Source organism: Brachyistius frenatus, unplaced genomic scaffold (genome assembly GCF_029030835.1).
Source record: "Brachyistius frenatus isolate BFR_SWC_R1_liver_20210118 unplaced genomic scaffold, ASM2903083v1 Contig_236, whole genome shotgun sequence".
Lineage (NCBI taxonomy): Eukaryota > Metazoa > Chordata > Actinopteri > Embiotocidae > Brachyistius > Brachyistius frenatus.
In genome coordinates this window covers 1-140351 of record NW_027210835.1, presented here as the reverse complement: position 1 = coordinate 140351, position 140351 = coordinate 1, and the positions used below count along the sequence as shown (strand labels likewise).

At 45.7% G+C, this 140351-nt stretch overlaps 10 protein-coding genes and 3 long non-coding RNA genes across 29 annotated transcripts in view; 8 read left to right on the top strand and 5 right to left on the bottom strand.

The window, feature by feature from the left end:
- Positions 1 to 6524, bottom strand: part of gcm2 (glial cells missing transcription factor 2) — a 9188-nt gene extending 2664 nt beyond the window's left edge. For both annotated transcript variants that reach the window (XR_011311907.1, XM_069720218.1), the window contains exons 1-4: positions 6182 to 6524; positions 481 to 544; positions 182 to 370; positions 1 to 52 (exon numbers count right to left, since the gene is read on the bottom strand). The exon at positions 1 to 52 is cut by the window's left edge and continues 61 nt beyond it. Coding sequence is in view for 1 of the 2 variants with exons in the window: in XM_069720218.1 (XP_069576319.1) it covers positions 1 to 52; positions 182 to 370; positions 481 to 544; positions 6182 to 6271 (395 nt within the window). In the remaining variant the exon portion in view is untranslated. The remainder of the gene's footprint in view (positions 53 to 181; positions 371 to 480; positions 545 to 6181) is intronic.
- Positions 6525 to 7711: 1187 nt separating this feature from the next.
- Positions 7712 to 14138, top strand: sycp2l (synaptonemal complex protein 2-like). Its single transcript, XM_069720189.1, has 26 exons — positions 7712 to 7726; positions 7827 to 7965; positions 8697 to 8816; positions 9343 to 9456; positions 9554 to 9658; positions 9859 to 9883; positions 9982 to 10061; positions 10185 to 10273; positions 10454 to 10488; positions 10566 to 10708; positions 10784 to 10836; positions 10922 to 10967; positions 11029 to 11121; positions 11228 to 11300; positions 11422 to 11555; positions 11709 to 11829; positions 12070 to 12119; positions 12203 to 12269; positions 12338 to 12414; positions 12495 to 12528; positions 12605 to 12697; positions 12770 to 12954; positions 13071 to 13165; positions 13443 to 13542; positions 13638 to 13696; positions 13901 to 14138. Exons 2-26 carry the CDS (start codon positions 7963 to 7965, stop codon positions 13953 to 13955), a joined length of 2049 nt encoding a protein of 682 aa, XP_069576290.1. The 5' UTR covers positions 7712 to 7726; positions 7827 to 7962; the 3' UTR covers positions 13956 to 14138.
- Positions 14139 to 14802: 664 nt separating this feature from the next.
- On the top strand, positions 14803 to 23241 carry LOC138633783 (guanine nucleotide-binding protein G(olf) subunit alpha-like). The gene is made up of 13 exons (XM_069720240.1): positions 14803 to 14968; positions 15697 to 15837; positions 15952 to 16024; positions 16236 to 16290; positions 16408 to 16527; positions 17425 to 17522; positions 17631 to 17685; positions 17761 to 17834; positions 18106 to 18164; positions 18237 to 18357; positions 18491 to 18621; positions 19014 to 19081; positions 22241 to 23241. Exons 2-13 carry the CDS (start codon positions 15702 to 15704, stop codon positions 22385 to 22387), a joined length of 1137 nt encoding a protein of 378 aa, XP_069576341.1. The 5' UTR covers positions 14803 to 14968; positions 15697 to 15701; the 3' UTR covers positions 22388 to 23241.
- A 3346-nt stretch (positions 23242 to 26587) lies between these two features.
- LOC138633787 (uncharacterized) lies at positions 26588 to 27676 on the top strand. The gene is made up of 3 exons (XR_011311911.1): positions 26588 to 26842; positions 27006 to 27141; positions 27206 to 27676. It is a non-coding gene; the product is annotated as an uncharacterized lncRNA (long non-coding RNA).
- Positions 27677 to 31399: 3723 nt separating this feature from the next.
- Positions 31400 to 35774, top strand: zbtb14 (zinc finger and BTB domain containing 14). 2 transcript variants are annotated; one of them, XM_069720222.1, is made up of 11 exons: positions 31400 to 31549; positions 32102 to 32141; positions 33005 to 33287; positions 33376 to 33546; positions 33891 to 33986; positions 34063 to 34206; positions 34281 to 34525; positions 34606 to 34691; positions 34860 to 34999; positions 35073 to 35168; positions 35317 to 35774. In XM_069720222.1, exons 3-11 carry the CDS (start codon positions 33099 to 33101, stop codon positions 35455 to 35457), a joined length of 1308 nt encoding a protein of 435 aa, XP_069576323.1. In that variant the 5' UTR covers positions 31400 to 31549; positions 32102 to 32141; positions 33005 to 33098; the 3' UTR covers positions 35458 to 35774. The 2 variants fall into 2 exon arrangements, with proteins under 2 accessions (XP_069576323.1, XP_069576322.1); XM_069720221.1 differs by lacking the exons at positions 31400 to 31549; positions 32102 to 32141 and adding an exon at positions 32812 to 32924 and having other exon boundaries at positions 32981 to 33287.
- Positions 35775 to 36498: 724 nt separating this feature from the next.
- On the bottom strand, positions 36499 to 40921 carry arhgap28 (Rho GTPase activating protein 28). Its single transcript, XM_069720196.1, has 14 exons — positions 40778 to 40921; positions 40487 to 40707; positions 40295 to 40403; positions 39009 to 39295; positions 38724 to 38886; positions 38447 to 38538; positions 38280 to 38357; positions 37938 to 38091; positions 37732 to 37814; positions 37201 to 37416; positions 37000 to 37125; positions 36800 to 36927; positions 36679 to 36716; positions 36499 to 36584 (listed from the first exon to the last, which is right to left on the bottom strand). Exons 1-14 carry the CDS (start codon positions 40866 to 40868, stop codon positions 36502 to 36504), a joined length of 1869 nt encoding a protein of 622 aa, XP_069576297.1. The 5' UTR covers positions 40869 to 40921; the 3' UTR covers positions 36499 to 36501.
- A 2632-nt stretch (positions 40922 to 43553) lies between these two features.
- LOC138633774 (lethal(3)malignant brain tumor-like protein 4) lies at positions 43554 to 53569 on the top strand (the record flags this gene model as incomplete). Its single annotated transcript, XM_069720219.1, has 17 exons — positions 43554 to 43632; positions 43779 to 43864; positions 45082 to 45186; positions 45268 to 45403; positions 45487 to 45578; positions 45679 to 45821; positions 46850 to 46926; positions 47354 to 47439; positions 47557 to 47667; positions 47771 to 47885; positions 48006 to 48105; positions 48490 to 48618; positions 48793 to 48870; positions 49316 to 49389; positions 51043 to 51209; positions 51420 to 51482; positions 51570 to 53569. Coding segments are annotated over 17 exons (1944 nt in total), but the record flags the coding sequence as incomplete, so codon positions are not given.
- Positions 53570 to 53704: 135 nt separating this feature from the next.
- LOC138633768 (transmembrane protein 200C-like) lies at positions 53705 to 59090 on the top strand. 6 transcript variants are annotated; one of them, XM_069720211.1, is made up of 6 exons: positions 53705 to 54052; positions 54668 to 54829; positions 54906 to 55134; positions 55282 to 55418; positions 56035 to 57024; positions 57064 to 59090. In XM_069720211.1, the coding sequence occupies exons 2-6, from the start codon at positions 54726 to 54728 to the stop codon at positions 57158 to 57160; spliced, it is 1557 nt and encodes a 518-aa protein (XP_069576312.1). In that variant the 5' UTR covers positions 53705 to 54052; positions 54668 to 54725; the 3' UTR covers positions 57161 to 59090. The 6 variants fall into 6 exon arrangements, with proteins under 6 accessions (XP_069576312.1, XP_069576306.1, XP_069576308.1 ...); XM_069720209.1 differs by having other exon boundaries at positions 53707 to 54052; positions 54903 to 55134; XM_069720210.1 differs by having other exon boundaries at positions 53708 to 54052; positions 54903 to 55134; positions 56035 to 57039; positions 57079 to 59090.
- Positions 59091 to 60696: 1606 nt separating this feature from the next.
- On the top strand, positions 60697 to 81118 carry lama1 (laminin, alpha 1). Its single transcript, XM_069720170.1, has 64 exons — positions 60697 to 60779; positions 62189 to 62359; positions 62643 to 62755; positions 62926 to 62977; positions 63068 to 63258; positions 63353 to 63532; positions 63615 to 63704; positions 63811 to 63928; positions 64029 to 64207; positions 64297 to 64390; positions 64478 to 64623; positions 64731 to 64871; positions 64948 to 65106; positions 65205 to 65306; positions 65415 to 65626; positions 65738 to 65849; positions 66045 to 66155; positions 66319 to 66446; positions 66514 to 66600; positions 66678 to 66889; positions 67371 to 67477; positions 67822 to 68002; positions 68088 to 68224; positions 68307 to 68540; positions 68702 to 68845; positions 68952 to 69128; positions 69249 to 69434; positions 69522 to 69649; positions 69778 to 69907; positions 70102 to 70242; positions 70411 to 70529; positions 70601 to 70690; positions 70784 to 70977; positions 71082 to 71224; positions 71295 to 71393; positions 71490 to 71601; positions 71693 to 71849; positions 71926 to 72136; positions 72249 to 72365; positions 72472 to 72632; positions 72727 to 72865; positions 72945 to 73047; positions 73210 to 73326; positions 73489 to 73671; positions 73752 to 73906; positions 74117 to 74260; positions 74408 to 74541; positions 74623 to 74776; positions 74867 to 74991; positions 75078 to 75228; positions 75311 to 75455; positions 76737 to 76878; positions 76956 to 77070; positions 77267 to 77425; positions 77550 to 77701; positions 77806 to 78000; positions 78080 to 78263; positions 78368 to 78474; positions 78592 to 78781; positions 79238 to 79387; positions 79610 to 79763; positions 80190 to 80323; positions 80500 to 80713; positions 80800 to 81118. Exons 1-64 carry the CDS (start codon positions 60728 to 60730, stop codon positions 80952 to 80954), a joined length of 9219 nt encoding a protein of 3072 aa, XP_069576271.1. The 5' UTR covers positions 60697 to 60727; the 3' UTR covers positions 80955 to 81118.
- A 62-nt stretch (positions 81119 to 81180) lies between these two features.
- LOC138633784 (uncharacterized) lies at positions 81181 to 81517 on the bottom strand. The gene is made up of 2 exons (XR_011311909.1): positions 81429 to 81517; positions 81181 to 81368 (listed from the first exon to the last, which is right to left on the bottom strand). It is a non-coding gene; the product is annotated as an uncharacterized lncRNA (long non-coding RNA).
- An 819-nt stretch (positions 81518 to 82336) lies between these two features.
- LOC138633759 (band 4.1-like protein 3) lies at positions 82337 to 100554 on the bottom strand. Of its 10 annotated transcripts, none has more exons than XM_069720178.1 (27): positions 100475 to 100554; positions 96444 to 96534; positions 96182 to 96361; positions 95654 to 95758; positions 95506 to 95548; positions 95088 to 95163; positions 94872 to 94993; positions 94661 to 94757; positions 94415 to 94502; positions 93378 to 93422; positions 92432 to 92584; positions 92150 to 92247; positions 91904 to 92079; positions 91480 to 91563; positions 89517 to 89621; positions 89334 to 89437; positions 89070 to 89117; positions 88921 to 88950; positions 88620 to 88805; positions 87588 to 88043; positions 85853 to 85948; positions 85528 to 85605; positions 84484 to 84528; positions 83923 to 84021; positions 83686 to 83766; positions 83392 to 83513; positions 82339 to 82426 (listed from the first exon to the last, which is right to left on the bottom strand). In XM_069720178.1, exons 2-26 carry the CDS (start codon positions 96522 to 96524, stop codon positions 83400 to 83402), a joined length of 2790 nt encoding a protein of 929 aa, XP_069576279.1. In that variant the 5' UTR covers positions 96525 to 96534; positions 100475 to 100554; the 3' UTR covers positions 82339 to 82426; positions 83392 to 83399. The 10 variants fall into 10 exon arrangements, with proteins under 10 accessions (XP_069576283.1, XP_069576279.1, XP_069576287.1 ...); XM_069720179.1 differs by having other exon boundaries at positions 82340 to 82426; positions 83415 to 83513; XM_069720182.1 differs by lacking the exon at positions 83392 to 83513 and having other exon boundaries at positions 82337 to 82426.
- On the bottom strand, positions 90414 to 91458 carry LOC138633788 (uncharacterized). The gene is made up of 4 exons (XR_011311912.1): positions 91062 to 91458; positions 90826 to 90995; positions 90602 to 90703; positions 90414 to 90517 (listed from the first exon to the last, which is right to left on the bottom strand). It is a non-coding gene; the product is annotated as an uncharacterized lncRNA (long non-coding RNA).
- Positions 100555 to 105016: 4462 nt separating the features above from the next.
- LOC138633757 (piezo-type mechanosensitive ion channel component 2-like) lies at positions 105017 to 139649 on the top strand. Its single transcript, XM_069720171.1, has 55 exons — positions 105017 to 105642; positions 106755 to 106844; positions 108121 to 108228; positions 108334 to 108376; positions 110170 to 110290; positions 110861 to 111074; positions 111360 to 111573; positions 113412 to 113559; positions 113636 to 113800; positions 115581 to 115695; positions 115893 to 116293; positions 116757 to 116862; positions 116962 to 117194; positions 118156 to 118304; positions 118502 to 118580; positions 118658 to 118752; positions 119959 to 120140; positions 123496 to 123653; positions 123756 to 123932; positions 124011 to 124124; positions 124819 to 125019; positions 125101 to 125305; positions 125528 to 125629; positions 125978 to 126155; positions 126239 to 126325; positions 127092 to 127248; positions 127746 to 127842; positions 128017 to 128182; positions 128983 to 129072; positions 129369 to 129457; positions 129540 to 129605; positions 129708 to 129829; positions 130692 to 130812; positions 130926 to 130991; positions 131217 to 131383; positions 131528 to 132042; positions 133135 to 133440; positions 133516 to 133617; positions 134187 to 134343; positions 134454 to 134636; positions 134719 to 134899; positions 135469 to 135568; positions 135650 to 135797; positions 135887 to 135974; positions 136066 to 136192; positions 136387 to 136545; positions 136797 to 136944; positions 137053 to 137241; positions 137425 to 137517; positions 137595 to 137761; positions 137958 to 138074; positions 138324 to 138403; positions 138496 to 138709; positions 138813 to 138954; positions 139124 to 139649. Exons 1-55 carry the CDS (start codon positions 105579 to 105581, stop codon positions 139223 to 139225), a joined length of 8208 nt encoding a protein of 2735 aa, XP_069576272.1. The 5' UTR covers positions 105017 to 105578; the 3' UTR covers positions 139226 to 139649.
- Positions 139650 to 140351: the final 702 nt, after the last annotated feature.

Here is a 140351-nt window from a genome sequence, read left to right as displayed (position 1 = left end):
CCGCGACACGGCAGCAGCTCCAGAGCAGCGCTGCAGCTCGGACACAGTTTCTCTGAAACACACACAGACCGCTCGGGTCAACGTGGACTCCTGAGGACACCTGAGGACACCTGAGGACTCCTGAGGACGCCTGAGGACTCCTGAGGACACCTGAACGGGTTCTGGTCCGGATCTTTCTTACTCTGTTGTTTCTGCCGGGCCTTGTCACAGATTGCGGGGCGGAGCTGCAGTCTGGATCCGTCGGGCAGCGTGCAGCCGCGAGAGCAGACCACCACCCCGAGACACGACTTCTTCAGGATCTGACAGTTGTGGTTGTTGGTGTTCCTCATCGCCCAGCCAGACAGGTGGCGCTGAGCGTTCTTATCCTCACCTGGACCGGACAGCGGAACACACGGGTCACATGACGGAACACACGGGTCACATGACGGAACACACGGGTCACATGACGTCCTGTTGTTTAAACAACAAACAGGTTCTCACCGCTGTAGATGTACCGAACATAACCGTCAGTCCACTCCTGGAACGGGTCGAACTGCTTGGTGTCCTGCAGACAGACAGACAGACAGACAGGTTACAGACAGGTGAACAGTTAGTTAATCTCCTGATTGGCTGGAGGTCACATGACAGGAGGGAGAGATCAATAAACTGATCGGGATTCAATTCGATCGGTGTGTCTGGTGTCATTAAAAAGGTTCTATCGGGTTCCACAGTCTAATTTTGTTATAGTTTTGTTTGTTGCATTATTCGATTGATGAAGTAAACAAACATGAAGATGTAAATAACAAACATTTCAGGTGTTTGTTTACAAACAGTCTCTTATGAATCGTCTATTTCTCAGGAAGATTTTCTACTTTGTCAACACAAAACTCTGTTTCTGATATTTTAATCGCATCAGTTAATAATCAGGATTATTGATGAACCAGAACCACAAAGAGAACAAGGACCAGAACTAGACCGAGAACCAGAACCACACAGAGAACAAGAACCAGAACCAGACTGAGAAGCAGAACCACACATAGAACAAGAACCAGAACCAGACTGAGAACCAGAACCAGCCTGAGAACCAGAACCACACCGAGAACTAGAACCGGAACCCGAACCAGACAGAGAATAAACAGGCTTAGTAACTCGGTACAGACAAGTGATGTCACGGAGCTCTCTGGCTGCTGGAGGTCTGAGGCCCGATCAGAGATATTGATCAGTGGGACTCTGAGTCACATGACTCACTCTCAGTTTGCTGTTTCGGTTTTACGGAAAACAAAAATATAAAAACCAGTTTTTTCTGTTTGAGCATCAACAGAGTGAAGAGTCGAGTCAGCAGTACAGTCTCCACACAACATCGCACAATAATCCACAAACTACACACATCTATACACATCTATACACATCTACACACATCTACACACATCTATACACATCTATACACATCTATACACATCTACACACATCTATACACATCTACACACATCTACACACATCTATACAAATCTATACACATCTACACACATCTATACACATCTACACACATCTATACACATCTACACACATCTACACACACACATCTACACACATCCACACACACAGATCTACACACATTTACACACATCTATACACACCTATACACATTTACACACATCTACACACACACACACATCTACACACATTTACACATATCTACACACATCTACACACACACATCAACACACATTTACACACATCTACACACATTTACACACATCTACACACATCTACACACACACATCTACACACACATCTACACACATTTACACACATTTACACACATCTATACATATCTATACACATTTACTCACATCTACACACATCTACACATACACATCTACACACATTTACACACATCTACACACACACATCAACACACATTTACACACATCTACACACACACATCTACACACATTTACACACATCTACACACACATCAACACACATTTACACACATCTATACACATCTACACACATCTACACACATTTACACACATCTATACACATCTACACACATTTTACACATCTACACACATCTATACACATCTACACACACATCCACACACACAGATCTACACACATTTACACACATCTACACACATCTACACACACACACATCTACACACATTTACACATATCTACACACATCTACACACACACATCAACACACATTTACACACATCTACACACACACATCAACACACATCTACACACATCAACACACACACATCAACACACATTTACACACACATCTATACATATCTATACACATTTACACACATCTACACACACATCTACACACATCTACACACACACACATCTACACACATTTACACACATCTACACACACACATCAACACACATTTACACACATCTACACACATCTACACACACATCAACACACATTTACACACATCTACACACATCTACACACATCTATACAAATCTATACACATCTACACACATCTACACACATCTACACACATCTACACACATCTATACACATCTACACACATCTACACACATCTATACACACCTATACACATTTACACACATCTACACACACACACACATCTACACACATTTACACATATCTACACACATCTACACACACACATCAACACACATTTACACACATCTACACACATTTACACACATCTACACACATCTACACACACACATCTACACACACATCTACACACATTTACACACATTTACACACATCTATACATATCTATACACATTTACTCACATCTACACACATCTACACATACACATCTACACACATTTACACACATCTACACACACACATCAACACACATTTACACACATCTACACACACACATCTACACACATTTACACACATCTACACACACATCAACACACATTTACACACATCTATACACATCTACACACATCTACACACATTTACACACATCTATACACATCTACACACATTTTACACATCTACACACATCTATACACATCTACACACATCTACACACACATCCACACACACAGATCTACACACATTTACACACATCTACACACATCTACACACACACACATCTACACACATTTACACATATCTACACACATCTACACACACACATCAACACACATTTACACACATCTACACACACACATCAACACACATCTACACACATCAACACACACACATCAACACACATTTACACACACATCTATACATATCTATACACATTTACACACATCTACACACACATCTACACACATCTACACACACACACATCTACACACATTTACACACATCTACACACACACATCAACACACATTTACACACATCTACACACATCTACACACACATCAACACACATTTGCACACATCTACACACACACATCAACACACATTTACACACATCTACACACACACATCAACACACATTTACACACATCTGCACACATCTACACACACACATATCAACACACATTTACACACATCTACACACACACATCTACACACATTTACACACATCTACACACAAAAAATAACCTTAAAATAAGCAGAAATCTGATCCTGATCGTCGTATTAGAATGTGTAGATGTTGTGTGTAGATGTTGTGTGATAACCCAGGTTGTTGTATTAAAACACGTCAGAGTGAATCTTTATTATAATCATTATTATTTTATTTATTTTTAAGGGTTTATAATGATGTAGCTTATTTTTAAGGGATTATAATAACGTACTTTATTTTTAAGGGATTATAGTAACGTACTTTATTTTTAAGGGATTATAGTAACATACTTTATTTTTAAGGGATTATAGTAACGTACTTTATTTTTAAGGGATTATAATAACGTATCTTATTTTTAAGGGATTATAATAACGTAATTTATTTTTAAGGGATTATAATAACGTATCTTATTTTTAAGGGATTATAATAACGTAACTTATTTTTAAGGGATTATAATAACGTACTTTATTTTTAAGGGATTATAATAACGTACTTTATTTTTAAGGGTTTATAATAACGGACTTTATTTTTAAGGCATTATAATAACGTACCTTATTTTTAAGGGATTATAGTAATGTAACTTAAATCTGAGGTTTAGTTTTGTGTGAAAACCATGAAATCTTCAGGAAAACGATGTCAGAAACAGAAAATAATTAGAGGAAACAAAGCAACTCTGAACACAAACTCTGCCTCTGAAAATCTTTTAATCAAACTGATTAACATTTAATATAAAAAAAATAATTAGACTGAAATACAGGTTTGATCTAAAATTCTGACTATCAGACAACAGAATCTTAATGTGGAGAAAAACATTTGAATAAAATTAAGAAATGTTGTGATTTTCTTAAATGGAACAAAATCTTCATTGAGTCTGGTTGGTAGAAGTTTCAGAGTTTATAAACACAATTGTCTGTTTCTGGCTGAACATCTTTGATTGGACTGTTTTTTTTTTTTACATGAATGAGATTTATCTAAAATCTGTATGTGGACTCAGAATCAGAGATTTACAGGAAACACGGCACTCCACTTCAGTCATCAGATTTAATCATTGTCTGTGCACAGTTTGGTTGGCGGCTTGAATTTGTGATTTATTTATTTTTTTTAGGTGGAGTTCTGCAGCTGGAGTTTGGACTCACAACTAAAAGATTGTTGGAGCAGAATTTTAGAAACATCACAGAAATATTTACTGGAAATATAATTTCTCTTAAATCGTCTAAAAATTGTACAGACTTTGGTTGGAGGTAATAATTTGTTTAAATTGTCTAAAAATCGTACAGAGTTTGGTTGGAGGTTATAATTTCTCAGGTGGACATAAATGAAATGAGGTTCATAAAAACATATTAAACATTAAATATATGACAACTGAAAATATTGACAACTGATCAATAATCTGATTCAACAGTGAAGAAACTACAAAGACGTTCAGGCCTGATTGATGATGGCTTTCAGCCTGCAGCCAAACTGTACATTTTTCAGAGGATTTAAAACTTCTGTTCCTCTTTTATCTTCATATCAATACAGCTTGAATCAGTTTGATTATTGATCAGTGATCAATATTGTGTGTGGCAGAGACGATCATTAAAATTATTTCCTCACCATCTGTCGTTGTAAAATACAACGACAGAGTTAAAGAAAACGTCAGCTGAGAATCAACAGACCAAACTCCATTTAAACTCTTTCTAATTTAAGATTAATTTAAATCATAAAACATTTGAGTTTAATATTTTTTATTAATTTATGTTTAATTATATTTTCAATATATTTATCTCTCTACACTGTCAGCTATATAATTTAATTTAATTCAATTAAAATGGTTTGTTTTTATTTTGTTTTCTTTTTTATAGATGTTGAATTCTGAATCTGTTCAGTCCGCAGGTAAACAGTGGCTGAAACCTCCCACCAGACTCTGTACAATTTTTAGACGATTTAAGAACTTTTTTTTTTTTTAAACAGCATTTTATTATTTAAGTAATTATTTTTCTGTATTTTTATTATCTCTGTTTCTGTTGTTAAGCACTTTATCAAGATTTACAGCCTCTAACCAAACTCTATAGAATTTTTAGAAGATTTAAGAAATCTATAAAGCCTTTTTAGAATATTACTTATTTGTATTTAACAGTAATATTTTATCCTCACATGTGGTCTGTTTGCATCATCCTGTTCTGTCACAGGTTCCTGTTCTTAAATTAAATTAATATATTTCTCATTTATTTTCATTCCATTTTTATATATTTGTAAGTAAACTTTTTTTTTAAATCTTCTCATTAATCAGCGAACAAAATCAACGAGTTTCAGACACTTTCAGAAAATCAATCTGAAACGGATTTTAAATGTGTTCTGCTCTGCAACCAAACTCCGTGCAGTTTTTAGAGATTTTTAACTTCTTCATTTATTTTCTCTGTATTTCACGTGTTTTTGCTGTAAATGTTTTCTGGTCCAATAAAATGTGACAGTTCATGTATAATTATTGATAAACCTGATCAATAAAATGATTCTGAAAAAATATTTAAAATAAAAACAGACCTCAGGTCAATTTCTGTTTAACGATTTAAGGAGCGGCGCCGTTCTGCTTCTTTTTTATTTTCAATTAAAAGAAGAGAAATAAACCGGAAGGGAACCCGGGCCTCTGTCATCGATCAGTTATTGATCAGTTATCGGCTGATACCTGCGGCAGTTTGGGGTCGTTGATGTCCCACGTGAACTTCATCCCGACCGAACACACACAGTCCGCCTCGCGCTCCTCCGCCCGAGACATTCTCCTGGTCCTGGTCCTGACCCTAACCCTGGTCCTGGTCCTGAGACAGTTCCTGGTCCTGGTCCTAACCCTGACCCTGGTCCTGAGACTGGTCCTGGTCTTGCTTTCAGTCCCTCTGGTTCTGATCCGGATCTCGGTTCAGACAAAAGAAACCAGATCTAAAACTGAATCAAAGTTTTAATCCGGAACTTTGTGAAACCGGAAGTGATGAGTTTAAAGTTTTTACTAAATGAAACATTTCAATCAACTGCGTGGCTCCTCTAGACAGAGAGCGCGTGCAGCTCCGCGAGAAGTCAGGTAGAAGTGAGAAAACAGGTGAGACAGTCAGGAGCCTCTAGGGTGTGTGTGTGTGTGTGGGGGGGGGGGGGGGGGGGCGAACAAATACAAAATAAAAACAGGAAGTAAACAGTAACTAATAAGTCTGGTAATTAATAACTTCTGAATCAAATGGGATTGAAATCCTCAGAAAACAACAGTTTGGTTGGTGAGTTTTATTCATTTCATACACAGCAATACTTCTGCTGATTCACAGAAACACACACACACACACACACACACACACACACACACACACACACACACACACACACACTCTCTCTCTCTCTCTCTCTCTCTCTCTCTCTCAGGTGTGTGTTATGAAAACACTTGAGTGTTTCTCCCAAAACAAACAAACATATTAGTCATCAATTAGAGGACGACCTGTCGACTTGCTCACCTGTCTTTGTGTCTCTGTCTGTCTCTCTGTCTGCCTGTCTGTCTGTCTCTCTGCCTGCCTGTCTTAATTTCTTTTTTTGTTTCTGTCTGTCTGCCTGTCTGTCTGTCTGTCTGATGTAAACATGTTCAATGAGCGTATCTGAAAACAGAATATTGATAACTGATCGATCATCAAACTTCAGACTTGTCGTTCAGAACTCCACCTGAGAAACAACCGATTTTAGCCTCCAACCAAACTCTAGAATTTTTAATGAATTTAAGAGAATCACATCTCCTGCGTTTTAAATGTTCAGTTTCTGTTTCTGTAAATGTCGTTTTATGTTTGTGCTGGGTTTTTTTTAAAGATAATTGTTTATATCATTTCTGACATTTATTATGATGAACCCTAAATAATCTCTCGGTATTTAAACAGACTGTTTTACTTGCTGAATGATACTCAACGCTGATTGGCTGCTGCCTTCGTTACAATCAGAGTGAAACATTTAACCTTCATGAATGTGATCATGTTGCCATGGAGACGAAACATTTCCTGACTTTAAATGAGAATTGTGTTGGTGGATGTCAGATGTGTGTTTGTCTCCTGTAGGTCAGTGACCTTTAACCCCTCCCTCTGCAGCTCTCCCAGGTGAACCTGTGAGGAGACGCCCACCTCAGGAGGTCAGACACGTGACATTTTACACTGAATATAAAACCTGAGTGTTTCAGATGTGATTCTCTCCTCAGAGAAGAAGCCTTAAAAAGGTCAGAGATTTGAACAGATTGTGGTTGGTGGAAAGCAGCTCTTCTTGTTGATAACTGTATTGATCCCTGATCACTTGGATGTCCCCTCTGACACCAACAGCTTCGTGATTATTCTATATTATAAATGGATCTGATATTCCTCCGCTGGGCAGGACTACTTTCTCTCGACTCATCAGTTAATCAGCAGCAGCTGCGCTCGCTCCCGACACGCGGACGGCTGAGAAGAACAAGACACGATGGTAAATCAGCTGTTTCATGAAGCTCTGTTTGTTCTAATCAGACAAATGTTCACAGATCGATTAACTGGTCGATTGATTCTGAGTGTGATTTAAAATCAGCTGTTAACTTTAGTTTTTTTTAAGTAGAAAAACGTCCGGTTCCCTCCTGAGTTTATTTCTCAGAAAATGAAAGCTGTTTTAATGACGTCAGTCTGAATCCTGATCAATAATCTGCATTGATCAATAATATAAACCTGAACCGGTAAAGAATGAAACGTGATGCTTCTGTAGCTGTTTCTGTTATTTTGTCCACCCTGTCTGTCACAAAGTGCAGCCCACAGCGCCCCCTGCTGTCTGTCTGCAGGAAGTGACCCACCAAAGTAAAATCCCTAAAATGTGCAGTTAAATTTTTAAGGAAATGTTTTTGTGTTGTTGTTGTGTTGCTGTTTGTTGAACTAGATCAAACATCTGTTGAAAACACCTGGCTTCTCTTAAACAAACTAAGCCTTAAATCACTCCAAAACTACATGAAGTCTGGTGCACACAGATTTAATGGAAGAAGACATTTTGTTTAAGATGATTTTATTTTGAAGTCAGGTTCACAATCAATAAAGTCATAACATTTTCAAAGTAAAACATGCATTTAAATGTCAGTTTATTGTTACAGTTCTTTAATTGTGAAAATATAAATATGCGTGTCTGCGTGTGTACAGTATGACCTCCACAAACACACTGAACTTCCTGTTTGTCAGTTTGAGGTGCAGGTGGACGACTGTCTGCTGCGCGGAGACTCGTCTCAGCTGGTGTCTCTGCTTCACGCCGAAGGACTGACTCACGGCACCCTCACCAGGCTGGACCAGCTGGTAGTCAAGGTAACAGGGTGCCCCCACGGCAACATGTTTACTGGTTTGTTTGTTTGTTGTTTCAGGACCTGTGTGGATCAGGGTTGTTTATTGTTTGTCGTTTCGGGACCTGTATGGATCAGGGTTGTTTATTGTTTGCTTGTCGTTTCGGGACCTGTATGGATCAGGGTTGTTTATTGTTTGCTTGTTGTTTCAGGACCTGTATGGATCAGGGTTGTTTATTGTTTGCTTGTTGTTTCAGGACCTGTATGGATCAGGGTTGTTTATTGTTTGCTTGTTGTTTCAGGACCTGTATGGATCAGGATTGTTTATTGTTTGTTTGCTTGTTGTTTCAGGACCTGTATGGATCAGGGTTGTTTATTGTTTGTTTGCTTGTTGTTTCAGGACCTGTATGGATCAGGGTTGTTTATTGTTTGTTTGCTTATTGTTTCAGGACCTGTATGGATCAGGGTTGTTTATTGTTTGTTTGTTTGCTTGTTGTTTCAGGACCTGTATGGATCAGGGTTGTTTATTGTTTGTTTGCTTGTTGTTTCAGGACCTGTGTGGATCAGGGTTCAGCAGAGTCCTGCTTGTGTTGAAGTCTTTGGGGATTCTGTCAGAGAACCGAGATGATCTGCAGACGCTCATCAGTCACGGACTGACTGCTAAAGTAATTAATAATTTAATTGATCAGGACTCCGATCAGGTGTTCATCCTCCATTAAACTATTTAGACATAACAATAAATACATTTTGTTTGTTGTTTAGGTGTTGGAGTGGTTTGAAGCGGTCCGTGACCTGCTTACCTCCAACCTCCAGAGAAGCTCCGCCCCCCTGTTTAACCTCACTGAAGAGTTCTTTGACTTCCTACTGGTGAGCAGCATTCTGGGAAATGAAGTGTGCAGTTGTTTAAGCTCCTCTTTCACCTTGTCTTCAGACTTCTTCAATTGTCCTAATTGGCTGAAACTGTGTGAGCACACTTGTACAGAAAACATGTGACCTGAATGATCACCAGCATAATCAACCAAAAATCACCTGTCTGTCTGTCTGTAACCTGTCTGTCTGTCTTCCAGCTGCTGGGTCAAGCTTCTCTTCCAGGTTTGTTTATTTCTTCAGTAACATGTTTTGTTTTTTTACTCTGTCACTTTTAAGCCTCTAAACTCACCTGTCTGTCTCTCTACCTGTCTGTGTCTCAGTCAGTCAGCTGTCTGTGGGTCTTCTTCAGTTGTCTCGGTTCACTCTGGAAACCGAAATCTACTTCCGACTGAGGCTGGAGGTAACCATGGCAACAAACAACATCTTTTGGTTGTGTTGTTTTGATTTTCATCTGCTGGTCTCTGCCGGTCTCTGGTCTGTCCTGGGGTCCAGTTGGAGTCTCAGGTCTTTTGTCTTGTTTCAGGCCATCAGAACCTTCAACAGCATCCTGGAGTCTTTGAACCGAGAACAGAGGAGGCTGATCCAGAACAACCAGAACCAGATCCACAACCTGTACTGAACACGGATACCTACCTGTCTGTCTGTTTACCTGTTTGTTTGTTTGTCTGTCTGTCTGTTTACATGTTTGTTTGTCTGTCTGTTTACCTGTCTCTTTACCTGTCTGACCGTTTACCTGTCTGTCTGTCTACCTGTCTGTTTACCTGTCTGACTGTTTGCCTGTCTGTCTGACAGATCTCAGGTGGCAGCAGCAGTCCTGACAGTTGGAGGTGAGTTTGATCCCTCTGAGCAGGTGAATTGATTGATCACCTGATTGGTCACCACATTGATCTACTTCTTGGTTCAGACTATGAGCTGCAGGTCAGCCTATTAGAGGTTCTGTGTCGTCTGACTCCACGCAGAGACCGTGAGCTGAGAGCCAATCAGTGGTTCTCAAGCTGTGACATCAGCAACACCTTCTGTCAAATCAGAGATGCCGACTTCGAGGTGGTGAGTGTCTCACCTGTCTGAACACCTGTGTCTCTCTCACACCTGTCTGAACACCTGTCTCTGTCTGTCCTCCAGGACTGCAGGCGTTTCCTGAACTGCGTCAACTGTAACCATGGAGACCAGAGGAGGTAAAAACTTTATTTAAACCTGAATAAAAAAAGTTCTGCTGACTCAGATTAACTCGGGTTCTTTGCCCTGCGTTGTGTCTGCCAGGGTCTACACCTTCCCCTGCCTGCGAGCGTTTCTCAGCTCCACTCAGGTAAAACTGAACCTTGTATATTTCAGCCGTGGACTCGCTCTCAGCACGTTTTCTTCTGCAGCTGTTTCGTCCGAAAGACGAGAAGCTGGACGAGTTCTGGATCGATTTCAACGCCGGCTCTGGATCTGTGAGCTTCTTCATCGATGAGCCTCAGGTAGGGTACAGGTACACTTACACTTGGACTTTATTCATCCCATAATGGGGAAATTTAATAAGTAGGTAGGACACGGGTATGTTCATGTGGTGTTCATGTGTTGCAGGGGTTTCTGTGGGGGTCCATCCACCTGCTGAAGGAGGAAGTGCAGCGTTACAGTCTGCAGGTGAAACACGCAGGTGAGTCTCGGCTGTAAAAATAATCCGATCATTAGCAGAACCAGAGCTAGATGTTCTGGTCTGACTTTGGATCAGTTGTTCAGGTTTCTTTTGTGTGTTTTCCCATGATGCACCGGGGCAGAGACGGTCCTCAGCATCCAGCTGAACAATCCCATCATGCACCACAACAGCAGAGGTCAGACTGTGGAACTGAGCTTCAACTCGCAATACCACCGAGAGCTGGAGGAGGCAGCAGAGAGCGTCTTCATGGTGTCTGTCTGTCTGTCTGTACAGTTGTTCAGTTCAGGGTTAAAACGGCTCCACCTGCTGGTTACTGTTTGTCCTGACTAAACAACCACTTCCTGTTTTTGTTTAATAGGAACTGATCAGTTGGATGATGTCATGTTGATGATGTCACTCTGTTAACAGAAGTTGCAGAGCTCCGCCTGTACAGATGCAGGTGGTACAGTCCAGGCCCCGCCCCCCGCAGACAGACACAGCGGTCAATCGTACCGCCGCAAGAAACCCACGAGCAAGAGTCAGCTGAAGGGTGAGACTCCTCCTCCCCTGATCAATAACCTCTGAGCTGATGATCAATAACAAACATAAAAATAAAGAATCACCAGATCACATCAGGAGTTTGTGAATTAGAGAAAGATGAAACAATAAACAACCTGACGGGTCACATGATCCGTAAATAAACAACATCAGTCTGTTTTCATGTCAGTGAGCATGAACACGGAAACATGCGTGTAAATCCCAGTGATCATGTGCTGCTGTCTGTCTGTAGTTTTACCGCTGTCATCTCCGAGCAGCGGAGAAGACTCTCCTGTTTCCAAGGTAACGCCACTCCGTAAACAAATAAACAAACGGGTAGTTTGTGTTTAGAAAGTCTGACCTTCAGTTGTTTGTTTATTTTTCAGCCCGCAGCCAGAAGCAGAGCAGAGATGCTGTTTGACCAGATCAGAACTTCAACTCCCATAATGCACTGTGAGTCAACTGTTTACACATCCAGGCTGTAAACAACAGGCTGTAAACGACTTAATTTGAACCGTCAGGTGTTCCTGAGGGGGTGGGGTTACAGATCTCTCAGGAACAGATGAAGGAGTTTGGAGACATCTCCTCTTTAAAACAGGTTCAGTTCCTCTTTTATTCTTCAATACAAACATCATCCGCTGTTTCCTGTTTTTCACCTGTTTTCATTTCTTCCACCAGGAAGTATTCAGGAAGAGAGAAGCTCCAGACTCAGGTAACATCTGGCTGGATGATTCATGAAATGGAAACACTGTCAACGTCTTCAAGATGTTTCATCTACCTGTGTTCAGGCTACCTGTCAGACCAGACTGAGGGCAAGTCATCTCAGAAGAAGAGGGTGGAGTCTGAACAAGAGTGGGAGGAGTCTACAGCAGCACTCATGGGTACATTTCTATACTTTTAAGTAATTTCAAATAAAAAGTTCATGTGTTTTATGAATTTGCTGCTGCTCACAGAGGTCTTAATGGATGGGGTGGGGTCATCGGCAGAGGAGGGGGGTCTCTTAACCAAGGGGGAGTTGCCATTTGTTAAAAGGGAGGAGCCAGTGTCCAAGCCAGGAGCGGAGACAGAGTCAAGTATGACATCTGACATCACAGCTTCCTTCAAAACCTTCAAAGCAGAGCTGGAGCAGCACTTCACTGTCAGTAAACATTCATTGATTATTATTATTAAAATATTATTATTATTGTGATTACTGGCAGCTGATCAATAAGTTGTATTGTCTGTTCATAGAAATTAATTAAATAATGTTTTCAGGGCTGTTGGAAGAAAGTCGAAGCAGAAGTTCTTCTGTCTCTAAAAGAGTGTCAACAACACGTCTCCTCACTGCTCACAGCTGTCCATCAACACAGGTACCACCCACCTCCACACACCTGTCCATCAACACGGGTACCGCCCACCTCCACACACACCTGTCCATCAACACGGGTACCGCCCACCTCCACACACACCTGTCCATCAACACGGGTACCGCCCACCTCCACACACACCTGTCCATCAACACGGGTACCGCCCACCTCCACACACACCTGTCCATCAACACGGGTACCGCCCACCAGGAAGAAATGAGACAGTTTGTGTATCACATATGTTGTCACAGTAATTAACCTTTTGTTTGTTTGTTTGCAGGTTATTGTTGCTGCAAAGGTTTGAAAACGGCGTCACTGATCAACTGAAACAACTTGAAGAAAACTCTACAAACCTGAATGTCATTAACACACAAATACTGGTACTGACAGATACTACAGTACTACTACAATCTGTACAAATACTCCTGGTCTCTGACCCGGTCCTGGCCTGATGGTGTCCCTGTTTGTCTCGTAGAGTTTTTTCCAGTCGGAGATGCGCCGACTCGGCTCTTTTTGCGACGAACACCTGCAGAGGTCAGTTTGATCTGGTTCACACCTGCTAGACTGGTACTGGTTTGAACTCATTTAGTCTCAGCTAGTTTCAACAAGGTAGACCAGTGTGAACAGGTTTAATCCAGATTCTGTTAACATCTGGTTTACCTGTTCAGACTGCCATGAACTGGTTTGGATCCAGTTTAGACCTGTTCACACCTTCTGGATCTGCTTTTGTGTCCTCAGGTTGAAGCCTCTGGAAGGTGACGCCGCAGGGGTGGAGCATCTGTCGAGCCAATAAAAGAAGACGAGAAGACCTCGTCCAATCAGGAAGAGACTTTCAGATCAGTGGTCCAATTTGTACAAAAAGGAAATACAACCAAAGTCAAAACATAATTTAAGTTTCATCAGACTTCATTCAGTTTTCAGTCGTTTCTGTTTCTGTCATTTTCTGAACTGAATGAATAAAAACAAAGTCACTTCATCCAGTTTGTTGTCGTTTCTGTTGACTGCAGTGTCAGCTGGTTGCCATGGAGACAGTGTGACAGGATGCAGTGACTTCAAAGGCCCATCAGGTGGAGACAAACCATGCGCAGTGGTTCACTGTGCAGTTTTCAGATCAGACTGAACAAACAGCTTTGAAATCTGTGGACCTGTTGTCATGGTAACAGGTCCATAAACCGGAACAAGACCAAGAGGTTTTAGTCGACATGTTTAACGATGAATCGTGACCAGCTCTGTGAACGAGTTTTAGTCACTGAGACAAAAACAACAAATTAAAACTTCTTTTAAAAGTGATAGAAAAGATTTTCTACGTGACATGTTTTAAATTCTGCCGGTTCACATCCACAAAACGTCTCCACTGTAACACACAGGAGTCTGTCACTGTGTCACCTTTGACCTCCGACCTGCTGGTCCTGAGTGGGTTCTGGTCCAACAGAGTCTCGACAGAAACCAGGAGGAAACCCGTTTGTTTGAGAATCCGTCTGCTGGTCGTCAGGCAACAAAGTGACACGAGAGGAAAAACACGGAAATCCCCCAAAGAAAACAGAAAGACGACTAATGAGACGGGGGGGACGCTCAGGTGTTTCACTGCTCGCTCTTGAAACAGAGGAAAAATCAGAAAACCAGATGAAGTCCTTGTTCTGTCTCCCTAAACTGAACCGGACCGGCAGGACACTCTGGGATTCTGATTGATTGAGGAGCGTCCGTTTTATATATTTTTGTCTTTGTGGACTTTGATGGACGGACAGAAAGACGGACAGCTCCGGAGCTACTGAGACTCTTAGGGTCGGTGATCACCATCAGCTACAGGTCGGTACCGGGACCGGGTTCATTCTGGGTTCACTGGTTTAAAAAAAAAAGTTTAAAAAAAAGATTTTACTTTAGAAAATAATTAACAGCACATAAATTACATTAAATTAATGGGATGGACTTTTCTCTAGTCAAAGTGGGTGGACTCGTTACTAATATTGAATTAAATTAAAATAACTCATTAAACAGGTCGGCTCCTTTCAGATTGTTTTTAATTTGAATATCTAATCATATTTATAATATTGGATCATTTTAACTGAATAATATGTAAAGCTCTGTCAGGGCAGGTGGAAAGGTTCAGGAGTGAGCAGTGATGTGATGACAGGTATGACATCACAGGATGGCTGTGGAAGGGTCATCATGGAGCTAAAGACAAAAATCGGACTAACCTGGCATAAATTAAACCTGGGATCAGTTATCTACTGACTCCAGTTTACTATTTTCAGTTGTTTAGTTACTATTTTTAGTTGGTTATTTATAGTTTTCAGTCAATTATTTACTATTTTCAGTTGATTGTTTACTATTTTCAATTGTTTATTTACTATTTTTAGTTAATTATTTACTATTGTTAGTTGGTTAGTTACAATTGTTAGTTGGTTATTTACTATTTTCAGTTGGCCTTTTACTATTTTAAATTGTTTATTTACTATTTTTAGTTGATTACTTACTATTTTTAGTTGGTTATTCACAGTTTTCTGTTGGTTATTTGCTGGTTTCTGTGGTTCCAGTTGAGATGGGCTGTCTGGGAGGAAAAACAGAAGAAGAACGACTGGATGAAAAAGCAAAGAGAGAAGCAAACAAGAAGATTGAGAAACAGCTGCAGAAGGAGAGACAGGCTTATAAAGCTACACACAGACTGTTACTGCTGGGTGAGACACCTGTCTGTCTATTTACACGTCTGTCTGTCTGTTTACCTGATTGTCTGTCACTCTCTCTCCTGTCTACCTGTCCGTCTGTCTCTCTACCTGTCTGTCTGTCTGTAGGTGCAGGAGAATCAGGTAAAAGTACGATTGTGAAGCAGATGAGGATTCTTCATGTGGACGGGTTCAACTCAGAGTGAGTGGAACATGTGGAACATCCAGATGTTGTGATGTCAGTCCGTCCAGATGTTGTGATGTCAGTCTGTCCAGATGTTGTGATGTCAGTCCGTCCAAATGTCCAGATGTCAGTCCATCCAGATGTCAGTCCATCCAGATGTCACTGTCCAGATGTTGTGACGTCAGTCCGAGACGTGTTGCGGTTCTTTAATGTGTTCTGTCGGTCACAGAGAGAAGCAGCAGAAGATCCAGGACATCAGGAAGAACGTGAAGGACGCCATCGTGGTAGGTCACCTGACTCATCACTTGACTGAAAGGAGCTCTTTGATTGGTCCAAACGTGTGTGTGTGTGTGTGTGTGTGTGTGTGTGTGTGTGTGTGTGTGTGTGTGTGTGTGTGTCAGACCATCATGTCAGCCATGAGTACGCTGACTCCACCCATCCCTCTGGGTAACCCTGGCAACCAGTTCAGAGTGGATTACATCAGGAGCATCGCACCACTGTCGGACTTCGAATACACAGAGGTAACTCACACACACTCACACACACTCACACACTCTGTCTGTCTGTGAGTGAAGGTGTGTTTTCGCTGATGGACACACTGACACAGCCAGGTGTGTCCAGGTGAACAGTTAGCTGATGAGGAGGCGGAGCTCCTTTAAAGCAGCACCAGGAGACCTGCTCAGGAACTGTTTGTTTTAATGATGTTAATGACATGATGTAACGAGTTCACCCGAGACTGAGGCCGCACGTACACACACACACACACACCTACCTGAGTGTGTGTCCCCTGAGGCCTCATTATCCAAACAGCGTCCGTCTCCGAGGATGACAGAGATACAAAACAAGCGTCTTCCTGCGTCGCTTTGAGCTCGTCTCTTGACTCCGCCTCTGATGCTGATTGGTCAACTGGATGCACACGCCTCTCGGTGCTTTCAGCGCCGTCCAATTACAAAGCATTCTGACACGGGAACATGAAGAGGAGACGTGTTCATCAGAACATGATAAACATGAAGGTGTTTCCACCGAGATACAAACCAGTCAAGGTCCACTTATGAGCTTTCTGTTCCACCGCTGGTCTTCATCACTGAGTCCAGCTGCTGGTCCAGAACCACCGCGTCCACCGGGTCCACCATAGACCTCAGACCACATGGACCGGGCGGTCCAGGGCCAGAATTATGTTTTTATATTAAAATGTTTTATACTAACATGTTTTTATATAAAAATGTTTTATACTAACATGTTTTTATATAAAAATGTTTTATACTAACATGTTTTTGTACTAAAATGTTTTAGATTTTGTTCAGATGTTCACAAACATATTTTCTCCTGACCGAGCCGTTTGTTCACGTCGGGCTGTAATGAGTGCTGCCGCCTGCGGGGGTGCTAACAGCTCTGTTTCTTGTCTGTCTGTCCTGCAGGATTTCTTTGAGCATGTTCAAAAGCTGTGGGAGGACTCTGGCGTGAAGGCGTGTTTCGAACGCTCCAACGAGTATCAGCTGATTGACTGCGCTCAGTAGTAAGACACACACACGCTGGTTCTTCTGAGTTTGTGAGGACCTTTGTTTACATACTGCATCACCAGGACTCGGACCTGAACCTGGTTCTAATCACAACTCTTTTCCAGCTTCTTGGATAAGTTGGACTCAGTGAGGAGGACCGACTACACACCTACTGACCAGGTAACAGACCGGCCAATCAGGCGGCAGCTTCCAGGATGCCGTTCCCGCCCCTCACTTCTTCTTCTGCTCCTGCAGGACCTGCTGCGCTGCAGAGTTCTGACTTCAGGGATCTTTGAAACCCGGTTCCAGGTGGACAAAGTCAACTTCCAGTGAGTCTATTTCAAACCCTGAGAGACCATGTTGAGTCAGTCAGACCTGAACTCACACACACGTATGTGTGTGACTGCCACTTCCTGTCTACATCATCATTTCTAAAGTCATTTCAGAATAAACCTCCTGAGAAACACAGTTCAGAAGCTGCCTGAGAATCTGTCTGATTTTAGATTTCCTTCAGTCTCTCGGATCAGTGATGTTTGTCTGATTACCCATAATGCACTGCAGCCAGAAGCTGCTCTCACACTGTTCTGCTGTGTGTGTCAGTATGTTTGATGTAGGAGGACAGAGGGATGAACGCAGGAAGTGGATTCAGTGCTTCAACGGTGAGAAAATCTCTGATTGATGAACCAACATGGAGGAGAACTGAGATTTAATCCTTCCGTGTGTCTGTTCAGACGTGACGGCCATCATCTTCGTTGCCGCTAGCAGCAGCTACAACATGGTGATCCGGGAGGACAACTCCACCAATCGGCTGCGAGAGTCTCTCGACCTCTTCAGATCCATCTGGACCAACAGGTTCCCCGTTTAACCCTCTCTGCTCCCTGATTGGCTGTAGTGAACCCTCTCTCCTCTGTGATTGGCTGTAGTGAAAGCTCTCTCCTCTGTGATTGGCTGTAGTGAACCCTCGCTCCTCTGTGATTGGTGACAGGTTTCTGAAGACCATCTCAGTGATCTTGTTCCTGAACAAACAGGACATGTTGGCTGGGAAGATTCTGGCAGGAAAGTCTAAACTGGAGGATTATTTTCCTGAATACAACAACTACCAGGTTCCTGTTGATGGTAAAAATATACACATATCAGCACATACAGGGCGGCACGGTGGTGCAGTGGTTAGCACTGTCACCTCACAGCAAAAAAGGTTCCGGGTTCGAATCCGGTCCTGGGCCTTTCTGTGCGGAGTTTGCATGTTCTCCCTGTGCTTGCGTGGGTTCTCTCCGGGTTCTCCGGCTTCCTCCCATCATCCAAAAAAAAAAATCCAACAACATGCACCTCAGGTCAGGTTACCTGGCGCCGCGCTAGTGGCAGCCTGCTGCAGCAGCTCCCCCCTGAGAGCCCCCCTGCTGTAGTGAAGAAATTTCCCCTCGGGGATTAATAAAGTGTATAAAAAAAAATCAAAATACACATATGAAACATGTAAACACGCCCTTTGATCCATGTATTTGTGTTTCCAGCTGTTCCAGATGCTGATGAAGACCCCAAAGTGACAAGAGCCAAGTTCTTCATCAGAGACGAGTTTCTGGTAAAAACATACGGATGATGTCTGACGTGTTGACTCCAACGAGTTGAAACTAACAAGTTGACTTCAACAAGTTGAAACTAACATGTTGAAACTAACGAGTTGAAACTAACGTGTTGAAACTAACGAGATGAAAACGCGTTGAAACTAACGAGTTGAAACTAACGTGTTAAAACTAACGTGTTGAAACTAACGTGTTGAAAACGCGTTGAAACTAACGTGTTAAAACTAACGTGTTGAAAACGCGTTGAAACTAACGTGTTGAAACTAACGTATTGACTCTAACGAGTTGAAACTAACGAGTCGACTCTAATGAATTGAAACTAACGAGTCGACTCTAACGTGTTGAAACTGACGTGTTGAAACTAACATGTTGAAACTAACGAGTTGAAACGAACATGTTGAAACTAACCAGTTGAAACTAACGAGTTGACTCTAACGAGTTGACTCTAACGAGTTGAAACTAACCTGTTGAAACTAACGAGTTGACTCTAACGAGTTGAAACTAACCTGTTGAAACTAACGCGTTGCAACTAACGACTTGAAACTAACGAGTTGAAACTAACGCGTGAAAACTAACGTGTTGAAATTAACGTGTTGAAAACGCGTTGAAACTAACGTGTTGAAACTAACGAGATGAAAACGCGTTGAAACTAACGATTTGAAACTAATGTGTTGAAACTAACGATTTGAAACTAACGTGTTGAAACTAACGAGTTGAAACCAACCTGTTGACTCTAACGAGTTAACTCTAATGAGTTGAAACTAACTAGTTGAAACTAACGGGTTGACTCTAACGAGTTGAAACTAACGTGTTGCAACTAACGACTTGAAACTAACGAGTTGAAACTAACGTGTTGAAACTAACGAGATGAAAACGCGTTGAAACTAACGAGTTGAAACTAACGTGTTAAAACTAACGTGTTGAAACTAACGTGTCGAAAACGCGTTGAAACTAACGAGTTGAAACTAATGTGTTAAAACTAACGTGTTGAAAACGCGTTGAAACTAACGTGTTGAAACTAACGTATTGACTCTAACGAGTTGAAACTAACGAGTCGACTCTAATGAATTGAAACTAACGAGTCGACTCTAACGTGTTGAAACTGACGTGTTGAAACTAACATGTTGAAACTAACGAGTTGAAACGAACATGTTGAAACTAACGAGTTGACTCTAACGAGTTGAAACTAACGAGTCGACTCTAATGAATTGAAACTAACGAGTCGACTCTAACGAGTTGACTCTAACGAGTTGAAACTAACCTGTTGAAACTAACGCGTTGCAACTAACGACTTGAAACTAACGAGTTGACTCTAACGAGTTGACTCTAACGAGTTGAAACTAACCTGTTGAAACTAACGCGTTGCAACTAACGACTTGAAACTAACGAGTTGAAACTAACGCGTGAAAACTAACGTGTTGAAATTAACGTGTTGAAAACGCGTTGAAACTAACGTGTTGAAACTAACGAGATGAAAACGCGTTGAAACTAACGATTTTAAACTAACGAGTTGAAACTAACGTGTTGAAACTAACGAGTTGAAACCAACCTGTTGACTCTAACGAGTTAACTCTAATGAGTTGAAACTAACTAGTTGAAACTAACGGGTTGACTCTAACGAGTTGAAACTAACGTGTTGAAACTAACGTGTTGCAACTAACGACTTGAAACTAACGAGTTGAAACTAACGTGTTGAAACTAATGTGTTGAAACTAACGTGTTGAAAACGCGTTGAAACTAACGTGTTGAAACTAACGAGATGAAAAAGCGTTGAAACTAACGTGTTGAAACGAATGTGTTGAAACTAATGTGTTGACTCTAACGTATTGAAACGAACACGTTGACTAACATGTTGACTCTAACGCGTTGAAACTAACGAGATGAAAAAGCGTTGAAACTAACGTGTTGAAACGAACGTGTTGAAACTAATGTGTTGACTCTAACGTATTGAAACGAACACGTTGACTAACATGTTGACTCTAACGCGTTGAAACTAACGTGTTGACTCTAACATGTTGACTCTAACGAGTTGAAACTAACGAGTTGACTCTAATGAATTGAAACTAACGAGTCAACTCTAACGTGTTGAAACTGACGTGTTGAAAGTAACGCGTGGAAACTAACATGTTAAAACTAACGAGTTGAAACTAACGAGTTGACCCTAATGAATTGAAACTTACGAGTTAACTCTAACGAGTTGAAACTAACGTGTTGAAACTAACGTGTTGAAACTAACAAGTTGAAACTAACGAGTTGACACGAACACGTTGACTCTAATGAGTTGAAACTAACGAGTTGACTCTAATGAATTGAAACTAACTGGTTGAAACTAACGTGTTGAAACTAACGCGTTGCAACTAACGACTTGAAACTAACGAGTTGAAACTAACGTGTTAAAACTAATGTGTTGAAACTAACGTGTTGAAAACGCGTTGAAACGAACGTGTTGAAACTAACGTGTTGGCTCTAACGTATTGAAACAAACACGTTGACTAACATGTTGACTCTAACACGTTGAAACTAACGTGTTGACTCTAATGAATTGAAACTAACGAGTTGACTCTAATGAGTTGAAACTAATGTGTTGAAACTAACGTGTTGACTCTAACGAGTTGAAACTAATGAGTTGACTCCAATGAATTGAAACTAACGAGTTGACTCTAATGAGTTGAAACTAATGTGTTGAAACTAACGTGTTGACTCTAACGTGTTGACTCTAACGAGTTGAAACTAACGAGTTGACTCTAATGAATTGAAACAAACGAGTCGACTCTAACGTGTTGAAACTGACGTGTTGAAACTAACATGTTGAAACTAACGAGTTGACATGAACACGTTGACTCTAATGAGTTGAAACTAACGAGTTGACTCTAATGAATTGAAACTAATGAGTTGACTCTAACGAGTTGAAACTAACAAGTTGAAACTAACGTGTTGAAACTAACGATTTGAAACTAACGGGTTGACTCTAACGAGTTGAAACTAACAAGTTGAAACTAACGCGTTGAAACTAACCTGTTGACTCTAATGAGTTGAAACTAACTAGTTGAAACTGACGAGTTTACTGTAATGAGTTGATACTAACGTGTTGACTCTAACGCGTTGACTAATGTTTTGAAACTAACTTGTGGAATCCTACATGTGTCCTCGTGCTCCAGCGGATCAGCACGGCAAGCGGAGACGGGAAACATTATTGTTATCCTCACTTCACCTGCGCCATCGACACGGAGAACATCCGCCGTGTCTTCAACGACTGTCGTGACATCATCCAACGCATGCACCTGCGGCAGTACGAACTGCTCTGATTGGATGCGGGGCACTCATCTGGCCCCGCCCCCTCCTCCTGGACTGAGACATGTGATCTGATAGTTGATTAATACTGATAGATCTCGTATGTTTACACGGTATTTGATCATGACAAACATTTATTGATACTGATTAGTGATTATTGATCGTTAGGACTGTGTTTTCTCTGTTCACCGCTGCAGAGCATTGTGGGTAGAGTAGTTCTGATGATGAAAGGGAGCACAAGATGTGCTTTTCCTGCTGTTGCCATAACAACAGTTTATATGGGAGGGGCCAGAGTTTATAAACTTAAAATGTGAATCTAAATATATTTTTACATGTTTCTGAACTTTGTAACTTGTACGATTATGATTGCTCTCCTGATTGGTTGTTTCAGACAGTGATGTCACTGTGAATCTGTCAGTCAGACATGTTTTGGACTTTTAATCAAACAGGAAGATCTGTTGGATTTCATGAGAAAAGAATGTTTCATGTTTCCAAAATGAATACTTGTGTTGACTGAAACCTTTAATCCTCCACATATTAAAGACGTGCTGTCAGAGGGGCCGTCCTGTGTCTCCTTTAAACCTGCTCACTGATTCAGAACCAACCCACCGCAGAACCGTGGTTCTGTTCCAGTTCTAACAGAACTCTTCAGGTTTATTACTAAAATAAAAGCAGAATAAATTAGCTCAGTCTGAAGTTCTGACAGGTGAATCTAGTGCTCAGGTGTGTCAGGTACGACACAGGTGAGTTCTCCGAAGCGCCTCCAACTCCCACAATGCACTGCAGCCTGTTGGTAGTCTTTCTTGTGACCTGTTGGGTTCATCATGAATGTTAAAATCAGAGCTGTGACCTTCATGTGAAGCGTGTTCTTTTTCATAAGGACATAGAGAGAGATACAGTGAACCCTCGTTTTCCGCGGGGGTTACGTTCCAAATAGAAACCGTGATAGGCGAAATCCGTGAAGTAGTAACCTTTATTTTTTTTTACAATTATTATACAATGAAATACTCCATAATACATTGAAACCAAAGAACAAAACCTTTTTACAGGCCCAAGCATTTGTTTAACAAATAAAAGTACTGTATAAATGGTTTTTTTTTTACAAATAACTACTGTACTGTAAAATAATAATTTTAATCATCAATACGAACTGAAGGCTTCAAATTGCTGAGATCGGCACCGCCCCACTGCGACCCGAGTCATTGGATTAGAACGGGAGGAAATGAAAAATGATTATGAAAACAAATACAAAGTACAGTAGGACAAATAGTGACTCGTGTATTTCACTGCCGCAAGTGCCTTTATCGGTGCAGAACGTTTTGTCGACATTATGGGTTTTAGAGAAACTTGAAATTGCAAGAGAATTTGCAAACTTAAATTTGGCAAGCTGTTTTACGTACGTGTACATATTAAACCGCAACGTTATTGACAAACAGGTAGAGAAGAAGCGGAGAGACTGTTTAGCCAATCAGAATGCAGAACACAATGCATGATGCAAATCCGTGAAGCAGCGAGACCGTGAAAGGTGAACCGCGTTCTAGCGAGGGTTCACTGTATTTACTTTATTAATCCCTCAGAGGGAAATGTTTACGCTACAGCAGCATATACAGGGCAAAGCAATAAAAATGACAATAAAAAAGGCAGAATGAATTAAAACAAAATAAGCAAAGAGCAATACAATGGTGTTATTGTTGTGTGATGGATTTGGTGAGGGGTGAGTTATTATTCAGTCTGATAGCGGTGGGACACAGGAATGATCTATGATGTATCAGGGATGATCTCCTGTATCTGGAACGATCTCCTGTATCAGGGATGATCTCCCGTATCTGGAACGATCTCCTGTATCAGGAACCATCTCCTGTATCTGGAACCATCTCCTGTATCTGGAACTATCTCCTGTATCTGGAACCATCTCCTGTATCAGGAACCATCTCCTGTATCTGGAACCATCTCCTGTATCAGGAACCATCTCCTGTATCTGGAACCATCTCCTGTATCAGGAACCATCTCCTGTATCAGGAACGATCTCCTGTATCTGGAACCCTCTCCTGTATCAGGAACCATCTCCTGTATCTGGAACCATCTCCTGTATCTGGAACCATCTCCTGTATCTGGAACGATCTCCTGTATCAGGAACCATCTCCTGTATCAGGAACCATCTCCTGTATCTGGAACCATCTCCTGTATCAGGAACCATCTCCTGTATCTGGAACCATCTCCTGTATCAGGAACCATCTCCTGTATCAGGAACCATCTCCTGTATCAGGAACCATCTCCTGTATCAGGAACCATCTCCTGTATCAGGAACCATCTCCTGTATCTGGAACCATCTCCTGTATCTGGAACGATCTCCTGTATCTGGAACGATCTCCTGTATCAGGAACCATCTCCTGTATCAGGAACCATCTCCTGTATCAGGAACCATCTCCTGTATCTGGAACCATCTCCTGTATCTGGAACGATCTCCTGTATCAGGAACCATCTCCTGTATCAGGAACGATCTCCTGTATCTGGAACCATCTCCTGTATCAGGAACCATCTCCTGTATCTGGAACGATCTCCTGTATCAGGAACCATCTCCTGTATCAGGAACCATCTCCTGTATCTGGAACCATCTCCTGTATCTGGAACCATCTCCTGTATCAGGAACGATCTCCTGTATCTGGAACCATCTCCTGTATCAGGAACGATCTCCTGTATCTGGAACCATCTCCTGTATCAGGAACCATCTCCTGTATCTGGAACCATCTCCTGTATCAGGAACCATCTCCTGTATCAGGAACCATCTCCTGTATCTGGAACCATCTCCTGTATCTGGAACCATCTCCTGTATCAGGAACGATCTCCTGTATCTGGAACGATCTCCTGTATCAGGAACCATCTCCTGTATCAGGAACCATCTCCTGTATCTGGAACCATCTCCTGTATCTGGAACCATCTCCTGTATCAGGAACCATCTCCTGTATCAGGAACCATCTCCTGTATCTGGAACCATCTCCTGTATCAGGAACCATCTCCTGTATCAGGAATGATCTCCTGTATCTCTGGGACCTGGTCTGAGGTCTCCGTGTTCTCCAGGGCCGTATTGGACCGTTTCAGAGCAGTTCAGTCTGAGGCCTGTCCACGGTAGCGGCGCGCATGCGTGCTCCGTGTCGCCCACAGAGGCTGTTTGGCGCGCTGCCTGCGTGCCGCCGCAGTGTGTGCGTGCTGGCGCAAAGCGCGGCCTTCCGCTCTGTGCTCGTCCTCAGCAACAACAACAACCGGACAAAGTGCTCCCCGGCTCGCGGCGCGCTGACGCACCCAGAGGAACACGCTCTCCCAGGCCCGTGTGACGGTAAGAGCCCGCTCCCCCTCTCCCGGACCCGCGCTCCCCTCGTGCCCCGCTCCGGCCGCCGTTTCCGCGGGGATGGCTGCGCGCTCTCGAGCCGTTCATGGCCGCTCGAGCTCCGTCTCGTTCGTGTCGTCGAGGCCGCGGCGCCGCCGCTGCTCGCGTGCTTGTGCCTCGGTCCCGGAAACGGCGGAGCGGCTCGCGGCCCGCCTCCCGTCCCGCCGGTGAGGATATTAATCCGCCGGTTAGAAGGAGACCGTATTTGAGGACATTTACCGCCATTTTGTGAGCAAACGGAGCAGCAGGCCGGACTTATCCGCCATTTAACACCGAAAACACCCCGCCATCCGGTGCACACTGACACGTTCACCATTCCGGGGACCCGCCGGTCAGGGCGGGCACCGGAATGGTCCCCGGGAGACGGCTCCGTTGTTCCAAGTTTAATTAGCATGTTATCTCGCTTAGGCTAACGGCAGCCCCACCAGGGACCGTAGCTGCCGGTACTGGGGGCTTTCAGACGGTGTAACGGAAGCTGGGTTTACATCTAAAACCGGGTTTACATTCAGAACATTCGATCCGGATCTGATGACGTCCGTTAAGTTAGCGTCGCAGCTGCTAGCCCGTTAACCGAGCCCTGTTCCATGAAATGCAATCAGAGCAGAACCGGTCCGGTCCGGGTTCAGGTCCAGACTGTGCAGGTTCACGGGAGAATCACGGTCCGTTTCAATCAATAATCAGTGCTAACAGTCAGCCGGTTTGCTGCCGGTCTCCTCCGGTACAAGCACGGTGAAGCGTGCACACGCTCTGGTGCGCGTGTCCGCGACAGCAGAGGTTCATGAACTACTGGAACCAGACTTGGAGCGGGGGGGGGGGGGTGACGTGACCCTTTAGCAGGTCTGACTGAAACACACATGAAACATGTATGTTCACAGTCACTTCCTCTTTGCTTCATCTCTGAAGTCCTTTCATAATAAACCTCCAGAGACTCGGTTCAGAAGCTGCTTGAAAATCCGTCTAATTTTAATAGATATATATAAAAAATTTAATGTTCAGGTGTTCAGGTCTTCTAGTGTTCAGATCTTCTAATGTTCAGGTGTTCAGGTCTTCTAATGTTCTAGTGTTCTGGTCTTCTAATGTTCAGGTGTTCAGGTCTTCTAATGTTCAGGTGTTCATGTCTTCTAATGTTCATGTGTTCTGGTCTTCCAATGTTCAGGTATTCAGGTCTTCTAATGTTCAGGTGGTCTTCTAATGTTCAGGTGTTCTGGTCTTCTAATGTTCAGGTGATCTGGTTTTCTAATGTTCAGGTGTTCTGGTCTTCTAGTGTTCAGGTCTTCTAATGTTCAGGTGTTCTGGTCTTCTAGTGTTCTAGTGTTCTGGTCTTCTAATGTTCAGGTGTTCTGGTCTTCTAATGTTCATGTGTTCTGGTCTTCTAATGTTCAGGTGTTCAGGTCTTCTAATGTTCAGGTGTTCTGGTCTTCTAATGTTCAGGTGTTCTAGTGTTTAGGTCTTCTAATGTTCAGGTGTTCTGGTCTTCTAGTGTTCAGGTCTTCTAATGTTCAGGTCTTCTAATGTTCTAGTGTTCAGGTCTTCTAATGTTCAGGTCTTCTAATGTTCTAGTGTTCAGGTCTTCTGATGTTCAGGTGTTCAGGTCTTCTAATGTTCTAGTGTTCAGGTCTTCTAATGTTCAGGTCTTCTAATGTTCTAGTGTTCAGGTCTTCTAATGTTTATGTGTTCTGGTCTTCTAATGTTCAGGTCTTTTAATTTCAGGTGTTCGGGTCTTCTAATGTTTCAGTGTTCAGGTCTTCTAATGTTCTAGTGTTCTGGTCTTCTAATGTTCAGATGTTCAGGTCTTCTAATGTTCAGGTGTTCAGGTCTTCTAATGTTCAGGTGTTCTGGTCTTCTAGTGTTCAGGTCTTCTAATGTTCAGGTGTTCTGGTCTTCTAATGTTCTAGTGTTCAGGTCTTCTAATGTTCAGGTGTTCTGGTCTTCTAATGGTAGGTAGGTAGGTAGGTATATACTTTATTAATCCCCGAGGGGAAATTTTTTCGCCACCGCAGCATACATACAGGAGCAATAATAGAAACAATAGAATAAAATAATAATAGAATAGAATAATATAATAGAAAAGCAATAAAATAAAAAAATATAAATATAAAATATAAAATGCACAGTACATACAGTATATATACAGTACATTAAATATCTATATATATTATATACAACAAACCAATAAACACAGTCAACATATATATATATATATATATATACGGTACAGTATATATCTATATATATAATATACATACAATATACAAGCAACCAAGAAACACAGTCAACAGTGTTTTTGTACTGTGATGGATTTTGCCAGAGGTGAGTTATTGTACAGTCTTATGGCAGTGGGCAGGAATGATCTTCTGTATCAGGAATGATCTCCTGTATCTGGAATGATCTCCTGTATCAGGAATGATCTCCTGTATCTGGAATGATCTCCTGTATCAGGAATGATCTCCTGTATCAGGAATGATCTGGAGGAGCTGGAGGAATCTGTTAGAGAAAGTGCTCCGCTGTGCCTGCAGCAGGTGGTTGAGAGGGTGGACAGGATTATCCAAGATGGACAATAGTTTGATCAGCGTCCTCCTCTCCACCACCTTTTCCAGACTATCAAGTTTGTAGCCGATGATGGAGCCGGCCTTCTTAACCAGCTTGTTGAGTCTGTTGGTGTCTCCGGCTCCAATGCTGCTCCCCCAGCAGACCACAGTGAAGTACAGTTCACTGGCCACAACAGACTGGTAGAACATCTCCAGCATCACGCTGCACACATTGAAGGATCGAAGTTTCCTCAGAAAAAAGAGTCGACTCATCCCCTTCTTGTAGACAGCATTGATGTTGGTCTTCCATTTCAGTCTGTTGTCGATGGACACACCCAGGTACTTGTACTCCTCAACCATGTCCACCTCCTCTCCCAGAACTCTCAGCGGTTGTGGAGCCACCGCCTTCCTCCTGAAGTCGACCACCATCTCTCTGGTCTTGGCCACGTTCAGGAGCAGGTGATTTCTTCCCGCCCACTCCACAAAGTCCTCCACTACTGCCCTGTACTCATCCTCCCGTCTGTCCCTTATACATCCTACCTCTGCAGAGTCATCAGAGAACTTCTGCAGATGTCTTGACTCTGAGTTGTTCTGGAAGTCAGTTGTGTACAAGGTGAACAGGAAGGGAGACAGAACAGTTCCCTGTGGAGCTCCAATACCACTGACCACCGTATCAGACAGCACACTGCCCAGACGGACAAACTGTGGTCTGCCTGTCAGGTAGTCATTGATCCAGGAGACGGTGGACGTGTCCACCCCCTCCACCCGCAGCTTCTCACTCAGCAGCAGTGGTTGGATGGTGTTGAATGCACTGGAGAAATCAAAGAAAGTGATTCTCACAGAGTCACCGGTACCATCCAGGTGAGACTGAGCTCGTTGCAGCAGGTAGATGATGGCGTCGTCCACTCCCACACGAGGCTGGTACGCAAATTGCAGAGGGTCCAGAGAAGATTTCACCAGCGGCCTGAGGTGGGCCAAGACCAGCCTCTCCAACACCTTCATCACATGAGATGTGAGGGCAACCGGTCGGTAGTCGTTGAGGCCAGATGGAGTCTTCTTCTTGGGGACAGGAACCAGGCAGGACGTCTTCCACAGCACTGGGACCTCCTCCTGCTTCAGGCTCAGGTTGAAGAGGCGTTGTAGGACCTCAGCCAGCTGGGCGGCGCAGGTCTTCAGGACCACGGGGCTGATGCCGTCAGGCCCTGCAGCCTTGCGCTGGTGGATTCTCTCCAGCTGTCTCCTAACCTGGCCAGTCTTCACACAGAGGGGGGTGAGGGGTGAGGGGGCTTGGCTGGAGGAGGAGCCCTGTGAGATTGAGAGCTCTACGCAGTTCACCAGGGGGCGCAGAGGGGATAGGGGGGAGGCAGCAGAGGTGTTTTGGAGGTGTGAGGTGTGGAGGAGACAGATGAGGGCGGTGAACTAAACCTGTTGAAGAAACAGTTTAGTTCATTTGACCTCTCCAGGGAGCCCCCTGGTTGTCTCTCTCTCCCCTTGAACCCAGTAATCTCCTTCATACCGGTCCACACCTCCCTCACGTTGTTCTGCTGGAGTTTGGCCTCCAGCTTCCTCCTGTAGGAGTCCTTGCACTCCCTCATCTTCTCCTTCAGGTGGCGCTGCACTCTCCTGAGCTCCTCCCTGTCCCCAGACCTGAAGGCTGCTTTCTTCTGATTAAGAAGAACTTTCAGGTCACTGGTGATCCATGGTTTATTGTTGGGGAAGCATTTTACAGTCCGGGATGGTACGGTGGTGTGTTCACAGAATTTGATGTATTCTGTGATACAGTCCATCATGCTGTTGATGTCCTCCCCATGTGGTCCAAACAGCACATTCCAGTCCGTGGACCCAAAGCAGTCCTGCAGGGCATCTTTAGCCTCCTGTGTCCACCTCCTCACAGTCCTGGTGGACACAGGCTGCCTCTGCACCAGGGGGACATACCTGGGAGTCAGCAGGACCAGGTTGTGGTCTGATCTACCAAGGGGGGGAAGGGCAGTAGTACTGTATGCATCCATGACATTAGCATACAGTAAGTCCAGAGTTTTATTGTTCCTTGTGGGGCAGTTCACATACTGGTGCAAAGTTGGCAGTACTTTATCCAGACTGGTTAAAGTCTCCAGTAACTGCCAAAAATGCACCGGGATGCTTAGTCTGTAGTTTAGCCACCGTGGAGTGGATGGTGTCCACTGCTGCCTCTACGTCAGCTGATGGAGGAATGTAAACAACGATAACAATGGAGGACGTGAACTCCCTAGGTAAATAATAAGGGCGCATCCCCACGGCTAGCAGTTCAATGTCCGGGCTACAAAAACGTTCCTTCACACACACGTGGTCGGGATTGCACCACCTCTCGTTCACATAGACTGCAATCCCTCCACCTTTCTTCTTGCCGCTCCGAACAACGTCTCCGTCCCCCCGAACAGTCCTGAAGCCGGTACGGCCGCGCTGTGGTCCGGGAAATGGGAGTGCAGCCACGTCTCGGTGAAACACATGATGCTGCACTCCCGGTACTCCCGCTGGGTCTTTACCAGCGCGCCGAGCTCGTCCGTCTTGTTGGCCAACGACCTCACGTTCCCCATTAAGATCGCCGGTACCGCTGGCTTGTATTTCCTCCTTTCCGCCTTTAGCTTAGCTCCAGCTCTGCAACCCCGCCGTCTTCTCCGAAGTTCAACGGGGATCTCAGGCCTCGCTCCGGGCAGCAGCAGTCGAGGGCTACTTAGCACGATCAGCTGATCACGCGAGTAAACAATAACAGAGCCCCCAGCCAGAAACGTGGAAAAATTACGGTCCATTACGGTCCGTTAACTGAACACGAGAGAAAGAAAAAAAAAAAAAAAAAAAAACTCCGAAGAGGAGAAAGACTTAAAAAATACTAATAATACTAATAACAAGGGGAGGGGAGCTGCTGCAACAGGCTGCCGCTAGCGCGGCGCCATCTTGCGAAGCTTGAATGTTGAATGTTCAGGTGTTCTGGTCTTCTAGTGTTCAGGTCTTCTAATGTTCAGGTGTTCTGGTCTTCCAGTCTTCTAATGTTCAGGTCTTCTAATGTTCATGTGTTCTGGTCTTCTCATGTTCAGGTGTTCTGGTCTTTTAGTGTTCTAGTGTTTAGGTCTTCTAATGTTCAGGTGTTCAGGTCTTCTAATGTTCTAGTGTTCTGGTCTTCTAATGTTCTAGTGTTCAGGTCTTCTAATGTTCAGGTGTTCTGGTCTTCTAGTGTTCTAGTGTTCAGGTCTTCTAATGTTCAGGTGTTCTGGTCTTCTAGTGTTCAGGTCTTCTAATGTTCAGGTGTTCTGGTCTTCTAATGTTCTAGTGTTCAGGTCTTCTAATGTTCATGTGTTCTGGTCTTCATGTGTTCTGGTCTTCTAATGTTCAGGGGTTCAGGTCTTCTAATGTTCCAGTGTTCAGGTCTTCTAATGTTCTCGTGTTCTGGTCTTCTAATGTTCAGGTCTTCTAATGTTCTAGTGTTAAGGACTTCTAATGTTCATGTGTTCTGGTCTCCTAATGTTCAGGTCTTTTAATGTTCAGGTGTTCTGGTCTTCTTATGTTCATGTGTTCTGGTCTTCTAATGTTCAGGTGTTCAGGTCTTCTAATGTTCAGGTGTTCTGGTCTTCCAGTGTTCTAGTGTTCAGGTCTTCTAATGTTCTAGTGTTCTGGTCTTCTAGTGTTCTAGTGTTCAGGTCTTCTAATGTTCAGGTCTTCTGGTCTTCTAATGTTCAGGTGTTCAGGTCTTCCAGTGTTCTAGTGTTCAGGTCTTCTAATGTTCTAGTGTTCTGGTCTTCTAGTGTTCTAGTGTTCAGGTCTTCTAATGTTCTAATGTTCAGGTCTTCTAATGTTCATGTGTTCTGGTCTTCTAATGTTCAGGTGTTCAGGTCTTCTAATGTTCAGGTGTTCAGGTCTTCCAGTGTTCTAGTGTTCAGGTCTTCTAATGTTCTAGTGTTCTGGTCTTCTAGTGTTCTAGTGTTCAGGTCTTCTAATGTTCAGGTGTTCAGGTCTTCTAATGTTCATATGTTCTGGTCTTCTAATGTTCAGGTGTTCTGGTCTTCCAGTCTTCTAATGTTCAGGTCTTCTAATGTTCATGTGTTCTGGTCTTCTAATGTTCAGGTGTTCTGGTCTTTTAGTGTTCTAGTGTTTAGGTCTTCTAATGTTCAGGTGTTCTGGTTTTCTAATGTTCAGGTCTTCTAATGCTCAAGTGTTCGGGTCTTCTAATATTCAGGTCTTCTAATGTTCTAGTGTTCTGGTCTTCTAATTTTCTAGTGTTCATGTCTTCTAATGTTCATGTGTTCTGGTCTTCTAATGTTCAGGTGTTCAGGTCTTCTAATGTTCATGTGTTCTGGTCTTCTAATGTTCAGGTGTTCAGGTCTTCTAATGTTCTAGTGTTCTGGTCTTCTAATCTTCTAGTGTTCAGGTCTTCTAATGTTCAGGTCTTCTAATATTCTAGTGTTCAGGTCTTCTAAAGTTCAGGTCTTTTAATTTCATGTGTTCTGGTCTTCTAATGTTCAGGTCTTCTGGTCTTCTAATGTTCAGGTGTTCTGGTCTTCTAATGTTCAGGTGTTCGGGTCTTCTAATGTTCTAGTGTTCAGGTCTTCTAATGTTCAGGTGTTCTGGTCTTCTAGTGTTCTAGTGTTCAGATCTTCTAATGTTCATGTGTTCTGGTCTTCTAATGTTCAGGTGTTCTGGTCTTCTAGTCTTCTAATGTTCAGGTGTTCTGGTCTTCTAGTGTTCAGGTCTTCTAGTGTTCAGGTGTTCAGGTCTTCTAGTGTTCAGGTGTGTGCTGACAGTCCTTAGCCGGCCGTTAACTAGCTGTTAACCTGCTTCCAGATGGCGGAGACGGTGAAATACGTGGACGATGAACACAGGAGCATCTTCCTGAAGTTGCTGAACGAGCAGCGCTTGGAGGGAGAACACTGCGACATCGCCGTGGTGGTCGAGGATGTCAAGTTCCGCGCTCACCGCTGCGTCCTCGCCGCCTGCTCCAACTACTTCAAGAAGCTCTTCAAGAAACACGAGGTACGCTCACTGGTCTGTTGTCCAGGTAACATCTCACCCGGACCTGTTGTCCAGGTAACACCTCACCTGGACCTGTGCGTGTTCTCAGGTGGACAACTCATCCGTCATCGAGATCGACTTCATCCGCTCAGACATCTTTGAGGAGGTGTTGAACTACATGTACACTGCAAAGATCTCCGTCAAGAAGAGAGACGTCAACCTGATGATGTCATCAGGACAGATCCTCGGAATCCGCTTCCTGGACAAACTCTGCTCACAGGTAACACACACACACACACACACACACACACACACACACACACACACACACACAGGTAACACACACACACACACACGCAGGTAACACACACACACACACACACATACACAGGTAACACACACACAGGTAACACGCACACACATAACACACATAGGTAACACACACACACAGGTAACACACAGGTAACACACACACACAGGTAACACGCACACACATACACACACAGGTAACACACACATAGGTAACACACACACACGGGTAACACACACACAGGTAGCACGCACACATGTAACACGCACACACACACACACACACAGGTGACCCTTGCGTTTGTTTATCCTCAGAAGCGAGACGTGTCCTCGGAGGACAAAGACAAGTTCCCCTATGACATCGTGAAGATGGCGCTGCCGCCTGAAGCTCAGCTGGCGACCGGCTCAGAGGTGACCAGTCCATCAACCAATCAGCTGCCGGTCCAGCTTCACTCGTCCTTCTCTAATGTTATGATTGCGTGTGCAGGTGCTCGGCGAGCACGATGACACGCCCACCACAGATGACCTTGTCGAGGCTTCAGCTAATCAGGAGCTCGATAAGAGTCCGAGTGCGGCGCTGCGCGTCCAGGAAGCCATCCTGAAAGAACTAACCAATGAGGACGTACACAAGGTACACACACACATCTGTCTGTCTGTCTGTCTGAAGCTGTGAGGACCGTTACCGACTATACGTCCAACCTGCAGGTGACCTGCTACGACCAGGATGTGGTAACAGAGATGGAGGCGGAGCCTAAAGAGCTGGGGGCGGAGCATCATGCCACCCAGACGTTAACGTTTGCAGACAGTATGGGGGAGGTGAAGGACGAGCAGCCGCCCGGCTGGTCGACGGCGACCACCGACATGAAGTTTGAATACCTGCTGTACGGTCACCGAGAGCAGCTCTCCTGCCAGGTGTGCGGAAAGACTTTCTTGGACGAGAGTAGACTCAGGTATGTACACACCTGGATGATACACCCGAAAACCCACCTTAACGATACACCTGTCAAACGCACCTTATTTCTCTATTTAGGAAACACGAGAAGCTTCATTCGGCCGAGCGTCCGTTCGCCTGTGAGATCTGCACCAAAGCTTTCACCACCCACGCTCACCTGAAAGGTAAAAACACACCTCAGCTCACCTGTACTTCACCTGATGACTGGTGTCATCAGATTTGTGATGGATGGCTGTTTGCTCCGTAGATAACAGCGTGGCGCTGCGTACGATGTGTTTTTGTATGCTGTCTGAGGTCATGTTTTTGGCTCCGCCCTCACCTGTGTGTTCCAGAACACCTGAAGATCCACACGGGCTTCAAACCCTACAGGTGTGACGTTTGTGGGAAATCGTTCATCCGAGCTCCAGACCTGAAAAAACATGAGCGAGTTCACAGCAACGAGCGGCCGTTCGCCTGCCAGATGTGTGACAAGGTGAGTTTACCTGTCTGTCTTTCTCCTACCTGTCTGTCTTACCTGTCTGTCTCACCTGTCTGTCTGTCTGCAGGCATTTAAACACAAATCTCACCTGAAGGATCATGAGAGGAGGCACAGAGGAGAGAAACCGTTCGTCTGTCCGTCCTGCACGAAGGCTTTCGCCAAGGTACAACTGACATCACATCAATGACATCACATCAATGACATCACATCAATGACATCACATCACAGACAAAACATCACATCAATGACGTCACATCAATGACATCACAACATTGTTGTTGTTTTTCTGTCTTCACTGCTTCTACTTTCAGGCTTCAGATCTGAAGCGTCATGAGAACAACATGCACAGTGAGAGGAAGCAGCTGAACCCTCTGCAGAGTGACACGGAGACGCTGCAGGCCGCCGCAATGGCTGCTGAGGAGCAACATCTGGACACCATCAGCTGCTCCTAACATCTGGACACCATCAGCTGTTGTGACCTGTACTGATGTATTGTAATCAGTGGTGGTGGATGATGACCTCATCAGTCATGTGACATGAATCATGAACACTTTGATCTGTGATCATGTGTCAGCACACGCAGGACTCAGTCGTGTTGTTGTTGTATATAAAACTTTTCTGTTCAGTTTCATGAGCAGAGCTGCCGTGTTGTTAAGAACACGCGTTTGGTTTCATCATGTCACTGAACTACAGGAGCCCAGAGCGGACAAACGGACTCAAAGGGCTCCAGATGAACACTGCTGATCAAATAAACCGATTTACTTTAGAACCACACGTTCTCTGGGTCTGTTCACACGTTCTCTAGGTCTGTGCACATGTTCTCTAGGTCTGTCAACACATTCTCTAGGTCTGTGCACACGTTCTCTAGGTCTGTCCACACGTTCTCTAGGTCTGCCACACGTTCTCTAGATCTATCCACGTGTTCTCTAGGTCTGTCCACACGTTCTCTAGGTCCTATCACACGTTCTCTAGGTCTGTGCACACGTTCTCTAGGTCTGTGCACACGTTCTCTAGGTCTGTCTACACGTTCTCTAGGTCTGCCACACGTTTTCTAGGTCTGTCTACACGTTCTCTAGGTCTGTCTACACGTTCTCTAGGTCTGTCACACGTTCTCTAGGTCTGTTCACACGTTCTCTGTGTAAACTTCCGTTTTCAGAACCCTCCCAGATGCAGCAGTGACCATCAGTGACCAGCAGGAAGAGACAGAACGCTTTAATGAAGTCTTCATGTTTTAATATGAGAACATTTTTACATCAATAAACCAGTTTTTCCTGACAATCAACAACAGGATGTAAAGTACAGCAGGTGATCAGGTGAATAGCTGGTCAGGTGACTCCACTGCTGGCAATAACAACATGACTGATGAAATACAGATCAATATAAAACCAGTTATTCACTGACTCGGAACAAATCAAGCAGCTGCTCAGTGACAGGATGTGATGTCACAGCTCGTCCGTAAAGTGAGACAGGTTGGAGACAGGTGGTGAAAACGGTTGTCAGGGTTTAATTAGCCAATCACAGTGAGGATTAACTCTGTAAATGTCCAACAACACACAGTCTGGATGGAGACGACGCTCACCTGAGGGACAGGGAAGGAGGGAGGGAGGGAGGGAGACGGGTTTCAATATGTCCACTCCAGCAGGCTTATATGATGATGTCATAATGAGACTCACAGATGTTTCCTCCAACTTCATACAGATGGTAAACATGACTGTTGAGATACAGACAGACAGGTTAATGTCAAGTGTTTGTGGACTAGGTCCTTACAAAGACAGAAGGACAATTGTGTGTTACCTGTCCTCACTCTGGAAGCGGGACGTGACGTCTCTGGCTGTTGTTTGTTCGTCCAGCTGCATTGCTGTGGAAACCTTAGTGTGTAGGGGGGCGTGGACTCTGATCACACCTTCACACAGCTCCGTGATCTACACACACACACACACAAACATCATCACGTCTGTCCTGGTTCTGGCTCTCACCTGGTTCGAGGGTCTCACCTGGTTCTGGTCGTTTTTGTCGTTCCTCCTCCTCAGCAGGTGTCTCCTGGTCCTGCTCAGGCCGAGCTGTCTCTGATTGGATGCCTGGTTCATTTGTCTCACCTGAGACAACAGGAAGTTGGGCACCTATCACAGACAACAGGAAGTGATTTCACAGAGGGGGTGGGGCAGTGATGTGTGTGTGTGTGTCCTGGGACTCACGGTCCACAGCAAGTCCTGATGGGTGATCATCAGCTGGATCAGGTGAGCCCCACCCACTGCCTCCTCCATCTCCTCCCGTTGCTTAGCGATAGACTGTTTGTTGCCTCGGTGACGGCAGATGAACAGGTTGGGCGCCATCACCATGGAGACGTTACACAGAGACATCCGGTTCTGGTCCTGATGAGACACCACCTTACGAAGGAAGACCAGCAGGACCTGTAACCATGGAAACGGATCTGTAACTGTGGAAAGAGATCTGTAACCATGGAAACTGATCTGTAACCGTGGAAACGGATCTGTAACCATGGAGATTTAAGGTGAAATATGGAGAAGGAAAAGAGGCAAACAATGTCTCTCTGTCTCACTCTCAGAGTGTCTCTGTGTCTCCGTCTCACTCCCAGACTCTCACTCTTAGTGTCTGTCTCACTCTCAGTGTCTATGTGTCTCTGTCTTACTCTGAGTCTCTCTGTCTCACTCTCAGTGTCTGTGTGTCTCTGTCTCACTCCGAGTGTCTCTGTGTCTCTGTCTCACTCTCAGAGTGTCTCTGTGGTCTTCAGGCAGCAGCAGATTCAGCAGCTGCAGAGCTTGAAGCTGATGGACTTCAGAGGAGACACCTGGAGGGACAAGAGACACTTCAGGTTACACTAATGTACACTGTAACGTGTGTGTGTGTGTGTGTGTGTGTGTGTGTGTGTGTGTGTGTGTGTGTGTGTGTGTGTGTGTGTGTGTGTGTATACCCAGCACACTACGGTAGGTAGACAGGTGTGTGTGTGTCAGCAGAGGTGTCGGCAGCTCTCTGATGAAAAGCTTCAGGAGACCTGCAGCGTCCACATGTCTCACTGTGGACCAGTCCAATGCTGCAGGACACCTGTCCAACTGTCTACGGAGGTCCTACAGACGGACAGGAGGACAGACAGAGACAGACAGGTGTAGGTCTCCTCACACAGATGAGAGACAGTCAGGGTGGTGTCCTCTGAAGTGTGTGTGTGTGTGTGTGTGTGTGTGTGTGTGTGTGTGTGTGTGTGTGTGTGTGTGTGTGTGTGTGTGTGTGTGTGTGTGTGTGTGTGTGTGTGTGTTACCTTGAGTCGAGCAGCTGATCCTGAAACTCTGAGGATCCCTTCAGTCTGTAGACCTGTCTGCTCCAAGATACACAACAACTACACACACATACACACACACACATAGTGCATCATGAGAATAAGGTTACGGAATTTATATCAGACAGACAGCCAGACAGGTTCTTTACCTTCTGGAAGACTACAGGAACTTTGACTTCAGGAAACGTCTTCCTGTCGTTGTTCAACAGCGTTTTCAGAGGGACACCAAACACACCACTGTCTGATGGACAGACACAGACAGATCAAAGAGACAGACTGGTGACCTTATGACTTCTAAAAGCTGGAAGCTACAACTTCAACCAATAACCTGCCACCTGTGATGACATCACACCCTCCAGCCATCCAATCAGCTGCCTCCTCTCCCTGACTTTATGTTTTTAACTGTGATGGACGAATGAAGCGCACCCTGCGTCCTCCGGCGTGGTGGGCGGGTCCTCCTGGTCTGGACCCCCAGAGCCAGCAGGAAGGTGGAGAGCTCGATGTGAGAGATGAAGCCGAGCCGTGTGAGGTCACGTGACGACAGGTCGTCTGCACAGGTGAGACCCTGAGAAGGAGTGACAGGTACCAACTACACACAAACACACACACACACACACACACACACCTTTCTTACAACCAATCAGCAGCTGCCTGTCATCTGATGTGACTGGGAGGAGACTACATCTCCCAGCAGGCAGCAGTCACACTCACCTGCAGCTCACTGTTGTCATCTTCATGGATATGAAGACAGTCCCAACAAGCCCTGCCCCGTTTGTGCTCAGCCACGCCCTCTGAGTATGGAGAATCCCGCAGCAGCCAATCAGCTCGTCTTAACCGGCTGACTGGCAGAGAGTGTGTGTGTGTAGGAGAGTGTGTAGGAGAGTGTGTAGGAGAGTGTGTGTGTGTAGGAGAGTGTGTAGGAGAGTGTGTGTACGTGGGGGATGATGTGTGTTCAGGAAGTTGATCTTCAATAACAAACATGGAGAGATTGGGCCGCACTGTAAACACACACAGAGTAAACAGAACACATGAACCGTCTAGAACCAACTAAAGGACTTGTAGCACCATCTAAAGGACTTCTAGAACCAACTAAAGGACTTCGAGAACCAACTAAAGGACTTCGAGAACCAACTAAAGGACTTTGAGAACCACCTAAAGGACTTATAGAACTACCTAAAGGACTTTGAAAACCAAATAAAGGACTTGTAGAACCACCTATAGGACTTTGAGAACAACCTAAAGGACTTTGAGAACTACCTAAAGGACTTGTAGAACTACCTAAAGGACTTTGAAAACCAAATAAAGGACTTGTAGAACCACCTATAGGACTTTGAGAACAACCTAAAGGACTTATAGAACTACCTAAAGGACTTTGAAAACCAAATAAAGGACTTGTAGAACCACCTATAGGACTTTGAGAACAACCTAAAGGACTTTGAGAACTACCTAAAGGACTTGTAGAACCACCTAAAGGACTTCTAGAACTACCTAAAGGACTTCTAGAACCACCTAAAGGACTTCGAGAACCAACTAAAGGACTTTGAGAACCACCTAAAGGACTTATAGAACTACCTAAAGGACTTCGAGAACCAACTAAAGGACTTTGAGAACCACCTAAAGGACTTATAGAACTACCTAAAGGACTTTGAAAACCAAATAAAGGACTTCTAGAACCACCTAAAGGACTTCGAGAACCAACTAAAGGACTTTGAGAACCACCTAAAGGACTTATAGAACTACCTAAAGGACTTTGAAAACCAAATAAAGGACTTGTAGAACCACCTATAGGACTTTGAGAACAACCTAAAGGACTTTGAGAACTACCTAAAGGACTTGTAGAACCACCTAAAGGACTTCTAGAACTACCAAAAGGACTTCTAGAACCACCTAAATGACTTGTAGAACCACCTAAGGGACTTCTAGAACCACCTGAAGGACTTGTACAACCATCTAAAGGACCCAGAGAACCATCGACACGTGTGCAGACAAACAGGTACCTCTGTGAGGGTTTCGGCGGATCGTCTTGGTGGTGGTGTGGTAGTGACTTGGTGACTCAGCATCCTGAGACGAAGGGGAGGGGCATCTCTCTGCTGAGTCATTGTCACGCTGAAAGAGGGAGAAACTGCTGAGTCATCACAGCCTGGTCTCCTGTTTCCCAGGATGCCTTGCAGGTTGTGTTTGTGTCCCACCTCAGTGAAGATGTCCCGGACGTCTCTGATTGGTTGCCTGTTTCTCTTCTTCAGGGTCTCCTTGTAGTTGTCCAGCCTCTTCCTTACTGTGGCGGCTTGTTGCCGTGTCAACGTGGCCAGCAGCGCCTCAGCCGGGGGCGGCGCCTCCTCTGACATCGACAAGCCTGTCAGAAGGGAAGATAGGCCCGCGTCCGTCAGCCACGCCTCCTCCAGCTCCACCTCTGTGGGAGACAAAGACGGGTCGGAGCGGGATAGAAACAGGACGTCTCACTTGGCTGCCAGGCAACTCACCGTCCATACTCTTCCTCTCCTCCTCTTCCTCCCTGTCCTCACCCTCCTTCTCCTCCTCGATGCACTGCACTTCCCTCCAATACGTTTCCATGGTAACGTGTGGGGGGTCAGAGGTCACGGTGTAAGACGGAGGAGGGGTGGAGGAGGTGGCAGGTGGAGACAACCACATCCTGTAGAGACAGACCGTCAGCCAATCAGAGCGTCGGACAGAAGAGCTGATGGAGGTGAAGACAAGTTGAGACTCTTTGTCTCAGCTTAAAACCATAAATGTTTCCTCAGTTTAGTTTGTTGGAACGATGAGGTCATTAAATATGGAGGAAGAGAGGGACAGGAAGTCAGCCTTACACACACACACTGATCGATGCTGATGAAGAGGAAGTCAGCCTCTTCATCAGTATCAATCAGTGTGTGTTTTACTGTGTGTTTATGTGTGTGTGGTGGGGGAACCTCAGGCTAATGATTTTCGTTCCCGGGGGAGGACAGAGTTGGGTGCGCACACTAACGCTAACTGCATGTCCATTAGGAGGAAATGGGGGCTGTTGGCCAATCAGAGCGATGTAGCTAAGTGCTTTCACTCAGGTCCTCAGACAGTAATCTGACCTGGTTTTAAATCCTCTTAAAAACACATGGACTTCTGGAGGTTCAGACCAGAACTCCACCCGACCAAAGAACACAACTGGTTCTGGACCAGCACCAGGACCAGCACCAAAACCAGCACCAGGACCAGCACCAGGACCAGGACCAACACCAGGACCAGGACAAGCACCAGGACTCAGCATCAGAACCAGGACCAGCACCAAAACTAGCACCAGCACCAGGTCCAGGACCAGGACAAGCACCAGCACCAGGACCAGGACCAGCACCAAAACCAGCACCAGGACCAGGACCAGCACTAGCACCAGCACCAGCACCAGGAACAGGACCAGGACCAGATGGAGAAAGTTACATTACATTACGGCTCAATTTGAATTTCACAAAATTTTCTTTGATCTTAGAAGGAGTTTAGTTTGAATCATGTGGTGAAAGAGACCCAACAATGACAACAAACAACAATGACAACAAACAATAACAAACAATAACAAACCACATTGACAAACAACAACAAAAACATTGATAACAACAACAAACATCAGTTCTGAATCAGCTTCCTTTGAATGTGAGTCAGTGACTCCAATCTGAATCTGGATCTGATAACTCAAAGCATGTGGTTGGATCAGAACCGGGTCCAGATCCAGATCCAGATCCTGAAACCAGCAGCTGATCTGCAGGATGATGTTTCAAATCATCAAGAAGTCTTGATGGAGGAGAGAACTTACCTCCACTCTGTCCGACTGCTGCTCCGCTCTGAGGAGACAAGAGAGGAGGGGGCGGGGCCACCGAGAGACAGGGGAGGGGCCAGAGAGAGAGAGGTGGGTCTGCAGCTCCCAGTTCAGGCCAGCAGCTGGACTCCAGCTCAGACTGGGAGGACGAGGATGACAACTTTATTTATTTACAAACACAAAATATTATTAACAACAAACAACAACAACACTTCCTGTTTCCTTTAGGGTTAGGGTAGGACTTTTGCTGTGTGACGAAGGGTCTGAGGGGACAAACATCGACGATGATGTCATCACTGTGACCAAAGGGGGGCGCTGTCACACGTCGGTACAGATGTTCTCCAAACAGATGTGTTCTCCCCTCTGGTAGGAGAACGACAGATCAGGAAACTTGTCCAGTTCTGTTGGACAGAACTGGTCCAGGAGGAACCAGGAGGAACCAGGTTCCATGTTCTACTGAGAACGTTCTGTCATCAACATGAACGTGGAAACGATGTGGAAGATTCAGACTTGATGGATACGTAAACAAACCATCAATCAATAGATGAATTAATCAGATTTATTGATGAATCTCATTGATTATCAGCCTTAAACCAACTTTATGTGTTGAATAATAAATGTTTATTGATCATTTGAACAATCATGTGATCACAGATCAATAATCTCCGTAGAGTCTGTTGGTTTTTACATTTTTATTTCACAATTTTTTATTTCAGTCTATGAATATTGCGCACCCCCCCCCCCCCCGCCCGCCCGCCTCTATCGCGCTCTCCTGCAGGAGCATGCGCAGTACACTCCGTGTCTCCGTGTTTCCGTGTTGTTCCGTGTGTCAGCAGAGTGAGGCGGATCATCTCTGTCGGTAAGTTTCGGTTCTAAACTCCGGTTCTGGTCCCGGTTCGGCGCTGTTCCGTGCGCCCCGCCCCGTTGCTCCTCTCGGCGGCTCGCTCATGCAGCTGTGGCCGCTCTCGGAGCTCCGCGGCCGGTGGGGAGAGCCGCAGATCACCGCCTGGTTCCTCCGTTTGTTTCCTGATTGAAGCTGTCAGCGCAGACAGAAGGGCGACTTCCGCTTCACCTTCACAATAAGAGCCGAGAACTGATGTTTAGACACGTGGTTTCCATGGTAACTGGTGACAGGTGGCGGTGATGTGACGTGCTCTTCAGAGGACCTTATTGATGACGCTGATCGTGTCTGATGAAGATGATGATGAAGGTTTCTGTAACCAATCAGAAACTCTTTGATCAGCACCCACTTATTGATCATGAGGTCAGAGGTCATCATGTTGTTATTGATCACGTGGTCAGAGGTCAGATCCAGAAGCCTGAAACAGGAAACATGCTTCATGTCTCTTTAACGGACTCTTTGATCAATCAGGGGCTGAGCTAAGCTTCATTTTACTGTGAAAGGGACAAACAGGAAGTGGAGCTGTTGCCTTTGAACTGTTATATTGATCACTGTCTTTCTCTGCTTCCTGTCTGAACAGAGAAGAACCAAAGAGGAAGAGGAGGAGATGAAGAACAAAGTCAGCAGCACTCAAGGTAACACACAAATACCTGCTCGTCCACCTGACTAAACTCTGCCCTCTGATTGGCTGACAAAGCTGAACCTGTCATCATGCTTCACTGTGATTGGCTCCAAGCAATGACGGTGGTGATGTCACTGACCGATGTGTGTTTATCCTCAGTGAGTGTGAAGAGACGCTCGTGGTCCTGGCAGCAATACCTGACGGACACCAAGGCCGAGGCAGCTCCGCCCACTCTCTTCACACAGGTAACACACACACACACACACACACACACACACACACACACACACACACACACACACACACACACACACACACACACACACACACACACACACACACACACACACACACACACACACACACACACACACACACACACACACACACACACACACACACACACACACACACACACACACACACACACACAGGTAACACACACAGGTAACACACACACACACACACACACACACACACACACACACACACACACACACACACACACACACACACACACACACACACACACGTAACACACACACACACACACACACACACACACACACACACACACACACACACACACACAACACACACACACACACACACACACACGTAACACACACAGGTAACACACACACACACACACACACACACACACACACACACACACACACACACACACACACGTAACACACACACACACACACACACACACACACACACACACACACACACACACAGGTAACACACACACACACACACACACGTAACACACACAGGTAACACACACACACACACACACACACACAGGTAACACACACACACACACACACACACACACACACACACACACACACACACACACACACACACACACACGCACACACACAGGTAACACACACACACACACACACACACACACACACACACACACACACACACACACACACACACACACACACACACACACACACACACACACGTAACACACACAGGTAACACACACAGACACACACGTAACACACACAGGTAACACACACACACACACACACACACACACACACACACACACACACACACACACGTAACACACACAGGTAACACACACACACACAGGCTCAGAAAGACTTCTGAACAACATCATGTGCTACAGATTATTATTATTAAAACACAGAACATGTAACCTCTTTCCGACCTGTCTGTCTCTCTCTAACCTGTCTGTCTCTCTACCTGTCTGTCTCTCTACCTGTCTGTCTCTCTGACCTGTCTGTCTTTCTCTAACCTGTCTGTCTCTCTCTAACCTGTCTGTCTCTCTACCTGGCTGTCTCTCTGACCTGTCTGTCTACCTGTCTGTCTCTCTGACCTGTCTGTCTCTCTACTTGGCTTACTCTCTGACCTGTCTGTCTCTCTACCTGTCTGTCTCTCTGACATGTCTATTTATCTGTCTGTCTCTCAGTCCCAGTCCTTTCCCAGTAGGAGAACTGGTTTTAAAGTTGGGTTGAAGTTGGAGGGAATTGACCCGCTGCATCCCTCCATGTTCTGTGTGCTGACTGTTGCCGAGGTAACGCTCTGACAGACACATACACACACATACACACACACAGGTGAGGTCAGTCAGGTGAGTCTCCTGTCCTTCTGCCAGGTGATTGGCTTTCGGCTGCGTCTCCATATCGACGGGTTCTCGGAATGCTATGACTTCTGGGTAAACGCTGATTCAGCAGACATCAGACAGGCAGGCTGGTGTAAAGAGCACAACCACAAGCTTCACCCACCAAAAGGTAAGCACAGCCGGCCCCGCCCCCTCACAGGTAACCCCCCTGACACCGATGACCTCATTTACATGTCTGCCTCTCGCCCACAGGTTACAGTGAGACAGAGTTTGATTGGCAGCGCTACCTTCAGTCCACAGGCTCTCACGCTGCTTCGCCGAGCCTCTTCAGCTGTCGCACTGGAGTCAGTATACACCTGTCTGTATGTCCACCTGTCGCACTGCAGTCACTATACACCTGTCAGTCTGTTCACCTGTCTGTCTCTCTGCCTGTCTGTCTCTCAGGACTGTGGGTTCAGGGTGAGGATGAAGTTGGAGGCGGTCGACAGGAAGAACCCTGGACTTGTCTGCGTCGCTTCTGTTGCTGATGTCATTGATGACCACTTCCTGGTTCACTTCGACAACTGGGACGACACGTACGACTACTGGTGAGACAGACAGGCAGGCAGACGAACAGACAGGTGACAAGACAGTCAGTACTACTGATAGTATCAATAGTACCTTCAGTGGTAGTATCAGTAGTATCAGTATCAGTCGTATCAGTATCAGTCGTATCAGTCGTATCAGTCGTATCAGTGGTATCAGTAGTATCAGTAGTATCAGTAGTGTCAGTAGTATCAGTCGTATCAGTATCAGTAGTATCAGTAATATCAGTCGTATCAGTGGTATCAGTAGTATCAGTATTATCAGTAGTGTCAGTAGTATCAGTCGTATCAGTATCAGTAGTATCAGTTGTATCAGTAGTATCAGTTGTATCAGTAGTATCAGTATCAGTAGTATCAGTAGTATCAGTAGTGTCAGTAGTATCAGTCGTATCAGTATCAGTAGTATCAGTAATATCAGTCGTATCAGTGGTATCAGTAGTATCAGTATTATCAGTAGTGTCAGTAGTATCAGTCGTATCAGTATCAGTAGTATCAGTTGTATCAGTAGTATCAGTATCAGTAGTATCAGTTGTATCCGTAGTATCAGTATTATTATTACATTTCATTGAGCTGACGCTTTTATCAAAAGCGACTTACAATGAGTGCATTTCAACCATGAGGGTACAAAACCAGAACAACAAGAATCAACAGCATCAGTTGTATCAGTGGTATCAGTCATATCACTGGTATCAGTCGTATCAGTGGTATCGGTCGTATCGGTCGTATCAGTCGTATCAGTCGTATCAGTCGTATCAGTATCAGTAGTATCAGTCATATCAGTAGTATCAGTCGTATCAGTATCAGTCATATCAGTATCAGTGGTATCAGTAGTATCTGTATCAGTAGTATTAGTAGTATCAGTATCAGTAGTATCAGTGGTATCAGTGGTATCAGTAGTATCAGTACTGCAGTACTTGTAGTTGTGGTGTTGACCAGCAGGTGGAGCTGCAGATGCTTCTTTGAGACTCATTGATTCACTCGTCAGATATTTATACTTTGAAACTGTATTGATGGTTGTATTGATCGAACAGGTGTGACAGCAGCAGTCCGTACATCCATCCTGTCGGCTGGTGTGAAGAGCAGGGACGGCCTCTGACCGCTCCTCAGGGTACGCAGTACTTTTACACACAGTATGCATACACACAGTACTCAAACATACAGTACTCATACATACAGTACTTATACACACAGCACTCGTACACACAGTACTCGTACACACAGTACGCATACACACAATATTTCTACACACAGTACTCATAGACACAGTACTTATACACAGTACGCATACACACAGTACTCGTACACACAGTACTTATACACACAGTTCTTATACACACAGTACTTACACACACAAGTTCTACACACAAGTACTCATACATACAGTACTTAGACAGACAGTACTCATACACCTCATACACACAGTACTTATACACACAGTACACACAGTACTTGTACACACGGTACTTGTACATGCAGCCTTACAGTGTAGTACTCCGAGTACTTTTATTAGGAAAAGCCGGATGTTTGTTTTTCAGGCCATCCGAACCCCGAGAGTTTTATTTGGGAGGAATATCTGCAGGAAACTGGTTCTACTGCTGCTCCCAGTTCAACCTTCACCCCGGTGAGGAGGGGGGTAGAGGGAAAGGGGGGTGGAGGGGGGGGGGGGGTTACTGACAGAAATCAGGTCCAATCAGAGAGCTGCCTGTGATGACTGACAGCTGTCTCTGTGTCCAATCAGAGAGCTCCACATGGTTTCCAGGTGAACCACAGGCTGGAGGTGGTTGACAGGAGGAATCCCATGTTGATCCGCGTCGCCACAGTAACTGATACAGAAGACTACAGGGTGAAGGTACTGTCTACCTGTGTGCTGTGTGTACCTGTCTGTCTACCTGTGTGCTGTGTGTACCTGTCTGTCTACCTGTGTGATGATGTAACCTGGTGTGTACCTACAGGTTCATTTTGACGGCTGGTCGACCCAGTTTGATGTCTGGTGTGACAGCGACCTCTGTGACCTACATCCTGTCGGCTGGTGTCAACGCTCAGGACACCCAGTGGAACCCCCCCCAGGTCAGACAGACAGGTCAGACAGACAGGTCAGAGGGAGAGACAGACAGGTCAGACAGACAGACAGGTCAGACAGATTCACTGTCGTGTGTCTTATGTCTTGTGTGTCTGTGTGTGAGACAGGTTTGTCCCCCCTGTCGTCCCCCTCTCAGGGAGTTTGTCCCACTGCAGGCTGCAGAGGAGTCGGACACATCAAAGGAGCCAAATACACCGGACACCACAGGTACCTGTCTCACTCTCTATAGGTACCCGTCTCCCTCTTCTCAGGTACCTGTCTCACTCTCCTCAGGTACCTGTCTCACTCTCCTCAGGTACCTGTCTCACTCTCCTCTGGTACCTGTCTCACTCTCCTCAGGTTTCTGCTGAATCATGTTGGTTTAAGCCAACTTGTTTTCTCTTTGCTGTGTCATGTTTCTTTTTGCTGATTCATCTTTCTGTTTCCTGACTTGTATATCCATTTGCTGTCATGTATGTTTGCCGACTCGTTTTTTTCCGACTCATGTTTTTCCTGCCGACTCGTTTTATTTTGCCGACTCATGTTTTGTCTGCTGACTCGTGTCTTCTGTCAGTCTCTGTGTTTGACTATCTGTCCCCGTCTCTCGTCCAGTGCCTTCGGATGTCCATACTCAGACATCAACATGCGTAAGGAGGTGGTGCTTCCTGATAGGCTGGGAGGAGAGAGACTCGTCACCCTCGTACCTGTCACCATGCATCACCATGGCAACCAGTTAGACAGGTAAACTCACTGATGTAGAAAATATTTTGTGAACCAGAGACAAAGGAACGCTAATCAATGTAGACAAACATAAACAGGAAGTAAAGACAGAAGGAGTGTTGTTGACAGCAGCAGACAGCAGGGGGACAATTCATCATGACTTGTCTGTCTCTCCTCTTCCTGTCTGTGGAACAGGAGAGAAGTTCAGGTGAAAATGGAGCCCCGAGACGAGACGCTGCTGCCTCTGGGAAAGAGAAGAAGACTGACAGACGGGTATGTGAGACAGATAGACAGGTCTGTTACTGCCTGTCTCTCTCTCTTACTGCCTGTCTCTCTCTTGCTGTCTGTCTTTCTCTCTCACTGCCTGCCTCTCTCTCTCTTACTGCCTGTGTCTCTCTCTCTTATTGCCTGTCTCTCTCACTGACTGTCTCTTTCTCTTACTGCCTGTCTCTCTCTCTCTTACTGCCTGGCTCTCTCTCTCACTTCCTGTCTTTCTGATGATTTTCAGAATAAAGTTCAAGATCTTGTGCAGTGTGTGAGTGTTTGTGTGAGTAGATTATCTGTGGATGTTATATAAAAGTAAATGATATAACACACACATACACAGAGTGGTGTCTTCTGATAACTTACATGTATGTCCTCACAACATCAGTAAAATAAGTTTAGAGAGAATATTCTGAAGATCTTCTTCCTTCTTCTCTTTGGCTCTGCCCCCCAGACTGCTCCAGCCAACCAAATTCCTCTGTGTGAAACATGAAGAGGAGGAGCTTCACCTCGGAGCCCTCGGACCAGGTAGAACCGGTTCTGTTCTCAATCCCACTCTCATGATGTGTTGCCTTGGCAACAGACAGAAAAACAAGATGGCGGATGGTTGTATTCACTTGCACTTTAGCATCATGTGGTTGACAGACAGACAGACAGGCAGGTAGGCAGGCAGTTCAGGCAGGCAGACAGATGGACAGATTAACAGACAGGCAGACTGACAAACAGACAGATTAACAGACAGACAGACAGACAGACAGATCATGATGAATTATGTAATGTGACACTTTAAATGGTCAGTTTTATAAATGCTCGTCCACACTATGGAAACACTCACCACCCCGTGCTCTCCTCACTGTGTTTCCATGGAAACAGCAGGCAAAAGAAGTGGCTGTCTCCATGGAAACAGATCGCCATGGTAACTGCAGTGTTGGTTGTGCTGTGTGCTCTCTCCTCCTGCACACTCTCACTGATCAGCTGATTGAACAGGGTCACAGGGCCTGTCTCACTGTTCAGTGTGGTAAGACAGGTCAGTACACTGACTGGTTCACATATTCTAGTGAGTGGTTCAGGGTTTTGCAGGGTTTCTGTTGGTCCTGGTCCAACTGACAGATTGTTACGTGTCGCCGTGTGGTTGTTCAATTGTTGCCGTGTGGTTGTTCAGGTGTTTCTGTGTGGTTGTTCAGTTGTTGCCGTGTGGTTGTTCAGGTGTTGCCGTGTGGTTGTTAAGGTGTTTCCGTGTGTTTGTTCAGGTGTTTCCGTGTGGTTGTTCAGTTGTTGCCGTGTGGTTGTTCAGTTGTTGCCGTGTGGTTGTTAAGGTGTTGCTGTGTGGTTGTTAAGGTGTTCCCATATGGTTGTTAAGGTGTTCCCATATGGTTGTTCAGGTGTTCCCATATGGTTGTTCAGGTGTTTCCGTGTGGTTGTTCAGGTGTTTCCGTGTGGTTGTTCAGCTGTTGTCGTGTGGTTGTTCAGGTGTTTCTGTGTGGTTGTTCAGCTGTTGCCGTGTGGTTGTTAAGGTGTTGCTGTGTGGTTGTTAAGGTGTTCCCATATGGTTGTTAAGGTGTTCCCGTATGGTTGTTCAGGTGTTCCCATATGGTTGTTCAGGTGTTTCCGTGTGGTTGTTCAGGTGTTGTCGTGTGGTTGTTCAGGTGTTTCTGTGTGGTTGTTCAGCTGTTGCCGTGTGGTTGTTCAATTGTTGCAGTGTGGTTGTTCAATTGTTGCAGTGTGGTTGTTAAGGTGTTCCCATATGGTTGTTCAGGTGTTCCCGTATGGTTGTTCAGGTGTTTCCGTGTGGTTGTTCAGGTGTTGCCGTGTGGTTGTTCAGGTGTTTCTGTGTGGTTGTTCAGGTGTTGCCGTGTGGTTGTTCAGGTGTTGCCGTGTGGTTGTTCAATTGTTGCAGTGTGGTTGTTCAATTGTTGCAGTGTGGTTGTTCAATTGTTGCAGTGTGGTTGTTACAGTGTTCCCGTGTGGTTGTTAAGGTGTTGCTGTGTGTTTGTTAAGGTGTTCCCATGTGGTTGTTAAGGTGTTGCTGTGTGTTTGTTAAGGTGTTCCCGTGTGGTTGTTAAGGTGTTGCCGTGTGGTTGTTAAGGTGTTCCCGTATGGTTGTTAAGGTGTTGCCGTGTGGTTGTTCAGGTGTTGCCGTGTGGTTAAGGTGTGGTTGTTAAGGTGTGTCTGTCTCTCCAGCAGCAGACTCCAGTCTGCAGGCCGCCCTCCACCAGTCTGTCTTCCTTTCGGCCATGTCGGCGCAGCCTGGCCGGGACCTGTCCCTCTGCTGGGAGCAACACCGCAAACTGCTGCCGGGGGTCGCCAGAGTCCACGCAGAGACCGTCCAACACTGGAGCGTCCAGCAGGTCAGTACGACTGGTGAGAAAGAGAGACAGGTGGGAGAGAGACAAAAATATGCAATAACGATCTCTCCTTCTGGTTGCTAGACAGTTGTTGCTATGTTGGTTGTAAATAATGAGTATTTACTATATTTTTTTATTATTCTGTGTTATTAATGGAGACTTCAGTGTACCCGTCTTACCGTCTGTCTGTCTTACCTATCTGTCTCTCTGCAGGTGTCAGATTTCATTGAGTCTCTCCCCGGCTGTGAGGAACAAGCCAAACAGTTCAGAGACGAGGTGAGACAACCAATCAGCTGCTGTAGGTTTCATGACATTGCATTGGCATTACTGTCATCTGATTGGTTCTTGCTTCTATCTGTCTAGCAAATTGATGGGAGGGCCTTTCTCCTGCTAACCCAAAGAGACATCGTCAAGATCATGTCAATCAAACTTGGACCCGCCCTCAAGATATACAACTCCATCCTGATGTTCAAACATGCTGAGGACTGGAACCAAACACAGACTGATGACAGGAACCAACCACAGGCTGAGGATAGGAACCAATCACAGGCTGAGGATAGGAACCAATCACAGGCTGAGGACAGGAACCAATCACATGCTGAGGACAGGAACCAATCACACGCTGAGGACAGGAACCATTCACAGGTGGAGGAAAGTGAAACCTGATACCTACAACCAGTGACTGAGTAAATCCTGAACACCTGATGATAGACCTCAAACCCACGTCACCCGGCCCTGCCCCCTCTTTTATGGAGGGACTGTTTTTCACTTGTTTCCTGTCGTTTGGATGTTCTTGAGGAAAAAAATACTCCTGAGCTCCATTTCAGGCTTCACCCTGGCTCATCTATTGAAGGGGTGGGGCTTATATGACTCTTAGAGAGCAGAAAACTCCCTTCTGAAACTGGACTCACTAAAACCAGGACCAATGTCCAAAGGATTCTGGGCTGTTGAGGCCAAAACAAAAGTAAACAACATTGACACCTGAAAACAAAACGCCTGGCAGGAAACACGCTGCTGCAGGCCGGCTGAAACATCTTTTAATTATGAAGAGAGTCATAAGAAATATGTTGAAATAGTGAGAACGGTCCAATAATAAGACCAAACACCTCATTTTACAACTGTGAGAAAAGGGGACCTGTTAACGAGATGTGACCTGTTAACAAGATGTGACCTGTTAACGAGACGTGGCCTGTTAACGAGATGTGACCTGTTAACGAGACGTGGCCTGTTAACAAGATGTGACCTGTTAACGAGACGTGGCCTGTTAACGAGATGTGACCTGTTAACCAGACGTGGCCTGTTAACGAGATGTGACCTGTTAACGAGGCGTGGCCTGTTAACGAGATGTGACCTGTTAACGAACAAGACGTGACCTGTTAACAAGACGTGGCCTGTTAACGAGACGTGGCCTGTTAACGAGATGTGACCTGTTAACGAGACGTGGCCTGTTAACGAGACGTGGCCTGTTAACGAGATGTGACCTGTTAACGAGACGTGGCCTGTTAACGAGACGTGGCCTGTTAACGAGATGTGACCTGTTAACGAGACGTGGCCTGTTAACGAGACGTGGCCTGTTAACGAGACGTGACCTGTTAACGAGACGTGGCCTGTTAACGAGACGTGGCCTGTTAACGAGATGTGATCTGTTAACGAGATGTGACCTGTTAACGAGACGTGACCTGTTAACGAGATGTGACCTGTTAACGAGATGTGACCTGTTAACGTGATGCAGCTGACATTAACAAGTCCGTCATCACGTTAATGTTCAGTTTGTCTTTAATGTCAGAGCTCATCAAATCAAGTTTCTAACAGGAAGTTGATGATGATGTCAGACTGTGACTCCACCCCCACGGCAATGACTGTTCCTCTCAGGTTTCTGACACTGACATCATCCCTGCCTCCTCAGCTGTGATTGGTCAGTTCTGAAAACGTGATACGCAGCGGGACGACGACATCAGGTCTCTGAAACAATCAGTGAAATGTTTAGAATTATTCAGTTTAAATTCCAGAGTTTATATTTATAATTTTATTCTCGTGTTACAGAGTATCTATTGTTATCTACTGTATCTCCATAGAGTTCTATTTTAAAGTTTATATATAGATCTATATTTGTATTTCAGTCCTGCTGAGCTTCAAACCAACAACCTGACAGGAAGCTCTCTAACCCAGTGTTATAAAGGTAATCTCAGACCAGCAGGGGGCGCTCCGCTGCACATTCTCAGTTGATAACTCCAGTTTCTATGTTTCCTCAGGTTTCCACGGTAACAGCCGATGTTTTCATGTTTCCAACAGTCAGCTGAAGTTTGTATTCACTTCCTGTTTGCTGTTTCTGTCAGTGTTTGATGAGATCAATAAAGTTTCTGATCCCATCTGTGTGCTGTTCATTCATTGGCTCCTCAAGTCTCTGTGATGTCACACAGGTGTTCACTCTGGATCTGCAGGTATCTGAGAAGAATCAGTCATAAAAACCATCCCAACAAATTCTGACAAAACAAACAAACAACAAAAACAAAACAAAACAAAATCAAACAAAAAACAAAACAAAACAGATAGACAGATAGAGAGGTAGAGAGACAGACAGACACATGACAAGAGACAGACAGACAGGTAGAGAGACAGACAAGAATCAGGCAGAATCACAAAAAGAAAAAAAAACTCTGCCTGTCTGTCTCTCTGTTGGAGGAGGAGTCAGTGACTTCCAGCATCACTGCAGAGAGATCAGAGGGAGGAGCCAAGAGGAGACGATGAGAGGAGCCGATGAGAGGAGACGATGAGAGGAGACGATGAGAGGAGCCGATGAGAGGAGACGATTTAAAAAGGAACATGAAGCAACCCCAGCTCCATCAGTGAGAACACCTTCTATTGTGTGTGTGTGTGTGTGTGTGTGTGTGTGTGTGTGTGTGTGTGTGTGTGTGTGTGTGTGTGTGTATACTGTGTATATTGTGTTGTGTGTGTTGTTGTTGATCAGTATTAATCTGTTTGCATCCTGCAGTATTGTACAGTACTCTTCCTCTCTACCCGTCTCTCGCTACCTGTCTCTCTCTACCTATCTCTCTTTCTATTTGTCTCTCTACCTGTCTTTCTCTCTATCTGTCTCTCTACCTGTCTCTCTCTATAACTGTCTCTCTACCTGTCTCTCTCTACCCGTCTCTCTACCTGTCTGTCTCTTTACCTGTCTCTCTATCTACGTGTCTCTCTACCTGTCTCTCTTTTTATCTGTCTCTCTACCTGTCTCTCTCTCTACCTGTCTCTCTACCTGTCTCTCTCTACCCGTCTCTCTACCTGTCTGTCTCTCTACCTGTCTCTCTATCTACGTGTCTCTCTACCTGTCTCTCTACCTGTCTCTCTATCTGTCTCTCTCTCTACCTGTCTCTCTACCTGTCTCTCTCTTTATCTGTCGCTCTACCTGTCTCTCCCTACCTGTCTCTCTCTCTCTGATTGAAGTTGATGACTCAGTACAGGTGAGGTGGTGGTGGGCGGGATCTAACCCCTGAGCTGCCGTCTGCTTGGTGGGTGGTGATGATTGCGACGGGCGGCCTGCTGAGGATCAACGCGCGGCGACAGGACTCACTGAGGTCCAAACCACGCAAGGCACACACACACAAGAGGAAGAGCAAGAAGAGGTACCACACATACACAAACACACACAGTTGATGTAACCTGTCACTACATGATGATGTCACTTCCTGTGCCCAGAAGGAGCGAGGTTGTGGTGGTGAAGGGGAAGCTGAAGCTGTGTTCGGTCTCGGGTCTTGTGGCGGTTCTCGGCGTCCTGGTTCTGCTGGTGGGCGGAGTCATGGCGGCTCTGGGCTACTGGCCTCGTGACGGGCTGTTTTTCACCGCTCAGCCACAGGAGGGCACCGCCATGGCCTCGGTGTCCTCCAGCAGCCCCGCCCCCGCACCCGGACCTGGACCTGCGGACGACCCGGTTAGAACCACATCCGCACCAGACCAGAACCCAGAGGCCGAGTCCATACTGAGAACTCAGGACCCCCTGGTCCTCCTGGTACAGTCTGGCAGGTCTGATGCTGCAGTTTTAAAGCAGATGTTTTGTTGAAAGTCTCTCTGCTTGCAGGGAGGAGACAGCGAGGAGGACCTGGGAGGACACGAAGAGGTCAGAGGAGGAGGTGACGAAAGTTTCAAACAAACAGAAACCATAAACGAGACGACCCGACAGGATCCGCGAGGCTTTCTGCAGTATTTTCTGGACAGGTAAACAAACCTCTCTGAGACATTTAATATGGCTACAGGAGTAGGAGGTTCTGCAGGTTCTTCAGGAGGTTCTGGTGGACGTTTTAGGAACACTTGTATAGAGTTAACTTTAAGTGGTTATTAGAAAGGTTCTGGTAGTTCCTTAGGGGTTCGTTAGGTGGTTCTAAGAGTCCTTCAGGATTCTTTAGATTCTTGTTTTTGTCCTGAGTGTCCTGTTCTTACACGTCTTCGTTTGTAGTGATCTTGTCAGAGGTTCTTGTCCCTTTTAAACGGTCCAAACTAAGGAGGTTGTCCCTTATAAGGATCTCATAGTTAAGATGGTTCTGTAAGGGCTTTAGGAGAATGGACTGGTCCTTCAGGAGGTTCTGGGGGTCATTTTAGGAACTCATGGTTCTAATAGTCCATTAGAAGGTTGCAGTTGTTCCTAATGTGGATCTTGAAGTTCTTAGGACATTGTAGTGGTAATTAGGATGTTAGTGGTTCTCTGTGAGCCTTTGTTGCTCCTTTGGACAGTTCTAGACTTTCAGGACGGTTCTAGAGGTCCTTCGGGATGCTGTGGCTGTGACCTGTCTCCTCAGGTATCTGTACTCTGATAGGCTGTGACCTGTCTCCTCAGGTATCTGTACTCTGATAGGCTGAAGGTCTTCGGCCCTCTCATCATGGGGATCGGGATCTTCCTCTTCATCTGTGCGAACGCCGTCCTGCATGAGAACCGCGACAAGAAGACGAAGGTGATCAACCTACGGGACATTTACTCCACCGTCATCGACCTCCACAGCCTCCGTAAACCCAACTCCTCCTCTGGCTCCGCCCACCGTGCCTCGGCCAATCCGCTCAACGGCCTCGTTAACTACGTCCAATCAAAGAGCCTGGAGACCAAACCCAGGGCGTACCCAGCCTCCCTGCTGAGCAGGACGGAGGGAGGAGGAGAGGGGGGAGGTGGGCCATTGTCAAGGCAACCTGGCAGCAGCAGAGGGGGAGGAGGAGGAGGAGGAGGGGGGAGGGGCAGTGATGAAGGAGGAGATGGCGTCTTCAGTATCTACCACGAGCAGCCAGATGCTCCTCACCCCTCCTCCTTCTCCTCCCACAGACTGTCCCTCCCACAGAGCTTCAGCCCCTCCCACCTCTCCACCTGCTGCACCTCCCTGCAGAAGGAGGCGCTCAGCTCCTTCACCTTACCCCTGCGCCGCCCGCGACCCCCCTCCCCCCACAGGAGGCACTCAGCTCGGGCCTGGACCAGCCGGGGCTGGAGGGGAGGAAGGGGAGGAGGAGAGGGATGGAGGGGGGCCCGGGAAGGGGACAGACAGGAGGAGGAGGTGTATGCATGCCCACCTCCTCCTGTGTGCTCCTCCACCCCCCCCACACACAGCCTCCAGCGGGGGCCGACGCAGGGCTCACAGGCACTGCTCCTCCTCTCCTCCTCCTCCCTCACCCCCTCACACCTGTCTCTCTCCTCCCTGTCTCTCCTCCTCTCTTCCTCCACACCGGCCCCCCCCTGCAGGAGGCGGAGCCTGCCGACCGGCAACATCATCACCTGTTACATCAAACTGACGCACAGAGAGGACAAATCGTTCAAGTCAACGTCATCGCATCAGGTGACATCACAGTGCGGCGGTCAGAGGTCAGAGGAAGTGACATCACAGAGGAAGTACTCAAACAGGGATAAACTGAGGATGATTTCACACAGTGGGGGGAGGAAGGAGGAGGAGGAGGAAGAGGAGGCGGAAGAGGAGGTGGAGTAGGAGGAGGGAGTAGGAGAAGGGAGGAGGAGGAGGGTGATGAAGATGAAGATGATGAAGATGATATTAATGAACTTCTTGTTTATTGATCTTCATGTTTTTTTTTTCTTTCTTATTAAACTGTAGGGGAACCAAATTGGGGTTGGGGGGCCCTCTGGAGGCTGAGTGGAGTCATGACAGGGACACGAACTGACTCCAGCTAACCGTAGAAAACATCGAGGCCTTCATGAGGACATCCTGATCTTCTTCTTATTTCATATGATTTTGATTAACAGAACTGAGTGCGAGCAGCTGCTGACTGCAGTGCATCATAGGTAATCAGACAACCATCACTGTGAGACTGAAGGAAAGTTCAAATCAGAGAGATATTCAGGCAGCTTCTGAATGTGTTTTTCTAGAGGTTTATTGTGAAAGGACTTCAGAGACAGTGATAGAAACAGGAAGTCACTGTGAATGTGAACATACGTGTTTTATTTGTGTGAGTTCAGGTGTGTTGGACAGTCTGTAAAACAGACACTTTCAGCCTTTATAACAGAACTATTTATCCTGGAACTACTTTCCATGGTGGACTTATACACTCCTGCTGTGTTGGATCAGCATCTGTATCCAGCACCTGAACGCAGCACAACGAGGGACACTGCCGCTTGAAGCTGATTGGCTGTTTGAGGCTCCTGGAAGGTGAAATCAGATTTTAAAAGGATTCTGCTTGTTAAATGTTTCACATGTGATGTTTGTAGAAGAAGCCAGGAACAACAGCAGATCAACACGAGGGTCCATCAATAGTTCAGAGGGTTCCTGAACGCAGCACAGAGAAGCACACGGAGGACCAACAACCATCATCAGCAGGTATTCAGAGTTATTGATCACCACGGTAACGTTGCCGCTGGTACCAGAACATCTGTGACGTCATCACCAACCTGAAACTGGAGCAGAGAAACATCAGATCTGGGAAGAAACTCTTCAACACGCTCGTTTACAGCTGACTGTTCCTGAGCCCACACAGTGATTTCCACTGAAGAATCAGGGCTGTTTTTAGAGGTTTTTCTGTGTCGAACTCTGGCAATCTTCAAAGAAGAGACGCTCAAAATGTTTGTTTTTGTTGTTGTGTTCTGTTTCTGTGTCTCGCCCAGTTTCAGCACGCTGTGACCGTCGTGTCGTCATGTTGAAGAAGCCTGTTGCCACGGCGATACAGTTCAGGTGGTTTGTGTTCTCTGGGTTTCAAAGATGCAGCAACAGACAGGAAACTGAAACAAAGTGACAAAGAGGGAAGAAGAAGAGCACACAGACTGACTACAGCAGGGAGGGAAGGACAACGAGGGACAGGTGAAAGTAATCAGGGGGCGTGGCCAACAATCATACAAAGGGCAGGAAGTGAAACGAGACACAATCAAACAGGAAGCACCAAACCCAGACTGACCTGAAGACTAGGAACCAGAACAGAAGCTCAGAAGGTTCCGGTGGAACTCGGTGTTGACAGTCTGACTCTGGGGGACCAATTCACTAATGTTCTCGTACCAGCAATCACGTTAACGTGTTGATCGATAACTCTGAATATGTCCTCATGAAAGTTTTTGGTCCTTGTGCCTTGTGGTCAGGAACCCTCTGATCTACTGATGGAACCTCATGATAACAAACTTCTTTTTAACAGCTTTCTTGAAGAAATTGTATTTTCTTGATTCTTGTTGTTCTGGTTTTTGTACCCTTATGGTTGAAATGAACTTATTGTAAGTCGCTTTGGATAAAAGCATCAGATAAATGAAATATAATGTAATGTAACAGGAACTCTGATGATCAGCTGATCAGTTCATCATCATCATGTCGTACTCTGATGAAACTTTGATTCTCTTGTCTTCCACTGAAACTTGTTTCTCCCAAACAGCACAAACACTCCGTTCACTGTTAATGTCTGAATAAAGTGGTTTGTCTGACGGGCTGAGAGCACCTGAGTGCACTTGTGATGATGATGATGATGAAGATGAGTGCACCTTTGGAGTGCCTGCAGGTGAGGCAGTTAGCGAGTACGTGCCTGCGGAGCGGAGCTCATGAATTATGTTATTATTGTTATTATTATTTGTATTAATGTTGTGGGTCAGAAGCCGGTAACGTACACGGTTACCAGAGGGAGGGTGGTGTTTAGAGCTGCCGGTGTTCCTGTGTTCGGTCTGGTATACGGTTCCACGGTTCCACAGCGTCGGATCTTCAGCAGCAGACTCATGATGTTTTCTACAGTTTTCTACAGTTTCATACAGTTTCATACCGTTTTATATCGTTTTATACCGTTTCATACCGTTTTATACCGTTTCATACAGTTTCATGCAGTTTTATATCATTTTATACAGTTTTAAACAGTTTCGTACAGTTTCATACAGTTTATCCAGTTTTAAACAGTTTCATACAGTTTCATATAGTTTTATACAGTTTTATACAGTTTCACACAGTTTCATATAGTTTTATACAGTTTAATATAGTTTCATACAGTTTCATACAGTTTTATACAGTTTCATTTAGTTTCATATAGTTTCATACAGTTTATACAGTTTTAAACAGTTTCGTACAGTTTCATACAGTTTATACAGTTTTAAATAGTTTCATACAGTTTCATATAGTTTCATACAGTTTCATTTAGTTTCATATAGTTTCATACAGTTTATACAGTTTTAAACAGTTTTATACAGTTTCATACAGTTTATCATAGTATGTCACTTTGTTTTCCATCAACAAACTAAAAGACTGAAAATCTCAGCAGAACACAGCTGAGTAAATACTGTGTGTGTGTGTGTGTGTGTGTGTGTGTGTGTGTGTGTGTGTGTGTGTGTGTGTGTGTGTGTGTGTGTGTGTGTGTGTGTGTGTTTTCATGCAGTTTTATATAGTTTTATAGTTTTTCACTGCAGTGTAGATGGGTATATTCATCCTGCAGTGTTGAAGAGTTCAACTGAAGAGGAGAGAAGAAAAATTCACACACACACACACACACACACACACACACACACACACACACACACACACACACACACACACACACACACACACACACACACACACACACACACACACACACAGCCCACCTCCCTGCTCAGATGGTACTGTCCTCCCCCTACAGGAACAATAGTCTGGGCTGAATGAGGGGGACAGTTAAAGGAGCAGACTGCTGTTTTTACAGGTTTAACCCTTTCTATCCCATCAACCTCAGAGTGTCTGCTGACTCATCACTGATCACTGATCAGTCATCACTGATCAAACAGCTGATCTTTGTTTAGATTTCATGGTTTGATAACATTGATGTCTCTAAAAGAAAACTTTGTAAACAGTCAGACACAAAATAAACAAAATGTGTGTTTCCCTTCAGATGTTTGTAAACATGTTGCCATGTTTCAGAAGGATCACGAACCCTCTCCCCCCCGTCATCAGACCAGATGGTTCAGTCCGCCCCCCTTATTGAGCTGAATGAATGAAAGAGAGGGAGCCAGCGGCAGAGTGAGAGCTGATTTCCACAGAGACTCTGCAGCAACACATTCTTTAAATCAGCTTCATCATCCTCATCATCCTCATCTGATTCAGCTGCTCAGAGACATGAAGTTGCTGCTACTGCTGCTGCTGGAGGCAGCTGCAGCCCAGCAGAGAGGTGAGCACTGTCTGATCTGTTCTACAGAGTTCTACTGAGTTCTACAGCTGCTTCAAGTTCTTTGTCCAGATGTTGTTTCATTGAAGTCTTCAGACTTTGTTCTCATCAAACTGTTTAAAAAGTTTCTATCTTAGATTCATCTGTTGATCCGATCAATGGTCCACCAATCTGACTAGTTTGATTTTAAAAGTTGTGTTTGACAAACTGAAAGGCAGAGAAATCAAATTTAAATTCACAGCTGTGTGTGTGTGTGTGTGTGTGTGTGTGTGTGTGTGTGTGTGTGTGTGTGTGTGTGTGTGTGTGTGTGTGTCTCTGTCTCTGTCTCTCTCTCTCTCTCTCCTCTCACACCTTCCTGACACACATTCTGCTGTTTATCTTTGTTTGGTCTTCAGTTCAGTTTGTCCTGAAACATTTCGGTTGTCTTCAGTGGGACCATTTCAGATTTTCATTCATGAGACTTCGCATCACATCTCTGCAGCTGTGAAAACACGAAGACACTCTGAACCTGTTTGTGTTCTTTCTCGCACTGATAAACATATTGATGAGGCTGTCCTGCTGGGAAACTGTGTGTGTGTTAACAATCACACTCATCCCTCTTCCTCTTCAGCCCCAAATTACCCCCTCCCCCTCCATGAAGCTGTGTGTTGGGGGAGGGGTCAGAGGTCAATCTGAACATCAATAGGCTGATTTAACCCATTCCAACACACACACATTGTCACAAACTGTTAACAAAAAGTAGAGATGCTGTTTAAAATATAAATAAAAACAGGATGTGATGATTTAATTGTTTTAACTCATTTAATTAAAAATAGATCATGGACAACAAATCAAATGTTGAAACTGAGGCATTTTATTGTTTCATAAAAATAAAAGTGTGTGTGTGTGTGTGTGTGTGTGTGTGTGTGTGTGTGTGTGTGTGTGTGTGTGTGTGTGTGTGTGTGTGAGAGACCACCTGTGATGTTGCCACACCTCCACAGCTGATGACACACAGCTCTCATTAACATGTTTGTGTTCTCGTCTGATCTTTTAAAATTCAGTTTTTCGTCCTGTTTTTTACTTTTTATTTCTCTGATCACTATTTCAATGTTTGTTATAAGTTTATAACCTGTTTGTTACAAGTTTAAAATGTGTGTGTTCATCATGGTCACATGATCACAGCTGCAGACAGTGAAGTTTAACTGAGGTTTCAGATGGTGAACCACCTGAAAGTTCACCTGCAGAAGCACCTGAGCTGAGTCACTGTCTGTCACAGAGAACATGTCTGTGAAGGTTTCAGTCCACAAAACTGAATCTGTCTTAAGATATTTAATGATCTCATCGATAATGTCACAACAGGATGCTAACAGCATTCTAACTGCAAGTTAAGAAGATGCTAACAGGATGCTAACAGTGCTCTCGCTGTGTTTCAGGTCTGTTTCCGGCCATCTTGAATCTGGCCAGTAACGCAGTGATCAGCAGTAACGCCACCTGTGGAGATCCAGAACCTGAAGTTTACTGTAAACTGGTTGAACACGTTCCCGGACGAAGAATCAAGAACCCACACTGTCCCAAATGTGATGCTAACTCTGTCCTGTCCAAAGGTACGACACCAGAACCAGAACCACTTTCATTCATCTCACTTCCATTCAGTTTCATTTATACAAAACACAAGTCGACCATCTCAGCTTCTAAACAACAGAAGCTCAGAACATCACGAGATGAACCACCGACCCAACAGGTGAACAGGTGTTGAATGAAGAAGTCTCTAAATGTGACGTAACGGTGAAGAGACAGAAAAGAGAAGCAGTATTGCAGTAGTACTATAGTAGTACTGCAGTACCTCTCAGCAGGAAGTAGTACTAACCGTAACTTTTCCGTGTGCAGAACGTCATCCAATCACAAACGCCATCGATGGAACCAATCAGTGGTGGCAGAGTCCGAGTATCAAGAACGGACGACAGTTTCACTGGATCACTGTCACACTGGACCTGAAACAGGTACACACACACACACACACACACACACACTCGCACATACACACGCGTACACAGACACACACACGCGCGGACACACACAGACACACACACACAGACTCGCGCACACACACACACACAGCAGGTGATTAAACTTGGTCTCCACATGTTTTTAAATTAGTTTTTCTCTTCAGGTTTTCCAGGTCGCCTACATCATCATCAAAGCTGCCAATTCTCCTCGCCCAGGTCAAAGCAGCCCGTTTACCTGTCTGTCTGTTTACCTGTCTGTCTGTCTGTCTGTTTACCTGTCTGTCTGTTTACCTGTCTGTTTCTCAGGTAACTGGATCCTGGAGCGCTCTCTGGACGGTGTGACCTTTGACCCCTGGCAGTTTTACGCCATCAGTGACTCTGAGTGTTTGACTCGTTACAACATCACGCCGAGACTCGGACCTCCGACCTACAAGAGCGACACCGAGGTCATCTGCACCTCCTACTACTCAAGACTGAACCCGCTGGAGCACGGAGAAGTGAGACAGTCTGCCTGCCTGTCTGTCTGCCTGTCTGTACCCATGTCTTTCTCTGTATACTTGTCTCTCTCTCTCTGACCCGTCTGTCTCTCAGATCCACACCTCTCTGATTAATGGCCGCCCTGGAGCCGATGATTTGACCTCTGACCTCCTGAACTTCACGTCGGCTCGTTACATCAGACTGAGGCTTCAGCGAATTAGAACGCTCAACGCCGATTTGATGACACTGAGCACCCGTGACCCCAGAGAGATTGACCCCATCGTGACCCGGAGGGTGAGACAGGCAGCAAAGAGACAGATGGTTTGATGACTGACTCATGTTCTGTGTTTGATCATGTTGGTTATTGTGTCCTCAGTATTTTTACTCCATCAAAGATGTCTCTGTGGGCGGGATGTGTATCTGCTACGGACACGCCCAGAGCTGCCCGCTGGACCTTGTTACCAAGGTAACACCTGTGGAACAGAACACCTGTAGGACTGAACACCTGTAGGACTGAACACCTGTACAGTGTTTTTCTATGTAGTTCAAACTGTGTTTGTGTGTACATGCAGAAGCTTCAGTGTGTGTGTGAACACAACACCTGTGGAGAGAGCTGTAACGAGTGTTGCCCCGGTTACCACCAGCAGCCATGGCAACCAGGAACCGTCTCCGAGGGAAACACATGTGAAAGTAAAAAAACACTAAGTGGATTGAAAAATAGAAGCACCTTTACCTGTCTGCCTCTACCTATCCGCCTCTCACCTGTGTCTCTCACCTGTCTGTCTTCCAGAGTGTAACTGTTACAACAAAGCAGTCGACTGTTTCTACAATCAGACCGTCTCTGAATTGTCTTTGAGTCTAAACTCTCGCGGCGTTCGTCGAGGGGGCGGAGTCTGTATCGACTGTCAAAAAAAGACAGCCGGCGTCAACTGTGAGACCTGCAGGGACGGATACTACAGACCAGCTGAGGTACTGCAAATAATACTACAGACCAGCTGAGGTACTGCAAATAATAATACTATTTTTACATAAGTGTGTGTGTGTGTGTGTGTGTGTAGGTGTCTCCGTCCTCTGACTCTCCTTGTCATCAGTGTAATTGTGATCTAAGAGGATCGAAGTCTTCCATCTGCAGCAGAGACGACACACAGCCAGGTCAGTGTAGTAGTTGTTGTTGTTTGTTTACACTAGTACACTTATTCTGTGGCTCAGAGTGTTTCTGACGTGTGTGTCTGTCTGCAGGTCAGTGTGTGTGTCAGGAAGGGTTTGCAGGTCTGCAGTGTGATCGTTGTGCGTTTGGATTCAGAGACTTCCCTCGTTGTGTCCGCTGTGATTGTCACCTGTCGGGCAGCACCAACACCGACCCCTGCAGCCGCTGCACCTGCAAGGTAAACTGACGGGAGGCGGAGTCATCGTTACACAACAACACACCTGAGGCTCTCTCTGGTGTCGTCTCACCTGTTGAGTGACGTCTCACCTGTTGTCTCCTCCCCAGGTGAATGTGATGGGAGCTCACTGTGATCTGTGTAAACCAGGTTTCTACAACCTGCAAGAGAACAACCCGCTCGGCTGCACCGACTGTTTCTGTTTTGGTGTGTCTGATGTCTGTGAGAGCTCCACCTGGTTCACAGCTCAGGTAGCACACACTCGGGTAACACAGCTGGACATCACATGACCTCTGAGGACAGCTTTGACAATGTTTGTGTTTTCAGGTGGTTCATACAGAGGCTTGGCTTCGCCCCTTTCCGCCTCTCCACAACCCCCTTGTCGTCCATGGCAACGACCTCCCTATTCCGAGCAACACCTCCTCTGGCCCTGCCCACCAACAGGTACTCTGGTGGGCGGCGCCCAAAAGTTTCCTCGGCAACAAGGTCAGCAAGCATTTCCATATTTGGTCATGATGCCGAAGAGCTTTCCATCTACCTGCCTCTCTACCTGTCTGCCTCTCTACCTGTCTGTCTGTCTCCAGCTGGTTTCTTACGGAGGTTTCCTGAATTACTCTGTGGTTTATGACGTTCCATTGGACAATGAAGACCGCTCTGTCTCCGCCCACTGTGACATCATTATAGAGGTGAGCAACTCGTACCTGTAAAACATGGAGCATTGCATTGTGGGATTGTTGGACAGCGCGGACATGGCGTCTGTAAACCTGAGGTCATTCTCTCTTCCTTTTTTCCAGGGTAACGGTAGAGCTCTTCGTCTCTCACCTCCTCTCCTCATCTTCCTCTCTCCGCTGGCTGAGTGTTCTGTTGCTGTGGCAATGATACCTCGGCGATTTGTGAACGATCAAACAGGCGTTCACGTCACCCGTGATGACCTGCTGCCGGTCCTCGCCGGCGTGACATCATTGCTGATCAGAGTTCACCTGAATGCCTCCGACGGACCAATCAGGTGAGGGAGAGTAATCTGATTACCTCTCCGGTCTTCCGGGTCCTCTGAGGACTGTCCAGGAGGACCTGAACACACGGACAGTGTTGATGTCTCTCTTGATGTGTCTTTCAGGCTCAGCTCCGTCTCTCTGGATGTGGTGGACTCTCCCTCCGTTTCTGGACTTCAGGCGGTTGCCGTGGAGACATGTGAATGCCCTTGGGGTTACAATGGCACTTCCTGTGAGGTCAGCACTTCACTTCCTTTAACTTCTGTTACTGACAGTCGTAGTAATGCGTCCCAGAGACCAGGTTCAGATTCAGACCAGGTTCAGGTTCAGACCAGGTTCAGAGGAAATGCACGTTAATGTGGCACATCTGATTTTGTTTATTTGTGTGTGCGCCTGTTTGTTTGTTTGTGTTCGTTTGTTTGTGTGTTGCAGGAGTGTCTCCCAGGTTTCTACAGAGTGGGCGGAGTCTTGTTTGGAGGAAACTGTATGCAGTGTGAATGTAACGATCACGCCACAGACTGTGACATCAATGGAGAGTGTGTGGTGAGTCTGAACCAGGACTGGAATACACCATGGTTACCTGACTACAGACCTGTCTGTCTCTCTACCTGTGTCTGTCTCTCTCTCACTACCTGTCTGTCTGACCCATCTTTCTCTACCTGTCTGTCTCTCTGACCTGTCTGTCTCTGCCCTGTGTGTCTCTCAGGGTTGTACCCACAACACCACCGGTCCTCACTGTGACCAGTGTCTACTTGGTTTCTATGGCGATGCCACAGAGGGGACATCAAACGACTGTATGTTGTGTCCGTGTCCTCTGACGGAGCCGTCCAACAGGTGTGTGTTGACGGTGTGTGACAGTAGGTGTGTGTTGACGGTGTGTAACAGTAGGTGTGTGTTGCAGGTTCAGTCCCACCTGTGTGCTGCAGGTGAACCGACAGGTGTCATGTGATCAGTGCCAGGAGGGATACACCGGCACCACCTGTGAGAGGTGAGGATGATTGACAGGGGGACTGACCAATCAGTGGACAGGTGGGCTCTGTGTAACACGAGTGTTTGCGTCTCCAGGTGTGCAAGTGGTTTCTACGGTAATCCACAGGTAGTGGGTGGGGCATGTGCTCGTTGTGAGTGTCATGGTAACGTGGACGTCAGTGAGGCGGAACACTGCGACAGCGTCACTGGAGAGTGTCTGCGTTGCCTCGGCAACACGATTGGGAGACACTGTGAGGTCTGTCAGCCCGGTTACCATGGAGACGCCGCACACGGCAAGGATTGTCGGGGTGAGTGACGCACAAGCTGCTGTGCCCTCAGTACACACACACACACACACACACACAGAGACGGTGAAACATTCAACTACCCTCGACTGAAGGTTCAACTGGTTCAGAAATGTGGAACACTGAACACACTCTGAAATACAACATTCCACACAGAAACACACACTCTGTTTGTGTTGCAGCAGGAATGTTGATCTGTTTAAATACAGATTAGATTCAACCTCTGACCTCTTTATTCAGCTGTTACATGACTGTGTGTGAAGATTGATTGAATTAATTCACTCACTGATCATGAAACGGATCAATGAGGCCACCGTGATGTTATCGTAGGTCACTGAACAACACAGGTCAGCGTGATGTCAAAAGCTCACAGAAGTTGTATGGTAGGAGCTGGGGCTTCATCGTGGGGGGAGGGGCCAGGCATCAATGGGTGGGGTCTCATACCTCTCATCAATCTCACAGTGGGCGTGTCTTTTTCTCACAGAGTGTGGCTGTGATGTCAGCGGCACCCTCTCCAGCCTGTGTGATGTCACAACAGGTCAGTGTTTGTGCAGAGAGAACATAACAGGACGCACCTGTGACCGCTGCCAGGTGAGATATATACACACACGCACGCACACATACCTACACATGCGCACACGCACGCACACACATACCTGCACACACACGCACGCATGCGCACACACACACACACCTACACACACACACACACATACACACACGCACACCTACACACACACACACACACACACACACACATACCTACACATGCACACACACACACACACACACACACACACACACACATACATACCTACACACACACACAGCGCTCTGGATCTTTCTACCAAACCTCCTGATCTTCCTCAGCTGTTTTGTGTCTGTTGATGTTTCTTTGGTTATTTGTTTCTTTATTTGTTGTTTCTTTTTTTTAGTCTGGGTTCTTCGGGCTGCGGAGTGGTCGTGGCTGTCAGCCCTGCGGCTGCAGCCTATCAGGATCTCTCTCTGAGTCATGTGATGAGGAGGGGCGGTGTCTGTGTGTGGAAGGCGTGGCCAGAGACAAGTGTGACTACTGTAGTCGAGGTTACTACGGTTTCCATGGCAGTGGCTGCACAGGTAGTAGAACAGTGTGGCAGTCAGTCGGACAGCTGATTGGTCCACCCTCTTGTCTCTGATTGGTTGTGATCTGTTCTCCTCCCAGCATGCACCTGTGAACACACCGGTGGGAACTGTGACCCCGAGAGTGGAGAGTGCATCTGCCCAGCCCACATGGAGGGAGACACCTGCGACAGGTGTCAGACAAATTATTGGGGACACGACCCCACCACAGGCTGCAGGGTATACACCTACAAAGACACACACAAACACACGCGCACACACCTGCGACAGGTGTGACACTAACTGTCTGTTGTCTCTTCAGCCCTGCAGCTGCAGTGCAGCAGGTAGCTCCGCCCCTCAGTGTGACCTGACCAATGGACAGTGTCTGTGCCGAGAGGGGTTCTTTGGCAGGTCATGTGACCAGTGTGCACCTGGTTACCATGGTTACCCATCATGCATAGCCTGTGGCTGTGACATGGCAGGAACAGAAGAGACGTTTTGCAACAAGACACTGGGAGTGTGTGACTGTCCACACACCGGAGAGTGTGTGTGCAAGGTGTGTGTCCTTCTGTCTGTGTTGGTGTGTGTTTGTTTTCTGAGTCACACTCAGCTCAAAACAACTTTTTAACCTCTCTTCATCGTCGTTGTTGTGTGTGTGTGTGTGTGTGTGTGTGTGTGTGTGTGTGTGTGTGTGTGTGTGTGTGTTCGTTCGTTCAGGTGGGTGTGGCGGGCCAGCGGTGTGAGGAGTGTGTGTCCGGTTGGTTCGGTCTGTCCGCTGAGAATCCAGACGGCTGCTCTCCGTGTTTCTGTTCTGGTCTGAGCCGAGACTGTGAGGAAGGGGGGGGGCTGACCCGCATACCTGTGAGTACACGAACTGTGTGTACTGTATGTGTATCGTGTGTACTGTATGTACACCTGTCCGTCTCTGTCCACCTGTCTCTCTGCCCACCTGTGTCTTACCCGCCAGGTGACCCTGGCTCCGCCGCCTCCCCTGTCATTGGTCAGCCAGTTGAACCTGCAAGGTGTAGTATCCGGAGTGTACCAGCAGGGCGGCGACACGCTGCTTGACACACGTCACCTGAACGGCAGCCGGCTCAGCGGCCCCCTCTACTGGAGACTGCCTCCCCGCTTCGAGGGCAGCCAGGTACTGACAGGCTTCATGTTATTCGTGTTTGTTAAACCCTGCACATTGACTGACAGGCAGCGAATGTTTCTGTATACTTCATGGAGTGCTCCAGTGTGTACTTCACTGTGTACTGTGTAGTTGCTGTCGTACGGCGGGCTGCTGTCCTACGTCGTCACCTTCTACGCCGAGGATGGTTCAGGACTGTCCAATCAGGAGCCTCAGGTGGTGATGAGGGGCGGGACTCTGAGGAAGTTCGTTATATATACGGACCTGGTCGCTCCTAGCAACGGCGTGATGACTCACCATGACATCAGGCTGACAGAGGTAGAGCAGCAAGGAATCATGGGAAACAAAGAAAGAGACGTTTAAAGACAACATGCTAACGTGTGTGTGTGTGTGTGTGTGTTACAGTATCAGTGGAAGTATTTTAACTCGGTGTCTCAGAAGCCGGTGAGTCACGCTGACTTCATGTCCGTCCTCAGTGACGTCCAGTACATCCTCATCAAGGCTTCATACGGCACGAGACTGCAGCAGAGCAGGTACTACTACACACTGTACTACAGAACTACACACTGTATGACACACTGTACTACAGAACTACACACTGTACTACAGCAGCTGTGAAATCAGCAGCTGTGTTGGTGTCGCTTCCTGTTACCTCTTTAAGGATCTCTAACATCTCCATGGAGATGGCGGTAGAGGTGGACCTAGAGGAGGAGTCAGAGGTCAGAAGGGGCGTGGCCAGGCTGATTGAGTCCTGTATCTGTCCTCCTGGATACACTGGACTGTCCTGTCAGGTGAGGATCAGGTTCTCCTACCAGACCACATGACTCAAGGTGTCACCATAGAAACTACAGAAACTACAGCTCAATAAACTGTTTGTGTAGCAGCAGGTGGGTGAGCTGTAGATGAACTGTCTGTCTCTGAACTGTATGTCCCTCTGACCTGTCTGTCTCTCTGACCTGTCTGTCTCTGACCTGTCTGTCAGCAGGAGTGTGCAGCAGGTTATTTCCGTCAGCTTCAGTCTGAGTTGTCGTCTCAGAGTCAGAAGTTGATGTTTGTTCGTCCGTGTGTTCGATGTCGATGCAACGGCCGCAGTGAGAGCTGCAACACGGAGACTGGAGACTGTCAGGTAACGCAGGCTAACGCAGGCTAACGCAGGCTAACGCAGGCTAACGCAGGCTAACGCAGGCTAACGCAGGCTAACGCAGGCTAACGCAGGCTAACGCAGGCTAACGCAGGCTAACGCAGGCTAACAAAGTCTGTAGATGTCAGTAGAAGTCTGTTTTTGTTCGTGCAGGGCTGTCAGCATCACACCAGTGGGCGGAGCTGTGAGCTGTGTGCCCCGGGGTATTATGGGAAGGTCAGCGGCTCCGTTGGCGACTGCTCGCTGTGTGCCTGCCCCCTGCGGGACAACAGGTGACACTGCACTCTGTTCATCATCTCTGCTTGGTTTTCTGTGTGTCACTGACTCTTGTGTGTGTCTGTAGTTTCAGTCCCTCGTGTGTGTCTGAGGGAGCGTCAGGTGATTTCCGTTGCACTTCCTGTCAGACCGGCTACGAAGGCCGATACTGTGAGAGGTTAGATCTGTGACATCATCTTCTTTATTCAGCTTTTATTGTGAAAATCTGTCTTCCGTGATGTCACACTGACTGCAACCTGTCCTGATGCAGGTGCTCTGTTGGTTACTATGGTAACCCGTCGCTGCCAGACGGAGTGTGTTCACGGTGTAGCTGCAGTGGGTGGGGCTCCGTCCAACAGGTGTGTGACGCACTGACCGGACAGTGTGAGTGTCAGCCTGGGGTCAAAGGTCAGGATTGTGACCAGTGTGACAAGAGACATGTCCTGCAGGGAGGACAGTGTGTGTGTAAGTAACACACACACACACACACACACACACAGACACGATAACACAGAGAAACACATGCATGACCTCTGATAACACGCAACATGTGTGTGTCTGTGACCCAGCGTGTGATGATGAGTGTACTGGTGTTCTCCTGGACGACCTCGAGAAACTATACAACCACTTCCTGTCTGTCAACCTGAGCAGCGTTGCCATGGCGCCGTACCGGCAGCTGGTGTTACTGGACAATCAGACCAGAGACTTCCAGGTATGTCACCTGTCTGACTGTCACCTGTCTGACTGTCATCTGTCTGACTGTCACCTGTCTGACTGTCCAGGTGCTGCTGTCAGAGAACACGTCCGTCACGTCTCATCTGTCCAGAGTAGAAGAAGACTTAAATCATTTGACCTTTGACCTCGGCGCTCTGCAGCAGCAGGTAACAGTGTCACATGTCAACATGAATAAAACATACATGTTAAATACATGCATCACATTATGAATACTGAGTTTTTCCTGTCTTCTGATTGGCTAGGTCACACGTCTGTCTAATGTCCTGGTGGAAGTGGACGTGTCTACGAACAACAGCTTTTCCCAGGGTGCACTGCTGCTGGAGAGCATCCGCAGCCTTCAAGACAACATTCAGAGTACAATGACGAGGCCAACATTATAATCATGATGACATTACTGACGTATTAAAGTGACGTCATAACTAACTCTTACCTGTGATTGGTCCAGTGCTGCAGAGTGAGGCGGGGCATCTGAATCAGACAGTGGAGAATGAGTTTGATTCAGCCAATCACACGCGCCTGCTGCAGGAAGTGGAGACCATGTTGGAGAGAATCCGAGGTGTAAATTTGACAGCTGTCCAGGATGCAGCCAATCAGGAGCTCAGGTGAGTTTAATAAATAAACAAACAAACAAACAAATCAACACCCGACAGGTGTGACACTGGCGATCTCTCTTTGCAGCCTTTCAGATGCTCTCATTAGCTCGCTGCAGATGAACTTCCTGTTGAGCAGGGCGGAGCGTGATGACAGGCTCCACCCCCTCTCTGCCTCCCTCACCATTGGCATGGCAACACTGCAACATACACACACACACCTGAACAATGCTGCACAACGAAACTCAGAAACTCACACTCTACTGGACGACACACACACTCTGCTGCAGCAACATCAGGTGACACACACACACATAATCACACAAACACACACAAACTTGTTATTTTCATATATAATATTTGTATTGTTCCTTTTGTTAGAGTTTAATGTTTTATATGTCTGTCCTTCAGTCTGTCCATCAGAACCTGAGTTCTGCCTGTCTGTCTGCGGACCGTCTGATGGACGACAGTCAGCTGCTGCTGTTGGACGTCGTCGGTGTGACCGAAGATTTAACGAACATCAGTGCAGTAAGTTTAGATGGATCAATAACAGCTGATACCTCCTGACCAGCAGGTGGAGCTGGTTATTGATTGATGGATGGATTAATAATAGCTGATACCTCCTGACCAGCAGGTGGAGCTGCTGGCGGCTCAGCTGGATCAATGGCGCCTCCTGCTGAGAAAACAGGTGGATGGTTTGGTGGTCGGACTGAAGATGACGGAAGCTCTGGAGAATGTTTACCGTGCAGAGAGCCACGCCCACCTTCTACAGAGCCACACCCACTCCCTGTACAGGTGTGTGTGTGTGTGTGTGTGTGTGTGTGTGTGTGTGTGTGTGCGCGCGCGTGTGCGTGCAGACCTAACCTGTTGAAATGATCTCCTCTCTCAGCTCTCTGTCATCGGTGTGTAACACGTCTCAGAACGGCAGCCGATTGCCTCAGCTCGACAGTGACATCACAGAGCGCATTGACTCTGCCCAGCAGGTGGCCTCAATCGCCCTCGACTCCGCCTCCCTCACTGTTACCATGGTATGTGTGTGTTCACTCTCACCTGTATATCAGTCAGGTGTCTTCACACGTCTAATGTGTGTGTGTGTGTGTGTTTCAGACCGTCCAATCAGAGCATCTGCTGTCAGAGGAAGGCGGGGCCAAACTCAACATCAGTTCTGCTGTTTTAGAGGAAAGTCATCAAATCAGCACGGCAGCTGAAGGTCTGATCGTGTTCCTGTTACAAACTCAGTGAATACACCATGACATTACCAGTCATGTGACCAAAATGCCATCATCACATTCAGACATGACTAGCGCCACCTGCTGTTTACCTTCACTTTGTTTTACTTTAAGGATGAAACTGAACTTCTGTCTGTCTTCAGACCTGCAGAGGAACATTTCCATGGTAACCAGCCAGCTGCACTCAGTCAGAGACAGCGTCCATAACTCCAGCCTCCTACTCCATCAGCCAATCAGAGAGCTGCACAGCCTGTCGAACGGTGAGACAACCGATGCTCTGATATAGATAGAAATGTACTACTATTATTATTATTATTAATTATTAATTTTAACTTCACAGTACAGGATAAATGAAGCAGTTTTTAACTGATATAAAAATATATATTTATTGTATTGATCTATTGCCGTACTTATCCTGTCAGGTCGGTCCGTGCCGCTGCAGCAGGTCCAGATCCAGGCTGCAGCAGCACGCTCTGAGCTGCAGGAGGCGCTGCAGCGGCTGCAGAGACTCGGAGAGCAGCTGCAGGGTTCTTCTTCTGTGGTGGAAAACACCAACAACACAGCCAGGGAGACCAACCAGCTGGTGACTGACACACACGCTGCAGGTCTGTCCGCACACGCTACAACCACACAATCATTTCAAGTTTAACGGAGTACTGATACTTCCTGCTTCCTGTGTGCCCAGCCAAAGAGGCGCAGCGTAAGCTGGAAGAAGCAGAGCTTCGTACCCAGCGTCTGATGGACAGAATAAAGCCGCTGAGCATGCTGGGAGAAAATCTGAGCAGGAACCTGTCTGACATCAGAGAGCTGATCGACCAGGCCCGAAGACAGGCAGCATCGGTAACACATAACACAAATACACACTTCACCTGGCTGAAACTTCCAGGTGAAGAAACAGGAATTACAACCCCGCCCTGATACAGGAAGTACAACCCCATCTCAATAAAGTTTGGTTTTATTTAAATTTTACACAATGTCCCAACTTTTCTGGAAACAGGCTTGTAGATGCTGAACAGGTGTGAATGTCCAACATGTTGATGATGTCATCAGATAAAGGTGGCGGTCCAGGCGGACAGGGACTGCGTTCGATCCTACAAACCTCAGATTCAGTCGAGCAACTTCAACACACTGAATCTGATCCTGAAGACGAAGACCAGAAACAACCTCCTGTTCTACCTGGGCAGCAACACAACGGTACACACACACACACACACACACACACACACACACACACACACACACACACACACACACACACACACACACACACACACACACACACACACACACACCAAAGTGTGGACCAGATATTGTTGGTTTGACCCAGCATCTGGTCTGCAGGTGGACTTCCTGGCCGTAGAGGTGCATGATGGGAAGGTGAGTCTCCTGTGGGACACGGGCTCCGGCAGCAGACGGCTGCTGTTTCCTGGACTCGACATCAGCAACAACAGGTGGACCAGAATCAATGCCACACGGTAAATACACGCCACCTCATCACGGCTACTCACGTGTCTGAGGAAGCAGTGATGTCATCTGGTGATGTCATAATGCCGCAGGTTCGGGGCCATCGCCGCTCTGTCTGTCCATCAGCTGGAGTCTGAGTCTGAGCCACTGCCCACGGTAACCGCAACATCTCCGGGGTCATCCAGAGTGTTAGACGTGGACAGAAACACGGTCGTCCACATCGGAGGACTGGGAGCTCACACGCAGGTAAGACTCGCTCAGGGCAGGTACGCAGGTGTGTGTGGAGGTGTACAGGTGGTCACAGGTGTGTGTGTGTGTGTGTGTGTGTGACGTCAGAGCCCTGCAGAACTGCACACCTCCACCTTCCAGGGCTGCCTGGGAGAAGCAGCGCTGAACGAGAGGAACGTCGGCTTGTGGAGCTACGACAGCCAGGAGGGAGAGTGTGGAGGCTGTTTCAGCAGGTAACACCTGTCTGTGTCTCTACCTGTCTGTCTCTACCAGTCTGCACCTGTCTGTCTCTACCAGTCTGCACCTGTCTGTCTCTCAGCCCCCAGGCAGAGGAGACGTCCTTCCACTTTGATGGATCTGGCTTCTCATTGGTCCAGAAGTCTTTGCGAGCGACGTCCACGTCCGTCGTGTTGCTGTTTAAGACTCTGTCTCCGGGTGGATTGTTGCTGTATCTGGCCTCCAACAACACGGTACCACACACACACCTTCACAATAAGAGTCTCAGCAGAATGTGTGTGAGACACGCATAACCTCAGTTCCTGTCTCCTGTAGAGGGACTTCCTGTCCATGGAGCTTGCGGAAGGGTGTGTACGTTTGACCTTTGACCTCGGCTCAGGTGCTCTGATCCTGATCTCCAGTAGAAAGTACAACACTGGAGTGTGGTACAAGATCACACTGCAGCGGAACAAACGCAAAGGTACGATTACTAGTACTATTGCAACACTACAACTACTATAGCAGCACTACAACTACTACAACAGCACTACAACTACTACAGCAGCACTACAACTACTACTACAGCACTACAACTACTTCAACATCACTACTACTACAGCACTACAACTACTACAACACTACAGCACTACTTCAGCATCACTACTACTACAGCACTACAACTACTACAGCACTACCAATACTACAGCACTACAACTACTGCAGCACTACAACTATTTTTTTTACTGCTATTTTATTGCTTTATATTATTCTAGTATTATCTTATTGCTTCCTGTATGCTGCTGTGGCGGAAAAAAAAAAATTCCCTCGGGGATTAATAAAGTAACTACCTAACCTACAGCACTACCAATACTACAGCACTACACCTACTTCAGCATCACAACTACTACAGCACTACAACTACTACTTCAGCACTACAACTACAACTTCAGCACTACAACTACTTCAGCATCACTACTACTACAGCACTACAACACTACCAATACTATAGCACTACAACTACTTCAACATCACGACTACTACAGCACTACAACTACTACAACATTACCAATACTACAGCACTACAACTACTTCAACATCACTACTACTACTACAGCACTACAACTACTACAACACTACCAATACTACAACACTACAACTACTACAACATTACCAATACTACAGTACTACCAGTACTACAACACTACCAATACAACAGCACTACAACTACTACAGCACGACAAACTATTTTTTTTACTGCTATTTTATTGCTTTATATTATTCTAGTATTATCTTATTGCTTCCTGTATGCTGCTGTAGTGAAAAAAATTCCCCTCGGGGATTAATAAAGTAACTACCTAACCTACAGCACTACACCTACTTCAGCATCACAACTGCTACAGCACTACAACTACTACAGCACTACCAGCACTACCACCACTACAGCACTACCACCACTACTTCAGCAGCCCTACCACCACCACTACTACTACAGCACTACAACTACTACAGCACTACAACTACTTCAGCACTACAACCACTACTACAGCACTACCACCACCACTACTACAGCACTACAACTACTTCAGCAGCACTACTACTGCAGGACTACTACTACTACTACTGCAGTAGTACTACTACCAGGGTACTGCTAGTGCAGTACGACTACTTGTAATACTACAACTGCAGTCTTTGTAGTATTGTGACTGCAATGTTTGTATTACTGTTACTGCTAACTGATCCTGCCATGCTGCTGTGTTTCCAGGTTACCTGTCTATCATGGCAGCCGACCAATCATCAGAGAAGGAGGTGTTGGAGGCGGAGTCTCCTGGAACAGCCTCCGACCTGAACCGCTCTGACCTTGACCCCATCTACATCGGAGGACTTCCTGCTTCCAGACCAATCAGGTGAGCCTGTGATGTCAGTAGGGGAAGATGATGTGATGTCACAGGTTTAAATGTGTCCTCCCCTCTCTGGTTGCTAGGCGACAGGTGGTGTCCAGGTCATATGTTGGCTGTATAAAGAACGTGGAGATTGCTCGGTCCAACTTTGACCTGCTAAGAGATGCATACGGAGTCCAGAAGGGCTGCGTCCTCGAGGTACATACATGTCCACATGCGTACATGTCCAGATACGTACGTGTCCACATATGTACATGTACTATATCTGAAAAAACTTTGTGATCAGTATTTTGGATCATTTGATCAGTTCCTGTTCTGACTTAGAGCTCATTGTAGTTTCAAAATAAAGGTCAATAACCTGTTCAGACTATTGATTGATTGATTGATTGATTAGGCAGTGAGGAGTGCCTCGGTGTTGGCTGGAGGCTTCGTTCAGGTTACTCCTCCGTCATTTGGTCAGGAGGCAGAGCTTCTCTTCTCCTTCTCCTCCATCTCCATCAACCAATCAGGAGTCCTTCTGGCCGCCTTAAGTGACAGCCGTGCACACAGACAGGTGAGATTGACAGAGTTCACTTGACACACCTGTACACCAGGTACTCAGTATGATGCTCACATGATGATGTGTGATGGCTATTGAAACCTGGATTTTTCTCTCTATTTCCTGTGTGTGTGTGTAGCACTTTGTGTCTCTTCACCTGATCTCTGGTGCAGTGGAGGCGGAGCTTGGTGAAGTGGGTGGGCCCACTCAAAGGGCATCGGTGATGAAACCTGATGGAGGATCCTTCAGTGATGGAATTAAACACTCTGTGATCATTACCATCAGCAGGAAGTAAGCGTGACTATGGAAACACTCTCTTGTCTCACCTGTCCCACTTGTCTCACCTGTCCCACCTCTCTCTCCTGTCTCACCTGTCCCACCTGTCTGTCTCTCAGGTCTCTGTCCGTGCAGGTGGATGAGGAACATGTGAAGTCCGTGTCCGTTTTGCCAGGCGGACTTTCTCATCTGTCTCCAGCCTCCTTCTTCATAGGTGGGCTTCCATCAGGGGAGGAGTCCCGTCTGCCAATCAGATTGCAGGATTTGTCCAGGAGATTCAGAGGTTGCATCCAACACCTTGTGGTGGGCGGAGTGTAAGTGTCTCTACACACACACACACACACACACACACACACACACACACACAAACTGTTGATTGCCGGTTCTGTGCAGGCTCGTTGACCTATCAGGAGCAGTGAAATATGAGGGGGCGCAGCTCGACAGCTGCCTATTGGTGGAGAGGACTAGGGGGGTGGTGCTTCCTGATGACCAGGATGTAGAACCAACAGCTGACCCCGCTCACCTGCCTGTAGCCCTGCCCACACACCTGAGTGCCTTGACACCTGGAGCGCTAACAGTAATGAATGTTTCTTATTGATTGTTGATGATCAGTGTATCTGTCTTTGATCATTGATTACAGCTCGTGATTGATTATTGGTTATTGAACTGTGTCTGATGCAGTGTGCGTTAGAGGCGGAGCCAACCTTTGTGCCATCAGCAGCTCAGTTTGGTTTGTCCAGACATAGTCACATGACCTTCATCATCAACCCCAGCTCAGTCCGGAAGAGGTGAGTCTCTATGACGACGTATGGCAGGGCAGCGGTGAGGTCTCCGTACACGACAACACAATCTGACTCTCCTGTGTGTCCGTTGTGTGTGTGTGTCTGTGTGTCTGCTGCCCTCAGTGTGTTGGTGAGGTTGTCGGTCCGTAGTCTGGCTCTGGACGGGTTGCTCCTCCTCCTCTCCGACTCCAAACAGATGGACTTTGTAGTCCTTCGACTGACGGGTGGGAGGGTCAAATTGTCAGCTGACCTGGGAAAAGGCCCCGCCTCCACCACCTCCTCCATCACGGTTAATGACGGAGAGTGGCACACTGTGAGTTCATTATATATCTATCATATGTATATGTATTACATATTTTAATAAATTAATAAAATGGCTCCATTTCCACATTTGATTTGTTAATTTTTGGCCTATTATACATTAAATATTAAATTACATTACATTTCATTTAGCTGACGCTTTTATCCAAAGCGACTTACAACACACCGATGGTTCACCATCAGGAGCAAATTTTTTTTTTAGGGTTCAGTGTCTTGCTCAAGCACACTTAGGCATGTGGACAGGAGGAGCTGGGGATTGAACCACCAACCTTCTGATTAGTGTGCAACCCACTCTACCGTCTGAGCCACAGCCTCCCTAAATATGAGTTTATGTGATTTATAAATGATCACATTCTGGTTTTATTAATGAACAAACTTGTTGGTATAAAGTCAGCAGCTTGTTGTTGTCATGGTGATCTCAGATGTTCAGGATGTCTCACTGTCTCAGGTCAGTGTGGAGGTGAGCCGGCGGTCGGTTTCAGTGTCGGTTGACGGTTTGAAGCCAGAATCGGTCTCAGTGAAAGGAAACCAGCTGAATGTGGACAAGAGAGTTTACCTGGGAGGGTTACACCCCGCTGTGAGCACCCGCAGAATCAACGTAATACTGATTTACTTCTATTGCACAGTTTAATATCATAACGGTTCAAGATTTTACTTCAAATACTAAATACTCACTCACCTGTTTGTTTGTATTGTTTTTATCTACTTTTAGGACCTTTGTGAGAACCTGCTATTTTAGATCAGATTCATACAGAAATACTGAATATTAAAAAGGGTTTCACAAACTTTCAAACTGTCTGTCATCCTATCTGTCTCTCAGGTCAGCAGCAGTTTCCCAGGTTGTGTTCAGTCTGTCAGTCTGAACAACGCCATGTTGGACCTGTCCAAGCCAGCCTCAAGGCATGATGTCACTTCCTGTTTCACCAAGGAGCAGACAGGAAGTTACTTCAATGGCAGTGGACACGCTGAACTGAGTGAGTCCAACATGAAGACAAAAACATCTGCTTTAACAATCAGACACAGATTTCTGATCTTTAATGACACGAGTCAAACAAACGGCTTGTAATAGATTTCTTCAGTGAAGCTGCTGGATGAAATACAGAGGGGCAGTTGTAGTTCACAGAATGACCTGATGGAGGCAGTGTTGTAGTTCACAGAATGACCTGATGGAGGCAGTGTTGTAGTTCACAGAGTGAACTGATGGAGGCGGTGTTGTAGTTCAGAGTGAGCTGATGGCCAGAATCAGAACATGATCAATCACCTCATCTGTTCACTCACGCTCTACCGAAGAACAGTGGAGCATCAACCACGATCATGTGACTGATTATTGATCTCGTGTTTGTTAGTGAACTATCTTGTAACAATGAATGTGATCTGATCAGGTGTGTGTGTGTGTGCAGTGCATGATGGTTACAAGGTCGGCTCTGACATGTCCGTTTCTCTGGAGTTTCGAACGAGCCAATCAGAAGGAGTGTTTTTAGGAGTCAGCAGTGCAAAGGTCGACGCTGTCGGGCTGGAGATGATCAATGGACAGGTGAGTTACCTGAGTGATCAGCTGACTGTTGACATACGCAATGGAACATGGTTCTCACCTGTTTCAGTGTCACAGCTGCTTTTCTATTACTCTTTATTAAAGATGCATCAGTGTAAATAAAGTTTTTGTGTGTAAATGAAGTTTGTGTGTAACAGTTGTACCTGGTTCCTCCTCAGGTGGTTTTTAATGTGAATAACGGTGCAGGTCGAGTGTTGGTGCGTTCCTTTGGTCAGATGCTGTGTGATGGCCGGTGGCACCGCCTGCTGGCCAGAAAGACCAAACACACCCTGAGTCTGAGTATAGATGGGCGGAGTTACACCACCCCCAACCCCTACCCACAATCCACCTCTGCTGAGACCAACAATCCAGTTTACCTGGGAGGGTATCCAGGTGAGACCCTCTGAACTAGTTCACTCTGAAACATGACAAACACTCTTGTGGAGGAATATTAACCTGTCTCTCTCTCTGTGCTGCAGACGGAGTTAAACAGAACTGCCTGTCAGTCAGCTCCAGGTTCAGAGGTTGTCTGAAGAAGGTACAGCTCATTAAGTCTCACATGAGTGACATGCTTGATCTGAGCTCCGCCCACTTTCTGTTGGGTGTCAGTCCCAACTCTTGTCCTGTTGCCTAGCAGCGCCCAGCCCAGCTGTGACCATTCCCGAGATGATTTATGAAGAAGGTGAAACACTGATGATGCTCAAAGTCTGAAATCTAAAAATCTAAAAATTCTCTGTAATTTGATCCAACTAGACATAAATGATTAAAAATCATCCGAAAATGAATTTATTCAGACTTCACTCATTCGATTTCCACACAGAAACTGTAAACAAAGATGCAGCCACAGAAGAGGACAGAAATTCTCCTTTTATTCATTTTATTTGAGTTTAGTGGGTAAAGACACATTCAGTGTTTCAGTTTATCATAAATAGAATAAAACAGGATGAATATAACCTGACACCAGGGGAAGTGGTCTATCTGTAACCTGACACCAGGGGAAGTGGTCAATCTGTAACCTGACACCAGGGGGGAGTGGTCTATCTGTAACCTGACACCAGGGGGAAGTGGTCTATCTGTAACCTGACACCAGGGGAGTGGTCTATCTAACCTGACACCAGGGGGGAGTGGTCTATCTGTAACCTGACACCAAGGGGAGTGGTCTATCTGTAACCTGACACCAGGGGGAGTGGTCAGTCTGTCTCAGATTACAACACAGATCTTATCAATAAATAAATAGATACAGAAATCAATAAATACATTGACAGATGAGTAAAATCATTTGTAAGGGTTTCCATGGCAAGATGAGAGAATGGCACATTGCTATATCATTATGGGTAAATACAGAGCTGAGTTTTAGCTGCTATACAGAAAGTGGTTACAATCCTTGCAAATCATGCTTTTTTACAGTTTAGACAGGAAGCAGTTTGCACCAGACTATCAGAATAAAGGCTCCAGTTCCTTACCTGGTTATTATTACAGATCTGCGAGATGTGATGCTAACTGTTTGCTGAATGTTTCATAAAGCTGCTGTCTCCTGTCACATAGTCAGGAGCAAACACACCCGAGTTGACCAGCCAATCAGATGTCCAATTTAAACTGTAGGGGAGTGAGGTGTGTGGGGCGGGGCTTGTTTCAGCAATTGCATGAGAATGTTGATTTGTGATGAAGGTTCATCTGAAGTCAACCGCCTGCTTGTCCTTTGCTATGGGAACATGTTGACTGCATCACAGCAGCACCCTGTCTGTCTGTCTCTCACCTTTAAGTATCTAACTTTGTGAAAAATGCTACCACAAAACTTTCGGATAAATCTATTCACACTGTCAAGCTAATGCTAACTGCTCAGAAGCTAACTTAGTCACTGGCCCCGCCCCCAGTCAGACAGACAGGTGTGTGTGTGTGTGTGTGTGTGTGTGTGTGTGTGTGTGTGTGTGTGTGTGTGTGTGTGTGTGTGTGTGTGTGTGTGTGTGTGTGTGTGTGTGTGTGTGTGTGTGTGAGAATCCTCAGTTCCAATAATCTCCACTGGGTATTGCTGCAAAAACTGTCTTAGTTGGCTCTGTAGTCTGGACTACAACTCCCATAATGCAGCAGAGGCCTCAAGAGTCAGTCCTGAAAGTGAGACAGAAGCAGCTGTAAGACAGAATAGAATATAAAATATTTGACTGACACTCCCTTTGTGTGTTTGTGATGACATGAATGTTAGAAAAGTAAACTGATATGAAATAAAACTGAAACCAGTTTTATAGAGTCGCCCTCTGCTGGTGACACGTCGACTTTACCTTTAGTTAAAGTTTTCATTCATCGACGATCTGAGCATCCACCAAAGATCTTGTTCAAGCAAACATAATCTGTGATGTCACACCAATCAAAGAGCTTTTCAGAGTAAAACTGAATGTGACCACCAGAGAGCAACTCGACGTTTTCCCAGCAGCCCACAGTTAGCAGCGTGGCTAAGCTAGCCAGGAGAACAGCATGCTAGTGCTAGCAAGTGTGTTAGCATCGTGTAGCATGTTAATGTCACCACTGTCCTCTCAACAATCTTTGTTTTCAGTAATCATGAACTGGATTCTGGTTTTAAACCATGTTTACTTCTCCAACCGGAACCGAACCTGTGCTCTTCCAGGTGAACAACACCTGAACATCAGGGGGCGGAGTCAAATTCCCTCATTTGGGACTAAAACTATGTCAAACTTGACGGGACAGTGAAAGGTGTCAGTACAGCATGTTAGCATAGCATGTTCGCATAGCAGCGCAGTGATGTCCTGTTGAAGACCACAGGATCAATGAGCCTCTTGATTGATTTATCGCTGATCATCTTCGTGATCAGAAAGTTTTCCACTGATTTTAAGTTAATTCTATGCAGTTCCTCTCAAACAGTTCAGCCAATCAAGTCATTTCCATCTCTTCCTGTGTTCTCCTTCGAGCCAATCGGAGTCTCTGAGCGTGTTTTTCAGAAAAAACACCATGTAAAACATCTAAGCAGAATGTTATTAATGCTGCCATGCACCAAGCAGACAATCAGCAGCCAGCATGAGACTCCACCTGTAGAGGTGGAGCCTGATCCTCCCTGTTACCTGTGATATTATAAGTCAATCACATGATCGGGAGAGACCTCGGTTTCTTTATGGACGACGACTCGGGTGACGGACAGCTCGGGATGCTGCCGCTGCGCCTCGCTGAGTGCTGCTGCCAGAGCCTTCAAGAGAGACACCAGGGTCAGGGCCCGGTCTGGAGAAACCAGGTCCAGAACAAGGTCTAGATACAGGTACCGGTCTGAACCGGTCCTAGTTTTATCTGGATCTGTGTAACCCTATTTCTGTCCCTCGGTTCCGTATTTACTGTTTCAGAGTCGGTGACGATGACGTTACCTCGTCGTGGTCGATTTCTGTGTCGCCAGAAATCACGATTCTCTTCTCGATTCTGGTTTCTGAAATTCCTCCTTTCACCGTCTGAGGAGGAACACGGAGAAACGTTGTCAATTCTGTTTTCTAAAGCTTCCAATGTTTCTAATGTTTCTAATGTTTCCAATGCTTCCAATGTTTCCAATGTTTACCTTGGTGATGAGTGTGGTGGTGGGGGAGGTGTTGCCGTGGTTACAGCGTTACCTTGGTGATGTGTGTGGTGGTGGAGGTGGTGGAGGTCTCTGCGGTGAAGGTCTGGGAGCTCAGCAGCAGGCCTGCAGGAGGATCAGAGTCCACTCGACTCTGAAAAACATCAACACAACTTAACATTATTAATTTGATTTTGACGTTTTTGCTGATTAAACTGGAAGTTGTTGATTTATGGGTGAAACATTTACAGAAGTACTTATTTATATTTAAATAATGCATTTATATTAACTACAGATGTTTAAACCTGCAGATTAAATAAACATTTGTTCCCACAACTGATTGAACCAGCGGGTGAATGCTGACTGAGCATGCCCACCAGCTGAGCCTGCTTACTTCCTGTTTAGCTTTATACCAACTTGAATGGGAATAGAGCAATTCAATCATGTGGCTTTTCAGAACATTATCTTCAGTTTTACTGCTCAGCAGCATCAGATGAGATCAGTGTTGTTGTAATTCCTCTGTCTGACAGCAGGGGGAGACACCTTCTGCAGGCTTAAGTGAACTCAGAACAACCATTTTACAGTGAATAGTAGTAGTAGAGTCAGGTATCCTCACCCCCGGAGCTTCATACGTGAGAGTTTTCCTCATCACCGGGACCTCCTGAAACAGACACACAATTAATCACTCTGCTCTCTGAAGCATTCATGTCACCAGCAGAGGGAGACGTTCAACCTTCAGGATTCATGGGGTCAGGTGTCATGAGGATCAGGAGGATCAGGAGGATCTGTAGGATTAGGAGGATCAGGAGAATCTGTAGGATATGGAGGATCAGGAGGATCTGTAAGATGTGGATCAGGAGGATCTGTAAGATATGGATCAGGAGGGTCTGGAGGATCAGGAGGATCTGGAGGATCTGTAAGATGTGGATCAGGAGGATCTGTAAGATATGGATCAGGAGGGTCTGTAAGATGTGGATCAGGAGGGTTTGGAGGATCTGGAGGATCTGTAAGATATGGATCAGGAGGGTCTGGAGGATCTGTAGGATAGGGATCAGGAGGGTCTGGGGGATCCGGGGCAGGGTTCAGGTGTTACCTCCTTAGGGGGTTCAGACTCGTCGTTGTGTGTCTGACTGGTCGAGTGCCTGGATGTGGCGCGAGGTAAAGAGGGAGGAGGGGAGTTTTCTTCAAACATCCACTCTCCTTCAGCCTCCTGGGAGTTGTCTGAGTCCTCGTTGTCATGGTAACGTTGAGTCCTGGTGGGTCGAGAGCCCAGAACCGAGCTGGGTCTGGTGGGGCTGTTAGTCTCCACGCTAGCTGGCTCCTGTTCAATGAAGCTAACTGCACAGTTAGCATTAATGCTATCCTGATTAGCACTGTTAGCAGTGGGGCTTTGCGCCTGTTTGACTGCAGCATCCAGAGCTTCCTCCACTGCTGCCTGAGCTAACACACTGATAGCATCCTCGCTAGCCTCACTAGCATCATCATCACTAGCCTGGCTGCTGACCTCTTCATCGCTGACCTCATCTCTACCTGTTGGACTGTCGTTAGCATTGTGACTGGCCCATTGCTCTGTGACATCATCAGCATGCATCATGGCGATCCCTGGTGGAGGGGGCGGGGCATTACTAGGAGGTGGGCCTACAAGACGTCCTGTGGCTACCTGAGGCTGCTCTGCCATTGGTTGGTCCTGGTCATGTGACTCGTTCAGCAGGAACACCGTCTCCACCTTCTCTGAAGTCTGAAACAGGAAGTGAAGATAAAAAACAAAAGGTGATCTGGTGGGGGGCGGGGCTACAGCTCAGTGAGGTGTCAGGGTTACATTGTCACATTGTCATTGTATGTACAGTTACATGTAAGTTTTACATGTTACTGTATGTACAGTTACATAGACAGACAGGTGGACAGATGGGTAGACGGACCGGGAGACAGACAGGTAGACAGACAGATGGGTAGACAGACAGGTAGACATACGGGACCTTCAGCACCTTCAGCAGGTTGTGTTCTCTGAAGGTTTTTTGTTCTCTTGCCGACTTCAGCAGAGCCGTCAGTTCAGGAGACATTTCATCAAATGTAGGTTTAGGCTGCACACAACAAACAAACCAACAAACAAAGGTCAGAGAGATAGATGGATAAAGGAAGCTGAATCATAGCTCAGTGATAAAAGTAATAAACAGAAGATAAAAAAAAAGCCTGCAGCCATGCAGAGGGCGGGGTCCGGTGGGCGGGGTTAAAGAGATTGTGGAGAGTAATTCTATTTGTAATCAGTTGATAATTACTAACCACTGTATGAACAATAAACTGATAATGGGATTCTGATGTGACGACAGAGGAAGGGAAAGCAGTAAAACAGAAACACACCTGATCCCCAGCAGCCAATCAAAACCCAGTAAACAGAGGAAATAAACAACAATAAATAGGATAAAACAATAACTCCCTGTGCTCCATTTTGATCAGAAGAGCAGAAACAAAATGGCTCCGGGAGAAGCTGAGGAGTTTAAACTGAATACTGCAGATCCTCGCTGCCCCCTGCTGGAGGAAACCGGTCTTACTGCAGACTGAGAACCGCAGAGACTCCGACATCGTCGCTGACGGACGCTGGCAACTGAGACCAAGAGTTTCTGCGCTGAGTGTTGGAGGAGGTTCTGCCGGTTGCCGCCACTTCTGACTTCAGATTAGTTCAGGTCTGTATAGACGTGTCCCTCTATACACGTGTGTGTTCATTTTGAGTTTGTGTTTGACTGACAGTTAATAACAGAACTTCTTTTGAGCATGTTTTATCTGACGTCATGTGGTGCATGTGCTCTTTAAAGCGTGTGAGTTTCATGTAACAGTGAAAACATGCCACTGACCACGCGTGTACTCATGTTGAGAATAACAGAAAACCCGCCTCTGCTCAGTTATCTGAGTTATGAAACCAGCACCAGTTGATGATGGAGCCCCAACGGTTCTGCAGAACCTCCTCTTCAGACACCAGGACACCTGATGGACCTGGAGGAGACCTAGTTCCTGTACTAGGAAGCAGGCCCAACATCCCATAATATCTCTGTTATCTGTCTTCACTCACAAATGCAAACTCATCAATCAACCAGGGTTTCTCAATCCAGCTCTGAGCACACTCACATAAAAGGGGCGGGGTTTGCAGCGTCTGACCAATCACAAACATGGACAGGTGTCTTCAGCAACAGAAATGTAAAAGGACCTGAAGCAGCAGTTCACCATCCCAGCTGGTGATCAACAGTTACCGCGGAAACCAAAAGGTCACACAGATATGTAATATTGATAATTTTCATCAATCAGTTAATGACCAGGTATAACATTTTTGTATTGTTTGTTTATGTTGTCTTGATCTACTTTGAAGTTTTTGTGATGTTTTAAGTCAGATTTATGCAGAAAAATTTAAAATTATGAAACACCCCTGCAACCTGCTTCAGAGCAGGTTAGTTACCATGGCGATGAACCACCACTGTAACGAAGTAAAACCAGTTAAAGCCCCAGTTCCCCTGCTAACCCAAACCCTGCTTCGTAGTACAGGCCTGATGTTGGTCCTGGTCTCCACAGATTCTGGTCCATCAGGGTTCTGCAGGAGCTGACGTGTTCAGTTTGAACCGGCTCAAATGAGCCATGTTCAGGTACACTTCCTGTTTCAGCGCTGCAGTGGTTAACGTGTCACTGAAAGGATGCTTGTTTCCATGCCAACCACCAACCAGCCAATCAGCATACCACTCTGGCCATAGAAGGAGAAATCCTGCTGGGGACAGGGCTCAGCTCATCCACAGAGGATTTAGGAAGGGGGAGGGCGCTCAAAGATGACATCACAGAGACTCCACCCTCACGAAGATCCACAGTTCTGGCTCCACCTCCATTGATCTCAGCCACAAAGATGACATCACTGATGGCGTCACAAACGCTTGGCGGCTGCTCCAATGGTGAAGTAGGCGTTTTCACCTCACAGATGGTGTTCAGTGGTCCCCCTGTGATGACATCATCAGAGGACACAGGGACCATATGGACCTGCTGGCCCGCCTTAAGGCACGCTGTGGTCACAGGAACGTCAGAGTCGTCACCACTCGTCATAGTAAAGACCCTGCCGGATGCTGTGTCGTAGCTCCGCCCCACTGTGTAGCTCTTCTCTCTGATTGGCTCAGGAGGAGGTTGGTCTGTCATGACCCCGCCCTCCTGGAGCGCACAGGTAAGCAATATCAGACACACACGGAGTGACTGATTAACCAATAAGTGAACAACAGTTGATAGCTGAGGTCAGTAACATTTCCTGGATAAAAACATCGGCAGATAGCTGATGACACCCGAACACCTGTATGATGTCACTTTGTTTGTCTTAAAGATGTTTTCATCTTTGTAGGACCAAACTTTCTATGTTATCACCTGGTTTAACACCTGGATGTACATGCAGGGTTTAAAACATCTGGAACTAAACACGGACCAGTAGGAACCTGACAAACAAAGACTCAAGGTCAGAAGATGGGAGAGACACCTGGAGACACCTGGTGACGCTAGGTGACACCTGGAGACGCCTGGAGACACCTGGAGACACCTGGTGACACCTGGAGACACTTGGAGATGCCAGGTAACACCTGGAGACACTTAGAGACACCTGGTGACACCTGGAGACACCTGGTGATGCTAGGTGACACCTGGTGACGCTAGGTGACACCTGGAGACAGCTGCAGTATGTGTGTTCGACCAGCAGGTGGCTGTGAGCTCTGTCAGGTAACTGTCCTTGGACTGTCTCACCTCATCAGGCTCCAGAGGTTCGATCATCGGGGAGTCATCGACTCGTCGGAGCGGTGAGGAGGCCAGACGCTTCTCCCACTCTGTCAACCCTCCTGCTCCTCCTTCTGCTCCCTCTAAGAAGGAGCGTCTGAGAGCGCTGATGGTGCTCTGAGGTTTCTGCACCTCCTCAGGACTCCCCAACGTCTCCTGAAGACATGAGACAGACAGGAGACAGACGGGAGAAAGATGGGAGATAAGAGAGATGTCAACACTGAGAAAATGGAGAGCAAGGTAACATGAAAGGAAATTCAATCAGATTTACCTGAGTTTTCAAATCTTCATCTTGATCAGACTGTCAGGCAGAGAAATAGAGAGACAGACAAATAGAGAGACAGACAAGTAGAGAGACAGACAGGTTATTAGTAACCAATCATTCCACAGTGGGAGCATTAACTGTGATCAGATCTCTACCTCAGTGGCTGTCAGATCTCCTTCCACAGCTGTATCAGTCAGCTCGGTCTAAACAAACAAATAAATAAACAAACAAACAAACAAACAAACAAGGAAAGAAAGAAAACATGTAACGTGCCCTGAGATTATGTCTTGTGATTTGGTGCTTTAAAAATGAAATGAATACAACTTAACATTTTTACTGTGTCAAAAGCATCTGCACATACAGGTGAGACAGCTGAGATTTATGGCAGAGGTGAAACAGGTAAGACTGGTGTTTGTTACTTTGGTGTCTTGTATCGGAGGACTCTGCTGAGAATTCTCTGTTGCTTTGGTGTCCTCCTCTTCCTCCTCCACCAGCACTTCCTCCTCCACCAGCCCCTCCTCAGCTAAGATAGGAAACAATGAGTTATTTCACAGATTAAGTCAGGTGGTCTCACACCTCTCCTCTGATTGGTTGTTTTTTACCTTGCTCCTCCCTCCTCTCCTCAGTCCTCTTCTCAGGCGTTACCGTAGTGATGAGGTCACTGACAGCGATGGCTTTCGATGCTCCATACAGCCCCGAGCCCATATCTACACACACACACACACACACACACACACACACACACACACACACACACACACACACACACACACACACACACACACACACACACACACACACACACACACACACACACACACACACATCAGCTGTGATGTCATAACTGTGATGTCAACAGCAACATCCACAGAGAGGGTCGCCATAGAAACCAGCAGCAGTAACCATAGTGACCACTGATGCTCAGCCATTCAGTCCTTGTGTTCATCAGCAGAAAAGCATGACAGCACAGTCAGCTGATCAAAGCTCATGGTGCATGCACTGCATGGTCGGCCAAACAGCCAATCAGCACTCAGGACCACCACCAAGCCATGACCAATTGTTATTTAGCATCATACAGCTTGAGGGCCAGGACACAAACAGTGCTAATAATGCTAACAAAGCTAGCAATGCTAACAGTGCTAACTATACAAACAATGCTAGCAAAGCTCAGAGCATTCACTTAATTCAGTTAATACTGCTAGCATGACCTCCTTCCTGTCACAGGAATCTACCACAAAAGTCTAACTAAAGCCCCGCCCCCTCTGTAACCATTAACAGATGGGTGGGGCTTTATTATGACAGACCGATAAATGGTATCTGCTGCTGTTAGGGGAAGAAAAATCTTGACACCTGACTTATTTTACCTGTACATTTGTTTTTACTGTATGCTTGTCTTTACTGTACGCTTGTTTTTACTGTACACTTGTTTTTACTGTATGTTTGTTTTTACTGTACGCTTGTTTTTACTGTATGCTTGTCTTTACTGTACGCTTGTGTTTACTGTACACTTGTTTTTTACTGTATGTTTGTTTTTACTGTATGCTTGTCTTTACTGTACACTTGTTTTTACTGTATGTTTGTTTTTACTGTACGCTTGTTTTTACTGTGTTTGTTTTTACTGTATGTTTGTTTTTCTGTATGCTTATTTTTACAGTACGCTTGTTTTTACCTGTACGCTTGTTTTTACCTGTACGTTTGTTTTTACTGTATGCTTGTTTTTACTGTACGCTTGTTTTTACTGTACACTTGTTTTTACTGTATGTTTGTTTTTACTGTACGCTTGTTTTTACTGTATGCTTGTCTTTACTGTATGCTTGTGTTTACTGTACACTTGTTTTTTTACTGTATGTTTGTTTTTCTGTATGCTTATTTTTACAGTACGCTTGTTTTTACCTGTACGCTTGTTTTTACCTGTACGTTTGTTTTTACTGTATGCTTGTTTTTACTGTACGCTTGTTTTTACTGTACACTTGTTTTTACTGTATGTTTGTTTTTACTGTACGCTTGTTTTTACTGTATGCTTGTCTTTACTGTACACTTGTTTTTACTGTACACTTGTTTTTACTGTATGTTTGTTTTTACTGTGTTTGTTTTTACTGTATGTTTGTTTTTCTGTATGCTTATTTTTACAGTACGCTTGTTTTTACCTGTACGCTTGTTTTTACTGTATACTTGTTTTTACTGTACGCTTGTTTTTACTGTACATTTGTTTTTACCTGTACGCTTGTTTTTACTGTACTTAAAACACCTGCCACACGAGACTCTACAGTTCTGTTGATGACGACAGGTGTGATGGGGTGATGACATCAGCATCAAGCCGACTCTACAGAAAGGAACATGGCTGATGTGACAGTTTCTGTATTTACACTTTCTTTCGTTTGGTGGGTGTGTCCGAGGTGTTAACCAATCAGCAGCAACGTTTTGTCTTGGCTGATGGTGCTCCACATGTGTCAGAATGAAGCAGAACCAATCAGGATGCAGCATTCCCCAACAAGATCCAATCACAGAGCAGAAGTGCAGTACTGCCACAGCCAGCAGCACTTTCACTGCAATACGACGCTCTACCTGCAGGTGCACCACCGTTGGCTTTGGGGGATGCTCTGATGGCTGGAGAGCCAATCAGAGAAGAGGTGGGTGTGGTCCTTGAAGCTGAGGACCAATCAAAAACATCAAATATTACAAAAATGAACTGACCAATCACAAAGAACCGCACCCCACTACTACTACCACTGAGACCAGAACTGAGACCAAAACTATCACTGAGACCAGAACTGAGACCAAAACTATCACTGAGACCAGAACTGAGACCAAAACTGTCACTGAGACCAAAACTATCACTGAGACCAGAACTACCACTGAGACCAGAACTGAAACCAGAACGCCCACTGAGATCAGAACTGAGACCAGAACTACAACTGGGACCAGAACTGGGACCAGAACTACCACTGAGAGCAGAACTGACTTGGAGTAGTATGATGAGTAGAAGTACCTCCATCCAGACTACGGCTCAGAATGTTCCTCTTGCTGATGCATCGTGGGAAATGTGGAGCAGGTCTGGAAATCTGAGCACTGGCTCTGCGACTCTGAATCTGAGTCCGACCACTGTACCGAAACTTTGAACCCAGAGACAGAAACTTCTTCGGAGGTTCTTCTGGAGACACCAGCCTGAGAGACACATAGATCATGGTGACCTTCAACACATCACATGGTGACCTTCAACAACCCGCTGACTCACCTGAAGAAGGAGTGATGCTCCACACAGACCTTCCACAGTCTCTTAGCTGCTCGATGGTTCAGCAGCTTAAAACCAATAATGGACTCAAACTGATCAAACTGGAGGGAGACAGACAAGAGAGACAGACAGGTTGCAGTGAAACCATCAGCAGGTGGTGCTGTGACGTGTTTATAGTGGTTATAGTAGCTCACATTGTTCATGTCATCAAATCACAGATTCAAACATTCACATCCTCCACTGGTGTCTGAACTCTTCCTCGGTGGTGTTCAGGTGTGTCCTTACCTCTCCTGGTCGGATTTTGATGTAGAAGTTGTTCCTTTTGTACGAAATCTTCAAGATCTTTGGCCAAGAGAATCTGTTGATCCTCAGTCTGTCTCTGTAGACCAGCAGGCCGCTACTGCACACGCCCAGCATTATGGCCACGCCCTCTGAGTCCTGCACACACACACACACACACACACACACACACACACACACACACACACACACACACACACACACACACACACACACACACACACACACACACACACACACACACACACACACACACACACACACACACACACACACGATGGGCTTATGAATGACTGACATGGAACAGACCAGGTCAGAGGTCATGTGTCTAATCCTATCTAACATTGAAACACACATTCAGACCACTAGACCACCAGACCACTATACCACCAGACCTCCAGACACCCAGTCTGCCAGACCACCAGACCCTCAGACCACTAGTCCCCCATACTCTCAGACCACCAGACCCGCAGTCAACCTAGACCACCAGACCCTATACCACCAGACCCCCAGTCCCCTAGACCACCAGACCCCCAGTCCCCTAGACTACCAGACCCTCAGACCCCCAGACCTCCAGACCACCAGACCCTCAGACCAATGAAACATCAACTGTTGAATGAAGCTGTGACGTTATGAAAAGATTCAAGTCTGAAACATCAGGATAGAAACGTGACAGAGTCATCGAACACCACAGATGCCTGTCTGTACTGTCTGTACTGTGTCTGTCACTTTAATCAAGTCCTGCACAGCCTCAGATGGGCGGGGTCATGGTGTGAAGGGTGATGTCAGGATTGCTGTGGATTCTGGGTAATCTAGGAACGTCTGTTTGTGACATCATAAAAACAGGAAACACAATAAAAACAATGAGTTGAAGATGTTTGTGTGAACAAAACCACATTTAAACACACCAACACACAGGAAACAGTCTCACCTCCGGCTGAGACGAAGACAAGCAGTCAAAGCGGCCTCCTACCATCTACTCCATTTAGACAGACAGATAGACACACAGGCAGACAGACAAGTGGACAAAACAAGAAATAAACATCTGGTCTAAATTGGGCACACAGTTCTGTTTCTGTAAATATAAAGTGACATAAAGGCGATTGCTCGTCTCTGCACTGAGTCTATTGTTCCTCTTCTGTCCACCAGGTGTCCTATGTGACCTTTGACCTTTCGGCACACCTGCTCTGTATTACTGCCTCCTCAGCCAGCAGCAGCAGAGTTTTACTGGATCTCACACAGAAGTTCTGTCTCTTCTCTCGGTGAGTAAAGTCTGCTTTCACGCGACTGTTGTTCAAATGAAACACCAGCAGACAGACAATCAGCTGACAGATAATCAGCTGATTCTCCGTCCCTCTGATGCGCTGCTGATTGATCTGAACTAGTGATTCATCTTCACTGAGGGACAAAATGGACCAATGGAAAAATCATTAGTCAGCCTGTAACACACACACACCACTCATACACACACACTGGTAAAACAAACCCTCATGCACCGCACCTGCTGCAATACACACACGCATGCTTACACACACACACACACCACTCACACACACACACACGACTCACTCACACATGCGCGCGCGCACATACACACACACACACATACACACACACACACACACACACACACACACACAACTCAGAGATGGAATTGATCATGGACAGGAAGTGGGTCATGTATTGGTGATTGATCCGGTTGTGTGTCGGATGAAACAAACTCATGTTTTATTGTGAGCAGAAGAGGAAACACACACAACCTGAAGATGTAACCACGACAACACACTAAGGTCATCCCTTCCCTCTTACGAGGTCATGTGACCTGCCACTGCTTTGTCTCTGAACTTCAGCTCACGTGATCGATCGGTGCGCAGGTTCACTCGGCTCATATACACAGATACACGACTGCTGACATCACTGATGACATCACAGTCATTGAGAGTCACGGCCAGTTGACGGCGTCGTTACCTTTGCGTGATGCAGGTCGACTCCGTACATTGAAAGCTTCTTTACGTTTTCCAGGAAGTGCATCTCTGCTTCAGCTGGAGTCATTCCTCTGAAAACAAACACAAAGGGTCAGGTGACCAGGTGTGAGAACTACAAAGGGTCAGGTGACCAGGTGTGAGAACTACAAAGGGTCAGGTGACCAGGTGTGAGAACTACAAAGGGTCAGGTGACCAGGTATGAGAACTACAAAGGGTCAGGTGTGATCACCTGTAGGTTCGGTGCAGCTCCGCGATCTTCTCCTCCATTTCTTTAGTTTGATTTGGAGCGAAACACAGTTCACTGATGTAATCTGATCCACACTCATCTGCAACACAGAGACAGACAGGTGGTCAGACAGACAGACATGTGGTTAGACAGACAGGTGATCAGACAGACAGGTGGACAGACAGACGGGGCACAGCTTCAGAGGTTTCAGTACCGGGGTCGTAGTCGCCAAGCTCTGATTGGACGGTATAGGAGCCAAGGACGGTGTGAGTCGCAAAGGAACAAGGAAGACGACCAGAAACGATATCTTGTCTCAGCTGGAGACACAGGAAGTACCTGCAGACAGACAGGAAGACACCATCTTCCTCACCAGCTGGAAACATGAGAGACGGACACCGTTGAGCTTTGATTGACAGGTGTGTGGACCTACCTGGTGATGTCCTCTGACAGCTGGGTGGGGTCAGGAGGGTAAAACTTTACATTGAAGGAGAAGTTCCAGGGAACGCCTGAGATGGAGAGCAGGTATTAGTTCACACAATGCCTGATCTCACCTGAGGTCTCAGGATCTGTGGTTACCATGGTAACTTCAGGTTTAACTCTCATCATAGTTTAATATTCGCTCTGTGACAGGACAGCTTTTCATGTTTGTGATTGGTCAGGGGCTGCAAGCCGCGCCCCTTGTATGTGAGCGTCCTCAGAGGTAAATTGAGACACCCTGTTTGATTGATGAGTTGAAGAGCAGTTTCATGTTTGTTAGGGACAGGTGAGAGAGATATTATGGGATGTTGATGTTAACGAGTCCTTTACTGATGGATGGATGGAAACTGCCCAATCAGAAGCCAACTCACCTCTGACCTGCTTCTTCATATCCTTCGCTGGGTCCAACCAGTTCTACAATACAAAGGTCAAAGGTCAGAGACAGACAGGTTACAGACAAACAAGGTTACAGACAGACAGACAGACAGACGGACAGCTTACAGGCAGACATACGGGTACCTTGTTGTTGTCTGTGTCTCTGAAGGACAGGGCGAAGTAGTCTCTCTCCAGCAGGTTCACGTGTTCACAAACTTTATCAAAGAGTGGAAGACCTCGAGATCGTTTCTGACAGAGAGACACGGTTACTGAAGGTTACTGAAGGTTCTACTGGTTCTACTGGTTTACTAGTTTATTGGTTTGCTAGTTTACTGGTTCTACTAGTTTTCTGGTTCTAATGGTTCTACTGGTTCTACTCGTTCTGGTTGTACTGGTTTACTATTTCTACTGGTTGTACTGGTTGTACTCATTTACCATTTCTACTGGTTGTACTGGTTTACTATGTCTACTGGTTGTACTGGTTGTACTGGTTTACTATTTCTACTGTTTGTACTGGTTTACTATTTCTACTGGTTATACTGGTTGTACTGGTTGTACTGATTCTACTGGTTTACTGGTTTTACTGATTCTACTGATTCCACTGGTTCTCCACCCCCCTCCACCTGTCTCCCCTCCACCCCCCTTCACCTGTCTCCCCTCCACCCATCTCACCTCCATGGTGCAGCTGAACAGCGACCCGTCCAGCAGGGTGACTCTGGTCTGCATCGTCCTGAAACTCAGCGGGTTTCTAGCCGGAGAGCGAGCAATGCGACTGCTTGATGACAGGTGACTGGCCGAGTCTTCGGCCAATGAGCTGTGAGCTTGGCTCTGGGAAGTCCCACTGTCCCTTCCCTGAGGATACAGGAAGTGATGTCAGATTTCACGGGAGCACTGCCACAATGTTTGTTGATCGTTCAGTTCGTCGTGACTTTACCTGTTTTGGTGTGGAGTGGGCGGCGGCTTCAGGGAAACACTCAGCCTCTGTGGGCTGGTCCTGACCTGGCTCTGTCGTCATGGTGATTCACCTGCGAGACAGTAATGGTACGATATAATCGCAGCAGTCATCAGGAGGTGGTGGAGACCAAACCAGAGCTACAACAGACGCCCTCGTTTGACCGTCGGTTTGATCACCAGTTCAACACGATGAACAGCAAGTCGCTGGAACTAGTTTTATCGATAGTTTCTAAATGTGAAGCGGCTCAATGATAGAGACTGATGTAGAGAGTGATGTAGAGACTAATGTCAACTGATGTAGAGACTGATGTAGAGACTAATGTCAACTGATGTAGAGAGTGATGTAGAGACTAATGTCAACTGATGTAGAGGCTGATTTAGAGACTGATGTAGACTGATGAAGAGACTGATGTCAACTGATGAAGAGACTGATGTAGAGACTGATGTAGAGACTAATGTCAACTGATGTAGAGACTGATGTAGAGACTAATGTCAACTGATGTAGAGGCAGATGAAGAGACTGATGTAGACTGATGAAGAGACTGATGTAGAGACTGATGTCAAATGATGTAGAGACTGATGTCAACTGATGTAGAGACAGATGTAAAAACTGATGTCAACTGATGTAGAAACTGATGTAGAGACTGATGTCAACTGATGTAGAGACTGATGTAGAGACAGATGTAAAAACTGATGTCAACTGATGTAGAGACTGATGTAAAAACTGATGTCAACTGATGTAGAGACTGATGTAGAGACTGATGTAGAGATTGATGTCAACTGATGTAGAGACTGATGTAGAGACTAATGTCAACTGATGTAGAGACTGATGTCAACTGATGTAGAGACTGATGTAGAGACTAATGTCAACTGATGTAGAGACTGATGTCAACTGATGTAGAGACTGATGTAGAGACTAATGTCCGCTGATGTAGAGAGTGATGTAGAGACTAATGTCAACTGATGTAGAGAGTGATGTAGAGACTAATGTCAACTGATGTAGAGGCTGATGTCAACTGATGTAGAGACTGATGTAGAGACTGATGAAGACTGATGAAGAGACTGATGTAGACTGATGAAGAGACAGATGTCAAGTGATGTAGAGACTGATGTAGACTGATGAAGAGACTAATGTCAACTGATGTAGAGGCTGATGAAGAGACTGATGACTGATGAAGAGACTGATGTCAACTGAAGAAGAGACTGATGTAGAGACTGATGTCAAATGATGTGGAGACTGATGTAGAGACTAATGTCAACTGATGTAGAGGCTGATGTAGAGACTAATGTCAACTGATGTAGAGGCTGATGTAGAGACTAATGTCAACTGATGTAGAGACTGATGTCAACTGATGTAGAGGCTGATGTAGAGACTAATATCAACTGATGTAGAGGCTGATGTCAACTGATGTAGAGACTGATGTAGAGACTGATGAAGACTGATGAAGAGACTGATGTAGACTGATGAAGAGACAGATGTCAAGTGATGTAGAGACGGATGAAGAGACCGATGTAGACCGATGTAGAAACTGATGTAGACTGATGTAGAGACTGATGTAGACTGATGTAGAGACTGATGTCAACTGATGTAGAGACTGATGTCGACCGATGTAGAGATTGATGCAAACTGATGAAGAGACTGATGTTGATTGATGTAGACTGTTGTAGAGACTGATGTAGACTGATGTAGAGACTGACGTAGAGACTGGTATAGACTGATGTAGAGACTGACGTAGAGACTGGTATAGACTGATGTAGACTGTTGTAGAGACCGATGTTGACTGATGTAGACTGTTGTAGAGACTGATGTAGACTGATGTGGACTGTTGTAGAGACTGATGTAGACTGATGTAGAGACTGACGTAGAGACTGGCATAGAGTGATGTAGATTGTTGTAGAGACCGATGTTGACTGATGTAGACTGATGTAGACTGTTGTAGACTGATGTGAACTGTTGTAGAGACTAATGTTGTCTTGTGTCAACAGAAAGGGTCTACAAACTTTAAAAACGTCTCAAAACATTTGATTGGAAGAGAAGCATCGTCTTTTAACGCAGCATCACAGAGTACCATGGTTACCATCTGCTGACCCCATCCAACTGATAGGTGAACGGTTGCCATGGTAATGGGAGAGGGCAGAGAGAAGGATTAGAGCCGAGAGACAATCTGATGTAATCTGGTTTGGATTCAGACAGGCAACGATGATGTGTGTGTGTGTGTGTGTGTGTGTGTGTGTGTGTGTGTGTGTGTGTGTGTGTGTGTGTGTGTGTGTGTGTGTGTGTGTGTGAGGAGGAGGAGGAGGGGAAGAAGTTTCAGACTCACACACACCGATCACATTGATCTAACATACAAGACTGTTTGGGAAAATAGTGCAATCTGGAGAAATCTCTGAACACAAGGGACAAGGCTGGAAACCAATATTGGATGGTGGTGATCTTCGGGCCCTCAGGCAGCACTGCATTAAAAACACACTATTCTGGAGTGGAAATCACTGCATGGGCTCAGGAACACTTGTGAAAACCATCGTCTGTGAACACAGTTCATCGCTGCGTCCACAAATGCAGGTTAAAACTCTCCAAAGAAGAAACCAGATAGAAACATGATCCAGAAACACCGCCGCCTTCTCTGGACCGAGATCATTGAAGATGGACTGAGGTGAAGTGGAAAACTGTCCTGAGGTCTGAGCTCTTGTTAAAAGAAGTGATGTAACACAGCAGTAAACATGAACCTGTCACAACTTTATTAAACGTGTTGTTGCCATCTAATTCAAAGTGAGCAGATATTTTAATTAAACAACAAAATGTCTTAGTTTTAACATTTAATATGTTGTCTTTGCTCTATTTTATGAGTTTGTGATTTAAACATCATTGCATTCTGTTTTTATTTACATTTTACAGCATCAATACCTTTTGGAAATGGGGTCTTACATTATATTATAAATCATATTATAGATCATATTATAAATCATAAATCATATGAATCATATTATAGATCATATTATTAATCATGTTATAGATCATATTATAGATCATATAAATCATATTATGAATCATGATATATAATATTATAAATCATAGATCATATGGATCATATAGATCATTATAAATCATATAGATCATATGAATCATATTGTAGATCATATTATAAATCATATTAATCATATTATAGATCATAAAAATAATATAGATCATATAAATCATATAGATCATATTCATCATATAGATCATATTATAAATCACATTATAGATCACAAATCATGAATCATATAGATATTATAAATCATATAAATCATAGCTCATATTATAAATCATATGAATCATATTATAGATCATATAAATCATATTATAGATCATATTATAAATCATAAATCATATGAATCATATTGTAGATCATATAAATCATATTATAGATCATATTATAAATCATATAAATCACATTATAGATCATATTATAGATCATATGAATCATATAGATAATATTAAAAATCATGAATCATATTATAAATCATATGAATCATAGTATAGATCATATAAATCATATTATAGATCATATTCTAAATCATAGATCATATGAATCATTATAAATCATATTATAAATCATATAGATCATATTACAGATCATATTACGAATCATGTTATGGATCATATTACGAATCATATTATAGATTATAGATTTTAGATTACTTCATAGATTAGCGGTTGGCTATTCTCAGTGTCTGTAACGGAGATTTGCGGTGGGAGTTTCCGGTGGTCGGGAGTGTCCCCGTGTGTGTGAGTCTTTGTGGTCCTGCAGCAGGAAGCGCGCGCGCACACACACACACATACACACACACACACACACACACACACACACACACGGAGCTGCAGAGTGATGAAGCAGAAATGATGCTCTCTCTCTCTCTCTCTCTCTGATTATCGAGAACAAATTACTGATCACTTCTATAACCTTTCTCCTCCTCCTCCTCTTTCTCCTCCTCCTCCTACTCTTCAGTAAATCAAAGCATCATCTTTACCTGTCCTCGTGCAGGACGCTCGCCCTCTTCCTCCCGGTAACGGACAGCTTTTTATTCTACGTCATCTCTTACTACGACACACCGCGGCGACAGTTGAGCGGTGACGTAATGACGCACGGTGCAGAGTAGCTGTTCTTATGAAAGCATTGTGGGTCTGTTTGTAGTTTTAAGACCTTTAATGACGTGCAGCTGGTTGTTGAAGTAAAATCAGTTCATGACAATTATTGTGGATTATAGATAATTAAATCATTAAACATGAAAAATGATAGTAAATCATTAAAATATTAAATATCATAACTGATAATGAATTATTAAAATATTATAACTAATAATTGAATTGAATTGAACTAAACTAAATTATACTAAACTAAATTAAAGATTTTTACAGTCATCGTTAAACTGCTTCACAGTTCAGTTTTACTATATTATAAAACTGTGTAAACACGTGACCATATATTTCCAGGTCACATGATAATGAACAAACTGCACAACATGTGTGTGAAACCTCCAGGAAGAGTCTTTGAGTGTGTATTACTCACCCGTGGAGACAGGAAGTGACCGATTGAGACAAAAGAAGAAGAAAACATGTTAATTCATGGAACTGATGTTCTTCATTCTGTTGACAAGAAAACAATTATTCTGAAATCTTCTCTCATCACTGAGGAAGACTGTGAAACAGTATAGCTGTCTGTCTCTGTCTCTTAGCAGATGTTCTCCACCTCTGGTTCTGGTTCTGTTGAAGGGTTCTTCCTGTTAAGTTTTTCCTTCCCTTTCATGTTGAACTGTTGGTTCCTCTGTGATGTTCTGAGGTTCTGTTGTTGGAACTTTAGTGGGTTAAAGAACCTGACATCATAGACATATATACATAGACATATATATACATAGACATATACACTCACCGGCCACTTTATTAGGTGCACTTTTTCAACTACTCGTTAACGCGAATATCTAATCAGCCAATCACATGGCAGCAGCTCAATGCATTGAAGCATGTAGACATGGTGAAGACGAGCTGCTGAAGGTCAAACGGAGCATCAGAACAGGAAGAAAGGTGATTTCAGTGATTTGAAGGTGGCAGGTTGTTGGAGCCAGACGGGCTGGTCTGAGTATTTCACTAACTGATGATCTACTGGGATTTTCACCCATAACCATCTCTAGCTTTACAGAGAACGGTCCGACAAAGAGAACATATCCAGTGAGCTGCAGTTCTCTGGGCGAAGATGCCTCGTTGATGTCAGAGGTCAGAGGAGGTCAGCCAGACTGGTTGGAGATGATAGAAAGGAAACAGTAACTCCAATAAGCACTCGTTCCAACCGAGAAGATCTGAACAACACGTGGAAGCTTGAAGCAGACGGACTCCAGCAGCAGAAGACCACCGGGTCCTGCTGTCAGCTAACAACATGTTTCCAGCAGCTTGTTGAATCTACGACACCAAGAATTAAGAATTAAAGCAGTTCTGAAGGCAAAAGGGTCCAACGGTACCAGCAAGGTGTACCTAATAAAATGGCCGGGGAGTGTGTATATATAGACATATACATATATACATAGATGTATATACATATATACATAGACATTTACATTACATTTAGCTGACACTTTTATCCAAAGTGACCTACAATAGGTGCATTTCAACAATGAGGGTACAAATTCAGAACAACAATGAAGAAAGTACAATTTTCTTCAAGAAAGCCAAGATGCTGCCCTATCCCTAACTCTAACCCCATAATGACGTGAAATAAAAAAATAAAAAAATTGAAATTTTTGCAAATCTATTAAAAATCAAAAATGAAAAAAAAAAAAAAAAAAAAATTACGTCCATAAGTATTCACAGCCTTTGCTCAATACTTTGTTGAAGCACCTTTGGCAGAGATTACATCCTCAAGTCTTTTTGAGTATGATGCTATAAGCTTGGCTCCTATTCTTGGGCAGTTTCTCCCATTCTTCTTTGCAGGACCTCTGAAGCTCCATCAGGTTGGATGGGGAGCGTCGGTGCTCAGACATCTTCAGATCTCCCCAGAGATGTTCAATCGGGTTCAAGTCTGGGCTCTGCCTGGGCCTCTCAAAGACATTCACAGAGTTGTCCCGAAGACACTCCTTTGTTATCTTGGCTGTGTGCTTCAGGTCGTTGTCCTGTTGGAAGATGAACTTCCAGTCTGAGGTCCAGAGCACCCTGGAGAAGGTTTTTATCAAGGATGTCTCTGTACATTGCTGCATTCATCTTTCCCTCCATCCTGACTAGTCTCCCAGTTCCTGCTGCTGAAAAACATCCCCACAGCATGATGCTGCCACCACCATGCTTCACCGTAGAGATGGTATTGGCCAGGTGATGAGCGGTGCCTGGTTTCCTCCAAACATGACGCTTGGCATTCAGGCCAAAGAGTTCAATCTTTGTTTCATCAGACCAGAGAATTTAGTTTCTCATGGTCTGACAGTCCTTCAGGTGCCTTTTGGTAAACTCCAGGTGGGCTGTCATGAGCCTTTTACTGAGGAGTGTCTTCCGTCCGGCCACTCTACCATACAGGCCTGCTTGGTGGAGTGCTGCAGAGATGGTTGTCCTTCTGGAAGGTTCTCCTCTCTTCACAGAGCAACGTTGGAGCTTTGTCAGAGTGACCATCGGGTTCTTGGTCACCTCCCTGACTAAGGCCCTTCTCCCCCGATCGCTCAGTTTGGCCGGGCGGCCGACTCTAGGAAGAGTCCTAGTGGTTCCAAACTTCTTCCATTTACGGATGATGAAGGCCACTGCGCTCATTGGGACCTTCAATGCTGCAGAAATGTTTCTGTACCCTTCCCCAGATCTGTGCCTCGATACAATCCTGTCTCTGAGGTCTACAGACAATTCTTTGGACTTCATGTCTTGGTTTGTGCTCTGACATGTCAACTGTGGGACCTTATATAGACGGTGTGTGTCTTTCCAAATCATGTCCAATCAACTGAATTTACCAGGTGGACTCCAATCAAGTTGTAGAAACATCTCAAGGATGATCAGTGGAAACAGGATGCACCTGAGCTCAATTTTGAGTGTAATGACAAAGGCTGTGAATACTTATGTACATGTGATTTTTTTCGTTTTTGATTTTTAATAGATTTGCAAAAATTTCAAAACAATTTATTTCACGTCATTATGGGGTATTGTGTGTAGAATTTTGAGGGAAAAAAATGAATTTAATCCATTTTGTAATAAGGCTGTAACATAACAAAATGTGTAAAAAGTGAAGCGCTGTGAATACTTTCCGTATGCACTGTATATACCTAAACATGTATACATACATAGACTTTAAAAAAAAAAAATTAATTTCACTTTATTAATCCCTGAGGGGAAATTTCTTCACTACAGCAGGGGGGCTCTCAGGGGGGAGCTGCTGCAACAGGCTGCCACTAGCGCGGCCCTAGGTAACCTGACCTGCGGTGCATGTTTTTGGATGATGGGAGGAAGCCGGAGAACCCACGCAAGCACAGGGAGAACATGCAAACTCCGCACAGAAAGGCCCAGGACCGGATTTGAACCCGGAACCTTTTTGCTGTGAGGCGACAATGCTAACCACTGCACCACCGTGCCGCCCTAAAACTTATACATATATATACATAGACATGTATACAGTACATAATCTATATACATAGAAAGGTTCTGACTCTTTTAATAAACATGGTGAGGATGGTGAGGAAGAGGAGGATGATGACGAAGAGGAGGATGGTGAGGAAGAAGAAGATGGTGAGGAAGACAAGGATGATGAGAAAGGGGAGGATAGTGAGGAAGAGAAGGATGATGAGGATGGTGAGGAAGAGGAGAATGAAGAGGATGCTGAGGATGTTGAGGATGGTGAGGAAGAGGAGGATGAGGAGGATGGTGAGGATGGTGAGGAAAAGGAGGAAGAGGAGGATGAAGATGATGGTGAGGATGCTGAGGAAGAGGAGGATGGTGAGGAAGATCAGACGACGTGAAACAGCGACATCAGTGAAACATACACTGAGGTTCATCATCCAGTAATGACATGTTTTACCTGTGCAGGTGTTCAGATGTGTCGGGATGACGGTGAAGATGATGATGATGAAGATTGTAGTCCTTGGAAGGGTTTCTGTTGGTTTTATTCCTCTCTGTCTGTCCGTCTCTCGCCTGTTGTTTGAATGGATTATTGGTTTTTACTCAGACAGATCAAGCCCCGCCCACACAGATTAAACCCCCCCATTTTCCTCATAGCTGTCAATCACAGACTGGAAGTGGGGGGTGGAGGGGGGTTTACAGCTGTTTGGATTTACTCCCCCTGGTGGGCTCCCTGCATGGGATTATGGGATTTGTAGTGTCTTCAACATGAACTAAGCAGAACAATTTGAGGTGAACTCCCAAACTAAAATGATATTTATTAATTTAGAGAACATTTATTAATATGGAGAATTTGTATTAATGTGGAGGATATTTATTAAAATGGAGGATATTTATTAATATGGGGGATATTTATTGTATTTTACTGTATGTATTGCTTATTATTTTAATGTTCACGAGCTCGTCACTCTGCTATCTGATTCGTGGGGCCACCTGTCAATCAGCCGGAGGGCGGAAGCTAAGAGCTGATTGGTGTGCTGTGACTAATCCCGGGTCTGAGAGTTTCTGAGCATCGGTGTGTTTTTCAGCGGAGAGACGGGATTGAGGAGTAGACAGAGAAAAGAGAGGAAAGAAGTTCAGTTTCCTCCACAGGAAGACGAGGAAGACGAAGAAGAAGAAGAATTTTTTTAAAAGTCAGAGTTTGTCGGTTTCTGCAGAAGTTTCAGTTTTTGACTCCAGAAATTGTAACTTCTGCTGGACAAGATTCAAACCTCCAGACAAGACAAAAAAATAATAATCTGCCGCTGATTTTAAACGAGCAGTGTCTGTCCGACCTGTCTGTCTGATTACCTGTCTGTCTCTCGGGGTGTCTCCCTCTCTGTGTGCCGGAGGACGGAGGATGTCACCGGGGTGTGTCGCCGCCCTCAGCCGGACCTGCGGCTTCTTCCCCGGGTTGACTGAACTCTGACAGCCTGAGGGCGGAACCAGAACCAGGACTGGATTTAATCTGGATCTGTGAACCTGGTTTAAAACAGTGGATTCAGACAGAGGAGGACCGGGTCCAGGATGTCCTCCGAGTTGGCTGTAGGTCTGGTCTTCAGGGTTCTGCTGCCCCTCAGTTTGACTGCAGGTAGGAGGTCTTATCTACGAGTTTGCATGTATAGTGTTGAGTCCAGTATGGTTCACCTGGTCCAACTGGTCTAACTGGTCCAATCTGGTTGGTCCGGTTAGTTCTGTTGGTCCGGTTGGTTCTTCTGGTCTGGTTGGTTCTTCTGGCCTAGTTGGTTCTGTTAGTCCGGTTGGTTCTTCTGGTCCGGTTGGTTCTGTTGGTCCAGTTGGTTCTTCTGGTGTGGTTGGCTCTGTTGGTCCAGTTGGTTCTTCTGGTCTGGTTGGTTGTGTTGGTCCGGTTGGTTCTTCTGGTCTGGTTGGTTCTGTTGGTCCAGTTAGTTCTTTGACCCGACTGATGGGATGAAGTCTGTGTTTCATGTTTCAGTTTTTGAGTTTCAGTTGATTCCTGTTTCTTCAGGTCAGGACGGGAAGCAGCTAACATCCAGTGATGTCACAGGTCAGTGACATCACTGTGTGTGTCACAGATGTGTGTGATGTCATGGTCACAGATGAAGATGTTTTTGGGAGGAAGAAGCAGCGTTGAGCCCCAAACTCAGATTTTAGGTGGAATTTCCCTTTAAAGCAGCTTCACATTCCTGAGAGGGGGGAAGGGGTGTGTTGACACTGTTAACCGCGCGCACACACACACACACACACACACACACACACACACACACACACACACACACACACACACACACACACAGGCAGAAGTTGTTACCTGTGTGTTGGGGGAGGGAAAGTTAACACCCCCCCCCACACACACACACAGTGCTGAGCTGCAAATAGTGTGTTTGTTTCAGATGATTGATTGATTATTTATGAATTGACTGATGTAAAAACAGAGGGATGATTTGTAAATCAACTTTATTGAGATGTATTGCTGCCATCAAATTCAAATAATAACTTTTTTATTAAAAAAATAAAATGTCTCAGTTTCAACATTTGATTCTATTTGAATTAAATATGAATTGATGTGATTAAATCATATCCTGTTTTTATTTTACACAGCGTCAATTCTGTTAGAAACAGACTGTATTTACTTTTTGCACTGTTTGGAAGTGTTTTCTTCAAATGCTGAATATTGTTTGGATATTGATCTGGTGGTTAATGTATTGATTCTTGTGTTCACAGCCTGTGTGTTGCGGTACAATGGATTCTCTCTGGTCTATGTCCTGCTGCTGCTGCTGCTGCCGCTGCTGCCAGACCCCGCCTCTAACACGGGTAAATACTCATCAATACTCATCGACAATCATCAATATACTCATCAATACTCATCAATATAATCATTAATGCTCATCAATACTAATTAATACCTCTTTAAAATCTCTCGATGAGTTTCAGGTTTCACTTCGACAACAATGAATGAACGTCTGTTATTTACTGGAACATGTTTCACTGATGACATCATGATAATAACACGTTATCTAGACATGATGTCATACCTTCTGTGGACTGACTGACAGTGAGGTCACCAGGAAATAGACCAGACCAACCTGTCTGAGTGTTGTGGGATAATGTCTGCTGCCTGAGGCATTAACACACACACACACACACACACACACACACACACACACACACACACACACACACACACACACACACACACACACACACACACACACACACACACACACACACACACACACACACACACACAGCAGGTGACTATAGGAAGCTGGTTGTTTCCTGAAGGATCTTCCTGAGGAAACGGAGAGAACAGAGGTCACCTTTGGGGTGACATCACTTCCTGTGTTATTCTCATCGTAGTTTCTCTGAATGTAGGAAACTAAACAATCATTGCAGAAATGTGTGTGTACGTCAGTGTTTACATGTGTTTACACGGTGTCAGAGTGAGTCGTTATCTGAAAAATAATTTCTGTCGTCTTCAATGACAAACTGAAACTCAACAACACAAACGATACAAAAGTGAAACTGGAGTCGTGAGTTTAATGTGAATGAATGTTGTCCTGGTAGAAACTCTTCACCTCGGACAGTCACAGGTTTGTTCTGCAGACGAAGGACATAGATGCGACAGCCGTCTGGAGCTCCTGGAATATTAATCTTCTCAACAGTTTGTTTGTCTGTTTACAGGCAAAAACGTAAGGAAAGTAAAAATGCAGGGAAATAAAATGAAGTCAGTAAATGAAAGTGATTCAGGTGGAAGATGTGAGTGAAGCATTATCTGTTGTCATGGCAACAAGGAAAGAAGAAAACGACGAGAAAGGAAATGAACTTGAGGAAGGAAACGACCAGGAGGAAGGAATCGACCAGGAATAAGGAATCAACCAGGAGGAATGAAACGTCCTTGAGGAAGGAATCGACCAGGAGGAAACAAGGACAAACCTACCAAAACAAGAACATAGTTGTCACAGCTCTTTTCATTCACCTAAACTGATGACATCACACATCACAGCTCTGTTTACCCGCTCCATGCTGACATCACTTCCTGCCTTTGCAAGTTTTTCACATTAAAGTTGGATTTGTGTTCGTCTCCTAGGTAACACGGGGCGCTGTGTGACGGCAGTGTGCGTCTCCAGCTTCCTGTTTCTGTTACTGCAGTGCTTCTTCCAGGTGACCATGGCAATGTTGCAGCCCGAGTCCAACTGTAAGATACAGCCGTTCACCTGTCTGTCTGTTAACCTGTCTGTTAACCTGTCTGTTAACCTGTCTGTCTGTTCACCTGTCTGTCTTCCTGTCCGTCTGATTACAGGTACGTCGTGGCAGAAAGCTCTGGGTCAGCTCGGTCTGCTGAGGTAAGAATGACATGGAAACCCTAATGAGATACCCCCCTACACCCTCCACACACACAGGCGGTCATGTCTGTTCCCATTTAAACTTTATTGACACATCAAAAAGAAAAAGACCGCAGACTTGTCGTTTACTGTGTGTGCTGCTGACTCGGCTCCTGTAGACTTTCTGTGTTTGAACTCTGGAAAGTGAATCTGAGATGTTGCTGTGAACATTGCTGTTAACGTTGCTGTGAATGTTGCTGAAGCGTCATGTTGCATTGAGCGTACGAGATAACAGATCAAAGTGTATAAAAGCTCCGCCTTCTGACCACTCAGTTCTGCTGGAAAATTACATCACTGACTGGTAAAAGATGGCGTGCCGGCCGTGAGACTTCTTCAGATGTCTCCAATGTTGTTTTAATTAACAGGAAGTACAGACAAACTACCAAATTAAGATGTCGTGGTTTGTCCCTTCGGAGCAGGATGACGACGAACCACGACGGCCTCACCAACATCTGATCCTCTGAGTTTCTGTGTGTGTGTGTGTTTCTGTGTGTTTGTGTGTGTGTGTGTGCGTGTGTGTCAGCTGTAGTAGGTTCAGACAGTCGTCTCTCTGTCTGGACTGTGAGGCTCTGCAAACACCTACACACCAATAAACACGCACGCACGCACACACACACACACAAACAAACACAGATAGACAGAGGCTTCAATGAACCATGTGGACTTCTGACTGGATCTGGATCTGGATACAACTTTTTTCCAACTTTCTATTGCTTATTTATTCAGTTTTGTTCATGTAATCAGTATTTTATTTCTTTAGATTTCTTTTTGGTTTCCTGCTTCAGGTTTTTGGAGACAAAGCAAACAGATGAGAGTGTTGGAAATATGTGGCACTAATGCTGTTATTAGTGTGCTTTATTTATTTTTGTCTCAAATACAGTTACAATCTTACACACAAACAACAACAGATCTCTAAAAACACACAATAGTAATCATCATAATAAAACTCATAATCATCATACATTCAAAGTGCTTCACATGAGAACAAGTTGTAAAATGCAGCAGATCAGTGATCCTATCAAGATAAATGTTAAATAAAACAGTTACTGTATGAAAAGACAAAAAAGTTGGTCAATAATCAGAGAGAAGTTTTAAGAAGAGATTTAAAAAGACGTCAGCGACTCTGCTGACCTGATCTCAGGCAGCTCAGTCCAGAAGCTGTTTGAAGGTTCTGAGTGGTTATTCACTGGTTACTCACTGGTTATTCACTGGTAACGCACTGGTTACTCACTGGTTATTCACTGATAACTCGCTGGTTACTCACTGGTTACTCACTGGTAACTCACTGGTTATTCACTGGTTACTCACTGGTTATTTACTGGTTATTCACTGTTTACTCACTGGTTATTCACTGGTAACTCGCTGGTTACTCGCTGGTTACTCACTGGTTACCCACTATTTAGTCACTGGTTATTCACTGGTTACTCACTGGTTATTCACTGGTAACTCACTGGTTACTCGCTGGTTACTCACTGGTCACTCGCTGGTTATTCCCTGGCTACTCGCTGGTTACTCACTGGTTACTCGCTTGTTACTCGCTGGTTACTCACTGGTTACTCGCTGGTTATTCACTGGTTACTCAATGGTTAATGAATAGTTACTCGCTACTTGCTCGCTAGTTACTTGCTGGTTACTCGCTGGAACATGTTCACTGGTTAATGAATAGTTACTCGCTACTTGCTCGCTAGTTACTTGCTGGTTACTCACTGGAACATGTTCCATGTTCTTCACCACACTGTCTGTCTGTCTGTCAGTCTCACAGGAAGTGATGCGGGCTCTGCAGTGAGACAGGTGTTTCCAGATGTTGGTGTGCTGGTTGTCGGCCTGCTGACGTGGAGGCTGATCGTGAGAGTGAACACAGCCCCGCACACACAGGTAAGACACATGCACACGTACACGCCCACACTAATGAAGCTGGTGTAACCTCATTATGTCGTCTCCTCTTGTTTCTTAATGAGGTTTCATGTCTATTAGTGAGTAACTCTGTAAGCTATTTATTAACTGTAACCTCGTTACTGCAGGACACACACACACACACACACACACACACACACACACACACACACACACACACACACACACACACACACACACACACACACACACACACACACACACACACACACACACAGGGTGTATTGATTAGGTCTCAGGTTGAATCAGTTGTTATTGGTCTTGTCGGAGTCGGTTTGTTAACATGAAACCAGACCAGAAGTGACCAGGCTGCCTCCTCCTCATCTTTGTCCTCCTCCTCCTCTTCATCTTCATCTTCCTCCTCCTCATCTTCCTCTTCCTCATTTTCCTTCTCCTCTTCTTCCTCCTCCTCCTCTTCTTCTTCCTCTTCCTCTTCCTTTTCCTTTCCATATAATAATATTAATGAAGAATAATAATAAACTGCTGGATTAGAGTCTGAGTAGAGTTCAGTAAAACTGAACTGTCTTCCAGCCTCAGCAGGAGGAGGAGGAGATGATGTTCGAAGAGGCCTCTGTGCTTGGAGAGGAAGAGGAAGAAGAGGAGGAAGAAGAGGAGGGGGAGAGGGGTAGCAGGAACAGAGTTCTGGTGGAACTGGAGTTACTGGTTTGTAAAGCCAGGAAGATGGTGGGAAACATGACGACAACTGGAGCCAAAGTCCTGCTGACGGCTGTACTGGGACTCACAGGTAACCAGTACAACACTCATTAGTAACCAGTGCAACACTCACAGGTAACCAGTACAACACTCAGTAGTAACCAGTACAGCACTCACAGGTAACCAGTACAACACTCAGTAGTAACCAGTACAACACTCACAGGTAACTAGTACAACACTCAGTAGTAACCAGTACAACACTAACAGGTAACCAGTACAACACTCAGTAGTAACCAGTACAACACTCACAGGTAACCAGTACAACACTCACTGGTAACCAGTACTCTATTCCCCCCTCCCTCCCACCTCCCCCCAGGTATCATGTTCCCCTCCCTCTCCTCCCTCCTCTACCTGCTCTGTTTCCAGGTGTTGTGTACGTGGTGGGCGTGGTCAGGTCAGGTCCCTCCCCTCCTCTTCAGGTGTGTTTCTGTGATGTCACTACTCTACTCCTCCTGCCACTTCATGGTCTTCTACTGCTACCAGCTACACTCTTTGCAGGAGGCGTGGCCTCCCAACCGTACCTCTGCCAGGTAACACACACCTCCATCATATAACACCTCCATCATATAACACCTCCATCGTATAACACCTCCATCGTATAACACACCTCCATCGTATAACACCTCCATCGTATAACACCTCCATCATATAACACACCTCCATCATATAACACCTCCATCATATAACACCTCCATCGTATAACACCTCCATCATGTAACACACCTCCATCGTATAACACCTCCATCATAAAACACCTCTGTCATATAACACCTCTGTCATATAACACCTCCATCATATAACACACCTCCATCATATAACACCTCCATCATATAACACCTCCATCATATAACACACTTCCATCATATAACACCTCCATCGTATAACACCTCCATCGTATAACACACCTCCATCATATAACACACTTCCATCATATAACACCTCCATCGTATAACACCTCCATCGTATAACACACCTCCATCGTATAACACACCTCCATCGTATAACACCTCCATCATATAACACCTCCATCATATAACACCTCCATCGTATAACACACTTCCATCATATAACACCTCCATCGTATAACACCTCCATCGTATAACACCTCCATCGTATAACACACCTCCATAATATAACACACCTCCATCGTATAACACACCTCCATCGTATAACACCTCCATCATATAACACCTTCATCATATATCACCTCCATCGTATAACATACCTCCATCATATAACACCTCCATCATATAACACACTTCCATCATATAACACCTCCATCGTATAACGCACCTCCATCGTATAACGCACCTCCATCATATAACACCTCCATCATATAACACCTCCATCATATAACACACTTCCATCATATAACACCTCCATCGTATAACGCACCTCCATCGTATAACGCACCTCCATTGTATAACGCACCTCCATCATATAACGCACCTCCATCATATAACACACCTCCATCATATAACACCTCCATCGTATAACACCTCCATCGTATAACACACTTCCATCGTATAACACCTCTATCATAAAACACCTCCGTCATATAACGTCTCCATCATATAACACGCCTCCATCATATAACACCTCCATCATATAACACCTCCATCATATAACACCTCCATCGTATAACACACTTCCATCATATAACACACTTCCATCATATAACACCTCCATCGTATAACACCTCCATCGTATAACACACCTCCGTCATATAACACCTCCATCATATAATACACCTCCATCATATAACACCTCCATCATATAACACACCTCCATCATATAACACCTCCATCATATAACACCTCCATCATATAACACCTCCATCGTATAACACCTCCATCGTATAACACACCTCCATAATATAACACACCTCCATCGTATAACACCTCCATCATATAACACACCTCCATCATATAACACCTCCATCGTATAGCACACCTCCATCATAAAACACCTCCGTCATATAACACCTCCATCATATAACACACCTCCATCATATAACACTTCCATCATATAACACACCTCCATCATATAACACTTCCATCATATAACACACCTCCATCATATAACACCTCCATCATATAATACACCTCCATCATATAACACCTCCATCATATAACACACCTCCATCATATAACACCTCCATCGTATAACACCTCCATCGTATAACACACCTCCATAATATAACACACCTCCATCGTATAACACCTCCATCATATAACACACCTCCATCATATAACACCTCCATCATTTAACACACCTCCATCATATAACAGAGACTTTGCTATCTCATGATTTGATTATTGATAATTGATTATTGATTATTGATTATTGATTGACTGACTTCTGGCAGTGTGCTCGGCCTTGTGTCGTTGGTCTCAGCTGACTGTGCTGCTCCCTGGAGGCTGCAGGTGAACTCTGACCTTAGCTGGTTCCAGTGCAGCAGTCCTCTGATGCTGCTGCTGCTCTACCACACGGTGGGCGGTCTCTGGAGGAACCAGGTGAGTGATGTCATGACGCACCTGCTGTGATGAGCCATGTTCCTCAGGTCATATTACATGATGCGTGTCTCTACAGCTGATCGACAGCGGCGGGGGGCGGGATGTCGCAAGCGTGGAGTCAGAAATCACCGGGAGCTGTGATGTCATCACTACCACCTGCAACCTAAGTGATGAGGTTAGCGGTGACATCACAGCGGAGAGGCGGAGAGAGCTGTGGAGGAGAGCTCATGAGTGCAGAGATGTACGAACACGCAGACGTCTTGCAAACACGTCTGATGTTGTCATCAGATTATTTTCTTTAATTAAAACTGATATTTCTTTCGACATAATCAATAAATCAGATTAATATTCTTCCGCATTCTCAATTCATTATACACTGCTCAAAAAAAATAAAGGGACCACATAAACAACTCATTGTAACTCCAATCAATCCCACTTCTGTGAAATCAACCTGTCCAGTTAGGATCAACACTGATTGAGGATCAGTTTCACCTGCTGTTGTACAAATGGAACAAACAGGTGGAAATGAGGCAATTATCAAGACAACCCTATAAAGGAACGGTTCTGCAGGTGGTGACCACAGACCATTTCTCTGTCCTCATCCTTTCTGGATGATTGTTGGTCCCTTTTGCATTTTGCCAGTGTCCTCACCACTAGAGGGAGCATGAGGTGTCTCCAACCCACAGAAGTTGTTCAGGTAGTGCAGCTCATCCAGCATGGCACATCAATGCACGCTGTGGCAAGAAGGTTTGCTGTGTCTGTCAGCACAGTGTCAAGAGGACGGAGGAGATACCGGGAGACGGGCCGGTCCACCAGGAGACGTGGAGGGGGCCGTAGGAGGACAACAACCCGGCAGCGGGACCGCTATCTGCTCCTTTGTGCAAGGAGGAGCAGGAGGAGCGTTGCCAGAGCCCTACAAAATGACCTCCAGCAGGCCACTAATGTGCATGTTTCTGCTCAAACTGTCAGAAACAGACTCCATGAGGGCGGTACGAGGGCCCGACGTCCACGAGTGGGGTCTGTGCTCACAGCCCGACACCGTGCGGGGCGACCGGACTTTACCGGAGAACACCGAGATCGGCAGCTTCTCCGTCGGCGCCCTGCGGTCTTCACGGACGAGAGCAGGTTCACACTGAGCACATGTGACAGACGTGACGGAGTCTGGAGACGCCGTGGAGAACGTTCTGCTGCCTGCAACATCCTCCAGCGGGACCGGTTCGGCGGCGGGTCAGCGACGGTCTGGGGAGGCGTTTCTTCGGAGGGCCGCGCAGCCCTCCGTGTGCTAGCCAGAGGTACCCTGACTGCCATTAGGTCCCGGGATGAGATCCTCAGACCCATTGAAGACCATCTGCTGGTGCAGCGGGTCCTGGGTTCTTCTGATGCAGGACAATGCTCGGCCTCATGTGGCTGGAGTGTGTCAGCAGTTCCTGCACGATGAAGGCATCGATGCTCCGGACCGGCCCGCCCGTTCCCCAGACCTGAATCCAATCCAGCACATCTGGGACATCATGTCTCGTTCCGTCCGCCGACGCCACGTCCACCGCAGACTGTCCGGGAGTGGACCAATGCTTTGATCCAGGTCTGGGAGGAGATCCCTCAGGAGAACATCCGTGGTCTCATCAGGAGCATGCCCAGGCGTTGTAGGGAGTGATACAGGCACGTGGAGGACACACACGACTGAGACTCATTTGGACTTGTCTTCAGGAATCTCCACAGAAGTTGGATCAGCCTGTGATCTGATTTTTCCACTTTTATTTGGAGTATGATTCTGAATCCAGACCTCCATGGATAATGAGTTTGATTTCCATTGATCATTCTTATGTTATTTTGTTCTCAACACATTCCACTATGTAATGAATAAAGATTTGAACTGGAATATTTCATTCATTGAGATCTAGGATGTGTTGTTTAAGTGTTCCCTTTATTTTTTTTGAGCAGTGTATATTTCACACAATTCATTTCAGTGACGTCTGCTCGTTTCTGTACCTGGTGTTCAGTAAACCCACCTCTCTGTCTGGCAGGCAATGGTGTCGTCATCCAATGACAGCCCCTCTGACTCGTATGCCCCGCCCACCCAGAGCACTGCCCTGGGATTGGATATATACTCCACGCCTCAGTACTCTCTCAGCCAATCAGGTGAGTGTGTGGTTTGAATCAGAGATGAGCTGAGGAAGTCTCACTCCGTGTCTGTTTTATCAGCAGCTGACATTAGTATCCCAGCATGCATTTCATGAACCAGGTGTTGCTGCAGCAGCTCCGTAAGGTGTCAGGTTTCACCGTAGGTGAGAAGCGACTTCCTGTCACTCTGTCACTCTTCCTGTTTGCTGCTGCAGACACGCTGGAGACATGCGTCTTTGACAGAGACGGATGGGAGGAGGAGGAGAAGAAGAAGGAGAAGGAGGAGGGGGTAAGGAGGGTTGAGGAGGTGGGGGTGGGCGCTGCGTCCATGGCCTTCAGCTTCCTCCTCAAACAGAGCTACATCTGTGCTCTGATCTCCATGATGGCCTGGTCCATCACATACGTGTCCTGGCTCACCTGTGTCTTGCTGCTGTGGTCCTGCGTCCTCTGGATGATGCGAGAGCGCCGTCGCTACACGATGATGTCATCGCCTTGGCTGGTCGCCTACGGCAACCTGCTGGTTGTCCTGCAGTACATCTACAGCTTCCCCTCCATACAGGAAGTCCCCGGGCTGTTCCCGAGGAAGGACGACCCCTGCAGGGAGCTGGTCTCCAAGGTACTACTACTACTAATACTACTAGTCCTACTACTATTGCTGCTAATTGTACTACTACTGCTTCTACAAGTACTTCTACAACTCCTGTTCATGTGGAAGGACGACCCTGATTGATTGATGCTATTGATTGATTGATTGATTGATTGATTGATTGATTGATTGATTGATTGATGTTATTGTTTGTTTGATTGGTTGGTGTCATTGTTTGACCGATTGATGTTATTGATTGGTTGATTGTTTATTGAAGTTATTGATTGATTGGTTGATGTTATTGATTGATTGATTTATGTTATTGATTGGTTGATTGACTGCTTGATCGATGATATTGTTTGACTGATTGATCGATTGATTGATGTTATTGATTGGTTGATTGATTGATTGAAGTTTATTGAATGATTGGTTGATGTTATTGATTGATGTTGTTGATTGGTTGATGTTATTGATTGATTGATTGTCATTGCAGCTGTTGTGTCTGCTGACCTTCTGGTTGCTGCTGCGACAGTCGCTGACTGAGAAGAGGGACAGACAGACAGACACACAGCTGACTACCGTCACTGTCCACATGGAAGGTAAGACTCCTGTCTGAATGAACGTCTGTCTGAATGAACGTCTGTCTGAATGAACACCTGTCTGTCTGAACACCTGTTCTGTTCTCTCATGTCCTCCAGAGGATGAAGACCTGCAGAGGAAGGAGGAGGTGCTGTATGAGGAGGTGTTGCTCCTTGGAGCAGGTGGGGGAGTTCAGATAGAGGCTGTGGTTGCTGTGGTTTCAAGGACGTTTGTTAAATACTGGATCTACGTTTGCGGGACGATGTTCTTCTTCGTCAGCTTCGAGGGGAAAATCGTCCTCTACAAAGTCATCTACATGGTGATGTTCCTGTGCTGTGTGGCCCTGTACCAGGTACTACTGCAAGTACTACTATACTATACCAGGTACTACTGCAAGTACTACCACTACTGTACCAGGTACTACTGCAAGTACTACTATACTATACTATACCAGGTACTACTGCAAGTACTACTATACTATACCAGGTACTACTGCAAGTACTACTACTACTACTGTAACAGGTACTACTGCAAGTACTACTACTACTATACCAGATACTACTGCAACTACTACTACTACTACTACTGTAACAGGTACTACTACAACTACTACTACTACTACTACTACTACTACTATACAGGGTGCTACTGCAAGTACTACTACTATACCAGGTACTACTGCAAGTACTATTACTACTATACCAGGTACTACTGCAACTACTATTACTATAACAGGTACTACTGCAAGTACTACTACTATACCAGGTACTACTGCAAGTACTACTACTACTACTGTAACAGGTACTACTGCAAGTACTACTACTACTACTATACCAGGTACTACTACAAGTACTACTACTACTACTACTATACAGGGTGCTACTGTAAGTACTACTACTATACCAGGTGCTACTGCAAGTACTATTACTACTATACCAGGTACTACTGCAACTACTACTACTATAACAGGTACTACTGCAAGTACTACTGCTACTACCACTATACCAGGTACTACTGCAAGTACTACTGCTACTACTATAGCAGGTACTACTGCAAGTACTACTACTACTACTATACAAGGTACTACTACTACTACTACTGCTACTATACAGGGTGCTACTGCAAGTACTACTACTACTGTACCAAGTACTACTACTTTACCAGGTACTACTGCAAGTACTACTACTACTGTTAATATTAGTTTGGATCACTCATTGGATGTTTTGAAAAATGAGGTGTCAGATTATTTTGAAGAATATTCATGAATCCGACTTTCCACCTGTCTGTCTGTCTACCTTTGTTTGTTTCTGTAGTTGAACTACGAGCGTTGGCGTGCCTTGCTCAGGGGTTTCTGGGTAGCAGTGGTGGTTTACTCGATGTTGGTTCTGATCCTGGTTTACACCTTCCAGTTCCCCTCATCACCCCACACCTGGATCTATTACACTGGACTGAGCACACACAGGTGCACACACTTGTACACACCTGTACACACACTTTTACACACCCGTATACACACTTGCACAGACACTTGCACACACACCTGTTCACACAACTGTTCAAACCTCTGCCCACTTGTAACACACCTATACACACCTGTACACACAGCTGTTACATGTGTCTGTCGTATGTCCATTGTCTCTGCTGTGTTTGTGGCTATAGGTTGGAGGATGTGGGTCTGGAGAAATTCTCCGTTCCGGTCCTCTTCACCAGGATCTTCATCCCGGCTGCGTTCCTGCTGGTACGGTTCTGTTTCAGAATGTTTCCAGTTTTTTTTCGTTATTGCTGTGGTAATTCAGCGTGCTGTTTGTGCTGCAGGTGTGCATTGTTCACCTCCATTACTTTCACGAGCCATTCCTGCAGCTGACCGACCTGAAGACTGTGGTGGACACGCACAACAGCACCATCACCAGGTAACACACAGGTGTCACATCCAGCACATCCACAGGTGCTGCTGCTCTTCCAATGTGACTGTCGACACACCCCATTGTGGAGCTGCCCGCTTGTTTTGATATCACACCTGCTTTGGTTTTGGACCAAACAAGGAGCCTGGGACCACAGTCAAGATCCAAGGAACAGAATATGGTCCGACCAGAAGAGATGGTCTTGGTCTGTGTAACGACGCAACGCCGTTACCTATGCTGCAGACAGTATTTAAGATGTGGTGTGATGAAGGTGCCAAGGAGAACCAACACCATTTTATTGGATATATTTATTATTGGACTGTGGATGCTGTGAGCCTTGTGCACAGCTGGGACACAGGGTTGTTCCTTTTGTTCTCCCTGGGAACAAACAAATAGACAAGTGCAGTGAGTGACTGATTGAACAGACTGATTGTGATAATGTCTAATTAGTTATGTGGCAGAACAACAGAGTATATATATTGGCAAGCTAAAGATAAATGTTAATTTAAATATGGCAACAACTCTGCCTGTTTCCTCTTCCCAGGATGTTCGGGCAAAATAGTACCCCGGGGGCTCGAGCACCCATTTATAGTTCCGGGAAGTACCAACCACAGGAAGCGGGTAGGGGGGGAAGTCAAGATATGTGTTGCTCCGTTCATTTCGATAAATTATGTATTGATAATTTCCTTTACTTATAGGACTGTAAATAGTGGTAAATTATTATGGATATCTTTGGGTTGAGGAAATAATGTAAATATTTATTGTACATTTTAAATGATTGCTATATACACCTACCTGTAGATGATAGGTCTGGTAGAGACTGGTGGGAACTGGTAGGAGATGGCGAACCTTTGGTGTGGTGTTAGAATGTAAAAATAAATGAAGCTTCATCTAAAACCCCTCCTGGACTCCTGATCTGCTCATTTGCCTCCATGGCCGTTTGGGCATGTTAACAGTCTGGATCAAACAGAACCACGGTTCGATTCGTTTACTGCTTGAAAACACTTCCTGGACCATCCAGATGTGACATGATGGACACTTTCCACACTCAACAGTTGCCATCATGGTTATGTAGCAGAAAGAGGGGACTTTTCAAATTAAGACGTCTGATGAGGCTGCAGCTGTTGCAGAACATTTCATTTGTCACAGTACTAATATGTCTGTGTACCTTATGTGAGTGTAATGAAGTACATGATTTGGTCTCTCTCTCTGCAGGTTGGTCCACTCTGACGGCAGCCTGATTGACCTGTCAGTGGGCGGAGCTCCTCAGGTCCTCCTGGAGGAGGTGAAGAGAGGCGATCAGAAGGAGGAGGAAATTGAAGAGGATTGGTTAAAGGAGGAGATCGAGGACTACCCCTGCATGTTTGACAGGGAAACCCTGACTGACCAACTCACAGGTAACCACACTGCAGGGTCACACTGTGCGTTTCAATCCTCATATTACCAGACTAACCAAACTACCAGACTACCAGACTACAATACTACCAGACTACCATACTGCCATACTACCATACTACCAGACTAACCAAACTACCAGACTACAATACTACCAGATTACCATACTGCCATACTACCATACTGCCAGACTACCATACTACCATAATGCCATACTACCAGACTGCCATACTGCCATACTACCATACTGCCATAATCCCATACTATCAGACTGCCAGACTACCGTACTACCAGACTGCCATACTGCCATGCTACCACACTGCCATACTGCTATACTATCAGACTACCATACTACCAGACTACCATGCTACCAGACTGCCATACCGCCATCCCGCCATACTGCCATAATCCCATACTATCAGACTGCCAGACTACCGTACTACCAGACTGCCATACTGCCATGCTACCAGACTACCAGACTGCCAGACTACCATACTGCCATACTACTAGACTGCCATACTGCCATACTGCTATACTACCAGACTACCAGACTACCAGAACGCCATCCCGCCATAGTGCCAGACTACCATACTACCAGACTGCCAGACTACCAGACTGCCAGACTGCCATACTACCAGACTGCCATACTGCCATGCTACCAGACTGCCATACTGCTATACTATCAGGCTACCATACTACCAGACTGCCATACTACCAGACTACCATACTGCCATACAACCAGACTGACAGACTACCAGACTGCCATACTACCAGACTGCCATCCCGCCATAACGCCAGACTACCAGACTGCCAGACTACCATACTGCCATACTACCATACTACCAGACTAACCAGACTACCAGACTGCCAGATTACCATACTGCCATACTACCATACTGCCAGACTACCATACTACCATAATGCCATACTACCAGACTGCCATAGTGCCATACTACCATACTGCCATAATCCCATACTATCAGACTGCCAGACTACCGTACTACCAGACTACCAGACTGCCATGCTACCACACTGCCATACTGCTATAATATCAGACTACCATACTACTAGACTACCATGCTACCAGACTGCCATCCCGCCATACTACCAGACTGCCAGACTACCATACTGCCATACTACCAGACTGCCATACTGCCATACTGCTATACTACCAGACTACCAGACCGCCATCCCGCCATAGTGCCAAACTACCAGACTGCCAGACTACCAGACTGCCATACTACCAGACTGCCATACTGCCATGCTACCAGACTGCCATACTGCTATACTATCAGGCTACCATACTACCAGACTGCCATACTACCAGACTACCATACTGCCATACAACCAGACTGACAGACTACCAGACTACCAGACTGCCAGACTACCAGACTGCCATACTGCCATGCTACCAGACTGCCATACTGCTATACTATCAGGCTACCATACTACCAGACTGCCATACTACCAGACTGCCATACTACCAGACTACAATACTACAATACTACCATACTGCCATACTACCATACTACCAGACCGCCATACTGCCAGACTACTGTACTACTGTATTACCAGACTATCATACTACCAGACTACCATACTACCAGACTACCATACTACCAGACTGCCATCCCGCCATAACGCCATACTACCAGACTACCAGACTACCAGACTGCCAGACTACCATACTACCAGACTGCCATACTACCAGACTACCATACTGCCATACAACCAGACTGACAGACTACCAGACTGCCATACTACTGGACTGCCATACTACCAGACTGCCATACTGCCATGCTACCAGACTGCCATACTGCTATACTATCAGACTACCATACTACCAGACTGCCATCCCGCCATAGCGCCATACTACCAGACTGCCATACTACCAGACTACCAGACTACCAGACTGCCATACTGCCATACTACCAGACTACAATACTACCATACTGCCAGACTGCCATACTACCAGACCGCCATACTGCCAGACTACCAGACCACTGTACTACCGTATTACCAGACTATCATACTACCAGACTGACAGACCGCAAGACTCCCAGACTACCATCGGATTCAGTATGCCAGGAACAGATTTAGTAATTCTCAGTTTGTAGTCTGTCAAATAGAGTCAATGAAAACTACCCAGATGTCCCACCGCATCCGGTCATATTCTGCAGTCTCCAGGCCAGCGTGTTTCTCTGGCTGTTCTGATCCACAATCCTCTGCAGCCATATGAACGTCAAATTGACTGAGCCCCAGAGAGACTAGGTGGCGCTAATCTTCCACTCAGTTGCAATTCACAAATGGAAGACGAAGAATGAATTACATCACCTCTCTTTTTACTTTGCATGTGGGACTACAAATTGTGACGAATATGACCAAGAGGTTTAAAGGTTAAGGCACATTTTTATGAAGCAGTAGAATGTCCTAATTGTATGCATATTGCATGCGGCGGTACATATTTCGTTTGGGTCGCTGCAATACTCTGACAGTAAAAACAGCAAATGCGAAATTCAGAATTCAGATTCAACATGTGTTTGTTTCCTGTGTTGAACAGTAAACTGTGATTGTCCTGTCCAGCAGCAGGATGGTGACACTCAGTCAAAATTGTTATGAGGTGAGGTGTTTCTGGACCCAAGCGCAGGCGCGCAGGCACACAGACTCAGGTGATAGGCAGGATATAGTTCAAAAACAGTCTTTATTGTTCAACACAGGCCGGTACCTAAAGTCAGTGTCTGATTCCCGAGTCGGGAGGGAAACTCCACTGACTCTCGAGGCTGCGCTGGGGGAATCCCGAGGTCCTCCACAGCGAGCGGCAGCAGACTCTGGTACTGGTAGCTCCGACTGGTAGCTCTGCAGCACCTGGTACTCCCAGGTGGTCTCCCATCCAAGTACTAACCAGGCCTGACACTGCTTAGCTTTGGCGATCAGCTGAGATTGGGAGCACCGACTGATCGCACGGAGCGGGAGTGGGAGTGGGCGACTGGCAGAAAACAATAACAAACAGACCGGGGAATGACAGAAAACATGAGGAGAGGTGATTGGGGACAAAACAGAGGAGCAAACAGTAGGAGCAGACAGGAATCCTGACACAAAATAAACATTGTATTTGTATCGTGCTGCGTTCAGGAACAGCTACAGAAGTGAAAACAGCTCGGTGGTTACTCTCTTTCTGCTGATGGAGACTGTTGAGGCTGAAAAGTTTCACACTCACTTGGTGGACCAGTATGAGTTCACCATCCTGTACCCATAATGCACTGCATGTTTCCATAGTGACAGAGTGAACACACTGATGCACTGATACCAGTGAGTGTTAATACACTATCAGAGAGCACTCTGGTTTCTGCTCCTCAGTGCTCATCTCCTGGAAGTTGGTGGTGGACCGTCTCTCTGTGTTGTTCCTGCGCCTCCTCCTCTCCCTGCAGCGCCTGCAGTGCCTCCTCTGGTGGCTCTTGGAACTGCACATTGTCAAAATCGTCTCCTCTTACATCATCTGGGTCTCTGTGAAGGAGGTCAGACCTGTCTGTCTGTAACCTGTCTGTCTGTCTGTCTATAATCTGTCTGTGTGAAAGTCTTTATGCAGGTGCTTGTTTAACCTGTCTCTCTCTCTGCAGGTGTGTGTGTTTAACCTACTGTTCGTGCTCTGTGTGGGTGTGGCTTTGCCGTGCAGGAAGTGGCGCCCCCTGCTGTCAGGAGTATGTACAGTGTGGACCTGTGTGGTGGCCGTCTGCAAGATGTTGTACCAACTCAATGTCGTCCAGCCAATCAGATACTCCTCCAACTGCACCATGGTAACCATGGCATCACCAGCATACCTGTCTGTCTCTGTGTAACCTGTCTTTCTGACCTGAGTGTCTGTCTTTCTGTAGCCAGGGAACTCCAGTATCGACCTGTCTCGCTCTGTTTTGTACTCTGCCCCTGTTGACCCCGCCCAGTGGGTGGGGCTTCACAAAACAGATGGAAAACTGCTGGACTACCTGAGGGTGAGGAGTGACATCACAACCCATCATAGCAAAAACAATAATAATCCTCTGAGAATCACAACATGGGGGAGAGGCTTGTGCATCTCTGCACTGCTAGGAATTGGGTTGTCATGGCAACAGACACCATTAGTCTTTCAGCAGAGGAGGGGCCTGACAGAGAGTTAGGGTTAACCCCCTAATGAAACTAGGGCCAATCAGGTTGATGAATGGATGATGGATGATGGATGGATGACGGATGGATGACAGATGATCGATGGATGGATGACGGATGGATGACAGATGATGGATGATGGATGATGGATGATGGCTGGATGACGGATGATGGATGGATGACGGATGATGGATGGATGATGGATGATGGATGGATGATGGAGGGATAATGGATGGATGACGGATGATGGATGGATGACGGATGATGGATGGATGATTGATGGATGATTGATGGATGGATGACGGATGGATGACATATGATGGATGAATGTTGGATGGATGAAAGATGATCGATGGATGATGGATGATGGATGGATGACAGATGATGGAGGGATGATGGATGGATGATGGATGGATGACAGATGATGGAGGGATGATGGATGGATGACGGATGGATGACGGATGGATGGCGGCTGGATGATGGATGGATGCTGTAGCAGTATTAGTTTGAATGAATTAGCATCATGCTAACCTGTCTCAACAGTACAACCTGATGATGTTAGCGCTGTTAGCCTTCGAAGTGACCATTTACCGACACCAGGAACTCTACCGCCTCCGCTGTAACAAAGTCCCGCCCCCCACCAGGACGCTCTTTGATGACATCACAAGACGTCACCTGGACAATGGTGTGCTGAGCTGTGTTAAATACTTCCTTAACTACTTCTTCTACAAGTTTGGACTAGAGGTGAGACGCACACATGTTGGCATAGCAACAGGCTAACCTGTTCTTGTTTAAAAACATCCCACCTGTCTGTCTCCGCCTCAGACCTGCTTCCTGTTGGCCGTGAACGTGATTGGTCAGCGGATGGATTTGTTTGCCGTTGGCCATGCCATTGGCCTCATCACTGTCTTATCATGTCGTAGCAGGAAGTGCATCACCTCAGTGTGGCCGAGGTACTGCTACTTCCTGTCGGGCCTGCTGTGCTTCCAGTACCTGCTGTGCATTGGGTTCCCTCCTGCTGCCTGTAAAGGTACAGATCCGCCTGAAGTCAACGTGTTGGGATTATTTACCCCAAGTAAAGTTTGAAAACACCAACATACAAGCTTTTATTCTGAAAAGATTAAAGTCATTTGTTTTTTTCTGGTGAAATTCATGAAAACGTTTTTAACAAATTCTGATAACTTCTTGAGGAGTCTGAGGAATTTCCTGAAGAATGTTTTCACAACAGGAAGTGTGTGTTTGTGTATTTCAGATTATCCCTGGAGACCTCAGTCCTCCAACATGGACTCCAACGTGGTGAAGTGGCTCTTCCTGCCCGATCACCTGACACCACCAAACCCACTCTTTCTCCTCTGTAAGACCATCATCATCATCGTCAGGTTCAGCGATTCATATTTTATTTGAGCTGCTGACTCTCAGGATTGTGAAGACACGACTTCATGGAATTAAATTAACAAACTGAAAAACAAAGATTCTTATTTAAGTCTCAAGTTTAACTCGATACAGAAAATGTTGAATCGGAGTTTCTTTTTTTCAAAAACAAAAACAAAAAAACACAAATAAACATTTAACTTTAAATTTACAATGTTGTTTAAAACTTCAAAATTCTGATTTGACTTGAAAACCAGATGTTAAACCTGAGACTACAAACACACGTGTAGTTTCTTTTACATTTCTCTTTCTGGGTGTCCGGACCTTTCAGACGACTTCCTGCTCCTCCTTGGGGCGTCACTGCAGTTGCAGGTGTTTGAGGAGGAGCTTCAGCCGTCAGTTCAGACGCTCGCTGGAGACAACAGCGAGATGGACGAAGACCACGGACTCATCTGTGATCCAATCAGACGACTCCATCTCAACACGGTGCCTGACTTCATGCTGTGCAGGTAAACCCCACCCACCGGGCCACCTGCTCACCTGCTCACCTTGCTCACCTGCTCACCTGTCTCTCTGCTGTCTGTGTGTTCAGGTCTTACCTTGACATGATGAAGGTTATCATCTTCAGCTACATGTTCTGGTTTGTCCTCACCATCATCTTCATCACTGGGACCACCAGGTGAGGGGGTGGCGCTACAGGCCGGTGTCCAGAGTCTTTATCAGACAAGTCAAACAGACCCACAGTCTGAATTTTACCAAAGACAATGTCTCTAAACCTGAAAAGATGAAATCAGAAGATTCAACGAACTAAAAGAAATCTGTTTCAGATCGAGGTCCTGGATTAAACCTGAATAAAGTCCTGATTCAACTAAAAACTTTCTCATCAAAATAGATAAAAATAGAGATAAAAGTTTCAACAAAACTGTTAAAAACTTAAATGTCCAATATTCATAACAAGATCATTTAGAAAATATATGAAATATATTTTAAAATTATAATCTCAGATTACAAATTTGTTAAAAATGTTTTATTAATCCTACATTCAAAATTCAAACCAGAAATAATTGTTAAAATAAAATCTAAATGTGAATTTAATTTCTGAACAAATATTGAATTTCCATGTATGTAATTATGTACATAGGAGGACAAAACATTAAATATATGTGGAAACAAAATGTGAAACCTGTAAAACATATTAACATGTATGCTCACAACATATAATACCAAATAAATATCCATTATATAAATAGTTTTATTAAATGTCTGTGTTACATGCATGTTAAAACCTCTGTCCTCAGGTGGTGGTATGTAATATAAGCATATTAAGTATATGTTAACATCTCTTTAAATATAGAGGCATATTATATGTTTCCATATAATAAACCTGACTGTGTGACAAACTGAAACAGGACATTGAAGCTGATCATGTTATTGATCTGCTCCAGGATCAGTATCTTCTGTATGGGTTACCTGGTGGCCTGTTTCTACTTCCTGTTGGTGGGCGGAGACCTGCTGCTCAAACCAGTGAAATCCATCCTGCTGTACTGGGACTGTCTGATTGGCTACAATGTGTTCGTCATCACCATGAAGAATATTCTGTCGGTGAGACTATTTATCATCATCATTAATTATATTATTATCACCATCATCGCCATTATTATCATCATCATCATCATCATCATTATTATTATTATTAACACCATCATTATCATCATTATTATCACCATCATTACACATCAAAATCACCATCATTATCATCACCATTATCATCATTATTATCACCATCATCGTCATCACCATCGTCATCACCATCACCATCATCATTATCACCACCATTATCATCACCATCATCATCACCATTATCATCATCATCACCATTATCATCATCACCATCACCATCATCACCACCACCACCATTACCATCACCATTACTGTCATCATCACCATTATCATCATCATCATCACCATCATAATCACATCATCTTCATTATCATCATCATCATCATCAACATTATCATCATCATCATCAACATTAACATCATTATATATTTACTAAAGTATTTAGTCACACAGCCTGTCTCTCTGTACCTGTCTGTCAGATCCTGGCCTGTGGTTTCATCAAGTCGTTGGTGTTCAATCACTGTTGGTTGATTCAGCTCTTCAGTTTGGCCTGCACCATCAAAGGATACACCAAACGTATGTAACCTGTCTGTCTGTGTGTCTGTATCTCAGTCTGGCTTTCTAACCAGAACAAGTCAGAACGAGTCAGAGCTGGGAGTTAAAACAGAGCAAAGCTGCAGAGGATGGATGAGATGGCCTATTTTTTTGTGTTGTTGTTCAGGTGTTTGTTTACATGTTTATTGTTTACAGCCGAGCAGCAGAGCAGTAAACAGTGTGAGCTGCCAAGTGACGAGGCCGGGATCATCTGGGATGGAGTCTGTTTCTGCTTCTTGTTACTGCAGAGGAGAGTCTTCAGGAGTCACTACTTCCTGTATGTGGTGCTGGACCTGCAGAATACACAACTGCTGGCCTCCAGGTACATACTCAATAACACACTCAATAGCACACACTCATTAACACACTCCTTAACACACTCAATAACACACTCATTAACACACTCAATAACACACACTCCTTAACACACTCAATAGCACACACTCCTTAACACACTCAATAACACACTCATTAACACACTCATTAACACACTCAATAACACACACTCCTTAACACACTCCTTAACACACTCAATAGCACACACTCCTTAACACACTCAATAACACACTCATTAACACACTCAATAACACACACTCCTTAACACACTCCTTAACACACTAAATAACACACTCCTTAACACACTCAATAACACACTCATTAACACACACTCATTGACACACTCAATAACACTCCTTAACACACTCAATAACACACGCTTCTTAACACTCAATAACACACACTCAATAACACACACTCCTTAGCACACTAAATAACACACTCCTTAACACACTCAATAACACACTCCTTAACACACTCAATAACACACTCCTTAACACACTCATTAACACACTCATTAACACACTCAATAACACTCCTTAACACACTCCTTAACACACTCAATAACACACGCTCCTTAACACACTCAATAACACACTCAATAACACACGCTCCTTAACACACTCAATAACACACACTCCTTAACACACTAAATAACACACTCCTTAACACACTCAATAACACACTCAATAACACACACTCCTTAACACACTCATTAACATACAGTCAAGAACACACACTCACACAATTTCACCTGATGTTCATGTGTGTGTGTGTGTGTTCCAGGGGAGCGGAGCTCTTTGAGGCGTCCACGGTAAAAGCCGTCAGAGCAAGACTGGAGGTGGAGAAGACGTCCATGGACCTACTGAAGAGACAGTAAGACGGTCCAGATCATTTCAGTCCAGACCGAGTGTAAACTGTCCTGACCAAGACTAAACCGACCAGACCGAGTGTAAACCGTTCCGACCAAGACTAAACCGACCAGACCGAGTCTAAACCGTTCCGACCAAGACTAAACCGTCCAGACTGAGTGTAAACAGTCAAGACCGAGTCTAAACTCGGACTTGGAGTGTGTTCAAGCATCAGATCTTTTCTTCTTTGATGGTGTCTAGCGGTTGTTGGTGGAAACACCTGTCCTGTTCTGAACCACTTACTGTCTCTGTTGCCCCAAGGATGGAGAGAATTAAATCTCGACAGCAGAAGTTCCGAAAAGGAAAAGAGAAAATGTTGAGTTTGACACAAGACAGCTCCCATACCGATGGTATGTAAACATCTTTTGTCATGGTAACAGACCGAAATCCTTACTTGTCAATCAGTGAATTGATGAGTATATTTTTGTGTAGGTCAGGAAAACCTAAAGGGCCAGCGGCAGAAGGAGTGGTGGAGACCCTGGGTGAACCATGCCTCCAGTGAGTCATGTGACCTCTGACATCATCAGTCTCACCTGTCGGTGGTTGTTATCATGTTCAGATTACTAGCTGGTCTTCAGTTGACTGTCTGCTTGTCTGCAGTGGTGAGGAGTGGTGACTACTACCTGTTCGAGACAGACAGTGAGGAGGAGGAGGAGGAGGAGGACAAGAAAGAGGAAGAGGAGAAGAAGGAGGAGGAGCTTCCTGAGAAATCAGCCTTCCAGGTGAGTGTTTACCTGAACTGCTCTCTGAGCTGCGGTGTTTTCATGTTCCATTTATCTGTTTAGTGCAAACGGAGCAAATTCAGTTGCCGCGGAAACGTCCCGGAGTCAATACTGTACTTTAGTACTTTAACTCAGTACTGTAGTACTTTAACTCAGTACTGTACTGAGGTACTCATACTTCCTCTCTTCTACATTTACCTGCTACAACAGAACTTTACAACATATACAGAGAAACCAACAATTCATACGTAAGCTAGGAAGGAAAACTTTTAACAGAGAACATCTGTTAACAGAACAGGAGGTGGAGAATATCTGTTAACAGAACAGGAGGTGGAGAACATCTGTTAACAGAACAGGAGGTGGAGAATATCTGTTAACAGAACAGGAGGTGGAGAACATCTGTTAACAGAACAGGAGGTGGAGAACATCTGTTAACAGAACCGGAGGTGGAGAATATCTGTTAACAGAACCGGAGGTGGAGAATATCTGTTAACAGAACCGGAGGTGGAGAACATCTGTCAACAGAACCGGAGGTGGAGAACATCTGTTAACAGAATCAGAAACTGAAACAACTAGTTTTAAGTCATTGTTGTGACTATAAATCAAATAGAAATAAAGAAAGTAGAACTAAAACTAAATAGAACTGAAATAGTTCTACTTCAGTAACCAGTGAAGCATTTTAATATTAATATCAATATTCACCGATAAAACTTAATTAACATAAACTGATGATGTCACTGTTTGATTAAAGTCCTGAATCAATCAGACAGAAGAGTTCAGTCATGTGTGATGAGGTCATGTCATAGACTGTATGTGAAGGTTCATGTATGTAAACCGGAGTCATGTTTGTGTTTTCTGTCAGTTCGTCTATCACGCCTGGATCACGGACTCCAGAACCGCCATGAGAGCCCGAAACAACCTTGAGAGGAGGAGGAGGAAGAACTCCTCTGAACAAAGGAACAAGATGGAGGAGAGGAGAGGAGGTGAGGAGGAGGAGGGGGAGGAGGAGCATCTGATATCCTGAACTTGTCTCTCCTGTGTCCTCATATGTTCTTGAACTTAAATGTTGTAAATGTTTCTGATTCCTCTTCATCAGTTGAAGTCCTAGAAATGGAGGAAGACGAGGAGGAGGACGAAGAGGATGAGGAGGAGGAGGGAGCAGGTAGAAGGAGGAGGATGAAGAGGAGGAGGAGGAGGTAGAAGTTGGAAGTAGGAGGAGGATGAAGAAGAGGAGGAGGAAGGAGGAGGTAGGAGGAGGAGGAGGTAGAAGGAGGAGGAGGTAGAAGGAGGAAGAGGTAGGAGGAGGTAGGAGGAGGTAGGAGGTCTGTCTTCACTGTCTCTTTAAAATGTGTCTTTGATTGACGACTGACAGCTGATGTTGTTTCAGACACGGTTCTGCGTCGGTTCTCCAACACGCTGCGCTTCTGTTGGGTTCTGCTGTCGGCTCTGATGGACTCTCTGACTGCCTGGCTCAGCGGCTTGTGTCAGGAACACATCGACATCTCCACCGTCCTCCGCATCGAGCGCTGCATGCTGACGGAGCAAGCCAAGCAGGTAGACCACATTCAGGACCACATTCAGAACCACATTCAGGACCACATTCAGAACCACAATCAGAACCACATTCAGAACCGCATTCAGGACTGCAGGACTCTCCGTGCAGCAGGTGCAGGATCTGACGGATCTGGTGTTTTTCAGGGTCTGGTTCCTAGCAGGGGGGCCATCAATGTTTACTACCAGCAGCAGATGATGAAATCCTCCAGAGAGTCCGGTTTGGACTACACTACCCACGATGCAGAGCAACAGGCCTCAGCAGAGGGAGGAAGGGAGGAAGATGAAGGTTCAGGAGGCAAAACAGCAGAAGAGAAACTAGGACCAGGACCAGCTGAACGTAACACCAAACCAGGACCAGGAACACCTTTAACAGATCCTGCAGACAGTGTTCCAGGAGGACAGTCACCTGAGACAGAACCAGGATCTAGACCAGATTGCCCCCATGAACCAGAGGAGACCCCATGGGTAACAGAGAGTCCAGCTCCAGCACCTGGACCAGGGACACACGGAGACCCCCCAGTGGAAGAAGAAGGTTGCCCAGAATGCCAAGTGGCCAGAATCAGCCAAAGGTCTCGACCCAGACTGTCGAGGATGGCGAGAGTCCGATCTTCGTCGTCTTCATTCTCCTCAGAGGAAGATGGCATCAGCTGGACTCACAGGTTTGTTCACTGAAGACAATTAGTGAAACTTTGTCTGCTTGTTGTCTGGATTGTGTTCCTGTAACTGAAAACGGACAACAAGAGTACCGACCCGAAGGACCGGATCAAACTATACAAATATTCATCTCTACTTCAGTTCTATGTTGATGAACAACCAAAGAATTCTGGTTGTGATTTTAAAGTGATTTAAACAGATCAGTCAGAAGTTAAAGGTCCTGTGAGCCGGTCCGGTCTCATGGTTCTGGTTAAAGAGTTCAGAACAGTTGTGACCCATCAATAGATTTAATCTTTTCATGAAAGCAAAGCATGTAACAGTCTCATTAAGAGTTCAATCAGATCTTATTTGTAAGTTCAAGCTCCATGGAGACGACAGAACGAGGACGTAGAACTAATAATAATAATAATATTAATGATTAATGATACAGGAGGGTCCATCAGGAGTACAGATGGTTCCTGAACGCAGCACGGTGGACAATAAGGTGACGAGGAAGTTTTCCGAGTTATTGATCACCACGTCAGCATGACTGCTGGTACATAAACATTAGTGGTGTCATCATCAACCTGAGTCAGAGAAACATCAGATTCTAGTTTCATCTGTCCCTCGTGGTCCTTCCCTTCCTGCTCGATTCAGTCTGTGTTCTTCTTGCTGTCCACCAAGTTTGCGTCAAGAAGTCACAGGGAGACCAATCCAGTGAGAAGGAGGGGCGGAGCTACGATTGTGTTTGTTGATGGAGACAAACTCGCTGGTTTGTCAACGCGCTGAGCGAAACAACGACATCACAGAAAACCCACCTGGTGTCTCCTGACCTGACGCGACTTCTTTGGTCTCGGACAGTGAAGCTCCGCCCCTATTGAAACATGATGTCATCACGTGTCAACACCTCGCCCGGCTCATCGCTTCATTGCCGTAGACTTTCTGAACATTTCAGTGGTCAAGTTAACGTGGTGATCAATAACTCTGAATACTTCCTGATGAAGGCTGTTGATCCTCCCGCTCTGTGCACCGTGATTGGTTCTTTTTTATTCCAAATAAGAAAACAAAATAAGAATACTTTAGTTTTTCTTTCCTGTTTTGTTTGTGTGTCTGAACAGTGGTGGAGAATCGAACCAACATCTTCCTGTTGACACTCAGCCGGCACGCCTCCTTCCTGCCTCCTCCCCTGTCTCCCCCTCCTCCCTGCTCCTCCCTCCCTCCTACAGCCTCGCTCTGGGCCTGGACCTGCAGGAGGTGGAGGAGGTAAAACTCAGGATGGGGGAGGCGGGGTCAGAATTCAGGAAGCAGCTGCAGGCTCATTCTTCAGAGGAGAGAAGCGACTTCCTGTCTGACTCGGCCTCCACTTCCTGTCCGCTGGCGTCTCACACTCAGGAGCTGACAGCGAGCGAGCTGCTGAGGAACAGGTGAGGGCAGGTGAGTCACAGAGTGGGCCACCTGTCACCTGCGTACACTTCACACTGCGTCCCTCTTTGTTTCAGGACTTTCTATGACAAGGAGTTAGAGGCATCAGAGCGTTTCTACGGCAACCAGCCCCAGCTGCTCCAGATGTGCTATGCCCTCTACAACATCCTCGCAGCCAGGTAAACTGCTGGACAGGTGAGCTGCCACTGAAACTAAACCCTCCAGATCCGCATCCCTCAGAACCACCGAGTCCAAAACCTGCACGTGTTCATTCATTCAAAATCAGATTACAGCGTTCATATGTCACAGGTGTTCATCGTTTTCCCTTTGGCTGCAGTGGTCTCTAATAATAATAACAATGATAATAGTAATAATAATAATACTATTGATGATGATAATAATAATAATGATAATATTAGCAATAATAATAATAACTATATTTTATAAACAGCGTTACTAAGTGCCGCAAACATGATCCATATAGATCAAACAAACACGTCAGTCTGGTGAGCCCTTCGGAGAACAGGAGGAAGCGTCTCTTTACTTCTATCTGGAATTCTTCCCGGGGGTCAGAGGTCATTTGGTTCTCACTCAGGGACAACCAGGACACTGGTTGGAGGTGGAACGTGGATCATCAGGTCCTGTTACAATGAAACTCTACCAATGAAGGTGTTCTAAAGAACCGGGCAGCCAGCTTCATCTGAGTCATGCTTCAGTGCAGGCCTGTGAACTTTGTCTTGTCCCTCAGGTCGGAGACGGTGTGTTACCTGGTCATCGTGTTGAACCACATGGTGTCTGCCAGCTGTCTGACTCTAGTACTTCCTGTTCTGGTGTTTCTCTGGGCGACGCTGTCTGTCCCGCGACCCAGTAAGATGTTCTGGATGACGGCCATCATCTACACGGAGGTCGGCACCACGTGGCGGGTTCACAGAGATTTATTTAATCTGAAACAGCAGGTCTAACTGTCTGTCCACCTGTCTCTCTCTCTCTATCTGTCCACCTGTCTCCCTCTCAGGTCACCATCGTCATCAAGTACTTCTTCCAGTTTGGTTTCTTCCCGTTCAATCAGAAGTTGGAGGTGGACCGGTCCAAACCGTTCCACCCTCCCAACATCCTGGGTGTGGAGAAGAAGGAGGGCTACGTTCTGTATGACCTGCTGCAGCTGCTCGCTCTCTTCTACCATCGATCCATCCTCAAGGTGAAGTACTGATGACATCATCAGAGTCGTACTGAAGGTAAACTCGGACTAACTTCGCCCTCCTCCTCCTCATCCTCCGCAGTGTCACGGACTGTGGGACCAGACCGTGACCGTGGAGACTGACGCCGTCTGTCACCATGAAAACCAAGCCAGCTGCACCCAGGGTGGCTCTTCCATCGATGAGGCGGACCCCGGCAGCACGCTGCGACGGCGAGGCCGGAGACGAATGCGCTCCAGCTCCACCCAGCTGCCCTCTCCTGCAGGTCAAATTGAACACACCTTCATGGCTGCTGATCACAGATTCATTCAATTGATCAGTTTTGATTTAAAAGAAAGTAACGGGACCACAGAGGTTGGTTTATTTTTGATACTGATGCTGGGCTGGTCCAATCAGAGGAGCAGTTACAGAAAAATCACAAACATGTTTCAGAAATACTTCTCCATCTGTCTCCAGCGTCATTCATTCATTTTGTTTAGTCAGAAGTCTGTTGATCAGATCAGAGTGAAGGTCGAACAAACTATACTGTGATGAAGACAATATACTGTGAGTCACAGATGGTTTAAACCCCAGTTTTCCATGGAAATGAATCAGCAGAGTGATGATGAAACGTGCCAGCGGATGAAAACACGGACCTTCATGTGTGATAGTGCCCGAGTCAGTTTCCCTCCACTACTGATGGAGCAGACTGGATGGAAGCAGGTGCTGATGTAACGTCTTTCTGTTGCAGCAGGAGGAAACAGAAGCTGTTCACTGACCTGAGGAGGACAGTGGACCTCTGAACGTGACTGTCTGCAGGTGAAGCTGCTGATGTTTTGTTCTTGGTGTTTCCAGGAAGTGACTTCTCCACGGCTCAGCAGCCCGGCAGGTTCGATCTGCTGCTGCAGAAACTCCGAGAAGTTTCCATCCGAGCCAAAACGTTCTCTGTCAGCAGGTGAACCGCAGCTCACCGTCAAACTGCTGTTCTTCTTGTTAAGGAACAATTTTACCCACAATCCCCCTCTCTGTCTGCCAGGTGTATGTCTCTGTACCGTCCGCTCTGCTACTTCTTCAGAGCTCTCGTCCAACCAGAGTACAGCGCCGTCACAGATGTTTATGTCCTCATGTTCCTCGCCGACACCGTCGATTTCATCATCATCGTCTTTGGCTTCTGGGCCTTCGGAGTAAACTTTGATTTCTTCACCGTGTTGTTCAGTCGGAAACTTCCATCAATCTCTGGACTTCACTCTGTTTTCTTCTGTTCAACTTCCAGAAACACTCAGCAGCTGCTGACATCACTTCCTCCCTCTCAGAAGACCAAGTTCCTGAAGCGTTCCTGGTGATGGTCCTCATCCAGTTTGGTATGTCTACCCCTATCCTGTCTGTCTGTCTGTGTGTGTACCTGTCTGTCTGTTTCTTTACCTGTCTGTCTGTCTGTCTGTCTGTCTGCAGGTACCATGGTGATAGACAGGGCTCTTTATTTAAGGAAGACAGTTTTGGGGAAGTTGATCTTCCAGGTAGTTTTGGTTTTCGGGATTCACTTCTGGATGTTCTTCATTCTGCCAACCGTCACTGAGAGGTAACTCACCTTTACCTGCTGCCTTCCTAACGTGATGGAGGTCATTTTAGTTTGTGTGATGCTGCTATAACTTTTGTTTTCGCAGTGGTTGTTTCTGTTGTAAAAACTGTGCTATCTTCAGCTATGATAAACTTCTGCAGACGGACCACCGCTGTAAATAACGTCTGTCCGTCCGTCTGTACATCCCTCTGCAGGCGTTTCAACCAGAACCTGGTGGCTCAGCTCTGGTACTTTGTCAAGTGTGTTTACTTTGGTCTGTCAGCCTATCAGATTCGATCTGGTTACCCAACACGAGTTTTGGGAAACTTCTTGACAAAGAGCCACAACTACCTCAACCTGTTCCTGTTCCAGGGGTGAGTGCCAGCCGAGCTTAGCACAAAGATTGGAAGCACCGGAAAATGTTAGCCTCGCTCCCTGAAAAGAGAAAAATAACTCTCCAAATGATGTTTGCGCCAAACAGAACTCTGTTTAAAAATGCGCGTTGTCACAACAATGTGTTTTATGGTTGTGAAATCATTTTACGGTCTGTCTGCCCACCTGTCTGTCTGCCTACCTGTCTGTCTGATCACCTGACTGTCTGATCACCGTCTCTGTGCACCTGTAGATTCCGCCTGGTTCCCTTCCTGACTGAGCTGAGGGCGGTGATGGACTGGGTGTGGACCGACACCACGCTGTCTCTTTCTTCATGGATCTGTGTGGAGGACGTTTACGCCCACTGCTTTGTCCTAAAGTGCTGGAGGGAGTCTGAGAAAGTATGAGTCTGTCTGTGGCTACACTTTTATACGTCATTGTGTATTTATTCCTCTATTTGGACTGAGAAGCGAGTATATATTACAGTACTTGTGTGTATTTGTTCTCAGAGGTACCCGCAGCCTCGCGGGCAGAAGAAGAAGCGGGTGGTGAAGTACGGTATGGGCGGTCTGATCGTCCTCTTACTCATCTGTATCGTCTGGTTTCCGCTGCTCTTCATGTCGCTCATCAAATCTGTCGCTGGAGTCGTCAACCGGCCGCTCGACGTCTCTCTGACCATCACACTGGGAGGCTTCCAGGTGAAAACACCTGGACACTCACTCACCTGTACTGATACACACCTGTAGGGATACACACCTGTTTGTTCACAGAAGTAGAAGTGGAAGTCACTGCTGCAGCCGTTGTTATTGTTGACGATATCAGTCTTGAATGTTTTCCACTTGTTTGAATCACGTTGTTGTTGTTGTTGTTGTTGTTGACAGCCAATCTTCACGATGAGCGCGCAGCAGAATCAGCTCCGAGATGTCACTGAGGAAGACTTTAGCCTCTTCATCAGCTCCTATAGCTACACACCTGTATGCTCTCTGCAGTACTATTACACAAAGTTTATAGTAGTACTCCTGGCACTAACATTGTGGCCTGAATTTCCCAGAGTGCCTTGCAATTTCTGGAGGCATACGGTCATGAGGACGTGACGGTGGCGGAGCTTCAAGGCAGCAGTAACTCTCTGTGGACCATCAGTCCCCCCAGCAGGCGGTACCTGAGCCAGGTCCTCAACCTGGACCACTTCCCCCTGACTGTCTCCTGGACTGTGCAGAGGTAGTCTGCTCTCCTGATCAATGACCAATCATCAATCATCATTAGTTAATATTAGAGGCAGTAGTAGGGGAGCAGTAATAGGAGGTATTTGTAGTAACTGTTGTAGTACATTCCCTTCAGCGCTTCAACATATAACAAAATAATCCATAAATCATCCAACAAAAGAAAATATCCTAAAAACGTGTCCTTTTAACAGGAACCTCAGTCTGGGGGCGAAGGCGGAGCTTGCGTCAGGTAAACATGTGACCTACCTGGACGATCAGACTCGCCTGGAGCTGATCTCGCTGCTCAATGGAACCAGGACACTTCCTGTGTGAGTGTCAGGGCGGTACTGTATACACGGGGGCGGGGTTTGTCTGGGAGTGGGGTTATTCACACAGTGTCAGACAGTTCAACAGGTTTGTTTCTGTGTTTGCAGGGATGTTCAGACATTGACAGCAGCTGTAGTCTTATTCATGAGTGATTTTTACACTAAAAGACTACAAACATGTCTGACAGTGCAGCAGACTTCCTGACAGCTCTGCATGTATGAAGCTAAATGTATTTCTGTGTCTGTTGTCAGAGTGATACAGGAAGTGTTTCCGTCTTTCATTCGAGCTCCCAGCGACTCCAACGCTAAACCCATCGAGCAGCTCTACTCAGGTTTGTACCTCATCTTCTGTCAGCACCTGAGGAACCACCTGAGGAACCACCTCATCCAATCACGTTAGGTCTGTCTTCTCTCCTCCAATTAGACAGCCGATACAAGGCCATCCTCCTAGCCCTAGAGCGGTCAACCAATCAGAGCAGAGAGATCCAGGAGTGGTGGATTGTCGACCAACCAGCTGCCAGCCTGGTGCCTTTTGGGGGTGGGGCTTCACTCAGTGAGAGGAGGGAGGCGGGACTTCAGCTGTTTGTGTTCAGTGATAAAGTTAGTCCTCCGAGCCTGGGGTTCCTGGCTGGATACGGGTACATGCTACTTCAAATACTGCAGTAACATGAATGAGTTGCCATCAATGTGTACTAATTAATGCTAGTCATTGTGTTATCCGCCCCCACCCCCTCCCCGTAGGATCATGGGCCTGTATGCCTCGGTGGTTCTGGTCATCGGGAAGTTTGTGCGGGAGTTCTTTAGCGGGATCAGTCACTCCATCATGTTTGAAGAGCTGCCCTGTGTCGACCGCATCCTCAAACTCTGCACCGACATCTTTCTGGTATATACACACACACACACACACACACACACACACACACACACACACACACACACACACAGGTGGGGCGCCTCTGACATGTCATTGGACCACAGCATGAGTCAGCACCTTGTCAGCCAATGAGATTGCTTTTGATGCTGTGATCTGATGTGATGTTTGGTGTTGTCAGGTGAGAGAGACAGGTGAGCTGGAGCTGGAGGAGGAGCTCTACGCCAAACTCATTTTCCTCTATCGATCACCGGAGACTCTCATCAAATGGACGCGACGCTGAACTCCTCGACTGGCACAGCAGTGATTAGAGCCTTCTGTTGACATCATCTGCAGTGACATCATGGACTGTGACATCACCAGCTGACATCACAGCTGTGAACTGAGCACCTTGTTCTGCCAACATTCTTCAAGTGTTCCACAGAGGACGTTCTTCACACTCTCCAGATGTTCTGTGAAGACAGAAGCAACTGATGGTGAAACAGCAACGGTGACGTTAGCGCAACATTCCTGTTTCCTCCTTATTGATCATTTAGGACATCCTGGAAAACCTGGAAGTCTTTTCTGCAGCCTGTCGTTCCTCCATAAGTCCTGGAAGTGAAACAATGAAAGTCCTCATGATATTGACAATGCTCAGCGACTGATCTATAAACAGGAAGTGATGTCATTAATGTCTACTGTTTACACAATAAAAACTGTTGGCTTCACATCTGTGAAGAGTTCTTTATGTGACTGACTGATGTGATTGTCCTTAGGCCCCATTATGCCTGTGGTGATTTTGTCATGAGTTAGGGTTGTGACCGGAGTTTTGGTCATTAGTTATGTAGCCCATGCTTAAAAAGCGATAGCTGGCATGGAAAGGGTTAATACGATGTTCTTTGATTGACACCGTGATGGGCCAATGAAATGATCTGTTGTGGTGCGACCTGGCTAGTAGGCGGGTCTCCACCTTCCTCGTAAGCTGACCTCGGGCCTGTCACTCAGCGGCTGACCTGTGGCCTTTCACGTGCAGCCTTATCTCCTGCTTCGACGGCTTAAACCAAACACAGAGGCTAAGATTCAACCTTGTTATCCTGTCAGAGCATACAGCCATTCATTTCGATCCACGGTGAGTCGGAGAAATTCAGTCAGAAGTTGATGACAGCAGAATACATCGACTGACACGAGCGGAAAAAAAAAAAAAAAGTCCAGTAGCAGCTATGCTAACCTTTGCAATGTTAAATGTCATAGACCAATGCTAATAGTGTTAGCATGGAGCGTGAAGGAAACGTGGCTCTGCTCGTGAACTATGAATGCAACCGTGTAAAGGTCACGTGTAAAGGTCACGTGCTGTTCCTGCGAAGACATGTTTGTGTAGAGGAGATATTTAACGAAAGCGTAGCTTTATAATTGTTTATTTTGTTAGTTTT

Coding starts and splice junctions, on each gene's coding strand:
- sycp2l (XM_069720189.1), top strand. Junction 11,122..11,227: donor TCTTCATCGATGAGCCTCAG/GTAGGGTACAGG, acceptor CATGTGTTGCAG/GGGTTTCTGTGGGGGTCCAT. Junction 12,120..12,202: donor AAGACTCTCCTGTTTCCAAG/GTAACGCCACTC, acceptor TTTATTTTTCAG/CCCGCAGCCAGAAGCAGAGC.
- LOC138633783 (XM_069720240.1), top strand. CDS start 15,702: ATGGGCTGTCTGGGAGGAAAAACAGAAGAAGAACGACTGGATGAAAAA. Junction 16,291..16,407: donor ACGTGAAGGACGCCATCGTG/GTAGGTCACCTG, acceptor TGTGTGTGTCAG/ACCATCATGTCAGCCATGAG. Junction 18,358..18,490: donor AGATCCATCTGGACCAACAG/GTTCCCCGTTTA, acceptor GATTGGTGACAG/GTTTCTGAAGACCATCTCAG.
- zbtb14 (XM_069720222.1), top strand. CDS start 33,099: ATGGCGGAGACGGTGAAATACGTGGACGATGAACACAGGAGCATCTTC. Junction 33,547..33,890: donor TGGACAAACTCTGCTCACAG/GTAACACACACA, acceptor GTTTATCCTCAG/AAGCGAGACGTGTCCTCGGA. Junction 34,207..34,280: donor CCAATGAGGACGTACACAAG/GTACACACACAC, acceptor TCCAACCTGCAG/GTGACCTGCTACGACCAGGA.
- arhgap28 (XM_069720196.1), bottom strand. CDS start 40,868: ATGGAAACGTATTGGAGGGAAGTGCAGTGCATCGAGGAGGAGAAGGAG. Junction 38,539..38,723: donor ACCACGCCGGAGGACGCAGG/GTGCGCTTCATT, acceptor TCTGTCCATCAG/ACAGTGGTGTGTTTGGTGTC. Junction 37,417..37,731: donor ACCACAGAGACACTCTGAGA/GTGAGACAGAGA, acceptor CCATGGTTACAG/GTCCTGCTGGTCTTCCTTCG.
- LOC138633768 (XM_069720205.1), top strand. CDS start 54,726: ATGATTGCGACGGGCGGCCTGCTGAGGATCAACGCGCGGCGACAGGAC. Junction 55,135..55,281: donor CTGGACCTGCGGACGACCCG/GTTAGAACCACA, acceptor CTCTGCTTGCAG/GGAGGAGACAGCGAGGAGGA. Junction 55,419..56,034: donor CTGCAGTATTTTCTGGACAG/GTAAACAAACCT, acceptor CTGTCTCCTCAG/GTATCTGTACTCTGATAGGC.
- lama1 (XM_069720170.1), top strand. CDS start 60,728: ATGAAGTTGCTGCTACTGCTGCTGCTGGAGGCAGCTGCAGCCCAGCAG. Junction 66,890..67,370: donor ACACGGCAAGGATTGTCGGG/GTGAGTGACGCA, acceptor TTTTTCTCACAG/AGTGTGGCTGTGATGTCAGC. Junction 75,229..75,310: donor ATCTGGCCTCCAACAACACG/GTACCACACACA, acceptor TGTCTCCTGTAG/AGGGACTTCCTGTCCATGGA.
- LOC138633759 (XM_069720178.1), bottom strand. CDS start 96,524: ATGACGACAGAGCCAGGTCAGGACCAGCCCACAGAGGCTGAGTGTTTC. Junction 93,423..94,414: donor TCGACCTGCATCACGCAAAG/GTAACGACGCCG, acceptor TAAATGGAGTAG/ATGGTAGGAGGCCGCTTTGA. Junction 92,585..93,377: donor TGTCTTCGTCTCAGCCGGAG/GTGAGACTGTTT, acceptor GTGTGTGTGCAG/GACTCAGAGGGCGTGGCCAT.
- LOC138633757 (XM_069720171.1), top strand. CDS start 105,579: ATGTCCTCCGAGTTGGCTGTAGGTCTGGTCTTCAGGGTTCTGCTGCCC. Junction 128,183..128,982: donor ACACAACTGCTGGCCTCCAG/GTACATACTCAA, acceptor TGTGTGTTCCAG/GGGAGCGGAGCTCTTTGAGG. Junction 129,073..129,368: donor ATGGACCTACTGAAGAGACA/GTAAGACGGTCC, acceptor TGTTGCCCCAAG/GATGGAGAGAATTAAATCTC.